This window comes from Patagioenas fasciata, chromosome W (assembly GCF_037038585.1).
Source record: "Patagioenas fasciata isolate bPatFas1 chromosome W, bPatFas1.hap1, whole genome shotgun sequence".
Taxonomy (NCBI): Eukaryota; Metazoa; Chordata; class Aves; order Columbiformes; family Columbidae; genus Patagioenas; species Patagioenas fasciata.
This window is the reverse complement of record NC_092559.1, coordinates 63,072,787-63,216,965: the sequence shown is the minus strand read 5'-3', so window position 1 is coordinate 63,216,965 and position 144,179 is coordinate 63,072,787. Positions and strand designations below refer to the sequence as shown.

General features: G+C 43.1%; 1 protein-coding gene and 1 pseudogene across 1 annotated transcript; both read left to right on the top strand.

Moving 5' to 3' along the window:
- The first annotated feature begins 12,865 nt into the window (after nt 1–12,865).
- LOC139826335 (endogenous retrovirus group V member 1 Env polyprotein-like) lies at nt 12,866–13,831 on the top strand (annotated as a pseudogene).
- A 28,157-nt stretch (nt 13,832–41,988) lies between these two features.
- On the top strand, nt 41,989–91,502 carry LOC136114676 (sorting nexin-18-like). The gene is made up of 2 exons (XM_065860110.1): nt 41,989–43,745; nt 88,807–91,502. The coding sequence occupies exons 1-2, from the start codon at nt 42,188–42,190 to the stop codon at nt 89,058–89,060; spliced, it is 1,812 nt and encodes a 603-aa protein (XP_065716182.1). The 5' UTR covers nt 41,989–42,187; the 3' UTR covers nt 89,061–91,502.
- Nucleotides 91,503–144,179: the final 52,677 nt, after the last annotated feature.

Here is a 144,179-nt window from a genome sequence, read left to right as displayed (position 1 = left end):
ATGAGGAAGTAGATCAGTGCAAAACTACACAGCAAAACCATCACTGTAGATCAGTTTCCAGAGGTGACAGACCGCACGAAATTATTGGTGAAATACACCCATCACAAATTAGGTACGGCAGAACATACTGTAGTGTCGCGATTGGGACGGACAAACGACATAGACTAAATTCTTCTTATGTACCAAGAGCAGTCTCCATTTATTGCCACAAACGCCTTTTTATATAGTCTTTACCAGATCATGTGTCTTTCTGCTGTTGGTTACAGGCTGCAATAGTAACATATCATTGGCTAATTTTGCTAACGTCAGTGTTACTCTTTTACTCCCTTCTTTCTCATGGGTACACCTTAATATCTTCAGGGCTAATTTCTGTTCCCATACCCTCTGTCAGGGAATCCACCAGTTTGAAAAGGCCTGGGACTCTCTTTTTTAACTTGGCTGGCAAAAAGACCCACTGTAAAATATGTAAAGGATCTCCCCACTTCTCATGCCATTGTGTGATCATGGTAAAAGGTATGCATTGATCAATCAAAACAATTGCTTGTACAGGCACTGTCAAATCAATTCTCCATACATGTTTGCTACTGATTGCTTTTTCAATATCCGCAATTACCTGCTGCGCTTCTGTTGTCAAAGTGCGTGGAGCAGAAATATTAGTGTCTCCTTGCAATAGGTCGAACATATGAGTTAAAATTACAGTGCGCACGATGTAAGAAAGTATATGCAGATATGTTTTCCACCCTCTGAAATCAGGGACATAATAACAAAATGGGAACCGGTTCCACTAAAATACTAAAATACCATCTTGCTCTTCTTAGGATGCATCCTTACACATTAGAGTAACTTAGTGGGGAATCCTGATAAAAGAAAGTTTGAAACAATATTGTATTCACTTGTGGTTTGAATGTGGGGCTATATCAATTAGTGGCAATTAAATGTTGTTCTGCAGAACTTGGAAAATAGGATGAGACACAGTACTTTAAGATAATTTCTTTTATTGTTATCTAATAATTTTGGGACCAGGAAAGGATTTAAGTTGTTAAACTCTGATCCATATTGAATTTATGTGCTAGTCGAAGATATGGAAAAAGAACAAACTAAATGTTATGATGGATGTGAGCTTGGGAGATTATATTTAAAAGTGGTTTAAAAGTGGCCAGAATATGAACTGAATTGGATCTAGGAAAATAGAAATAATGGACTTATGTTTAATATGTTGTTTTTCTGACATCTGCAAAGGTAAATGGGACTGGGGAATGTAACTATCGCTGAGCTAATTGGAATTGCATATGAAGTGTATTATGACTGGAATTAAATGGAAAAACAATAAAGTGAAATATCCCAGGCCTGTGTTGTAACATAAATCACAAGCCTGTGCTAAGCTGTAAGATAAACTTAACCTCCCCTGTCCACGTGGCCTTGCCTGTGTCTAAACTGCAGCAAGGAGAGAAAGAAAAAAAAAATAGAAAAAAGACTCTGCTAGAAGCAGCGGGTGGGGGAGGGAGGACAAGCCGTATGCCTCTCAGGGTAGCCTGACACCCGAAATGGTGCAAGCTCCCCTAGAGAAGTAATAGAAACTGAGGGCAACAGAAAGTAGAAATTTGGAAATGTTGTTAGATGAAGCTTGGAGAGTATTCAGTAACAGGGAAAAGGAAGATTGTTGAAAGGATAAGAAAGTATGGAACAGAAGAGGTTGGAAGGCTTTGAAAGCCTTTAGAGAGAGGTCAGTATATATACTGGGAAAATGAATGTTGGGGAAGGTACAGAGGAAGAAGGCAGAGAGAGAAACAAACAGTAGCAAGTTTTGAAAAAGGCTGATGGGAACCTGGAATGAACAGAAACAAGTGGAATTTTTGATGGATTGACAACAAGTAACAATTGCGTAGTAGGTAAAGGGAGTCACTGGCCAAAGTGAAAGGGCGCATTTTTGTGAACCTTTGAAATACAAATTGGGTAAACAAGTAGGTATTGATAAATTTCTCTATATGTCCAATTCCTTGAAACCTTTTTGGGAGAAATTTGTTGGAACAAATGGATGCAGTAATCGGATTCAAAAAAAAAGGAGAAATTACTCTGGAGGTAAACGATCAGCAATATGTGAAAATAATGGGGCTGCTTTTAGCAACACTTCCCACAGAAGGCAAGATTAATGACGAAGTCGTGAACCAAGTGTATCCCAGGATACAGACTACTGATGTACCTGGAAGGGCAAAAATGCTGTACCCGTCGAGGTAAAAATCAAAGAAGGAGAAAAGCCGGTAAGGATAAAACAATGCCCTTAGAAAAGGGAGGACAGAGAAGGAATTCAGCCAGTAATAGAGAAATTCATACAAATCAGGTTATAAACAAAATAACAAAGGACTTCTATACAGTGGTAGCAAAGACCTTTCTGACTGTATTAACTCTAATTGGATTTGGTTTACTGTTTTAGATTTAAAAGATGCCTTTTTGCCTCACTCTCTGTGAAGCCAGCCAGACAATATTTAGGTAAAACCCAACTCACATGGACGGTGTTGCCACAAGGATTTAAAAACAGCCCGACAATATTTGGAAATTAGCTCACTAAAGATCTTGAATCTTGGGAAGCCCCATCTAATGATGCAACAATATGTGGATGATCACTACCAGGACACAGAAGACATGCATAACCTGAACTGTAAGTTTATTGAACTTTTTGGGGCTCCAAGGATACCGGGTATCACAGAAGAAAGCCCAGATGATACAGCAACAAGTAACTTATTTGGGCTATGAAATTAGTGTAGGGCAGAGGACTTTGGGACAGGCTCGAAAGGAGGCTGTATGCCAAACTCCAAAGCCTCAAACTGTAAAAGAATTACGGACCCTTTTTGAGCAGGACATGGTGGTGCCGGTTGTGGATTTATGATTATGGATTGTTTGTCAAGCCATTGTATGTACTAGCAGTCACAGATGAACACCTGCAATGGAATAAAGGAGCTACATGAGCCTTTGAAGAACTTGGTAAGGCTTTGATGACAGCGCCTGCATTAGGACTCCCAGATGTGAGTAAACCACTTTTTTCTGTTCTCTCCCGAGAAGCAGGGAATAGTCTTGGGTATACTGGCACAGGATCTTGGCCCGTACCGACGAGCAGCGGCCTATTTCTCCAAACAATTAGATGCAACTGCCTGGATGCCTGCGGGCAGTTGCAACAGTGATACTGAACGTACAGGAGGCCTGGAAATTTACCATGAGTCAGAAAATGACTGTGCTAGTATCCCACACAGTGTCTACAGTTCTAAAAGCAAAAGGGGGACATTGGCTTTCCCCACAAAGATTTCTCAAATATCAAGCTAAATCATCGTCACTAACATTGTCAGTCCAGCTTCTTTCCTCAGTGGTAACATTGGAAAACCAGTTCATCATAATTGCCTGGAAACCATCGAAACAACATACTCCAGCCGACCAGATCTAAAGGACAATCCTATGGAGAACACTGAGAACTGTTTTATGGACAAAAGCAGCAATATCCTGAACGGTGAAAGGTGTGCTGGTTATGCTATAACTACTAGCCATGAAGTGATGGAATCTGGACCTCTGTCTAAAAGTACTTCAGTGCAAAAGGCAGAAATAATCGCCCTTACCTGTGCTCTGTAACTAGCTGAAGGTAAAACTGTGAACATTTATATGGACTCTAAGTATGCTTTCAGGGTCGTGCATGTGCACGGAACAATTTGGAAAGAAGGACTCTTGAACTCTCAAGACAAACATATCGAACATGCAGAAGAAATATTGGCAGCTCAACTTCCTAAGAAGGTGGCAATCACGCATATCAAGGCGCACCAGAAAGTGAGCTCGGAATTGGAAAAGAGGAAATGAGCTGGTGGACAGAGAGGCAAAACTGGTGCCTAAGCAAAAGGTAAAAGTAGAAAGTGCCATAGTCCCCGACAGGTAGGTTATTTTAGAAGGTAAGCCAGAATATACTAAAGAAGACTGAAAAGTTATTCTAGATTTAGAGGAATCATATAATGAGGAAGGGTGGGCTCACACCCCACAAGGGAAAACTTTTTGTTACCTCCTATTTAGTTTGGCCTTTAGTCGCAGAAGCATTATATAAACATTTGATCAAAAATAGTAACTACAAATTTGTATACTACTGTAAGACAGGTGACACAGCAATGTGATCTTTGCCTCCAGACTAATCCTAAGAATATACCTAAGCCAGAAATGGGTCAAATTGGGAAAGGAAACAGACCTGGGCAATAATGGCAAATTGATTTTTCGGAACTCCCAAGAAAAGGGGGGTGCTGATATTGGTTGGTACTAACTGATACCTTTTCAGGTTGGCCAGAAGCACTCCCTACCAGAACAGCAAAAGCTTGGGAGGGTACTAAAACATTAGTACAAGAAATAATACCAAGGTTTGGAGTTCCAGCTGATATATCCTCTGATAAAGGGCCACATTTTAAATCAAAAATTGTACAGCAAATCAGTCAGCACTTGAGCATAGACTGGCAAGTACATCCCCCTTATCATTCTTAATCCAGTGGCCAGGTAGAAAGAAAAAAAAAAAAAAAAAGACATGAACCATCTAATTAAACAACAAATTGTAAAATTGGGGCAGGAGGCAAATTTGACCCAGTCTCAATCTTCGCCTTTAGCCCTCTTACATATAGTGTACAGAAGGGGATGTCTGCACAAGAAGGGGATGAAATTATGACTTGTTATATGATAGTATTGGGTAAACAACTTAACAAAATTGGGAAACATGCTTGAAACTTGGAGTAGGGGTCTGGATGGGCCAGTATATAAAATCCAGTTGGGAGATTATGTGTATGAGAAGTCTCTTGCAGAAAAGGACTTTGGAACCACAATAGGAAGGTCCATTTCAAGTCCTCCTGACATCCTTCACTGCTATCAAGATTAAAGAACAGAACGCCTGGATTCATCATTCTAGAGTGAAGAAAGCCTGGAAAACACCATGGAGGGTAACCCAGGTTGTCCTGGTTTTGTTAAAAACAAGTTTCTCTTTTAGTGAATTTGCCTGTCAGCTAAAGCCTTCATGTTAGCTGCATTTTCCTGGAGAACCCAACACATGTTTTGGTTAAACCTAGCAATGGAATGCAAACTTATTGATAAGCACGGATGGACATCTCGCGAGAGGGGCAACGAGAAAACTGATGACCGAGAGACTGACCAATGGTGTATAACATTCCATTCATGTGAATACTTCATATAAAAGTGGGAGATCACGAGGATCTCGGCCCTTTTTTCCCTTTTCCTTTTTTTTTCCTCATGGCTGACATTAGGAGAGGACCTTGCTGGTCGTCCCTGCGAACTGAGGCCTAGTGACAGACTGAATCCAGCTCCGGTTGGCTACAGAGTCTAATCCAGGACTTTGGGTGCTGGCTCTACAGTTGCTGAGACTTACAAGATTGGTTTTGTATATTTTGTATTATTTTCTCTATTCTTATTAGTAGCATTAGTAAAACATCTTTAACTTTTCCAACTCTCTTCTCTCTGTCCTTCTTTCCCTCCCGATCGCCTGTCCTGAGTGGGAAGGGGGGAGAGGGAGGGGCAAAAGGGGGAAGTGGGGGGGGGGAGAGGAGGTTAACAATACATCTGCCAGGGTTTGATTGTCACCCCGCAATCTTAACCCTCGACAGATAATTGGTGCCCAACGTGGGGCAAGAGAAAGGGGTAAATTTGGAGATTTTTGGCTTTTCTACTGCTCTGACGTACCTTTCAATTTTCTTGGCACGGTGCCAATTCATAGAGTTGTGATACTCGCGCGTCTGTTTGCTTCGGATATTATTTAGTGGTATTAAGGCAAAGTGAATTACATTGATTTAAAGATGTTATGGCAAAATTTGTATCAGTTATTTTCTACATTGTGCTCGCTGATCCCATATCTGTGCTGGTGTTTCTTTCTGAAAAGAAGTATTCATTATATAACAACAAGAAACTGGACAGCGGTCATGATAATTCTGTGTGGTATGGCACTGGTTTATTTCATTATACTGCAGCCGTTAATGAATTTCTACTCGATTCTGCTTTACCTTGAAAAACCTCCAGGAGAGATTAAAGAGCAGAATGGCTCTATATTTGCTAATTGGTCAAGCGAATCTTTAGAAAGGCTGACTAACAATACTTTTGTGTTTTCGCTAGGACAGTTTTCAAATGTTTTAGAGAACTTTGAATATCCTTGGAGCTTTGATAGAACTGTGATGGTGCTATCTGGTTTGCTTAATGTGTGTCAGTTTGTGTTACTGTTAAGAGAAATGAGGTTCAGTAGGAGGTTTGCGTCACTTTTTAGTCCTGAGATTTGCGGTGCGTCTTCGGAAGCTTTAGCAAAAAGCACTCCTAGCCGCTCGAGAAAAGGCAAAACAGCCAAAGCTGCTGCTGCAGCCACTGCCCCCCCAACCGCGGCTTCACAGGCTGAAGCTACAGCTCCTCCGCAGAGCTCCTCTGCCAAGGTCGCTGCAGATAACGTTACTTCTCCAGCCTCAAAGGCTAACAAGGCAGCCCCCCCGTCTTCACACACTGGGCACTGTTGCTGCTGCAACCACAGCAATCACTGTGACAGTCATTCAGACTCTGAAAATGAATCAAATGATGGTGAACCCATATCAGCATCAGTTGCTGGTTGTAAGAAAGTCACTAGAAAGACTACCCGTGCAGCAGGTGATGGCACAGGGCCAACATCAACCCAAGAGGCATCATCAGGACAGGGTGGAGATGAAGTGACCACCACTCAGTCCTTTTCTCCAGGTGAGCTGAGAGATCTGCGAAAAGACTTTAGTCGTCGTGAAGGCGAGAATATTTTAACCTGACTGCTGCGATGCTGGGACAATAGGGCAGAAACAATTGAATTAGAAGGTGGTGAAGCCAAGCAGCTGGGATCTCTGTCAAAAGATTCCACCATTGATAGGGCAATTTCAAGAGAGTCTAATGCCGCTACTCTCTGGACCCGACTCCTGGCAGCTATGAAAGTCAGATTTCCCTACAAGGAAGATTGTATATCCAAGTTAGGGAAATGGAATACTATGGAGAGAGGTATCCAGTTCCTGAGAGAATTAGCTGTGCGAGAGATCATCTATCTAGGACCAAACAGCCAAGAAGGGACAGACCCAGATAGAATCAATTGTACAAAATCTATGTGGCGCAGATTTGTACAAAGTGCACCACCTGCATATGCTAAGTCATTGGCAGGAATGGTCTGGTCAGCTAGAGGTATACAAGAAATTAATGAAGTCATTGAGCAGCTCCGGTACTTTGAAGACAGCCTTGCTGGTTCTCTACGGGCTTGTGTCTCCGCTGTGGAGAAACTGTGTGAAATATCTGATGACCGGTTTGAAAAGCTGTTGCAAGAAATCAAAGAGCTCAGAGAAGACTCGTACCGTTCACGACCTGCACAAACTTATGTTTCAGCTCTTAGGAGAAGGCGTTTCCAATCTCGAGAGAGAGGGCAGAGACAGCCCACAAAAAGAGGTTCACTGTGGTTCTTCCTACATGAGCAGGGAGAAAACATGAGTAAGTGGCATGGAAGACCTACCTCAGAACTTCAAGAACGAGTATGTGAGATGAAAGGAAAAACTCCTAGGAAGGTGGCTGCTGCAGTTTACAAAAGGAGCAGAAGAGATTCTGATGCTCTTGAAGGAACCTCTAATTCACACCCAGAGACTGTGCAAAACAGGAATTAGAGGTGCCCTGCCTCCAACCAGGTGGAGGAAAGGGATAACAGAGTTTATTGGACTGTACAAATACTATGACCTGGTACAACACAACCCCAGGAGTACAAAGCTTTAGTGGACACTGGTGCTCAGTGCACAATAATTCCTTCTAATTATAAAGGAACGCAATCCATCAATATTGTTGGAGTGACTGGGGGATCCCAGGAACTGACTGTTGTAGAGGCTGAAATGAGCCTAACTGGAAAAAACTGGCAAAAGCATCCCATTGTGAGTGGTCCAGATGCTCCGTGCATCCTTGGTATAGACTACCTCAGGAGAGGGTATTTTAAGGACCCAAAAGGGTATAGGTGGGCATTTGGTATAGCAGCTGTGGACACTGAGGAAATTGAACAGCTGTCTGATTTGCCTGGTCTTTCAGATGACCCTTCTGTTGTAGGACTGCTGATGGTTGACGATCAGCAGGTGCCAATTGCTACCACGACGGTGCATCGCCGGCAATATCGCACCAATCGAGACTCTTTGATTCCTATCCAGAAGCTGATCCGTCAATTGGAAAGCCAGGGTGTGATCAGTAAGACTCGCTCACCTTTTAACAGCCCAATCTGGCCAGTGCGTAAGTCTAGTGACGAGTGGAGACTAACTGTAGACTATCGTGGCCTGAATGAAGTTACACCACCACTGAGTGCTGCTGTGCCTGACATGCTAGAACTGCAATTTGAACTGGAGTCAAAGGCAGCCAAGTGGTATGCTACAATTGACATTGCTAATGCATTTTTCTCTATTCCTGTAGCAGCAGAGTGCAGGCCGCAGTTTGCTTTCACCTGGAGGGGCATCCAGTATACATGGAATCGGTTGCCCCAGGGGTGGAAACACAGTCCTACCATCTGCCATGGACTGATCCAGACCACGCTGGAGCAAGGTGAAGCTCCAGAACACTTGCAATATATTGATGACATCATCGTATGGGGCGACACAGCGAAAGAAGTCTTCGAGAAAGGTGAGAGAATAATTCATATTCTTTTGGATGCTGGTTTTGCCATAAAACGAAGCAAGGTCAAGGGACCTGCACGAGAGATCCAGTTTTTAGGAATAAAATGGCAAGATGGCCGTCGACAGATCCCAATGGATGTGATCAACAAAATTGCAGCGATGTCTCCACCTACTAATAAAAAGGAGACACAGACTTTCTTGGGCGTTGTAGGTTTTTGGAGAATGCATATTCCTGACTACAGCCACATTGTGAGCCCTCTCTATCGAGTGACTCGTAAAAAGAACAAATTTGAGTGGGGCCCTGAACAACGACAAGCCTTTGAACAAATTAAGCGTGAGATAACTCATGCGGTGGCCCTTGGACCAGTCCGAACTGGACTAGATGTTAAAAATGTGCTCTACACCGCAGCCGGAGATAATGGACTTACCTGGAGCCTCTGGCAGAAAGCACCAGGAGAAACCCGAGGTCGACCCTTAGGTTTTTGGAGTCGAGGATACAAAGGATCTGAGGCCAACTATACTGCAACTGAAAAGGAGATATTAGCAGCATATGTAGGAGATCGAGCTGCTTCAGAAGTGATCGGCACTGAAGCACAGCTCCTCCTGGCACCTCGACTGCCGGTGCTGAGCTGGGTGTTCAAAGGGACGGTTCCCTCTCCACATCATGCAACCGAAGTTACATGGAGTAAATGGATTGCACTGATCACGCAACGAGCTCGAATTGGAAGTCCCAACCGTCCAGGGATATTAGAAGTGATTACAGACTGGCCAGAAAGCAAAGACTTTGGGATGTCTCCAGATGAGGAGGAAGTAAAACGTGCTGAAGAAGCACCACCATATAATACTCTTTCAGAGACTGATAAGCAGTATGCACTGTTCACAGATGGATCCTGTCGTCTTGTAGGAAAACATCGAAGGTGGAAAGCTGCTGTGTGGAGTCCCACACGAGAAGTTACAGAAGCCACTGAAGGACAAGGTGAATCCAGTCAGTTTGCAGAAGTGAAAGCCATCCAGCTGGCTTTGGACATTGCTGAACGAGAAAAGTGGCCAGTACTTTATCTCTATACTGACTCATGGATGGTAGCAAATGCCTTGTGGGGGTGGCTACAGCAATGGAAAAAAAGCAACTGGCAACATAGAGGTAAACCCATTTGGGCTGCCACACTGTGGCAAGACATTGCTGCTCGGCTAGAGAGCCTGCCTGTGAAAGTTCGTCATGTAGATGCTCATGTGCCTAAAAGTCGAGCCACCGAGGAACATCTAAACAACCAACAAGCAGATCAAGCTGCTAAGATTAAAGTAGCTGAGGTGGACTTGGACTGGCAACATAAAGGTGAACTTTTCCTAGCTCGGTGGGCCCATGATGCTTCAGGGCATCAAGGTAGAGATGCAACATACAAATGGGCTCGTGATCGAGGGGTGGATTTAACTATGGACACTATTTCACAGGTTATTCATGAATGTGAAACTTGCACCAAAATCAAACAAACTAAATGCTTAAAACCTGTATGGTATGGGGGGCGATGGTTAAAGTATAAGTATGGAGAAGCTTGGCAGATTGATTATATTACACTTCCACAAACACGTCAAGGTAAGCGTTATGTACTTACAATGGTGGAAGCAACCACTGGATGGTTGGAAACATATGCCGTACCTCATGCTACAGCCCGAAATACTATCTTGGGCCTTGAAAAGCATGTCCTTTGGCGACACGGTACGCCAGAAAGAATTGAATCAGACAATGGTACTCATTTCAAAAACAGTATTATAGACAATTGGGCCAAAGAACATGGTATTGAGTGGGTATATCATATTCCATATCATGCACCAGCCTCTGGGAAAATTGAAAGGTACAATGGTTTGTTAAAAACTACACTAAAGGCACTTGGTGGTGGAACCTTTAAAAACTGGGATTCACATTTAGCAAAAGCCACTTGGTTGGTCAACACTAGGGGATCAACCAATCGAGCCGGGCCTGCCCAATCAGAAATTCTACGGACTGTAGAAGGAGATAAAGTCCCTGTAGTACACATGAAAAATATCTTAGGAAAGGCAGTCTGGGTTACTCCTGCCTCAGGCAAAGGCAAACCTATTCGTGGGATTGTTTTTGCCCAGGGACCTGGCAGCACCTGGTGGGTGATGCTTAAGGATGGAGAAGTTCGGTGTGTACCTCAAGGGGATTTGATTTCAGGTGAAAATATGCAATGCTGAACTGTATGATGTGAATTGTCGCACTAACAATGTTTAATAAGTGTCTTTCAGATCAAGACAGTGATGATGAAACCAGAGCTAGCTTCTCCGAGTGGCGCCCGACACCTTCTTCGAAGTTGGTGTCCTTAACCCACAAACAGTGGTCATGAGATGCACTTGTACCATTTTTCCTGCCCTGGGAGACTGTTGTGACAAAATGAACTTGATGAACTTTTCAAAGGATGGTCCACTGATTAATTACTCCTGTGTATATATGTACATATGTATATATATATATATATAGTAGTAGTGATTAATTAGATTGTATTGATAGATTGTATTGATAAGTATTCAGTGAATGTCATATTATAAGGGGTGGAATGTCCTGGTTTTGTTAAAAACAAGTTTCTCTTTTAGTGAATTTGCCTGTCAGCTAAAGCCTTCATGTTAGCTGCATTTTCCTGGAGAACCAGACACATGTTTTGGTTAAATCTAGCAATGGAATGCAAACTTATTGATAAGCACGGATGGACATCTCGCGAGAGGGGCAACGAGAAACTGATGATCGAGAGACTGACCAACGGTGTATAACATTCCATTCACGTGAATACTTCATATAAAAGTGGGAGATCACGAGGATCTCGTCCCTTTTCCTTTTCCCTTTTTTCCTCATGGCTGACATTAGGAGAGGACCTTGCTGGTCGTCCCTGCGAACTGAGGCCTAGTGAGAGACTGAATCCAGCTCCGGTTGGCTACAGAGTCTAATCCAGGACTTTGGGTGCTGGCTCTGCAGTTGCTGAGACTTACAAGATTGGTTTTGTATATTTTGTATTATTTTCTCTATTCTTATTAGTAGCATTAGTAAAACATCTTTAACTTTTCCAGCTCTCTTCTCTCTGTCCTTCTTTCCCTCCCGATCGCCTGTCCTGAGTGGGAAGGGGGGAGAGGGAGGGGCAAAAGGGGGAAGTGGGGGGGGGGAGAGGAGGTTAACAATACATCTGCCAGGGTTTGATTGTCACCTCGCAATCTTAACCCTCGACACAGGTGCAGCCTGGAAAGTTGTTGTCCTGGTTTTGTTAAAAAAACAAGTTTCTCTTTTAGTGAATTTGCCTGTCAGCTAAAGCCTTCATATTAGCTGCATTTTCCTGGAGAACCAGACACATGTTTTGGTAAACCTAGCAATGGAATGCTAACTTATTGATAAGGACGGATGGACATCTCACGAGAGGGGCAACAAGAAACCGGTGACCAAGAAACTGACCAACTGTGTATAACATTCCATTCACGTGAATATTTCATATAAAAGTGGGAGATCACGAGGATCTTGTCCCTTTTTTCCCTTTTCCTTTTCCCTTCTGCTTATGGCCAACATTAGGAGAGGACCTTGCTAGTTGTCCCTGTGAACTGAGGCCTAGTGAGAGACTGAATCCAGCTCTGGTTGGCTACAGAGTCTAATCCAGGACTTTGGGTGCTGGCTCTGCAGTTGCTGAGACTTACAAGATTGGTTTTGTATATTTTGTATTATTTTCTCTATTCTTATTAGTAGCATTAGTAAAACATATTTAATTTTTCCAACTCTCTTCTCTCTGTCCTTCTTTCCCTCCCGATCGCTTGTCCTTAGTGGGAAGGGGGGAGAGGGAGGGGCAAGAGGGGAAGTGGGGGGGAGAGGAGGTTAACAATACATCTGCCAGGGTTTTATTGTCACCCCACAATCTAAACCCTCAACAGTTGTATTTTTCACAATCACAGCTTTAGGACACAGTTGGCATACAAAAATTGGCATGTAAAGCTCACCCGAATGATTGGGAACAATTTGAACCTTTCAGACTGTTGGATATGCACAGTCCTCCCCAAGAGGAATGGAATTTCCACTATTCGGAGTACCCCATCCAGACTGGAGTAGAGAAGGGGGAAAGTTGGATGCAAATCTAAAGCAAACCTGCCTTTATGGGCAGGACCTGAGTAAAACAATTGGAAGACATTTCAAATTTGTACCTTGGTATCAGACTGAAATTAGAATTTATTCTAGATGTATGAACTCCATAGATAAAACCACCAGTTGGGAAAAACTTCCAAATGACAGTGAATGTAGTCAGTCACAAGGTGTTGAAATCTTTGATATAACTAAGCTGAAAGAACTGGGGTTTAATTACAGCATACAAAACATTGAGAACTCTAGCTTCTCTTCCAACATAGCAACAAATTGTAATCTAGCTCCTGGGTGCTGGTGGCTTTGCGGAGATAGACGAGCCAGGAAAAGCCTACCTGAAAATTGGCAAGGCCATTGTACAGGTGGATACGCAGTACCTCAAGAAAAGGTGTTTAACCATCAATACCCACCCCCAGGTATTGTCAGAACATTATGGAGAAAAACGCGTTCAGTGCCGAGTAACCCTCTTGTAAAGAGGCCCTCGCAATTTCATAGTTTTACTTGATGGTTTATTCCTCAACTAGGAGTTAGTGAACTAGAAAAATCCATAGTAAATATATTGGCCAGAATCGAGAAAATTGAAAATACCACTATGGATGCCCTTCATGGGCTCCAAGAAGAGATATCATCACTAAGCAAGGTAGTCCTACAAAATCGCATGGTTTTAGACCTCTTGACTGCAAAAGAAGGAGGGGTTTGTGTGGTGATAAACCAAAGCTATTGCTCATATATTAATCAGGAGAAACAGGTAGAAACAGATATTCAAAAGATATGGGAACAATCTCAAATCCTCCATCTAGTTACTAAAGACAATCCAACATGGGAATTCTCTAATTTATGGGAAGGTCTTACTTCCTGGCTTCCCAGCTTGACCTGGTTACAATCCTTGTTTCTAGCTTTAGTGGGTATATTAGCTTTAGGGATACTGGTCTGTATGATGATAAGGTGTTCCCTGTGGTGTTGCCAGAGTACCAGGAATACTTATAGCAACTGGAAGAAACATCAACTAAGACAGGAGCTAGAATCTAACAGGTACTTTGTAAAGACATTAGGTAAAGAATCATATTAGTAAAAAAATTTACTAACTTCTTAGAAAAGGGGGAAATGATACAGGGAATTGACAATTAACTAATTAACACTTAATAACTAATGCTTGACACTTGAAGAACTAACCCTACCCCACTAAAGACACTTAGAGAGCTAACCCTTTAATCCACATCACTATTGCCTAGCCTTGCTTAGCTCTGTGTAACTTATTGTACGAAAAACAGGACTTCACTGACACCTTGCAAAAATAATAATCCTTGGGTGAACTAGATTACAGAAACTTGGGCACAGGACAGGAGATATGCCAGTTTTAACCAACTCAGCAGTCTGAGACCTAACCAACTCATCACACTGGACCAAAGGTGACCGTGCACAGAGAAAGAGGACCTGGGTTCATGATCGCTGCGCAGCTGCAACCAGGAGGAGCCGGAGGTGGAGACTCTGGAAATGGTCTCCCAGAACTCATTGTAATAAGAACCGCCTTCTCGGGGACAGGTTATGAATATGTATAAGCGTTCCTAAAACTTTCACGAATATGTAACACTTCACTGCATTTAACCAAGTTCACAGCTACTGTAATTTTACACACGCATTAGGTGAAATGATTCCCCATGTGTCCGGGGTCGTAAATAAATGCATACCTTCCTTATAACTTCAAGGGCTGTAAGGTCATTCCGCGCCTCAGGATAATGATGTTCAGAAGAAGATAATAATGTTCAGAAGAAATATAAAATTGTAACACAGCTTAATTGCAAGTATATTTTCGTTTAAATATAAGTTCTTTAATCTTAAATAACTTATTGTTTAAGAAACGTTTAATCCCTGCAACTATTTTTTTCACTAAAGCTGTAAATAAATTTAACATATTACAAAATATTTGAGTCTGAAATAGTGGCATGAACCCATTTGGTTTTAAATAGAATAAACATGAACTTTGAGAACTACAGTACACCATTCCATAACTCAGTTTATATGCAAATCTGAACTTCATATTGCCTGAAAATTAGAAACTGATTGACTTGAATTATAGTAAAGACAGGAATAATACATTTAAATAACAACACAAACTGTCCCTAAATCAATCCAATAGCAATAAGATTTTAAATTGTGAACAGATATCCTTTCTTTGTGGCTCACTGGGTTTGAGTTCACATTCTTCAAAAGATACATGTGAATGTTTACCTATAGCTGAAATAAATGAACTTTATTCAATAGATCCTTTCTTATATAGAACACATCAAAAAGATAATACCAAAATCTATGAACTGCTTAGACAAATTACTTTAAAATTAGTCTGTCTTGAAATCCATTGTTCAATCATCTTCTGAATATGAGCTAAAATGTAAGTATACAATTCCTATATCAGGTGAAATTACACTATTGTACACACATCTTCTCCATTTTTACTGCAATGCAAAATTAGCTTTTATCCCAAAGGACTCTGACAAAACTAAAATCCAAGTCACACTGAGACACCACCTTGTCTCTTCTGAAACAGCTGCAGAAGAGAGTCATAAGCATTCACAAGGTACAACAGGACTACATGCTAGTTGAGATTAGCAAAATCAAGCCTCTTGTTACCAGACAAATTTGGTTGGCTTACCAAAGTGAAAATGCTTTGGGAAGCTTAACATGAAAGGATTACAACCTTGCTTTGATGGTTTCATATTTGGAAGGCCTTAGTTGCATAGGGAAAGCACTACAGTGAGAGCCTATATTCAAATACCAGCTTTGCTTCAGAGTCTGGATGATCTTCAAGACAAAATCATTCTGTATTTGATCTCCCTTTCTGCAAAATAGAAGGAAAAATGTCCTCACTTTTGTAGAGGATGTTGTGAGGCTTAATTCTGTGGGCTTGTAAAGCTATTTGGATAACAAAGGAGAAAGAGCCATAGGAGAACAATGATGGTAAGTCAGGATGTTCCAACCATGCAGAACTGTGGCATTGCTTAAATACTGATGTGAGGAGAAGTGACAGAAATAGATTAACTACCATTATATCAGACAAAACATCTTCCCTAGAGAGCTAACAGCTACTACTGCCTAGACAGAACATTCAAGGACACTCCATAAAAATCTAAAAAAAAAAAAGGGGAAATATTGAAATGGCCTTATCTGTTTTAGCTGTTGTTCTGTCTGGATGGCAGGATATTTTAGCTTCAGGTCATGTAGCAGTCACCCTCTAAAAACATGCATACTTCAAACTGTTACATACACTTGTAAGCAAGTGTTCATGTGATGATGGCCTGAATGTCAGCAGCACAATGGGTCTTGTCTCCTATCAGACATACCAATGGAGCTTCCGTGGAAGCTCCAGACATAACTGGCAGCCTTGAAAGACAACACAACATCCTTAATACTCCCAAAACTAAGTTGTATGCCAAATTCTCAAAACTGCCCTTTTTCCCAGTGACATGTCAAATGCTTGAAAGGGGGAGAGGGAATCTGAGATAAGTAGCCAGTTAAGAAAAGATCTCCCAGAACTATTTTGAGATGTTCTCAGGCAATGGTCTTATCAGAGCTACTGGCATTGTGACATGCTGTTAAAGGAGCTAAACTGTGATATTAGTCAGCCTTTGTGCTGAAGCGTATGCCACAGGCACCACCTTTAATTGAGAAGATGCTACCCGCAGCCACCCACAGGTCACTGCTCAAGGCATTCCTGGACCTCACAGCTACTAGGGCTGTATAATTACGGGGTACGGTCCTTTGGAATTTAGGGCCTTTTTTAGGGTCTTGAAGATCAAGAAGCAAAGCAGGAAATTAATGAAAGTTTACTGTGTTTCTACATTTTTAGCTGAATAGAAGTCAAGGAAGGGAGCCAGGAGACCTGTGTGGTTAAACAGGGAACTGCTGGGTGTGCTCAAGTGGAACAGGAGAGCTTACAGATCATGGAAGGAGGGGCTGACTACATGGGAAGAATATAAGGCTATTGTCAGAGGATATAGGGAGGCAAGGAGGAAAGCTAAGGCCTCCTTAGAACTAAACCTGGCAAGAGGGGTCAAGGACAACAGAAAGAGCTTTTTCAAATACATGGCAGATAAAACTAACACCACAGGCAATGTAGGCCCACTGATGAACGAAGTGGGTGCCCTGGTGACAGAAGATACAGAGAAGGCAGAGTTACTGAATGCCTTCTTTGCCTACTCTGCCAGAAGCTATCCTGAGGAGCCCTGTACCCCTGAGGCCCCAGAGGAAGTCAGGACAATGGAGGAGTTTGCTTTAGTTGATGAGGACTGGGTTAGGGAGCAATTAGGCAATCTGGACATCCATAAATCCATGGATCCAGATGGGATGCACCTGCAGGTGCTGAGGGAGCTGGCTGAGGTCATTGCTGGACCACTCTCCATCATCTTTGCCAAGTCTTGGGAAATGGGAGAGGTTCCTGAGGACTGGAGGAAAGCAAATGTCACTCCAGTCTTCAAAAAGGGCAAGAAGGAGGACCTGGATAACTATAGACCAGTCAGCCTCACCTCCATCCCTGGGAAACTGATGGAACGACTGACCCTTGGTGCCATCTCAAGGCATATCAAGAAAAGGGTCATTAGGGGCAGTCAACATGGCTTCACCAAGGGGAAGTCATGCTTGACTAACCTCATCGACTTTTATGAGGACATAACGAGGTGGATGGATGATGGCAGGGCGGTGGATGTGGTCTACCTTGACTTGAGTAAAGCATTTGACACAGTCTCCCACAGCATCCTTACAACTAAACTGAGGGAGTGCGGTCTGGATGATCGGGTAGTGAGGTGGACTGCAAACTTGCTGAAGGGAAGAAGCCAGAGAGTTGTGATCAATGGGGCAGAGTCTAGTTGGAGGCCTGTATCTAGTGGAGTGCCTCAGGGGTCAGTACTGGGGCCTGTATTCACAGAATCACAGAATCGACTGGGTTGGAAAAGACCTTAGAGATCATCAAGTCCAACCCTTGGTCCAACTCCAGTCCATTTACTAGATCATGGCACTAAGTGCCATGTCCAATCTCAGTTTAAAAACCTCCAGGGACGGTGAGTCCACCACCTCCCTGGGCAGACCTTTCCAATGCCTGACCACTCTCTCTGTAAAGAATTTCTTTCTAATATCCAGCCTAAATTTCCCCCGGCAGAGTTTAAGCCCATGCTCCCTTGTCCTATGGCTAACTGCCTAGGAGAAGAGACCAATCCCCACCTGGCTATGACTTCCCTTCAGGTAGTTATAGAGAGTGATGAGGTCACCTCTAAGCCTCCTCTTCTCCAGACTGAACAAGCCCAGCTCCCTCAGCCTCTCCCCATAGGTGTTGTGTTCAAGTCCCTTCACCAGTCTTGTTGCTCTTCTCTGGACCCACTCCAGCACTTCAATATCTTTCCTGAACTGAGGGGCCCAGAACTGAACACAATACTCCAGGTGTGGCCTCACCAATGCAGAGTACAGGGGAAGGATCACTTCCCTTGTCCTGCTGACCACGCTATTTTTGATACAGGACAGGATACCATTGGCCTTCTTGGCCACCTGGGCACACTGATGGCTCATGTTGAGCTTCCTGTCAACTAGTACCCCCAGGTCCCTTTCTGCCTGACTGCTCTCCAGCCACTCTGTGCCCAGGCTGTAGCGCTGCAGGGGGTTGTGGCTAAAGTGCAGGACCAGGCACTTGGCCTTGTTGAACTTCATCCCATTGGAATCGGCTCATTTTTCCAGTCGATCCAGATCCCTCTGCAGAGCCCTCCTGCCTTCCAGCAGGTCGACACTCCCTCCCAACTTGGTGTCATCAGCAAATTTGCTGATGATGGTCTCAATCCCTTCATCTAAATCATCAATAAAGATGTTAAATAGGACTGGACCCAACACTGACCCTTGGGGAACACCACTAGTGACTGGCCGCCAGCTAGATGCAGCCCCATTTACCAGCACTCTATGGGCCCGGCCCTCCAGCCAGTTCTTAAACCAGCAGAGAGTGCACTTGTGCAAGCCATGGGCTACCAGCTTTTGCAGGAATATATTATGGGAGACAGTGTCAAAGGCTTTGCTGAAGTCTAGATAGACCACATCTACAGCTTTCCCCTCATCCAACAGGTGGGTCACCTGATCATAAGAGGAGATCAGGTAGGTCAGGCAGGACCTGCCCCTCCTAAACCCATGCTGGCTGGGTCTGATCCCTTGTCCATCCTGAAGGTGCTGTGTGATTGCATTCAGGATGATCTGCTCCATAACCCTGCCAGGCACCAAGGTCAGGCTCACAGGCCTGTAGTTGCCAGGGTAATATATTATTCAATATATTCATCAATGATTTAGACGAGGGAATAGATTGTACTGTCAGCAAGTTTGCTGATGACACCAAGCTGGGAGGAGTGGCTGACACGCCAGAAGGCTGTGCTGCCATCCAGCGAGACCTGGACAGGCTGGAGAGTTGGGTGGGGAAAAATTTAATGAAATATAACAAAGGCAAGTGTAGAGTCTTGAATCTGGGTAGGAACAACCCCAGGTTCCAGTATAAGTTGGGGAATGACCTATTAGAGAGCAGCATAGGGGAAAGGGACCTGGGGGTCCTGGTGGACAACAGGATGACCATGAGCCAGCACTGTGCCCTTGTGGTCAAGAAGGTCAATGGCATTCTGGGGTGTATTAGAAGGAGGGTGGTTAGTAGATCAAGAGAGGTTCTCCTTCCCCTCTACTCTGCCCTGGTGAGACCCCATCTGGAATATTGTGTCCAGTTCTGGGCCCCTCAGTTCAAGGACAGGGAACTGCTGGAGAGAGTCCAGCGCAGGGCAACAAAGATGATTAAGGGAGTGGAGCATCTCCCTTATGAGGAAAGGCTGAGGGAGCTGGGTCTCTTTAGCTTGGAGGAGACTGAGGGGTGACCTCATTAATGTTTACAAATATATAAAGGGTGAGTGTCATGAGGATGGAGCCAGGCTCTTCTCGGTGACAACCAACAGTAGGACAAGGGGTAATGGGTTCAAACTGGAACACAAGAGGTTCCACTTAAATTTGAGAAGAAACTTCTTCTCAGTGAGGGTATCAGAACACTGGAACAGGCTGCCTGGGGAGCTTGTGGAGTCTCCTACTCTGGAGACATTCAAAACCTGCCTGGACACCTTCCTGTGTAGCCTCATCTAAGTGTTCCTGCTCTGGCAGGGGGATTGGACTAGATGATCTTTTGAGGTCCCTTCGAATCCCTAACATTCTGTGATAGATGAGGATAAGTGCTCTGAACCAGTCAAAGTTTCTGAGTGGACACTAGACCTACCTGCTCAGAGAACTGCACCATGGCCTTGAGATGAAAAAAAAGTAAAACCATTTACCCTGGGTTAAGAAGACAAGCAGAGAGATCTGTCTGGCAAAAGTGAGAGAAAAAACTCACATGAAAACCTCTGTTCACCACCAACTGATCGATGTCTAGCCAGTCCCCAAGCAGTGGCCCCCCAGCCATCCTTCCCCCTAGTTTTATTGCTGAGCATGATGCCATATGGTATGGAATATCCCTTCGGTCAGTTGGGGTCAGCTGTCCCAACCATGTCTCTTCCCAACTTTTTGTTTCCCCCCAGCCTACTCACTGGTGGGGCAGTGTGAGAAGCAGAAAAGACCTTGAATCTGTGCAAGCATTGCTCAGCAATAACTGTAACATCCCTGTGTTATCAACATTGTTTTTTTCACACAAATCCAAAACACAGCCCCATGCTAGGTACTATGAAGAAAATTAACTCTACCCCAGCCGAAACAATCACAGAAGGTGATGATACCCATCAGCCCTTCTAGTTAAATTGTATGGTTTTGCCAAGTTTACCCTGCACTCAGTCACTCTGCTGTGGAAATGCTCCTTTGCTCCATGTTTCTCCTCTGTCTTTTCATTCATTGAAGGTCAATGGAGACTCATTACACTCTGTGTAAATGCTGCAGACATGAAGAGAATTCACAGATGAAGGGTGCCATGGAGGCACCCCAAAACTACTCAAAGTAAGTAATAAGCTTAAATCAACTTTAATTCAGGACTGAAACTGAAGCCAAATGACAGACCGAAACCAAACAACAGAAAGCAATGCAATCAGGGAGTTAATCCAAAATCAAACAGCACTCCGGCAACATTTAATAAACTGCAGGTTCATTATACCAGTTGGGGATATTATTACCATATGACCACACAAGAATAATGTTCCACAGTGTACACTCATTCATTCAAAAGAGAAGCCTCTCTCACTCAAGGGTATGCAGAAGAAATAATTGCTTACCCAGGGGATGGGGGTCAAGGGCTCACTCAAGTATATATCCAGAAGAAATAATCACTCACCAGGGAGAAGGTGAGGGCTCTCAGTCTTGGGAAGTCTTCTTAGACAGCATCCATGATCTAAAGAGAAGGCTCTATTCACAATCCTGCTGCCCTGAGAAGACCACTCCAAGGGGGTCTTCAGTGGGGGCCCCATTTTATAGTATGGTCAGATCTGGCTGTGGTCATTAAGAGCATGGTCCAGAAACTTCTGTGGGCTTGGGCACCTTGTAGGCTGAGGACCCTTTCTGTTGACTGAGGGCCTCCCCCCTCCTGCTCCCCCAGCTGTGGGGGAGGTGTATGTGATCGGAGTCACCATGCCCCAAGGGGGGAAACTCTGATGGTCGGCATTGACCAAGGTGCATAGGTGGAGACAGCCACAGTGAAGCTGAAAAGGTCCTAAAGAACCATCAGCTGTTGTACTGAAAGCTCTGAACCTCATCGGGGTGTATGCAACTATCACAGAGGGGAAATGAGGATAGATGACAAAGTTTCAAAATAAATTCAATTGCAGCTAAGTGTATCTGACACAAAAGGAATTCTGATAACAATCTCACATTTATATCCTCTGAAATGTCAATATAATATTTTTTATTGTTTTTCAACACAACAGTTTCTCTGAGTGCCATTTTGAGTATACACATTGATACCTGTATTTCTAAATATTAGACTGAATTTTAAGGAATTATAGAATTCATAGTCTAGGAGATGATTAAAGTAGCAACCTTTAAAGATCAACCAACCTTGTAACCATAGAATCTTTGTATAAGCAAACTTTGTAATCTTAGGATCTTTGTATAAATAGACCTTGTAACTGTAGAATCTTTTTACTTGGTAGTCCTACCTTATTCTTCAAATTGACATAGATTTATGACACATTCTTTTAAAATAAGTAACTGAGAAGTAACTGAGAAACTTTGAGCGGCGGAGGAACACGCAGGTCGAATCAATATGAGTGATAAAGCATAGTTCGATTTATTAGCCCGAACAGCATATACTTATACAGTTCATGATAATTATGCATACCTGTCACCTACTAATTGGCTTAAGCTCTAACAGTCACATTTGCATGGTCCTCCTACTTGCAGTTACTAGCTATGCTTTTTCTACGTTCCTGTGCTCTTGCTTCTCTAAAGCTGTTTAGAAGACTCCGCTAAGGTCGCAGTGTCCTTGCTGATTTTGCTGAAACAGTCAGCGGTTCCCACTGCGGCCTAGCCCTGCTACTTATGCTAAGGTCTTCAGAACAGGCTCTGCTCGTACAACTGCTCTGCAGACCCACGTCCTTTATTTTTAAGTCATTCCTCAACAATTCCCCCTTTTTCTTTTTGTACGAGCAGAGCCTGATTCGCTATTTGCTCAAACATTCTTTTAAAGCAAGAGAGAGCACAGCTTAGACACAATAACCCTATAGCTAATATAACTAAGATAAGCAACACACTTTGTAAAAAGCTCTTAAACCACCCTTCTAATCCTAGCCAATTTGTTAACCCCTCCAAGCCGAAAAGCCCTATATCTTCTTTAATCTTCTGGGTGTAGTTCATAAGTTGTTGAATTTCCTTATGGATTGACTTTGATTTATCTTCCGGGTCTCTGAGCACCTATAACACTGAAATAGGATCCATGGTTTACATCTGAAACAGTCCTCACAACTTATCTCCCTCCTGTCCATCTGCATCCATTGAATCTTTGTTGTCTTTATTCAGTCATGGCTTGACCCATTTCGCAGGAATCCACTTCAATCCTTGGCCTGTAATGACACAAACATAACCTTTTCCCCAGGTTATCAATTGGTGTGGCCTTTTCCATTGACCATTAACTAGTGATTTGACCATAACTAATGTAGGTTCTTTCTGATTTAGCATGTTTTTGGGTCACACTTGCAGAGCGTTTCATCACAGGGCAAATTTGGGCTGCACCACTTAGATATAAGTGATTCATCACATACAATGCTTTTGACAATTGGTTTTGTGGTGTTTTCCCTACTTCCCCCCCCTTTTTTTTTCTTTTCTTTTTTTTTTTTTTTTAAACCAACAAACAAACAAACAAACAAAAAGTTCGGAATCAGATACGTACATTGGACCTTGACTACGTACTCATAATCACAAATCAAATTTAGAGGTTCCTCCTTAAAAAGCTCTAAGTAATTTAAAGCTGTGCCAAGTTCTGCTAATTGGGTTGAACCTTCAATAATTTTTGCAGAATGATGCCAATCGTTATCTTCACACCAAACCACTACAGCTTTATGAGACTTCCCAGAATCATCAACAAAAACTGTGCAAGTATGTAGGATCAGACCAGATACAAGTATGGCCTATGACCTGATGTTAAAGACTTGCAGGTTCTGCAGCAATTTACATTTATGCATGCCAAAAGCTGCGCTGTTAAGAAAACCAGCTAGTGCAATTTACAAAGACATAGATTACAAACAAAAAAAAAAATCAGAATTACATTTCACAACCGGTAGATATATGACAAAAGGATCATGGCCTATTAAGACTTAAATTCATTCCCTACATTTTCTTGATCAGAGTGGCAGTTGGTATATAACAGTTGGTATATCAGTCTGTTAGCATTCTCATCATACTGTCCCACAATAGCCACAGGTTATTTCATAGACAAATCTGCAAGTCCAATTGAATGCAGTCAGCCTGTAAGGTTGTCATAAATTTATTCTTCAAAGTTTCTAACTCCATTTTGGCTGTCATATTTATTGGATATTGTTTTCCCTTAGCGGATCGAAGTCCTGTTTCAGATCTATCAGTGTAGTATTTGCTTTATCGAAACATTGGCTGTTAATACTAGTGGAAATACAGCATTCAAAATTTCCATGGAGATTTCTCACTTGCAGCAAGCAGATCTGCACCATCCAAGCAGCTTCTTGTAGGACATGCAACTAAACAGAATTCTCAGAAAATGTTATTTGAGCTTACAATTTACTTAACAAATCGTGACCCAAGAGAGGTACAGGACTTTCTGGCAACCACAAGAATTCATGTATTAAAACTTTGTTCCAAATTTGGCATTCTATTGGTCTCAAAAAACGGACTTTCTTTCGTTTTCTCCCATGACCTCAAAAACTAGCATGGTGAATTTACTAAGAAGTCTCTTACAACCAGTTACCACAGAATAAGTCTATTAAAAAAAAAAAAAATTGGTTTAATTTCCCAGCTTCATTAGAACTATGGATCCACTGACAATGCCTTTAAATTTCACCCTCAGACTCCTTCATGCAGTATTACAGTTCTCTAGCAGTAACATTGCTGGGGGGGGAATAAAACCTCCCTGTCGCCCCCATCTGGGATGGCAGAATCTTCAGCTCAGCATGAAAACAAATCAGTTCGAACTCCACATCAAACCAACCTGTCTGCACTCCACACCCAAATTAGTACCAGTCTGACCCAGAGAAGCACTGAGCACTCTGACCCCCAAAAGCTGACCAGTGTGAAAAAACCAACCCCAGCAAGGAGGCAAAACGATGAGCTCTCTCCCCAGACGCGTCAAAACCTAGGAAACAAGACAGAAGCAAAAATAAACAACACCAACAACCCCTGATAAAAAGCCGAGAAGCAACACAGCGCCACAGCAAGGATGGATGACAATACTCCAGAAAAAAAAAGACAGAGCGGGAGGAGTAAAGCCCCCCTTTCTCCGTTTATTCCTTTTTTTTTTTTTTTTAAGCCATTCTCCAACAAGAAACATGTGAATGTTGCTTAGCATTGCTTACAACATAGCTTATGTTAGAGTAGGCATGGAATATGTTAATGATTGTCAAGAATTGTAACGAATATGTAATTTTTCTGTCAATATAACCCATGTATAACCAAATGGTTGGTGGCAGACCTATGGAAGGAGACCCCGGTCTAGACTCGGTACTGAATAAAGAAATGCTCCTTTTAAAACCCAAAAATGTGGTTTTAAGAGATTATTAATGTGCCAATTTTACAGTATCACACTGATCTTCCTTACAGTACTCTAATCAAGTTACTTTGGTATTAATATTTTTGTCTCTGAATTTCCTATATTTTTAGTTCAAGAAACTGAGTATGATATGCCATGGTGTTAAAGTAACCACAGAATAAAGACACTGCTCAGTAAGAGCAGGTAATTTCCATAGATGAAGAACAAAAAAATTCTGAAGACGAAATAAATATTGCAACATTTTATGTATTCTAGCTATAATGTCCCACAAATGATTAAATGAAAAAGCTATTTTATAAAATGTATATAGAAAAAGATCTTTCCTTTGTTCTGTAACCACAGACAGGGCTGAATGACAAACTTTCCTCATAGGAAACTTTAAAATAGAGAAAAAAATGATGGCATTTACCTTACCATATCTCAGGCCTACATATCTCAGTACAGCAGTGGTATTCAACATCTTTATCTGTACTCCCACTTGACTCTACATCTGTCTAGCTACTCAGAAGAATGATGCATCTGAAATGGTTGAATAAGCCAAGGGAGTTCACATGTTTAGCAATGTTCTTGAGAAACCTTACTGGAGAAAAGTGAACATGTGTCTTTTTATCTTGCATCTCTTTGTATAAAATAAAAACATATTGTGTGCTATTTGAACATCCCAAGATCTGGTGGTTTGTTTTTTGGTTTTGTTTTTTTGGTTGGTTGGGTTTTTTTGTGTGTTTGGATTTTTTTGTTTGTTTGTCTGTGGTTTTTGCTTGTTTGTTTTTTTGTGAGGTTTTTTCACTAGGAACACAGAAACATATTTGAAAAAGTTTGCTTTGGAAAATCTTGTATGCAATGGAAATTCTTGAGAGGGCATAATATAAGGGTTAATACTGGGCAACAGTTATAGATGAAAAGAAACAAAACAAGCTTTCTGAACAAGTCCGTACTGTTGCAATCCAAAAATTAGCATCTTTTCTAATTTTAAAATATTGATTTAAAAAGTGAAAAATATTTCTGTATCCTTTAAAGATCAAATACCGTTTAAGGAAAAATATATTCACAAACATCACTGAGTTTCAGAAGCCTGAGATATTTTCTTTATTATTGGGTTACTTACCCATGGAGTGGTCAGAAGTAGAAGTTTGATTATTCATTTTAAAAAGTCAGCAAAAATATGACATTAGAGAAATTTGATTACTTACACTGTCACTAAGACCAGTTGGTGATGGCCTCCAAATCTTAATACCTCTAGTTTAATAACTGAGAACTAAAAAGAACTTTGTAAATCAATGAGTCCACCAGGATTTCTAGAGCAGGATGTTTTACCTGACAAGTGGTTTTTCTTCATTGCCTGGAAGAGGAAAGCTAACTTTCCTACCTCATTATCCTTTCAATTGTTTTCTCAAATTTAAATAGCATAGTGCAAAACATGAAATTATTTTTTCTGCAACTATGGCAGTAAAAAGCTGGTAACCACTTAACACAAGTCCTGTATTTGAATGCCCAACCAATAACTTCTACATCATTGGTTTACCTTAGCTATGGAAATAAATTATTATTTCTGGATCAATATCTTGAACCATGACTGCAAGGCAGAGTAGTTGTCATGGTTAAGCAGGATATACTCAGCAACAGACTGGTAGGGTAGCTCATACTCTAGCCAGTTACTCTTACATTTAAAACAGATCTGACACTGAAACACAGAGAACTCTTCAAAGTAGTTAAGGAGATGATCCGACATCACCTGCATGTTCTAATTTAGGATGTCTGATACACTTGTTACAGTTAAAGACTTTTAAAAAGGTAATATGTACCTTCAAGCAGACAGGATTTTGCCAGTTTAATTTTAATCAACAATGCAACATACCTTTATCGAGTTTGATATCCTAAGGTTGTAAATCTTAAGTCAGGAAAGCAACTTGGTTCTTGCCCTATAATATAGATGAAAATACTGACCTATGAAGATACATCACTTCAGAACATTCTTCCACTTATAAAAACAACTATAAAAACATTTTTTTTCTAAAAAAGAGAAACAAAAAAGACTACATTTTTTTTACATCTATAGGAACTCAAAGCATCTAATTTAGCATTAAATGACATTACTTTGAATAAAGTACAACAGCATCATTCTTTATTTAAACAGCATGGTCCAGGGCAGTATCAGTGAGGACAACCTAATGACCCAAAGGTTCATTTGCAAGTAATGTATTTTGCAGATACACTATTCAGCTACTAGTGATATCAGACAATTAATTTACACATCAAATATTCACTACCAGGCTTGCTGGGCTAAAACTAAGAGGAGACCTCATTGCGGTCTACAGCTTCCTCACAAGGGGAAGAGGAAGCATAGGTGCCAAACTCTTTTCTTTAGTGACCAATGACAGAACTCGAGGGAATGGCAGGAAGATATGCAAGAAACACAAGGGTAAACACAGCAGGAAACCAATACATTGCAAATGGCTTCCCATCCCCAAAAGTCAACTCTTGTCACTTAAAAAAGCTTTGAAGCCTGTTGTCCACATTACTTTGTGCTTCTGAACTACAGATATCTGCACTGGCAATCTGACGCCCTTCCTAAGACATGACACATAGTACAGTCCTGCCTCAGCTGCCCAGGGCCCAGCTTGCCATCTCTAAGTGGAATACCACATCCTCAGACACAGGCGCTCCTATTACTGAGGCAAGCTGGTACACCCAAAAGCACAGGGAGGACAGTCACTGTTACATGGAGGTACTTCTCTAAAAGAAGCAGTAGGGAGGTCTGAGTGGTGCACTGGGGGAAAGGCCTTGCATCAGGGAAGCAGAGGCCTTTCACATTTCTCCTCTGGCTGATCAAAGAGTCAGCTTTGATCTGCCTGGGATGACAGTGCACCAAACTGTCTCTCATTCAAATTCATCTGCCAGACAGAAGACATTCCTCAAAGGGTCACCAGCAAAGGGCTGCAATGGAGGGTGGATCCTGCCCATGTTCCTTTATGTCTCCTCACTGTCTCATCTGTCTGCCTAACAGGGTTGCTGTGATTTTCCCCCCAAATCCAGGCCCAATTTGTATGCAAATCCTCCCTCATTTGTTTTTGCTCCCTTCAGAAAGGACAAATTTAGTATAATAACTGTAATTGCTTTAATAACATGAAAAAAATGCCACCTTTATGGGAACCAACAATCAAAGACCAAAATCGTAACACAGCATGACAGATGTGGAGGCATGCCACCATTACCAGTTTTCACATTTCAGTCTCTCTTTCATTGTCTTAAAAAATGCTTATCTCAGTAAGCCGGACACGGATGGCTTGTGGTTCTTGAACCCCAAGCAGTGGGGCTCTCATGCTAGAGCTGTGTTGTGGTTGAGACAGACAAACGACATAGACCAAGTTCTTCCAGGATGAAAGTAGTAGATGCCATTTATTGCCACAAGTGCATTTTTATACAGTTTTACCAATTCATGTGTCTCTTCACTATTGGTTACAAGTTACAGCAGTAACATCTCATTGGCTAATTTTGCTATCATCAATGTTACTCTTCTTCTCCCTTCTCTCTCACGGGTACATCCTTAACATCTCCAGATACTCCTTTACTCCAACCGTTCTCATGGGTAGGCCTTCATATCTTCAAGGCTAATTTCTGTTCCCATGCCCTCCGTCAGGGAATCCACAGACCCACCGCAGTCCCCCACAATTCCCCTTTTTTGTATTTGTGATAAAAAAATTGCCTTCATTGCCCGCTGCAGGGCCCTTTGCAGCAGCGAAATCATGCATGGCAACATTAGTAATACAACCACAACAATCATCAAAAAAATCAGTCCCATTTTCACTACTGATAACAACCACCCTGAAAGCCCCCAACCACTAAACAATTTATTTAACCAGTCCCATCAAAATCTTCATACCCGTGTCCTTGAGTTAATAACAAAAAGTCTATTGCAGCTCTATTCTGCAGTGTGGCATGTCTTACAGAATCTACATCTAACAAAAGTCCACTTAAAGCCTTAGAAGTTCTGTTAGTTTGCTTAACTAGCCAGCATCCTAATTTTTCTAAAGTATTTAAAGCTTTAACTGTGTCAACACCAGATACAAGAGATCCTAAAACCCTTAATCCTGATACCCAAAGATGTACATTATCATCACATTTTGACTCATATATATGCAAAAAGCTTTTTTCCCATGTTGCTCTTCTGTGATCTACTGTCATGGATACATTGCGCATTAAGAGAGTTAATCGTCCCAAACTACATGGTCCTCCAACAGCATTAGAAGGAATTTCTGGCGAGGCTCTATCTCAGCAGATCAGGAATACACCATACGGGAGTTTTCAGGGTCACTGTCCCACATCGTTAACGACATCCCTTGGATTCTTCTGCGAGGCATTACACCATCGAGTTTCATTTCTATAGTCACCAAGGGCAGCATTAACATTTTGCAGTTTTATCCATTCATGCTCTTGTGTATTGTTCTCACACTGTTCACAAACAAGCATCCATGGGCATAGATGCCAGCAATTCCAGTTCCTATGGCTCAATATTTGCTTCTGGGAAGCAATTAATCCAAAGTGCCATGCTGGTATTATTACAGTTCATTTCAATGCCTTTGCACCGACCACTATTTTGAAACAGTTGTGTGATGCTGCTGTGGTCATCAAGGGGGATGCCAACCAAGCACGTGCGGAATGGGTTTTCCAGAGACGCCATAGCTAGGCATATGGAGTCCTGGTCAGTCATGTTGGCTAAAGTAATCCACATGTTAGTCTTTATCTGCGCAGGCATCCAAAACGCAGCAGCTGCAGCAATCATTGTCAGGAAGATAACACAGGTTTCACATTTCGTGCCGGCAACCATTGCGGCCCTTGATCTGTAAAGACACAAGCATAGCCTCTCCCCCAGGTTATCAATTGATGTGGCCTTTTCCATTGACCATTAACTAGTGATTTGACCGTAACTAATGTAGGTTCTTTCTGATTTAGCATGTTTTTGGGTCATATTTGCAAAGTGTTTCATCACCAGGCAAATTTGGGTTGCACCACACACACAATGCTTTTGACAATTAGTATTGTGGTGTTTCCCCTTCTCCCTCTTTTTTTTTTTTTTTAATTTATTTTTAAAAAATAAAAAAAACCAAAAGCAGTTCAGAATCAGATACGTGCGTTGGACCTTGACTACATACTCAGAATCACAAATCAAATTTAGAGGTTCCTCCTTAAAAATCTCTAAGTAATGTAAAGCTGCACCAAGTTCTACTAATTGAGTTGAAACTTCAATAATTTTTGCATTATGATGCCAATCGTTATCTTTACACCAGACCACTACAGCTTTATGAGACTTCCCAGAACCATCAACAAAAACTGTGCAAGCATGTAGGATCAGACCAGATACAAGTATGGTCTGTGACCTGATGTGAAAGACATGCAGGTTCTGCAGCAATTTACTGCTGTTTGTAGGTCACTAAGATTACAGCCCTTCAGGCACCCCTTCTTTGGGTAGGGATTGTTACAGTTCCTTCTTCCCACCAATAACATCATTAACCATGCCTGTATTTCACCAATGCACAACTTCTGCAACAATGTCCAGTGCACTTAATAATTTTATAGTTCACCTAACCTGAAATTTGCTCTGTTCCTAAAATGCCTTCCCTCAGTAACTTTGTATTTCAGTGAGAAGAAATACAGAGTTTGTATCTGTTGCAATGTATCCCTTGGAAAACCAGAATCATTAAACTTCCATTTAAATCAAAGAATCTTTCACATTATTTGTCTGCTCGTTATTCATAACAAGAGCACAATATTTCAATAATTGGAGGTGCATTCAAATTTTGCTTTTACTATCTATGCATGAAAACTGTACATGTGTGTCATAGTTTAGCCCCAGCCCCCCCCAGCCAGCAGCTAAAATCATGTGCCCCTTGCTCACCCTTCCCCTGTCCTTGGTGTGATGGGGAGAACAATCAGGAAACAAAAGGCAAAACTCCTGGGTTTGTAGGAAACAATCATCTTGACAATATAATAGGCCCAGGCAGGATCTCCTCAAAAGTTCTAATCACTTCTATCAGATTTTTTTTTTAACCACTGTTTGGCAATTATCTCAATTTGTTTGATTATTATGATCTCAATTAGAATCACCTTGGGCCCAGGCAGTCCTGATTCCCCTTGTCTGTAGGGTTAATTCCACATTCTTTTCAATTATCTTTCTGGACAGACCAACTCTCTCAATAACAGGTTAACATTGGCTCAGGATGTATTATATCCTGAAAAAAAAAATATTAGAAAATAATTATGCACATTAATCCCCATCTTCTTTCATTTCCTCACATAACCAAATCCCCAGGGTCCCAGGGGCGATGGGTACATACATGTAACACCGGAGGGGAGGAGAGCATTTCACATGCACATCCCCCCCTCACACTTGTTCCTCTACACACACACTCAAACACACACGTCCACTGCTGGCTGCATTGCAAAATAACTTTAGCAATCTCAGGGTAAAGACCAGCAAAAACAGTAAGTGGAGGGGGGGGGTGGTAGGTTGTTACAGAGACCAGCTCTTCAGGTACCTTAGTTAAATTACTCACAACTGCAACTAAAATTCTTTCTCAAAGTTTTCATACTCATTTCCGACCATCCTCTTTATGGTGGGCATATGCCAAATCATCCTATACATACCAGTAATCCATTTGTCCAGGACATCTGTTTTCTAGGTGATTTTTAGTTACAAATTGCCGGTCTTCTCCACATAAGGTCATTGCATGCTTTTCTTGACAAACTTCCTGTACCATAAATCTTTTCCCAATTTTACAATACCTCAGCCAAAGGTGTTCCCTTTTCTATGCTGAGTTTTATTTACCATCGTTAAAAAAATATTAAGGAGACCCTCCCATTGAGTCACGAGGTTCAGAAAGGACCCCCTTGCTTTCTAAACTCCTTCTTAGAGAGGAGTCTAGGTGCGGCTGGATCCAATCCTAGTCTCAGACTTGGTCAGTGGTTTATGTCTAAAGGATACTTTCCAATTCCCAAGAGGGACTTGAACCCCCTTTTATGTGTGCTTTACGCTGATCAGGCCACACACTTTGCACTCATAAACATGCTGCAGCAAGGGAGGGATTCAAACCCACCCTGCTACTGAGAAGGATTTAAACCCCCTATAGTGTTTTTGTTTATGTACTAATTTATATCTTGGCATAGCCAGTCATCATTTGATACGTATTTTGGCCAGAATACCTTCTGCCCTATTATGGGCTCCTTTGTCCAGACAAAAACACAATACTTTATAATTTTCTTTTTATCCTTCCTTTTTGTACATCACATGTCTCCCCAATAACTTAACATCCTCCCTAATGGACTGTATGCAGGAATGTCATCAGTGTTTTTTCCTTTATCCTCCCTAGGCCTAGCATTTTTCCTTTATATTTCCCATTCTGAGTCCCAAGGCTTCTCCTTCCGCCTCATCTCTCCTCTCAGAATGCCCCCAACCACCAAGGTAGTATTTAACAGTCTGTTTTCTTACCTTGGTCCATGCACAGAGTTGCCTGGTTGCTTGTATTGTGCCTACCACTTTTTCCTTTATCCTTTCCCCTATGGTTTACAGGGATCTGCCTTCTTCAGTACAGCCTTGGGGTTTCTGTTGGTCCCTCCTGGAGTCCCCACCAATGATCCATGGGACTGTTTGTCACAGAGGTTTCCCGAGGTTAGCTTAAGGGACAATAGGGTCCAAAACAACTTTTATTAAACTGGTGAGAAACAGGGTTTTAGCACTCCAAAAGGGACTTAAATACAGGTTTGAATATCAGTTGAGGAAAATTATTAAGGGGCAGCAACTAATACAATAGGAGGTCCACAGTGTGCATGCACGTGGCTTCACCCAAAACAATGCCGGAGCCGGCCCTGAGTCCGGGACGAATACACACTTGCCTGAACACGGTACGGGATTATTCTTAAAGAGATATACGTACTCGTAGTGAGTATGGAAAGTGTACGCTCGCGATTCCGCGAGGGTAAATTTATAATGCACTCGCAATCCTGCGAGGGTTAATTTACTTAAACGTGCAAATGTGCACGGAATACTACACGTGCTTATGTGGAAGCACGGGAGGAAAATACACTCGCGATTGTGCGAGGAAATAATTTAAAGTACGCGTGCAAATGTGCACGGAAAGTTACACGTGCAAATGTGCACGGAATATATATGTACTCGCAACCCTGCGAGGGTTAATTTACTTACACACATGGCGGCAAGGCAAGCGGAGTCTCAGTCCTGGGAAGCGGGGGGGGGGGGGGGGGGGGGGGGCTGTGGCTCCTGGCGGCAGTGGCTAATCTCATGCTCCGAGAGACCTGCAACAATCCACAAAGTCTCGACGAGAGTCCCCTTTTATACTGGCTGATCAGACCTGACTGTAGGCATTCTAGAAGCTTCTCTGCACCCCTACACTGGCTGTGGGGTGCCCCTGAAGCCTCCAAACATCCCCCACACTGGTCAGAGGTGCCCAGCGGCTCACTGACCCTCGGCACTCCCTTCTCCTAATGGCCCTGACCAGGGTGCTTTGGGGCCAAACAAAAGAAGCTGTTAGCCTCAAGTAATAGAGAGGGAGATGTGCCTACTCCTTCCATATTGAAAGGGGGGAAGGGGGGGGAGAGGGGGGGTTTGCATCCTACCACACTGTTGAAATCAATGGGGCATGCCTTCCCGTCCTTAGGCGATAGGAACCCCTGAGATGACAATGTCGACTCCTGGGCGAGCCCCCAAATTTGTAGGAAACAATCATTTTGCCAATCTAATAGGCCCAGTCAGGATCTCTCAACAAAGCATATTTTATTAATGATTTTGCAAGACCAGATGTTCTACCTGAATGTAGGCACATAGAATAGGGCAAAAAGCCCCTGCTTATCACAGTATCACAGTATGTTTGGGATTGGAAGGGACCTCAAAAGATCATCTAGTCCAATCCCCCTGCTGGAGCAGGAACGCCTAGGTGAGGTCGCACAGGAATGTGTCCAGGCGGGCTTTGAATGTCTCCAGGGAAGGAGACTCCACAACCTCCCTGGGTAGCCTGTTCCAGTGCTCTGTTACCCTCACTGAGAAGAAGTTCTTTCTCAAATTTAAGTGGAACCTCTTGTGTTCCAGCTTGATCCCATTGCCCCTTGTCCTATCATTGTTTGCCACTGAGAAGAGCCTGACTCCATCCTCGTGGCACTCACCCTTTATATATTTATAAACATTAATAAGGTCACCCCTCAGTCTCCTCTTCTCCAAACTAAAGAGACCCAGCTCCCTCAGCCTTTCTTCATAAGGGAGGTGCTCCACTCCCTTAATCATCTTTGTTGCCCTACGCTGGACCCTCTCCAGCAGTTCCCTGTCCTTCTTGAACTGAGGGGCCTGGAACTGGACACAATATTCCAGATGGGGTCTCACCAGGGCGGAGTAGAGGGGAAGGAGGACCTCTCTCGATCTACTGACCACCCCCCTTGTAATACACCTAAGGATGCCATTGGCCTTCCCAGCCACAAATTCCCTCCCCTGTTCCCCATTCGTTGGGTACTTCAGGGTTTACAGACTACTCGACCCCTGCCTCAGTTTATGTATCTCATTCATCTAATCCTAACAATCCCTTTCCCCTTATCGATCTATTTAAAATATGGGTTCCTGGCTCTTTGGCTCTTTGGCTCTTTGGTTACCCTTCCCCCTAGCTTAACTTTTGTAAATACAGGTATCAGTATGCATTCTGGGATTAGTTCAAAGAGACTTTGTTTTACATTAAGGATTTATAGTCTGATGTGTCTCAGTCCTTCCCTCCTTGGTGGGGTCAGGCACCATGTCCCAGTTTTTTTAAAAACAACATTCCTCCTTCAATGGCTCCTTACAGGTTCAGATAAGAACAGTTTAACTGAACAGTGAAAAAAAAAATATATATATACAAAGCGAGGGACACACAGCACAATCTCACCACATGGCAACACTGATGTGCAGCCCACCTTTCCCTCAGTGGGAAATAATTAGTCTTGTCCATAGTTTATTTCTGAGATAAATTTATTCTTTTTATAACAAAATAATATAATTCAATCAATGCTGTAGAGTGTAGTAAGCATGTGGCTGTATTTATATTGCAGTGAAGGAAAATCTTTGTATATATTTTTCAATATTCTGAGTTTACTGTTTGATGTGAAATGTTAGACTGCTTGCCTCCAGCTACCTATGTGCTGGAAAACCAGGCTTTTTGAACAGTAGAAAATTTAGACCAGTCACAGCAAGAGAAAAATTTCTATTTAAAAACATATTAAAAATAATACACATAAGTTCAGTAGGAGTTGTTTTTCTAAGCAATAAGTATTTGTTGTACATATTCATAATCCTTGAAGAAGCAATAGACAGGTTGTGAGTTATATGCTGATTTCTAATTTTTGAGATTAAATTATTTTTTCTTAGACTCCGGAAAAGCACAAAAACTGAAGGATACTATCAAGAAGAAAAAAACCCTATTTCCACAGTTCAAGTTTGCATCCAAAATACCCTTGAGAGATTACTTTTTAGAAGCATTTCATATTTGAAACTATAAGAAAACAGAATAATCACTGACTATATTTGAAAACACAGTAATTAGAAATGATACTTTCTGTCAAATATATTAATTTGAAATAAAACATTCAAAGACAGTTAGAATATTGTTTCTGTTAAATGTATTCTGCTATTAGCAACAAAAAAAAATAAATTGCTTACAGATAAAATTCTTCCTTGTGAATCTCTGGTAATAAAGAGGCATTACTCTAACACAGATGCCTCTATTCTTATGCATTTTAAGTAGTCTTGTTCAATCAGATGAATATTTTATTCTTCACATTGATTGACAGTTTAGGCAAAGATCCCACAACTGTGTCTTCAAGAGCAATTTTTTCTGCCTGTGTATAGTCCCACTCTCCCTGTGTCAACATGGGCTCTACATGGACCTAATTTTAAGTGTGGGGGTTCCTTACTAAAGACATAGGTTTAATTTCTGTCCCATTTTATCTCATTTCAAGATAGTGGTAGAGATGAGAAAAAATCCACTCACTATATCTAATATCTGGTCTTCTCAACATTAAAAAAATAATGCTGTGAGTTCGTAAATCCTTGAAAAACTGGACATGAACCAGCAATGTGCACTTGTGTCCTGGTTTTGTTAAAAACAAGTTTCTCTTTTAGTGAATTTGCCTGTCAGCTAAAGCCTTCATATTAGCTGCATTTTCCTGGAGAACCAGATACACGTTTTGGTAAACATAGCAATGGAATGCAAACTTATTAATAAGCACGGATGGACATCTCGCGAGAGGGGCAACGAGAAACAAGTGACCAAGAAACTGACCAACTGTGTATAACATGCTATTCACGTGAATACTTCATATAAAAGTGGGAGATCACGAGGATCTCGGCCCTTTTTCCTTTTTCCTTAAGGCCGACATTAGGAGAGGACCTTGCTAGTCGTCCCTGCGAACTGAGGCCTAGTGAGAGACTGAATCCAGCTCCGGTTGGCTGCAGAGTCCAATCCAGGACTTTGGGTGCCGGCTCTGCAGTTGCTGAGACTTTCAAGATTGGTTTTGTATATTTTGTATTATTTTCTCTATTCTTATTAGTAGCATTAGTAAAACATTTTTAATTTTTCCAACTCTCTTCTCTCTGTCCTTTTCCTCCCGATCACCTGTCCTTAGTGGGAAGGGGGGAGAGGGAGGGGCAAAAAGGGGGAAGTGGGGGGAGAGGAGGTTAACAATACATCTGCCAGGGTTTGATTGTCACCCCGCAATCTAAACCCTCGACAACTTGCAGCCCAGAAGGCAAATCATATCTTGGGCTGCATCAGAAGGAGTGTGGCCAACAGGTCAAGGGAAAGACATGGACCTGTTGGAGAGGATCCAGATGAGGGCCACAAAAATGATCAGAGGGCTGGAACACCTCTCCTATGAGGACAGGTTGAAAGAGATGGGGTTGTTCAGCCTCGAGAAGAGAAGGCTCTGGGGAGACTTTATTGCGGCCATTCAGTACTTTAAAGTGGCCTATAAGAAGGATGGGGATAGATTTTTTTAGCATGACTAAATGGGGTAATGTTTTCAAACTAAAGGAGGGGAAATTCAGGCCAGGCAGTACAAAGACATTCTTTACAAAGAGGGTGGTGAAACACTGGCCCAGGTTACCCAGAGAAGTGGTAGATGCCCCATCTCTGGAGACATTCAAGGTCAGGCTGGACAGGGCTCTGAGCAACATGGTCTAGTTGCTCATTGCAGGGGGCTTGGACTAGATGACCTCTGAAGGTCCCTTCCAAGCCATATTGTTCTATGATTCTGTGTTTCAGCCATTCTTAATATTCTATGATCCAAACACAGCTCATCATTAATGAGACGGGATCCATGTGATTAGACAACACAGGACCAGGTGCCACAGGAATTATGAGGGGAAATGACAAGGGCAAGGAAAGAAGTACAGGAACAGGATTGAGGCTGTTCCACAGAAAACCAACATAAGCAGCATGACCACATTTTTAAAGAGCGATAAAACTGTCCACAAAAAAAATTGCATGCTTTCCTAATTCTAATCTAACTTTTCTTGCTTCTTTGTAAGCAAGAAACAGCTGGAGGCGGACCACCAGAAACCTTCCCATAGCATCTGCAGAATACACTTACCACAGAAAAGTTCAAAAAGTGATAGCATAAAATCACAACATGGAAACCCTAAAAAGAAAACAAAGCATAGAATCACAGCATCATATAATCATAGAATCATTTCAGTTGGAAGAGACCCTCAGGATCATTGAGTTCAACCATAACCTAACTCTAGTACTAAATCATATCCCTAAGAACCTTGTCTAAAGACCTTTTAAACACCTCCAGGGATGGTGACCCCACCACTTCCCTGGGCAGCCTGTTCCAATACCTGACAACCCTTTCCGTGAAGAATTTTTTCCTAATATCCAATATAAACCTCCCCTAACACAACTTGATTGCCATTTCCTCTTGTCCTATCACTTTCTACTTGGAAGAAGAAACCAACACCCTCCATGCTACAACCTCCTTTCAGGCAGTTGTAGACAGCAATAAGGTCTCCTCTCAGCCTCCTTTTCTCAAGGTTAAACAGCCCCAGGTCCCTCAACCACTCCTCATAAGACTTGTGCTTCAGACCCCTCACCAGCTTCATCGCCCACCTCTGCACTCCATAGTACTTCAATGTCCTTCTTATGATGAGGGGCCCAAAACTGAACACAGTATTCAAGGTGGGGCCTCACCAGCGCTGAGTACAGTGACACAATCAGTTGTCTAGTCCTGCTGGCCACACTATTCCTGATACAAGACAGGATGCTGTTGGCCTTTTTGGCCACCTGGGCACACTGCTGTCTCATATTCAACTGGCTGTCAATCAACACCCCCAGATCCCTTTCTGCCAGGCAGCTTTTCAGCCACTCTTCCCCAAGCCTGTAGCACTGCCTCGGGTTGTTGTGAACCAAGTACAGGACCCGGCACTTGGCCTTGTTAAACCTCATACAAATGACCTCAGCCCATCAATCCAGCCAGTCTAGTGCAGTGATTAGGGACGACGCATACTGGGACATAGACAGAAATTCACGCAGAGGCAGAGATCTTGTTCAGGAAGGAGCACAGAGCCGGGTCAAGCAGAGAGCTGACTTAGGCCTAGGTCGCCTTCTTTATTCACCATTGACAATTTATAGGATTTACAGGTACGGGCCTGGACTAAGATGTTTACAAAAGGTGCTTTTCCACTAATTGTTATTAAGAACACACTAAACTCATGTGATGTTTGTCTCACTTGTTTTTCCACTCATTCACAGACCAGGCCCAAGGACATTCACACATCCCATGCACTTGGGGGCGGTTATCCGGCCCGAGGTACCATTCTCACGAGTCTGGGCTATAACTTTTTACAGTTATGAGAAATGTGCTTCAAAATAATCTGTCCAAGGCCCTTTATATATTATTATGTTAGTATTATGCCTTCGACCATCCAGATGGTCATGTTAGTATTGATCTTCCTTTATCATCCAGGTGGCTGGAACCGCACATCTTGCTTTCCCACATTTTAATTTCCAACAGTCAAGATCTCTCTGTATGGTCTTCCTAACCTCCAGCAGATCAACACTCCCACCCAACTTGGTGTCATCTGCAAACTTACTAAGGGTGCACTCAATCCCCTCATCCAGATGACTGATAAACATATTAAACAGAACTGGCCTCATTACTGAGCCCTGGGGAACATCACTCATGACCGGCTGCCAACTGGATTTGACTCGGTTCACAACAACTCTTTGGGCCTGGCCCTTCAGTCAGTTGTTTATCCATCGAAGAGTACACCCATCCAAGGCATGAGTTGCCAGCTTCTCCAGGAGAATGCTGTGGCATATGGTGTCAAAGGCTTTAGTGAAGTCTAAGTACACAATATCCACAGCCTTTCCCTCATCTGCTAGGTGGGTCACCTTGTCATAGAAGGAGATCAGGTTGGTAAAACAGGACCTGCCTTTCATAAACCCATGTTGACTCGACCTGATCATATGGTTCTCTTGTATGTGCTGTGTGATGTTATTCAAGATGATCTGCTCCATGTCCTTCCCCAGCACCGATGTTAGACTGACAGGTCTGTAATTCCCTGGATCTTCCTTCCAGCTCTTCTTGCAGATGGGCGTCACATTAGCCAACTTCCAGTCAACTGGAACCTCCCCAGTTAGCCAAGATTGCTGATAGATAATGGCAAGTGGCTTAGTGATCACATCCGCCAGCTCCCTCAGCACCCTTGGGTGCATCCCATCTGGCCCTATAGAGTTGTGGGTGTCCAAGTGATGTAGCAAGTCACTAGCCATTTCCCCTTGGATTATTGGGGTTTCATTCTGTTCCCCATCCCTGTCTTCTGGCTCAGGAGGCTGGGTACCTGGATCACAACTGTTCTGACTATTAAAGACTGAGGTGAAGAAGGCATTTATTAGCTTAGCCTGTCCCTCATCCTCTGTCACTATGTTTTCCCCCGCATCCATCAGGGAATGGAGATTCTTCTTAGCCCTCTTTTTGTTGCTGATATATTTATAGAAACATATCTCGTTGCCTTTCACAGCGGTAGCCAGGCTCAGCTCTAGATGGGCTTTGGCCCTTCTAATTTTCACCCTGCGTAACTTCACAGAAATCTTGTATTCCTCTTGAGTAGCCTCCCCCTCCTTCCAAAGGTCATAAATTCTCTTTTTATTCCTAAGTTCCAGCTGCAGCTCTCTATTCAGCCAGAGTGGCCTTCTTCCCCGATAGCTCGCCTTCCGGCACATGGGGACAGCCTAGTCCTGCACCTCTGAGATTACCTTTTTGAAGAGAGACCAGCTTTCCTGTACTCCTTTGTCTTTCAGGACTGCCTCCCAAGGGACTCTGCCAACCAACCTTCTGAACAGGTCAGTCTGCCCTTTGGATGTGGATGTGGATGTGGTCAACCTTGACTTCAGTAAAGCACTTGACACAGTCTCCCACGGCATCCTTACAGCTAAACTGAGGGAGTGCGGTCTGAACGATCGGGTAGTGAAGTGGACTGCAAACTGGTTGAAGGGAAGAAGCCAGAGAGTCGCGGTCAATGGGGTGGAGTATAGTTGGAGGCCTGTATCTAGTGGAGTGCCTCAGGGGTCAGTACTGGGGCCTGTATTATTCAATATGTTCATCAATGATTTGGATGAGGGAATAGAGTGTACTATCAGCAAGTTTGCTGATGACACCAAGCTGGGAGGAGTGGTTGACACTCCAGAAGGCTGTGCCGCCATCCAGTGAGACCTGGACAGGCTGGAGAGTTGAGCAGGGAAAAATTTAATGAAATATAACAAGGGAAAGTGTAGAGTCTTGCATCTGGGTGGGAACAACCCCAGGTTCCAGTATAAGCTGGGGAATGACCTATTAGAGAACAGTGTAGGGGAAAAGGACCTGGGGTCCTGGTGGACAGCAAGATGACCATGAGCCAGCACTGGGCCCTTGTGGCCAGGAAGGCCAATGACATCCTGGGGTGTATTAGAAGGGGTGTGTTTAGTAGGTCCAGAGAAGTTCTCCTTCCCCTCTACTCTACCCTGGTGAGACCCCATTTGGAATATTGTGTCCAGTTCTGGGCCCCTCAGTTCAAGAAGGACAGGGAACTGCTGGAGAGACTCCAGCGCAGGGCAACAAAGATGATTAAGGGAGTGGAGCATCTCCCTTATGAGGAAAGGCTGAAGGAACTGGGTCTTTAGCTTGGAGAAGAGGAGACTGAGGGGTGACCTCATTAATGTTTACAAATATATAAAGGGTGAGTGTCATGAGGATGGAGCCAGGCTCTTCTCAGTGACAACCAGCAGTAGGACAAGGGATAATGGGTTCAAACTGGAACACAAGAGGTTCCGCTTAAGTTTGAGAAGAAACTTCTTCTCAGTGACGGTATCAGAACACTGGAACAGGCTGCCCAGGGAGGTTGTGGAGTCTCCTACTCTGGAGACATTCAAAACCTGCCTGGACACCTTCCTGTGTAGCCTCATCTAGGTGTTCCTGCTCCGTTAGGGGGATTGGACTAGATGATCTTTTGAGGTCCCTTCCAATTCCTAAGATTCTGTGATTCTGTGAAGACGCACAAGCTTCTTTGCCAAACCTGGAGAAGTGCCGAAACATTTTTGAGGTAGGTCGTAAGTTATCATCATGACTTTGAGTCATGGAAATCTTGTAGAGTTATAAAAATTTAATCAACAGATTTAAAGAGGTTGAACTTGCAAGTATTACAACCTGTAAAACTGGTATAAAACACTCAAAACACGGCAGTTTGGAAACGCTACCGTGTTATTGTTCTGGCCGCGAGGTCGGGGTGCCTTTCTCGGGTGAGGGCAGAGGCAGCAGAGAGTAATCGGGGCACGGCCGGGATTTGGCACCCACCCTGCGGCCGGTCGGACGTTAGGGGGCTGGCGGGGAAGGGGCGGGCTGAGCCTAGCCGATCGAATCGATGAGGGCGGTCGCTCTGCGCTCGGTTCTTCCGTTCTGCTTCTCGGCTCTGTATTAGCGAAACTGGTGACGTGGGACGGTTGTCTGTTCGGCTTCCGCGCCTTGCCTCGTCCGCCGGGTTGAAGCCGGGACTCGGAGTCCGCCGCACCGTAGCGCAGCGGAGCCGGGGGAGGCAGCCGCCGCAGTGTCCCACGCGGAGACAGGGAGCAGCCGCGGTGCTCTCCTGCCGCAGCCCCGCCGGCGTGGTGCAGTGAGGGGCGGCGAAACCGCGGCGGCGGGGAGCTCCCGGGGGCGGTTGGGGCCATGGCGCTGCGGGCCCGGGCGCTGTACGACTTCAGGTCGGAAAACCCAGGGGAGATCTCGCTGCGGGAGCACGAGATGCTGAGCCTCTGCAGCGAGCAGGACATCGAGGGCTGGCTGGAGGGCGTCAACGGCCGCGGCGACCGCGGCCTCTTCCCGGCCTCTTACGTGCAGGTGATCCGCGACCCGGCCTCTGAGCCGCCGCCGCTCGCCCGCTACGCTAACCTCCCCGCCGGTGGCTTCGAGCCGCTGCCGCCCCCCGCTGCCTTCAGGCCAGCGACTCAGCAGCCTACGCCGGCGGCAACGCCCGAGCCCTTCTTGCTGCCCCCCACCGCCGGGTACCCCTTTCCACTGGTGCCCTACGATGGGTCCTACCAACCCAGCCAGGGTAGCGATGATGACTGGGATGACGACTGGGATGAAAGCTCCACGGTGGCTGATGAGCCAGACACCCTGGGCAGCTCCTACCCTGACTACGAGGTGGTGGGTGGCCAGGCCTCTGGCCGCTACCCCCTGTCCACGTGGTCTGAGCTGTCCCTGAGCTCCTGTGGTGGCCATCTGGCAGGTCACCCACACCCACCCAGCAGTGGTGCCAAGAGCTCGGCCACGGTGAGCCGCAACCTCAACCGCTTCTCAACCTTTGTCAAGTCCGGTGGGGAGGCCTTTGTGCTGGGCGAGGCATCAGGCTTCATAAAGGATGGGGACAAGCTGTGTGTGGTGCTGCACCCCTGGGGCCCTGAGTGGCAGGAGAACCCCTACCCCTTCCAGTGCTCCATTGAGGACCCCACCAAGCAGACCAAGTTCAAGGGCATGAAGAGTTACATTGCCTACAAGCTGGTGCCCAGCCACACTGAGCAGCAGGTGCACCGCCGCTACAAGCACTTTGACTGGCTCTACGGGCGCTTGGTCGAGAAATTCCCCGTCATCTCTGTGCCCCACTTGCCAGAGAAGCAGGCCACTGGCCGCTTTGAGGAGGACTTCATCTCCAAACGTCGCAAAGGCCTGGCCTGGTGGATGGACCACATGTGCAGCCACCCTGTGTTGTCTCAGTGTGATGCCTTTCAGCACTTCCTCACCTGTCCCAGCACAGATGAGAAGACCTGGAAACAAGGCAAGCGCAAGGCTGAGAAGGATGAGATGGTGGGTGCCAACTTTTTCCTGACCATCAGTGTCCCCACTGGCCCTGGGACCAGCCTGGACTTGCAGGAGGTGGAAAGCCAGGTGGATGGTTTCAAAGCCTTCACGAAGAAGATGGATGAGAGTGCCCTGCAGCTTAATCACACAGCCAATGAATTTGCCCGCAAACAAGTCACTGGTTTCAAGAAGGAATACCAGAAGGTGGGGCACTCCTTTAAGTGCCTCAGTCAGGCATTTGAGCTGGACCAGCAGACCTTTTCGACTGGCCTCAACCAAGCCATAGCATTCACTGCAGAAGCCTATGACGCCATTGGGGACCTCTTTGCAGATCAGCCTCGGCAGGACCTAAATGCTGTGATGGATTTATTAGCGCTGTATCAGGGGCATTTAGCCAACTTTCCAGACATCATCCATGTCCAGAAAGGTAACACCCTTACTTGTTTTCTGAAGTAATGAAGTTTTCTGTATCAGTGGTATGCACATAAATATAGAGACAAAGGGCTAAATTTGCTCTGCATCTGGCTTATTGGCCTTGGGTTAAATCTTTTAGTGTTTACTCAGGTAAACTGTTACTAAAAATACAAAAAACAATTTTCATTCTGTGCCAAAGGTCTAGACGTCGGGAATTTTATTGGTTAGAGGTTACTGTGTTTGTCTGTGTGTCCTTGAAAGAAACCACATCTGCCTATGCTGCTGATATATTAAAGATTTATGGGCTTGTTTACAAACCCTGGAGATTGAGTGGTATGAAATAATCTGTTGCTCTTTGATGTATGTTAGGGATCTTAAATCTCTGATCTAGTAGATAATAAATACAAAGTAATCTGAAGATGGAGATACCAACTGACTACCTTGTTTGAGGTGTGCATGGTGTCTGACATTCAGATGAGATGTTTAAATCTGCTGGGGTTGTCATTTCAGTCATGCATTAAACTCTCTTGGTGCTTTTGTAAGGATGATGGTCTGCCACAATGTTCTTACTTGGAGTTGTTCATCCTTTGCCCTTATTATCATAAAAAGATGTTGGTCACCTGTTTTGTCATCTTTCTAGCTGAAACATGCTTCTGGGATTCAGGTTGCTTTTTATATGGCACTTTGTGATCCATCAGAGAGAAAGAAACTCCAAAAATTAAAGAATCATCTGCTATATAACTAGTGACACTTGTTCAGATAAATGGAAGTTTGTAGCACTATATATGTGTAGATGATTTCCAGGCTATGAAGTTAATACTGTTCATATATTCTCACCATTGTGAGAAGACTAGTACATCATTCATTCTTTTTGCTGTTATATATGATCAGGGATGTGTGTGGATTAGAGCTGTAAAAGAGACCAAGAAAACATCACATATTCTGTACAGAAATAGGTTGTGTGTAACAGTTATCTGAGAAAATGCATGAGCTTCTTTATTGAAAATTATTTTGGAGATAAGTGGTGTACTGCACCCCAAGAGGTAGAGCTTAAATTGTCACCCATGGTGAATCAGTCTTTTGTGTCCTTATGTGACATTTCCAAGGTTTTTGCATCTGGAACAGTACCTTGAGTTTTATGATAAAAGAGTTAGAGAAGTTTTTTCAACAGATTAAAAAGGCAGGCTTTCAGGAGGTATGCATTATTGCTGGGAAAATCTGAGGAGGCAGAGTTGGTACAAAGTGCACAATTTGTTGTTATTTTAGAAAGCAAGCTTTTCATTAAAATTACATGCATCAAAATAGGATTTCTATTCTCCTGTCAAATCTTGAAAATTGTGAGTGGAAACTTAAACAATCAATATTATTTTGAAGAGAAAAGGGAAGTGTGCAACCTAAACTTAAAGGAGTTGCTTTGTTTGCTGTGGCATTGTATTCTGATAACAACTTTAAAGTATTTTAAATTTGGAGAGAAGGATGACCTTGGTAATGCCTCATGTTTGGGAACAGAGGATTTTAAAGTGAGTTGTCAACTAACAGGATTATTTGTAAGCTTCTGGAAAAAAAATTATTAAGTGCAATAAAACAGCAGATGATATATACTATTTAAATACTATATTCTCAAGCTTTAAGACTGTATAGAGTTCTTCATTTTAACTACTCAATTACTCTCCTGGTGCCCCCGGCCCCACCCCTCCGGGGTTCAACACCGAACACAACTCTGGCAGTCTCAGCGCCACTCTGGCGGGACTCGAACCCTGGACTCAAGCGATCTGACGGACTCTGCCTCCCTGTACAGCTGGGACAACAGGCGCACGCCTGTGATCTTCTCTTCACTCCTTCCCTCTTCAAGTGACGATGTGGGGTGGAATGGGAAAATTCAATCTCTAAATGGTTGGCTCCAAGACTGGTGCTACAGGCAGGGCTTTGGTTTTTTTGATAATGGCTGGTTTTATAGGACTCCAGTCCGGACAGTGTTATGTGGAAAAGGCTTATCTCGCAGAGGCAAAAGGATGCTGGGGCAGGAATTAGCTGGGCTCATTTGGAGAGCTTTAAACTAGGCTCGAAGGGGGATGGGGTTGTAGTTGGGCTTGCCCCAGTGGGGCAGCATTCTAAAACAGATGAGGACCGGGTGGCCTCCTGTGCCCCTAGGGAGAAATTGGTGTGCTCTGCTCGCTCCCTGAAATGCCTGTACACCAATGCGCGCAGCATGGGGAATAAGCAGGAGGAGGTAGAATCCTATGTTCGGTCGGGAGATTATGATCTGGTGGCAATTACAGAAACGTGGTGGGACAGTTCACATGACTGGAATGTGGTCATGGATGGCTACGCCCTTTTCAGGAAAGACAGGCCAGCCAGGCGTGGTGGTGGAGTTACTCTCTATGTGAGAGAGCAACTGCAATGTACTAAATTCTGCCCAGGAGCGGATGAGGAACGAGCTGAAAGTGTATGGGTCAGGATCAAGGGACAGGCTGGCAGGGGTGATACGGTTGTAGGTGTCTATTATAGGCCACCAGATGAGACTGAGGAAGTTGATGAGGCCTTCTATGTGCAGCTGAGAGTGGCCTCACAGTCACAGGCCCTGGTTGTTGTGGGTGATTTTAACTTCCCTGATGTTTGCTGGAAGGACCATTCAGCCAGCCAGCCACAGTCCAGGAGGTTCCTCCAGTGCATTGATGATAACTTCCTCATGCAGATGGTGGAGGAGCCGACTAGGAGAGGTACACTGCTGGATCTCATCCTCACTAACAAAGAGGGTCTGGTCGAAGCAGTAAAGGTTGAGGGCTGCCTGGGTTGCAGTGACTACGAGATGGTGGAGTTCAGCATCTCATATGGCAGGAACAGAATAGCAAGTAGAATTGCAACCCTGGACTTTAGCAGGGCTAACTTCGGCCTTTTCAAGCAATTGCTGGGGGAAATCCCATGGGCAAGACTGCTTGAAGGAAAAGGGGCCCAAGAGAGCTGGATTGCATTCAGAGATTGCTTCTTCCATGCTCAGGATCAGAGCATCCCCACACGTAGGAAGTTGAGGAAGGGAGCCAGAAGGCCTGTGTGGTTGAATAGGGATCTGTTGGGTATGCTCAAGCAGAAGAGGAGAGTTTACAGGTCATGGAAGCAGGGGCTGGCCACTTGGGAGGAATATAAGGCTGCTGTTAGAGGATGTAGGAAGGCAGCTAGGGTAGCCAAGGCCTCCTTAGAATTACAGCTGGCGAGAGGGGTCAAGGACAGCAAGAAGAACTTTTTCAAATACATAGCAGATAAAACTAATACCAGAGGCAATGTAGGCCCACTGATGAATGAGGTGGGTGCCCTGGTGGCAGAAGACACAGAGAAGGCAGAATTACTGAATGCCTTCTTTGTCTACTCTGCTGGAGGCTGTCCTGGGGAGCCCTGTACCCCTGAGACCCCAGATGAAGCCAGGTCAATGGAGGAGTTTGCTTTAGTCGCTGAGGACTGTGTTAGGGAGCAATTAAATAGTCTGGACATCCATAAATCCATGGGTCCAGATGGGATGCATCTGTGGGTGCTGAGGGAGCTGGCTGAAGTCATTGCTAGACCGCTCTCCATCATCTTTGCCAAGTCTTGGGAAACGGGAGAGGTGCCCGAGGATTGGAGGAAAGCAAATGTCACTCCAGTCTTCAAAAAGTGCAAGAAGGAGGACCCGGGTAATTATAGACTGGTCAGCCTCACCTCTGTCCCTGGGAAAGTAATGGAACAGCTTATCCTTGGTGTCATCTCAAGGCATATCTGGGATAAGAGGGTCATTAGGGGCAGTCAGCATGGCTTTACCAAGGGTAAGTCATGCTTGACCAACCTCATAGCCTTTTATGAGAATGTAACAAGGTGGATGGATGATGGCAGAGCGGTGGATGTGGTCTACCTTGACTTCAGTAAAGCCTTTGACACAGTCCCTCACAGCATCCTCACAGCTAAGTTGAGGAGGTGTGGTCTAGACAATAGAGTAGTGAGGTGGGTTGCAAACTGGCTTAAAGAGAGAAGCCAGAGAGTGGTGGTCAATGGTGCGGAGTCCAGTTGGAGGCCAGTATCTAGTGGAGTGCCTCAGGGGTCAGTACTGGGGCCAATATTATTCAATATATTCATTAACGATTTAGACAAGGGAATTGAGTGTACTATCAGCAAGTTTGCTGATGACACTAAGCTGGGCGGAGTGGCTGACACGCCAGAAGGCTGTGCTGCCATCCAGCGGGACCTGGACAGGCTGGAGAGTTGGGCGGGGGATAACCTGATGGAATTTAACAAGGGAAAGTGTAGAGTCCTGCATCTGGGCAGGAACAACCCCAGGTTCCAGTATAGGTTGGGGCATGACCTATTAGAGAGCAGTATAGGGGAAAGGGACCTGGGGGTCCTGGTGGACAACAGGATGACCATGAGCCAGCACTGTGCCCTTGTAGCCAGGAAGGCTAATGGCATCCTTGGGTGTATTACAAGGGGGGTGGTCAGTAGATCGAGAGAGGTCCTCCTTCCCCTCTACTCCGCCCTGGTGAGACCCCATCTGGAATATTGTGTCCAGTTCCAGGCCCCTCAGTTCAAGAAGGACAGGGAACTGCTGGAGAGGGTCCAGCGTAGGGCAACAAAGATGATTAAGGGAGTGGAGCACCTCCCTTATGAAGAAAGGCTGAGGGAGCTGGGTCTCTTTAGTTTGGAGAAGAGGAGACTGAGGGGTGACCTTATTAATGTTTATAAATATATAAAGGGTGAGTGCCACGAGGATGGAGTCAGGCTCTTCTCAGTGGCAAACAATGATAGGACAAGGGGCAATGGGATCAAGCTGGAACACAAGAGGTTCCACTTAAATTTGAGAAAGAACTTCTTCTCAGTGAGGGTAACAGAGCACTGGAACAGGCTACCCCGGGAGGTTGTGGAGTCTCCTTCCCTGGAGACATTCAAAGCCCACCTGGACACATTCCTGTGCGACCTCACCTAGGCGTTCCTGCTCCAGCAGGGGGATTGGACTAGATGATCTTTTGAGGTCCCTTCCAATCCCAAACATACTGTGATACTGTGATACTGTGATAATATTTTTGGAGACTTGACTTTGGGGAGAGGATTGCGAATAAGATATGTGCTTGACTCAACCCATGTTTCCTTCAACTTGCATGTTTCCATTTCCTTTATAGTTCTGTTTCAATTTGCACTTATTGGTTAGGTTTACTATGCTGAACCAGGGAAAGTTAATCTAAATGAGCTTCCACTAGAGCAGTGCATGAGCATGATGTATGCAGAGCTGATTTTGTGCCAGAACACTGTCCTGGAACTGATTGGAGAAATGTACAGCTGGTCTGCATGCAGGTGTTAATGCTCCAGCACCTCTGGGCTAACACTGCGTTCAGCAGTATATTGTCCCTGGTGCATACTTGCCATCAGAAAATGGCGTGGGCTTGAGATATTGGTCTCTTGAGTGTCCATATTCATCATAGGAATAGGGTTAGAGCCAGGTTAGATGTTTTTTTGTTGTTGTTCTGTGGGGGACTACGGTGGGTCCGTGGATTCCCTGACGGAGGACATGGGAACAGAAATTAGCCTTGAAGATATGAAGGCCTACCCGTGAGTAAAGGAGTATCTGGAGATGTTAAGGATGTACCCGTGAGAGAGAAGGGAGTAGAAGAGTAACATTGATGATAGCAAAATTAGCCAATGAGATGTTACTGCTGTAACTTGTAACCAATAGTGAAGAGACACATGAATTGGTAAAACTGTATAAAAATGCACTTGTGGCAATAAATGGCATCTACTACTTTCATCCTGGTAGAACTTGGTCCATGTCGTTTGTCCGTCTCAACCACGACATTGTTTCCTTTACAAAATAGGCAAACTGGAAGAAAACTTAGAGTAAGATGTTTTTTACCCCCAGTATATTGCTGTTTTATTATTTTTAAGAGTTACTTGTAACAAGGTATGACTTCCTGGTTCCAAATTGTAAACTTTGAATGAAAATATGAACTGTTTGGTGTTCTTACAACACAAGAACTTTCTTTTAAATTTACTAACTGGGATAGTTGCCAGTATTTGAGAGTTATTGTCTGTATAGACCTAACGAAAATCTGTTGGTGATAATAGAGCATCTGGAAAATAGAGTTGATGCATCTGTTTTATTTTCTAGTGCACAACTTCTTTGTGCAGTAAAATGACCCCAAAGTGCTCTTAGAAGTGGTAGAAACAGCAGGCTGATTGAAATATTGCTTACATGGCCATGACTTTAAAAAGATGAATTCTGAAGTCAGGAGTACTTCTCCTTTTTTTCTTCTACACAGTGCAAATGTATTGTCCACTTTGGATAAAAAACAAATCTTTTTCTAGACTCCATTTCTTTATTACCATAGACCTGAGAAGGTCCAAGAAATAAAGGCTGCTATGCCCAAAGCATAGACATACCTGTGGGTAGAATATCAGACTGCCTTGTCCTATTATGGGTTTGCTCTACTGCAGACAGTTGAACAGCTGTTTAACATGATTTGGAAGTGTGTTTTGTGGAATGGACTGAGAAATCTACATGTCTGAGGTCTTTGAATCATTTCTGGAAAAAAAAAAAGGCCAGAGAATCTCTGAGCCAGAGACAAAAATTTCCTTCCTTTCAGGCTTTATCTTTTCTCTTAGAATTATGAACCACAGCCATGTAAGCCCTGCTACTGCTTTGTCTGTGTATCAGCAGGAAAATGCGTTAACTGCTGTGCTTTTAATTGCTCTGCGGTCCAGGTCTTTCTGCCTCCTGTGTTGAGGACATCGTACATGATCTGAAGAATGCAGAAAGAGATTGTCATTTTGGTCGCTTGTGTAAAACATACAGACCAATGGACTGTGGGAATATTTTGAAACTGCTTATTATCTTATTAATATTGTAAGTATTTTATGAAATGGCATTAACTTCAATAGGAGATTTTAAAAGATTCCTCTCCATCTTGTGCACCCAGTGTTTAAGGAATTTTCTGTGAGGGAAGGGAGAATTGAAGTTCCTGCTCCAGAAGAAAAAGAGGAAGGATTTGAATCCCTGCATGCCAATTGAGGACCAACTTCTGGTTTAGTAGGCTTGAAAACTAAACTGCACTTCTGTAATTTCTTTTGCAGAACCGGTATATCTTTCAAGAAATACTAGTTTTGGTAGCTTTAATTTTGAGAGGAAAAACAGACTCCCATCTTAATTTATAATGGATAATGCCTTCTTTTCTGTGTTTTTAAAGTCTACTTGCGGAAATTCCCTAGGCATTCTTAGTAAAAGAATTCCTAAATATTAATTGCTAGAGCTTCACTCAGCTGATAAGATCTGACTTACATAAACTTCAAAATCAGTGCTCATTGCAGACCCATGCAAGTTCAGGCTTGAAAATGTGAGCACATGTGAGAATTTGAGATAGTGCATGCTAGTACTGTAGCTCATGGTGGTCTGGCTATCTTGTTTTCATATTTGCTTAATGAGAGTAGAGAAGTTACGGGGTTTGGGGTTTATTTCATTCAAGTTTTGTTTGAGAAATTACTATAATTGGCCTCTTGTGATTCCTGAAAGTGGAAGAAATACTCACTTGCTGTTTCATCTCTGCTTTTCAGATTTCTCCTTTCTCTTAACATTATGATGTTAATGCTTTATGAACTTTTGGTTATGATTTTTGAAAAACAGATTTGAGAAAGCAAACTAAATGTTTTCTGAGATGTAGGCAGCAATTCCATTTCCTCTGCATGCCAAGATTTAAAAGAATTATTTAAAAAAAAAATCTGAATGACCCTTTTGGTTCCTGATCACCATTTCTAAAAAGTAAAATAAGGCAAATGCTCTTACTTACCTGAAGCAAACTTAATTCTGCAAATGTCTAAAGAATGTTTAAAGAATGTGCTGCGAGTGTTTTTAGAATATCTTACAAAATTATAGGCAAAAAAACATTCCAGCTGGGAATGCATCAAAATTTCAAGCATCGAAAAACCCCAAACAGCAGTGAAATGTGGAGCTCTCTATAACATTTTCAGTGGGTTTTTTTTTGTTTGTTTTGGGTTTTTTTGGTGGTGTTTTTTTGTTTGTTTGTTTTTGTTTTTGTTTTTTTTTTGGGGGGAGAGGGGTATGTATGTTCATAAATCAATCAGGCTGATCAAAATTCACACCTAAAATTTTATATCATAGTTTAAAAGCAGTGCTCTCTCTTCTTGCTTGCTTTTTAGCCTCTTAAATTTGTTGTGCAGACATGTTTTTTCTATCCCCATTTTTCCTTTATCCACCTTTTTTTTTTTCTTTCCCTTTTCTTCTCTCCAGCTCTCAGATACATACACTTTGCATGGGGTTCAACTCGGTTAACTTAACTGTCAAAGAGCTAGGCATGTAATGCTAGTCAGATGACCCTCACAATAATAAAAAGACATGGGTACCTACATTTCATCTGTTCATAGAATCATTTCAATTAGAAGAGACCCTCAGGATCATCAAGTCCAACCATAACCTAATCTAACTCTACCAATAAACCATGTCCCTAAGAACCTTGTCTAAACACCTCCAGGGATGGTGACTCCACCACTTCCCTGGGCAGCCTGTTCCAATGTCTGACAACCCTTTCCGTGAAGAATTTTTTCCTAATATCCAATCTAAACCTCCCCTGGTGCAACTCAAGACTATTTCCTCTTGTCCTATCACTTGCTACTTGGGAGAAGAGACCAACACCCTCCATGCTACAACCTCCTTTCAGGCAGTGGTAGACAGCAATAAAGCCTCCCCTCAGCCTCCTTTTCTCAAGGCTAAACAGCTGCAGTTCCCTTAACCACTCCTCATAAGATTTGTGCTCCAGGCCCCTCACCAGTTTTGTCATACTCCTCTACACTCTCTCTAGTACTTCAATGTCCTTCTTATGATGAGGGACCCAAATCTGAACACAGTATTCAAGGTGGGGCCTTACCAGTACCGAGTACAGTGGCACAATCAGTTGTCTAGTCCTGCTGGCCACACTATTCCTGATACAAGCCAGGATACTGTTGGCCTTTTTGGCCACCTGAACATGCTCCTGTCTCATATTCAGCTGGCTGTCAGTCAACACCCCCAGATCCCTTTCTGCCAGGCAGCTTTCCAGCCACTCTTCCCTGAGCCTGTAGCACTGCCTCAGGTTGTTCTGACCTAAGTGCCGGATCCAGCACTTGGCCTTGTTAAACCTCATACAGATGGCCTCAGCCCATCAATCTCGCCAGTCCAGATCCCTCTGTATGGCCTTCCTACCCTCCAGCAGGTCAACACTCCTACCCAATTTGGTGTCTATTGTGGGGGAGAAATTTAGGGTTCTACTTGCTGCAGAACAATGTTTAGGTTTCTTAAAGAGAAGCGCGACCTTAAAGAGTTCAGTGGTGGGTTCACTCTATTATTTACTGCATGGCGGAAATATGCCAAGCCAAATGTTGCTTACCTTCTCTCCAGGTGCCTGTACCAGTTCACAAAGCAAACTTTCAGGCATCTTCCCTCCCTGACAACCTTTCACTCCGGAGTCTGTGTCTTGGAGCTCTGGAGGCAAACTTTCAGGTGAGGTCTCTATCTGTCATGGGACAAACTTTCAGGATTCTTTTCTTCCTCATAACCATTCGCTCTGGAGTCTGTATTTAGAGCTCTGAAGGCAAACTTTCAGGGGAGGCCTGATAACCATATGCAGAGCAGACTTTCAGGAAACAGAATTCTCAGAAAAAAAAAAAAAAAAATTTAATGGAGTAGAATAACAGGAGGGCTGACTCAAGCTGGGTACCTGCGCAGAGGTCCACCCAAACATAGAAAACTACAAACTTTTATATCTTTACAGAGCATTCATACCACGATTCATTCCAATAGCAATATTTCACTTTGGGATCTTCTTGCTTGTCATTGGATCTTTTTTGCTGATTCCACATGGGCCTTTGTTTTGTTCATCTGTAGATATTGTTTATGGTCCATAGCCTTGTAGGTACTGTTTTGTCTGAATAAATCCTTTCTTCTCAGTGAAGTACAAAACAGGCCCTGTTTTGCAGATGTTTGTAATGTCTCCGTGTTAGCCTTGGATCGTTGTTTTCTCAGTCCGTGTCATTTTTCCCAGCAAAGTGCAAACTAGACCTTATTTTACAGGTGTACAGTGTAGTTTGTAGTTGCATTTGGTAAATATGAGCAGGACTTTACAGGTTAAAATTTTAGCAAATCCAGCTTACCAAGCAACGTGAAGCAAAAAATATATTAAAAATCGTACAACCTTATTGCGGCGATTAGGGACGACGCATACCGGGACGCAGACAGAAATTCACGCAGAGGCAGAGATCTTGTTCAGGAAGGAGCACAGAGCCGGGCCAAGCAGAGAGCTGACCTAGGCCTAGTCCGCCTTCTTTATTCGCCATTGACAATTTATGGGATTTACAGGTGGGACTAAGATGTTTACAAAAGGTGTTTTTCCACAAATTGTTACTAAGAACACACTAAACTCATGTGATGTTTGTCTCACTTGTTTTTCCACTCATTCACAGACCAGGCCCAAGGACATTCACACATCCCATGCACTTGGGGGCGGTTATCCGGCCCGAGATACCATTCTCACGAGTCTGGGCTATAACTTTTTACAGTTATGAGAAACGTACTTCAAAGTAATCTGTCCAAGGCCCTTTATATATTATCATGTTAGTATTATGCCTTCGACTGTCCAGATGGTCATGTTAGTATTGATCTTCCTTTATCATCCAGGTGGCTGGAACCGCACATCTTGCTTTCCCACATTTTAATTTCCAACACCTTATATCTCTAAATAATTCATTACATTTAGTGTACATCTACTTAAGCTAAATTATTAATATTGAGCTTGAATTGGATCATCCACTGATCTGTGAGTAGTAAAACCATTACCATACAGCTCACTTATTTAGCAGGGAGAGCTCAAAGTGAGCTCATCCAGGCTGTCATATTTATAGAATAAAGTGGTTGACTCGTAGTCAATTGCATACAGTATGAAAAGTATGCACGAGACTCCCTGTACCCACAAGTTACTGGCGTTCAGTGTGCCGTTCTACTTCCTTGTTGGTCTCCTAGAAGGAGTTCTTAACCTGGGTATGGCTCAAACTCTTACCTCCTCTGGAGCCTGGACCAAACTGCTGTTGGTTTGGCTGGGTGGGGGTTGAGTGCATCTGCCACAGTGTCATCTGCAAACTTACTAAGGGTGCACTCAATCCCCTCATCCAGATCATTGATAAAGAGATAAAATGGAACTGGCCCCAATACTGAGCCCTGGGGAACATCACTCATGACCAGCTGCCAACTGGATTTGACTCAGTTCACAACAACTCTTTGGGTCTGGCCCTTTGGCCAGTTCTTTATCCATCAAAGAGTACACCCATCTGCGCTACCTAGGAGGGTGTTTAAATCCCCCAGTTGCTCCTGGCAATGCCCCTTACAAGTCAGCCCCTCTCTCAAGATCAGCTGCTTTCACAGTGATTCTCTCGGCAGGACCACAGTTCTGGGATCTCCCTCTCACCTCCCCAGTTCATGTCCAGCCTCAGCTCTTACTGGAGCTGCTGCTGTGCATGTCGGTTCACCATGTTTAAATCTCCAGCGGTTACTTTGTAATCACTGCTGTGCTCGTTGCTCGCTGCTGTTCGAGGACTTAGATGAAAAAGGATAGATTGCTCTAGGATGACTGCTGTAGTTCTTGCCCTCTCAGCTTCCCCACTGCTGTTACAGCAATGATGTAGTGTTGTCTCCTTGCTGCTGAATCACCCAATATTACCTCCCAGTAACCTGAAGGAAACTGAGACTTTTAGATGACTAAAATATGAAAGAATCTAGAAACTGTATAAAATTATAGCTTCCTTGGTGTGTTTAAATCACATAGAGGACAACAATGAGCAAGACTAAAATTGAGCAATGACCTTATGTGAAGAGGATTAAACAGGGAAATAAATTTACCTCTATATCCTGTCTACCTTAAAGATGCATGGGTCTTCTTAAATATGTTTGTTTTTCCTCTTTTTCTCTCCCTCTCACATGTCTTCTCACCTTACCTTTCTAAAGGAGCAAGGTTCACACAGTCATGATGTGTTTCACTTTCCTGTTATCTTTTGGAACTCATTAGCCTGTGTCAAGGTTTTATTGCAGTGTGACAATAAACAGTGGCAGACGCTTTGTTAACCCCCTCTCCCCCCCAGCCCCCCTCACCCCCCACCATGTACAGGCAATAGGAGGGCAAAGAAAGACAGAGACTGTGGGAGATTTGAGAGATTTTCTTGAAGTTAATGTGTGGAAGGGTTTCTATTAGATGGAGATTTGTTACTGAACTAGGCCCAAAGGAATTACAAGACCACCTCAGAAAGTTGAAAACAGGACCTGCTGTGGGAGTGAGGCAGTACTACAATAAAAGGGCCTCAACATGACATAAATTAACGGACCTATTAGCAGTGAGACTCGGACGCGTGGACAGCTCGTGAACATAGACAATATCCAATCAGCTAAGGCATGCTTGGAGCGTGGACGCGTGATCAGGAAATAACTGCATATACAAGGAGGCTTGTTTCTGTAATTAATGGCTTCGCTTGAATTCATATTGGATTGTGTGGAGTCCATGAGTTTTCGCCCTCGCAAGTGGTGACCCTGACATGATCCAGAAAGAGAATTTAAAGCGAGGGGACGACTGCTGCGAGGAGCAAGCCCCGGTTGGATACGGTGCGGCTGGACCATGACCGGGACGTAGTCTGGGGGCTGCGTGACTCCTGATTGATTGCTACAGAAGTGACAGAGGAGGGACAGAGGATCCAATATTGTTGCAATGGACACTCAAAGAGGTGAGCAGCTGGGGGCGAGAGGAGATGGGGCAGAACATTTTTAAAGAAGAAGAAGAAATACTGCGACTCGTCTTGCATATCCTCACTATGAGAGGGGTGAAGTATGAGGAGAGTAACCTCAAAAGACTATTAATTTGGTGCAGAAGCAATGGGTTTCCTGCCGATCTGTCAGGAGCTTTTCAAATAGAGACTTGGGAAAAAGTGGGAACTGTGTTGTGGGAAGACGATCAGTCGCAGTGAAAGAGATATTCTCGGTCTTGTAACTACCTGGCAAATGAAAATTACTACACTGCAGCAATTAAAACCTGTTTGCTATCAATGTGTTATCTGCGAGTTTTACAGTACATATTACGTGCTTCTGTGAATTGCCTCTCTGAAAATCAAGAAGCTTGTCAGAAATGTGAGTTAATTGTTTTACTGGTTGTTGTTAGAATTGTTTCTATGTGGTATAAGTACACCGTAAAACCTTCGCCCCACTTTTCCCACTCGTGCTGCACGCAGCCTTGTGCTTCCCCCTCCCCCTCCCTCTTCTCATGGTTTTTACTTAAAAGATGGGGTCAGGAATGACCGTTTTCAGTCGTGTTCCTAAGAAATGGGTATTGGGAGGTGTTTTAGAACATAGGAAAGCACTTGGAAATATGAGGAAGGAAGATCTTGTGAAATATTGTAATTAATGGTGGCTGCTGTATAAGTTAAATGATTGGGAAAAGTGGCCAGAGAATAGAATCTTGAAGTATAACACTTTGTTGCAATTAATATTGTTTTTAAGGCGAGAAGATCAGGACAAAATAAATCTCTACAAGAGATCATTGAATCATTTCAGACAGTTTTACAGGCAGAAAGGTTTGAACTTCAACAAGCTGCGAATTAACTGATAACACACAGGTCATAGAAAACTTGCTGAAGTCTGCAAGATGTGTTCCTCATTAACCTGTTTTCTCTGTAGGTATCTGTTTAAACATATTACAGTTTAATAGGTCTTTGTCTGTTATATGGTACAGTAAGTTCACAGACTGTTAAATAATGAGAATCCGTTGACTCTAAATGTGCATTTTGTGATAATACAGAGGATCATGAGGAATTCAGCTCTTTACTGCGTGAATGTGATGGTAAAATTTTGTGTGTAGTAGCTGTTACTTTTCTTTTGAGCAGCTAGCTTTATTCCAATATCCAGACTTGCGCAACTCTGTGATAGGCTGTGTCTCATCTCGATGTGCTGGATTTGGCTCTTTTGTATGCACACCAAGTAAAGAATCCTGGTTTTGGGATAACAGTTGTAACACACCAGATGAGACACTAATAAGAGCCTTGCCCAGTCCAGCTTGCTGCAGCGGTGGGGGGGCAGGTGCTGATAGGGCTCCAGCATGCACTGACCTGTTTTGTCAGGGAGACCCAGCGGTACCTCTGCCCGGCTGAGCAGTAAGCGGTTCAAAGGTGCAGTGCAAAAATTGAGATATTGTCTTGAATTAGTGTAACTGTGATCCATCTGCATATTTGAACTGTGTATTTGGTTTTCATATCTGAGCTCAGCATTTTAATTTGCATATTTATATTTGGTACCAAAATAATTTTGTTTGGGGAGATCATTACAAAATGGGAACCGGTTCCACTGCTAAAATACCACCTTGCTCCCTCTTAGGATGCGTCCTTACACATTAGAGTAACTTTTGGGGTAATATTCTGATAAAAGAAAGCTTCAAAAGATAGTATACTCGAATGCAGCTTAAACATGGAATTCTGGGTTTTAGTGGTGTATTGTTCTGTATTGGGTGAAGCATCGTTTTGTAAGTTCATTTGCTAATTTTGAGATCAGAAAAGAATTACAATTGTTAAACTCTGATTCGCATTGAAAAAAAAAAAAAAAGAACAACAACAAACCAACCAAAAAAAAAAACCAAACTGACCACCTAAATGCCATGATGGATGTGAACTTGGTATTGTATGAGGTTGTATTTAAAAGTTGCTGGAATATGAACTGATTTGGATCTAGGAAAATGGAATAATGGATTGATGTTGAATATACTGTTTTTTGACATCTGTAAATTGTAAAAGGTACATATAAAGTGCATATAAATTGTTGTCATCCATCCTTGTTGTGGCACTGCGTTGCTTCTCAGCTTCGAATCAGGGGTTGTTGGTGCTGTTTCTTTTTGTTTCAATTTTGTTTCCTAGGTTTTGGCACATCTGGGGAGAGAGCTCATCATTTTACCTCCTTGCTGAAGTCAGTCTTTTCACACTGGTCAGTTTTGGGAGGTCAGAGTGCTCAGTGCTTCTCTGGGTCAGACTGGTACTAATTTGGGTGTGGAGTGGAGCCAGGCTGGTTTGATGTGGAGTTCGAACTGATTTGTTTTCATGCTGGGCTGGAGATCCTGCTATCTCAGATGGGGGCGAGAGGGCTGTTTTATTCCCCCCTGCCCCTCCCCAGCAATGTTACTGCTGGAGACCTGTAATACTGCATGAAGGAGTCTGAGGGTGAAATTTAAAGGCATTGCTAGTGGATCCATAGTTCTAATGAAGCTGGGAAATTAAACCAAAAATTTTTTTTTTTTTTTAATAGACTTATTCTGTGGTACCTGATTGTAAGAGACTTCTTAGTAAATTCACCGTGCTAGTTTTTGAGGTCATGGGAGAGAACGAAAGAAAGGCCGTTTTTTGAGACCAATGGAATGCCAAATTTGGAACAAAGTTTTACCATATGAATTCTTGTAATTGCCAAAAAGTCCTATACCTCTCTCGGGTCAGGATTTGTTAAGTAAATTGTAAGCTCAAATAACGTTTTCTGAGAATTCTATTTTGTTTCATGTCCTACAAGAAGCTGCTTGGATGGTGCAGATCTACTTGCTTCAAGTGAGAAATCTCCAAGGAAATTTCCAATGCTGTATTTCCACTAGTATTAACAGCCAATGTTTTGATAAAGCAAACACTACACTGATAGAACTGAAACAGAACTTCGATCCGTTAAGGGAAAACAATATCCAATAAATATGACAGGCAAAATTGAGTTAGAAACTGTGAGGAATAAATTTATGACAACCTTACAGGCTGACTGCATTCGATTGGACTTGCAGATTTGTCTGTTTGTAGCTACAACATAGAAACAACCTGTGGCTATTGTGGGACAGTATGATGAGAATGCTAACAGACTGATACACTGATTGTTACTCTGATCAAGAAATGTGGGGAATGAATTTAAGTCTTAATAGGCCATGATCCTTTTGTCATATATGTACCATTTGTGAAATTTAATTTTTATTTTTTTATTTGCAGTCTATGTCCTTGTAAATTGCACTAGCTGATTTTCTTCACAGCACAGCTTTTGGAATGCCTAAATGTAAATTGCTGCAGAACCTGCATGTCTTTCACATCAGGTCACAGACCATACCTGTATTTAGTCTGATCCTACATAGTTGCGAAGTTTTTGTTTATGGTTCTGGTGAGACGCGGAATGACCTTACAACCCTTGAGATTATAAAGAAGGTATGCATTTATTTACGACACCGGACACACGGGGAATCATTTCACCTAATGCATGTGTAAAATTACAGTAGCTGTGTACTTGGTTAAATGCAGTAAAGTGTTACATATTCATGAAAGTTTTAGGAACGCCTATACATATTCATAACCTGTCCCTGAGAAGGCGGTTCTTAATTCAATGAGTTCCGGGAGACCATTTCCAGAGTCTCCACCTCCAGCTCCTCCTGGTTGCAGCTGCGCAGTGATCGTGAACCCGGGTCCTCTTTCTCTGTACACGGTCACCTTTGGTCCAGTATGATGAGTTGGTTGGGTCTCAGATTGCTGAGTTGGTTAAAACTGGCGTATCTCCTGTCCTGTGCCCAAGTTTCTGTTATCTAGTTCACCCAAGGATGCATCAAGGATGCACCCAAGGATTATTATTTTTGCAAGGCGTCAGTGAAGTCCTGTTTTTCGTACAATAAGTTACACAGAGTTAAGCAAGGCCAGGCAATAGTGATGTAGGTTAAAGGGTCAGCTCTCTAAATGTCTTTAGTGATGTGGGGTAGGGTTAGTTCTTTAAGTGTCAAGTGTTAGTTTTTTAAGTGTTAATTAGTTAATTGTCAAGTCCCTGTATCACTGGGAAGTCTCATAAAGCTGTAGTGTTCTGGTGTGAAGATAACAAATGGCATAATTCTGTAAAAAATTATTGAAGGTTCAACCCAATTAGAAGAAGTTGTCACAGCTTTACATTACCTAGAGCTTTTTATGGAGGAACCTCTAAATTTGATTTGTGATTTTGATTAAATAGTCAAAATCCAACGCACGTATCTGATTCCGAACTTTGTTTGTTTGTTTTGGGGAGAAGTAAGGGAAACACCACAAAACCAGTTGTCAAAAGCACAATGTGTGATGAAACACCTAGCAAGTATGACCTAAAACCATGTTAAATCAGAAAGAACCCACGTTAGTTATGGTCAAATCACTAGTTAATGTTCAATGGAAAAGGCCACACCAATTGATAACCTGGGGAAAAGGTTATGCTTGTGTCATTACAGGCCAAGGATCAAAGTGGATTCCGGCGAAATGGGTCAAACCATGGCTGCATAAAGACAACAAAGATTTAACGGATGCAGACGGACAGGAGGGAGATAAGTTGTGAGGAAGTTTCAGATGTAAACCATGGATTGTACTTCAGTGTTATAAATGCTCACAGACCTGTGGACTAGAAGCCTATTAGCAAGAAGGTGGTGTACCTTCTGTGCAGAATGGCAATTTGAACAAACAGCAGGAGAACCAAAAGGGCGATATTACACTTAGATAGTCAATGCAAAAATGAGGTAAAATTATGAGATATTCCTACCATAGTATCTACTGCACTCTTTCTCCCTAGTCTAGCAGCTGGTAAAGCTTTAGGAGACATATCAAAGTTAAGCTATTGCTCTTTTAAACAGGCTAATCTAACTTCTGAGATACTAAATTAATAGTAGATGTTGATGGTATTAGGCATACTACTCTACAAAATCGCACAGTTATAAATCTTTTACTTTTAACACCAGGTCATTGTTGTGAAGAATTTGAGAGAATGTGTTGTATTAACTTGTCTCATCCTTCTGAATCTATTCATAGTACTTTAGACAAACTGAAACAGCACATTAATAAGATTGTCATAGTAGAATTAGGATTTGACAAATGGTTTAGAAGCTTGGAAATAGGTGGGTAGTTGTTTGATCTTATTATGTAAGGCTTAGCTACATTATATGTAACTGTAATCATTGTTGTTAATCATATGTTGCATGCTGCAGTATATTTCAAATATGATTCAGCACGTTGTAAACAAGGCCTGGCTGGTTCAAAAACAGAAAAAGGGGGAATTGTGGGAGATTTGAGGGATTTTCTTCAAGTTAATGTGTGGATGGGTTTCTATTAGATGGAGATTTGTTATTGAACTAGCCAGGCCCAAAGGAATTTCAAGGCCACCTCGGAAAGCTGAAAACAGGACCTGCTGTGGGATAGAGCCATTTCTACAATAACAGGGCCTCAACACAATGTAAATCAATGGACCTATTAGCAGTGAGACTCAGGCACGTGGACAGCTCGTGAACATAGACAATATCCAATCAGCTAATGCATGCTTGGAGCGTGGACGCGTGATCAGGAAATAACTGCATATATAAGGAGGCTTGTTTCTATAATAAATGGCTTCGCTTGAATTCATATTGGATTGTGTGGAGTCCATGATTTTTCGCCCTCGCAAGAGAGTTGGAAAAAAAATAAAAATGTTTTACTAATGCTTCTAATAAAATAGAGAAAATAATACAAAATACACAAAACCAGTCCTGAAAATCCCAGCACCTCAGAACTGCTTTGGCAACAGCAAAGCAGACACCTGGAAGTCCTGGGCTGGACTCTGCAGCAAACCGAAACTTGATTCAGTCTGTCACTAGGCCTCAGTTTTGCAGGGACGGCAGGCAGAGTCCTTCCCAGATGTCGGCCATAGTCGAAGAAGGAAAAAAGGGCCAAGATTCTCGTGGTCTCCCACTTTTATATGAAGTATCATGTGAATGGGATGGACTACTTAGTTGGTCAGTTTTAGTCACCTGTTCAGTTTGCTCCTCCTTGCCCCTCTCACTTACGGAACGTGCATCGTTATCAGTGACCTTACGTTCCATTGTCATGTCTACCAAAACATGTATCCTACATTAGGAAAGTGCAGTTACTAAGAAGACTTTAGCTGAAAGGAAAATTCACTGAAAGAGAAACTGGTCTTGTTTTTAACAAAACCAGGACAGCTTGATATCATACATATTTGATGATGGAGAGACATTTCATAGCTGATAAAATCTCAGTGTTTTTTTTTTTCGAAAACAGCTGTTAGCAGAGGAAGAGTATAACTGTTCCATGGGAAAGACCACATGTATTACCGCACATGAGAAATTCTATAGTTAAGGAAGTTTCTGTTGTGGGAATTTGGGACACATATGGTTAGAGTGTCCTCTATGTTCACAAGGAATGATTAGAGAAGGGAATTAGCAATGTGAAGAGCTGTCCTGAACAAGAAGCCACTCACAATGACTAGAAGAGAAAGACCTTGAAAACTGTGAGGAGGCAGAAGGGTTAGGGATCTTTAATGTGTGGAGGACTCCTCTAGACCAAAAGGGACACATAATAGATAAAGTAGAAGGTCACAAAGTTGAATTCTTAGTAGATATGGGAGCTACATTATCCCTTTTAAATTTTATCGCAGTGGGGTGCAAAACTGTGGATTCATGGAGTTACTAGCAATGTAGAAAGAAATTTAGGTAAACCCCTATTTCTGACAATAGGAAGTAAAAGTGTATGGGGATAAGAAATGGCCCACCTGATAAAAATGAAGGGATCCAATGAAGAACGGAGGCACCCTAGACTCTAATTTTACAGTTGGGTGGGAAGCTTAGATTGTTAGAGTATAATTGCCCAGGATTTTCTTTCCTTGGGGTCCCTCTTCCAGAGGCACCGAGCTCAAGCTGCTTTTTATGCTGTGCTTTACCAATAAATTATTTATTTAAGAAGGGTTTCTGGAATCTATGTCTGAGTCTCTGCTTTTGGAAACCTAGGGAAAAGAAACTTCCTTAACTTTTATCCAGGCTGTCCGTTTAGTCTCAACAAGTTGGATAAGTTTTGATCAGAGCTCACACCCATATATTTGACCAAAGGCAATACACTGTCAGCTCTTGTGCTCTTATGGGTACTTGCTCATCGCAGACATTAAGGCCCTGTCTGCTGGGAAAACCTTGTGACAGCTAGAGAGTAACAGGACAATGTAGATATGGAAGAAATAAAAAATTATTTTGTAGAAAGAGTAAGTAATTTTATATCAAAGACTACGTATATAATACCTTTTCAGCTTGAAGCTCATGAAGAATCTAGATGGTGAGATGGTTCTCACAGCTGAGAGAACTCCAGGTCTTGCTAAAAGGACTTCCATCCAAACAGACAAGAATTGGTAAACTGAAAACATAAAGTAGCGCCCAGGGCTCTTTCAAGTCTTTGTAAGCACATTATTTTGCAAGTTACCTTTGAAACAAGGACATGTTTCAGCATTTCAAGTATCTTTCCATGACTTCATTGTTAGACTTTGTTTGAACAATTAAAATGGCAAATTAATGTGTGCAGAATGTATAAACTCATTAAGCTGGTACCTTACTTATTTTAAATTGCTTGGTTCAAATAGCACAGAATTTGAAATTCTAATTAAAAAAAAAAAGAAATCTCATTCGGCTTAGCTCCCAAAACATTAGTTTTATCAGCAGACTAGAGCAAACAAAAGGCAAATGCTTTCTACACAATCTTGTTTATATATTTCATGAAGACCATGAGAAATAAAAAAAAAATAAAAATCCTAATAGAATAGATACATTTAAACAATCTGTTCAGATCTTGTTAGTAATTGTTAGCAGAGCAGGAAGAAGAGATGGTTTCAGCCTCTGTTTTAGGTAGGTCCGCATCATGGGTGGACAACTTCTGTGATTATGATGAATTGAACTACCCTCTTTATGCCTACATGCAATTCTTTCATAACAGTGTGAAAAGCAGATTCATGCTATGATTCATGCTGCATTGCATTCTTTTCCCATGGTAAAAAGGCAATTTGCTATTCTATTTTTTTTAGACTTATCATTTGGAAACATATACATGAATAGTTATGCAAGCTAACTGGCAGTATACTGAAGAAAGATCCATTTTCTCAAATATCGTGGATTAACCACGATATTTTCACTACATTTTCAAGTTGGTTGCAGTTTTAATTAAGTCCAAACTCAAAGGGGTAGATCCCTTCCTACTAAAAAGGCAAACAATTCTCTTCTGCTTTTATAATGCTATAATATTATCTCTGTATTATAATATGTATTATACTAATAATGTAAAAAAATTGCATTTACAATTTTAAATTAACATATAAAGATATATAATCAAAGAATCACAGAATGGTTGGGGTATTGATGTCTACAGGCTTTTCAGAAGGGACAGGTAAGGAATGAAGGGTGGAGGGGTTGCGCTCTACATCAAGAGATTGATAGAGCGTGAAGAGCTGTCTCTGAAGAATAGCCACAAGCAGGTTGAAAGCTTATGAGTGAGAATTAGAGACCAAGGCAACAAAAGGAACACTGTGGTAGGTATCTACTACAGACTACTCGCTCAAGGGAATGAGGCACGGAATGACCTTGCAACCTTTTGTGCTGAAGTACTTTTAGGCAGAGGTCCAGATTCCATCACTTCATGGCTAGTAGTTATAGCATAACCAGCACACCTTTCACCATTCAGGATATTGCTGCTTTCGTCCATAAAACAGTTCTTGGTGTTCTCCATAGGACTGTCCTTTAGATCTGGTCGGCTGGAGTACGTTGTTTTGATGGTTTCCAGGCAATTATGATGAACTGGTTTTCCAATGTTATCACTGAGGAAAGAAGCTGGACTGACGTTAGTGATGATGATTTAGCCTGATATTTGAGAAATCTTTGTGGGGAAAGCCAATGTCCCCCTTTTGCTTTTAGAACTGTAGACACTGTGTGGGATACTAGCACAGTCATTTTCTGACCCATGGTAAATTTCCAGGCCTCCTGTACGTTCAGTACCACTGTTGCAACTGCCCGCAGGCATCCAGGCCACCCTTTTGCAGTTGCGTCTAATTGTTTGGAGAAATAGGCTGGTGCTCATCGGTATGGGCCAAGATCTTGTGTCAGTATAGCCAAGACTATTCCCTGCTTCTCGGGAGAGAACAGAAAAAAGTGTTTTACTCACATCTGGGAGTCCTAATGCAGGCGCTGTCATCAAAGCCTTACCAAGTTCTTCAAAGGCTCATGTAGCTCCTTTATTCCATTGCAGGTGTTCATCTGTGGCTGCTAGTACATAAAATGGCTTGACAAACAATCCATAATTATAAATCCACAACCGGCACCACTCTGTCATGCCCAAAAGGGTCCATAATTCTTTTACAGTTTGAGGCTTTGGAGTTTGGCATATAGCCTCCTTTCAAGCCTGTCCCAGGGTCCTCTGCCCTGCACTAATTTCATAGCCCAAATAAGTTACTTGTTGCTGTATCATCTGGGCTTTCTGTGATACCCGGTATCCTTGGAGCCCCAAAAAGTTCAATAAACTTACAGTTGAGATTATATATGTCTTCTGTGTCCTGGTAGCGATCATCCACATATTGTTGTATCTGTCCTTCATCAGATGGGGCTTCCCAAGATTCGAGATCTTTAGCGAGCTGGTTTCCAAATATTGTCGGGCTGTTCTTAAATCCTTGTGGCAACACCGTCCATGTGAGTTGGGTTTTACATAAATATTGTCTGGTTGGCTTCACGGAGAGAGAGGCAAAAAGGCATCTTTTAAATCTAAAACAGTAAACCAAATCAAATTAGAGTTAATACAGTCAGAAAGGTGTATGGGTTTGCTACCACTGGGTAGAGGTCCTTTGTTATTCTGTTTATAACCCGATTTGTATGATTTTCTCTATTACTGGCCAAATTCCTTTCCTGTCCTCCCTTTTCTAAGGGCATTGTTTTATCCTTACCAGTTTTTCTCCTTCTTTGATTTTTATCTCAATGGGTACAGCATTTTTGCCCTTCCAGGTACATCAGTCATCTATATCCCGGGATACACTTGGTTCACGACTTCTTCATTAATCTTGTCTTCTGTGGGAACAGCTGCTAAAAGCAAGCCTATTATTTTCATGTATTGCTGATCATTTACCTCCAGAGTAATTTTTTCTTTTTCAAATCTGATTACTGCATCCATTTGTTCCAACAAATTTCTCCCAAAAAGGTTTCGAGGAATTGGACATATATAGAAATTTATCAATACCTATTTGTTTACCCTATTTATATTTCAAAGGTTCACAAAAATACGTCCTTTCATTTTGGCCAGTGACTCCCTTTACCTACTATGTAATTGTTACTTATTGTCAATCCACCAAAAATCCCACTTGCTTCTGTTCATTCCAGGTTCCCATTGGTCTTTTTTGAAACTTGCTACTGTCCGTTTCTCTCTCTGCCTACTTCTTCTGTACCTTCCCCAACATTCATTTTCCCAATAGACACTGATCTCTCTCTAAAGGCTTTCAAAGCCTTCCAACCTCTTCTGTTCCATATTTTCTTATCCTTTCGACAATCTTCCTTTGTCCTGTCAACGTGGAAGTCACAGACTAGTCACACAATCAATATGATCAGACAGTAGCAGGTAGTGTTCCTTCTAATTCATCCAAAGGTCTGTCTACCCATTGTTCAGCCCAATCAGCATGTGTTATTTGCAGTACACAATTATAGCAATGCAAACACAACCAATGTCTCAATTTTTCTTTTCTTTTAACCACAATTATAACAACGCTTATCCTGTTTTCCCCCTTTTTGTTTTGCGACTAAAGGTCGCACTGCAGCTCCTACAGCCGCAGCCATGACCGTAGCTTTCTCTTGCTCTAACATTTGGTCAGCAGCTTCAAGCAGCTGGCCTGCGTTAGACCCCCGTGGCAATGCACTAAGAGCTCTTTTGGTTTTGTCATTCACATTTTCAAATGCAAGCATATCTACAAACCTCACTTTCATGTCTCCAGACAAATTCGGATAGGCCATAATTGCAGTATTGAAATGATCTATAAATTTCGCGTAAGGTTCACTCGGGCCTTGCTTAACATTTGTGAATGCAGGTCGTGTCCTCTCATCTTGCACAGAGGCCAGCGCCTTAAATGCTAGGTCTTGACTAAATTGTAACACCTCTGTCACAAAATTTGCTTGCCAGTCTGGTCTAGCAAAAGGACCCTCTACCAGCAACATCTGTGTTTGTACCCCATACAAAGGACCACCCTGTTGCCGAGGAACAGCAGCTGCATTGTCACAACCCTCTTGCCAGTATTGAAAGATGGAGATAACAACATTCTCATGGTCATACGTGTATCATGAGGTGTTAACAAATTAGCCGAAAAAATATGTTGCAATATTGACTGTGTATATGGTGATTTTAGCCCATATTGAGTTACTGCACTTTTAGCCTCTTTTAATATTTTCCAATCTAGAGCTTCCCACATATTCATTCCTTGTGCATCTATCACAACCGGATAAGCCATGGGCACCACAACTCCATCTAATATAGCATCACGCACAATCCCCTTCCACTTAACCCCTGCCCCTCCCTCCACCCCCGACCCTGATCTCAAAGGCACTGCAGTGGGTGGAGCTGGGACAGGAAAGGGACCATATGGATCGGAAATTGGTGGTTCTGAAGAAGCACTAATTGGTGGCAGAGGCATGGGTGCCGATTTCTCAGGAGCATCTAGTCGCGCATGTAGGTCTTACAACTTCTGCAGCAGTTCCTTCAGCTGGGCATCTCCTAAACCTTGATTTGTCTGCTCTCGTTGTCCAGAGCAGGTAATCGGAGTCTGAGGACTTGGTGGTGTAGATGATGGAAGCAGTGGTTACAGTCGTGCCACTGGCTGTTGTGGTTCTGCACTTGCATTTGGTGATTCTGTAGTGGGTGCCTCAGAACACAGTGGAGGCGGCGGTGGCGGAGGGGGAGAGTCATCGGCAGGAGGGTTTTCCACCGTGTTGCTATTTTGATAATGTTTTTCTTTATCTGTCTCTCACGCTACCCCTCCAACTGCTTCTGCTGATCGCCGACTATGACTTCCTCCAGCTCTTGCAGGGGCCGCGGGGATATTGGGGCCTGCAAAAACCATACTCATTGCTGAGTAGGATCCCCCTCCCAGTGTTAAGGTGGCAAAAGCAGAAGCGGCTGCAGTCCTTTCGGCTTTCATTTCTTTCAAAGATTCGTGAATCAACCTCCACAAAGTGGAGAACTTAATCGCCTCCTTGGATCCCATACTAATTTCTTCCCACAGCTTTGCCCCTATATCAGACCATACGTGGACCTCAAAAGTGGCTTGCACTGAGGGGATTAAGTCTTTACCCCATGCCCAAAGCAGCAGGACCTTCGAGGTAGATGAGTCATAAGTAACACCTCTCGTAGAGAGTATATGTTGGAGGAGCTTTACCACTGCCAACTCCTTTGACAGTGTGATCCCCATCTCCTCCCCGGCCGCCTGCTTGATCAGAGCAGGGTTTCCTTAACTACACACTAGCGTTTTCCCGAGTGCCGGGGCAGCACTCACCTTCGGCCGGCTTCCGCCCCCTCAGTTGTCGGAATCACTGAGTCGTCTTCATTCATTGCCAATGCCAATCTGAGGGTCCCTGTTCGGGTGCCACTTGTCAACGCGGAAGTCACGGACTAGTCACACGATCAATATGATCAGACAATAGTCACTTTATTAGCAGAGTCATCAGACTTATATACGCTATTGGTTCCCTTATTATGCGATAGGTAAAATCTGATTGGTTGCATGCACTGTTAATGAGCTGTTTGCGTGTCCTTAAACCATTTCTGCTAGCTCAGTCCATTTTGGTCTGCGACCACCAACTCCCCCTGTGGCATCCTGTTTTTTCAGACAGGCATCAGCCACGTACACTTGCTTTCTTCCTCATTTCTCTGCTGCATAAGCTTGTATCAGCATTTCTTCAACCTTGATTTATCTTGCTGCATCTTTGAGGCCTGCACTTTAAAAGCTAATCAAGTTCATATCTAAAGTGTCTGGATTGCTCACTACATGTCCTTGGTCTTCTAAAAACCCCACATTTCCCTGTTACTGAATACTCTCTGTCACGGAGGCACCCCGAGGCTAATTTAAGGGACAACAGGATCCAAAACAACTTTTATTAAACTGGTGAGAAACAGGGTTTTAGCACTCCAAAAGTGACTTAAATATAGGTTCAGGTATCAGTTGAGGAAAATTATTAAGGGGCAGCAACTAGTACAACAGGCGGTCCACAGAGTGCATGCATGTGGCTTCACTCAAAACAATGCCGGAACCACCCCCGAGTCCCAGAGGAGTACACACTTGCCTGAACACGGTGTGGGATTATTCTTAGAGAGATACAGGTAAAGCGTACGCTCGCGATTCCGCGAGGGTAAATTTATAATACACTCGCAGTTCCGCGAGGGTTAATTTACTTACACGTGCGAATGTGCACGGAATACTACATGTGCTTATGTGGAAGCACGGGAGGAAAATACACTCGCGATTGTGCGAGGATAAATTTATAATACACTCGCAATTGTGCGAGGAAATAAAGTTATACTCGCGATTGTGCGAGGAAATAATTTAAAGTACGCGTGCAAATGTGCACGGAATAAAGTTACACTCGCGATTGTGCGAGGAAATAATTTTATACGTGCTTGTATTAAGCACGGGAAGTTACACGTGCATATGTGCACGGAAAGGATAAATATACTCGCAATCCTGCGAGGGGTTTTACTCACACCTGTGGCGGCAAGGCAAGCGGGGTCTCCATCCCGGGGAGGAGGGGTCTCGGCGGCAGCATCTTCAGCTCGCAGCTCAGTCTCGAGGAGAGAGTCCCGTTTTTATACTGACTGATCAGACCTGACTGTAGGCATTCTAGAAGCTTCTCTGCACCCCCACACCGTGTGTGGGGTGCCCCTGAAGCCTCCAAACATCCCCCACACTGGTCACAGGTGCCCAGGGGCTCACTGGCGCCTCGGCAATCCCTTCTCCTAATGGCCCTGGCCAGGGTGCTCTGGGCCAAACAAAAGAAGTTGTTAGCTTCAAGTAGCAGAGACAGGGAGATGTGCCTACTCCCTCCATACTGAAGGAGGGGGAGGGGGGGAGAGAGGGGGGTTTGCATTCTGCCACACTCTCCAAGCTTCATCTAACAACATTTCCAAATATCTACTTTCTGTTGCCCTCAGTTTCTATAACTTCTCTAGGGGAGCTCGCACCATTTTGGGTGTCAGGCTACCCTGAGAGGCATACGGCTTGTCCTCCCCCTCTTCCTTGCCTCTCCGCTGCTTCTAGCAGCATTTTTTTTTTTTCTCTATTTTTTCTTTCTCTCTTTGCTGCAGTTTAGACACAGGCAAGACCACGTGGACGGGGGAGGTTGAGTTTATCTTACAGCTTGGCACAGGCTTGTGATTTATGTTACAACACACGCTTGGGATATTTCACTTTCTTGTTTTTCCATTTAATTCCAGTCATAATACACTTCATATGCAATTCCAATTAGCTCAGCGATAGTTACGTTCCTCAGTCCCATTTACCTTTTGCAGATGTCAGAAAAACAACATATTAAACATAAGTCCATTATTTCTGTTTTCCTAGATCCAATTCAGTTCATATTCTAGCGACTTACAAACCACTTTAAAAATACAATCATCTCCCAAGCTCACATCCATCATAACATTTAGTTTGTTCTTTTTCCATATCTCCGACTAGCACATCAATTCAATACGGATCAGAGTTTAACAGCTTAAATCCTTTCCTGGTCCCAAAATTATTAGATAACAATAAAAGCAAATTATCTTAAAGTACTGTGTCTCATCCTGTTTTCCAAGTTCTGCAGAACAACATTTAATTGCCACTAATTGATATAACCCCACATTCAAACCACAAGTGAATATAATATTGTTTCAAACTTTCTTTTATCAGGTTTCCCCACTAAGTTACTCTAATGTGTAAGGATGCATCCCAAGAAGAACAAGATGGTATTTTAGTATTTTAATGGAACCAGCTCCCATTTTGTTATTATGTCCATGATTTTGGAGGGTGAAAAATATATCTGCATATACTTTCTTACATCGTGCGCACTGTAATTTTAACTCATATGTCACGTGACTTAAATCAAGGTGTTTTAAGCTCATCTTCTGCTTTATACAGATCACATGCTAAAGCGTACCACCATAAACAGCAATTACTGTAAGTAGCACACACTCACACAGATCACACAGACACATCTGGTTGGTCTCACGATTTAATCTCGGAGTTGCTCGATCTACCCCCAAGATCGCTAGCGGCTGTGGCTGACCCCCACACAGACAGCAACTCTCCATTTCCTGGGTACCTTTTCCCACTGCGGAAACTCTGGTCACACGTGAGACGTCTCCCCACGCCTTACTGGCTCGCCACCAAATGCAGTTAAATGCAATTTTATTACAACATACCTTATCCGCTGTCGTGGCCGGAGGTCTTTTGTCGGCTCCTGCAATGAACAATAGAGATGGAGATCTTTCAGAAAAGAAACATTGGGGCGCGCCTAAGATCTTCTCAGTTGTTCAAGAAGCAGAACGCCCTCCTGGCTGGCTCGCCAAAATGAGGCGTGGAATGACCTTACAACCCTTGAGGTTATAAGGAAGGTATGTATTTATTTACGATGCCGGACACACAGGGAATCATTTCACCTAATACATGTGTAAAATTACAGTAGCTGTGTACTTGGTTAAATGCAGTGAAGTGTTACATATTCATGAAAGTTTTAGGAACGCCTATACATATTCATAACCTGTCCCTGAGAAGGCGGTTCTTATTACAATGAGCTCCGGAAGACCATTTCCATAGTCTCCACCTCTGGCTCCTCCTGGTTGCAGCTGCGCAGTGATCGTGAACCTGGGTCCTCTTTCTCTGTACATGGTCACCTTTGGTCCAGTGTGATGAGTTGGTTAGGTCTCAGACTGCTGACTTGGTTAAAACTGGCATATCTCCTGTCCTGTGCCCAAGTTTCTGTTACCTAGTTCACCCGAGGATGCAGCCAAGGATTATTATTTTTGCAAGGCGTCAGTGAAGTCCTGCTTCTCGTACAATAAGTTACACAGAGTTAAGCAAGGCCAGGTAATAGTGATGTGGGTTAAAGGGTCAGCTCTCTAAGTGTCTTTAGTGATGTGGGGTAGGGTTAGTTCTTTAAGTGTCAAGTATTAGTTTTTTAAGTGTTAATTAGTTAATTGTCAGTTCCCTGTATCAGGGAGACTTGACAAAGCCTTGTTACTCCAGCTACAGGAGGCATCATGCTCACAGGCTCTTGTTCTGCTAGAGGACTTCAACCACTCCAATATCTACTGGAAAAGTCGCATGGTGAGCTGTAGGCAATCCAGGAGACTCCTGGAGTGCACTGAGGATAAATTACTCAGCCAGGTAATAGACAGCCCTACCAGGGGGGATGCGATACTGGACCTGATGGTCATCAATGAAACTGAAGAATCACAGAATCACAGAATGTTAGGGATTGGAAGGGACCTCGAAAGATCATCTAGTCCAATCCCCCTGCCAGAGCAGGAACACCTAGATGAGGTTACAAGATTTGAATGGAATGTTTCCATCTGATTTAGCACAATTTTTATTTGTGGTTATTTAGTAGTATGGGCTTTTTTTTTTGTTTTATTAATGGCATTATGTGGCAGTAGATGCAATAGACAGGTAATTCTGTAGCATTTATGTAATTTATTTTGCTATCTTGCTCTTACCTTCTATTACCATCTTTTTCAAGGGGCAGTGTGGTGTAACATGGCACAAGGAAACATTCGTACTGGAGGTGCTGCACACCAGAACTTGTAGATTCCTCTCGGGGACTCTGGAGCTGAAATGCACACTGCCAATGTGATAATTTAAATATTTTTCAGTAGCATGAGCATTTTAGAGACTCTGAACATGAACAGGTACAATTACAGTCCTCGTAGATCTAAATAAATAAATTTGCCTTGTATGCTCTTCCTATATGTGTGTTCACCAACTTGCAGATATATGCACAGTGAGTCTAATCAGGTCTTATATATGGGATTATTAAAAAAAATTAGTTAGACGTTTATCGTGTCCATTAACACTGGTAGTTCTTTAAAACTGAGTGACATTTGACACTGCATTCTAATGCCATCATTAATTGGTTTTCTATTAATTAAATCAGTGTAGTTGTTAAAACCACCAGATGACAACAAAATTAATTCAAGGCTCTGAAATCTCTAGCCAAGACTGTTTTATTTTTGGATCATCTCTGAATTGTGTAGATTAGAAGGTGATTTCATTTTTAACTGAAGAATGCGTCTCTGGGTGATATCTTTCAATGAGCTTTGCAACTGGGTAAATGGGAGAACAAATAATTCTGTCTAACATTAATAATCCTGCAGTCAGTCAGTGTTAACCTAGATGTTAGCAGAGTACTGTAATTTATGATCTTAGATTTATAGGATTGTAGTATTTTATTCTGTTTGGGATTTTTTGCAATGGGCAATGAAATAATAAAAAATAAACCTCATTGTTTTTTAATTGCTATAAGATTTTATTTGTCAAACTTAGGAGTTTCTTTAAGGAGCAGTGTTTTCTGACCCTAACTATCCTTCTCCATGAGGGAGTGTCAAAGAATTGAACATTACACAGCTTTGATCTATTATCAGTTTAGGGTTTATTAAGGTAGATCACAACTTTAATACATGATTTCTAATAATGCTTAGTCGACAGCTGATTAACAAAATTATTTAAAATAATTTAATGAGATTTGTTATAATTAAAACGGTGACTTGATTACAGATTCAATAATGTCAAGGGTCACACTACTTACAAAAGAGAAAGTCAAATCACTTACATATAGACACACACACAGGTATATGATTAAAAGCTTGTATACAAATCTATAAACACACACATACTTGTACACATTAATCCATGGATATTTGAATATGTTCACACACACTAACCTATAGCTTTGTGCATATGTCTGTGGAATATATGTGGGGGTATACCTATGAAGTTTCCCTCTCCACTTAACCAAATTACTCACTTAAATGCATTGGTATTCCTCAATGGGTGATTTCTTGAAACTTGAGAAATCTGTCTTCGCCTATGGCTTTGTTTTGTTGCAAGATGTCTCTGATGGGTGTCCCACCTCAGAGGGAGATACTGAGTCACAGCCCACCACAATCTAGGAGAGTTCAAAGAGACTCATTTTAGGATTGCTATTTATAGGATTGTGAGATTGTTGACTTTAGTCAGTATTTTTCCCCTGTAGCCACTCTCAGGATGAGGTAATATTCTGGCAGCATCCAGAACTCTCTAGATCATATAGTTCTGGTACTGTTTTGCTCAGGTTGTGTCCCAGGTAGGTGGTGCACCAAACTGTCAAAAGTGACTGATGGTCCCTACCTTTCCCAGGCAGAAAGGTTGTCTATCCCCATATGGCAGGAGTTCCAAGAATATGGAGAGTATACCTTAATGTCTTTATTCACTGCACTTGTGCCTCAGTTTTCCCCAGCTTCACTGCACTTAAAATGGGAATTGATATCAATGAATCTCGGCTCCGGCTCAGAATCTTGCTCATGTAGATTCAAATATAAGGCGTGTAGGCTATGGAGAAGTGTTTTGAGAAAATTTTAGATGAAATGTGGTACGTTATTGATAGTAATGCTGTTCGTAAAACTGTGCAAACTCAAACCACTTTTTTCCGAAGGCTTACTAAACTAAGTCTTGCAGAATTAAGTAGACATTGAACAAATTTAAAATTACATTTTAGAACAAATGATCATTTGCTTTTTAAAATAAAGCATATTGACTTTTTTTATGTGTGCTTTGGGAAGGTTCTTTGATTATCCTAAAATAAGCTAAAATTTCCCCTCTGTTATTTTAAGGTTAATTGTTTCACTAATCATTCGACATTTCATTTAGAGGCACTTCATAAAAACAAGCAAGTTTGTGCTTAAGCATATGTATAAGCTCTTGTCATACATTGCTGACCTCCAGTTGTAGTTTGCCTAGGTTTTAAAGGAAATTCCAGAATGCATTAAGAGAGCAGTATTAATGGCTGCAAGTTTTCCTCTTGGATTCCTTTCCCTAATTATAAATATTTTTTTTAATGGCAAAAAAATGCATAATGCATAATATGTCTAGTCTAGAGGGGTTTAGTGTTTGGCAATGCATGTTTTTTTAATGATGTAAAATAATTTGAGGATTACACATGCTCCAGAACGTAGTTATGCTTTCAGCTGCTGATGCTGTTAATTTCAGTATTTTTCTTCCAGTTTGGTCATTCTAGAAAAAACATCTAAAGCTGTTTCCCACATCACAACTGAAGAATTGTCATGTTTATTTAACCAGCTCCATCCAGCTCCAGTAAGTCCTAAATTTCAGTTTTTCACATCCTTGCATGGACTCCTCCTATGCCAACAGAACACAGAGAAAATTTTTGCTATGTTTGGTTTTGTTTGTTGAAAGAAGCATTCTTTTCTGCAGAAGAGGGCATTAAATATTTTTCAGATTGTGCCCTACCTCACAGATTACTCACTCCTTGAAGGAGAAAATATGGATCTTCTGGCACAATCCTGCTGCTGGCACCACTGTGTGTGGAAAAGATTTTTCAGTATTGTTTTTCTGGGCTAGGCTGAAGATGTTGAGGTCAGTCAGCTGTAGCAGTTGGTGCCAATCTTTTAGCCACTACACCTGTGGGCCATGGGGACCAGGAAGGTGTGGAGCCATGTTGGAACGATAAAGGACTCAGCACTGTTAATGAAGAAACGCCCCTCTTTCTCACAGCAGATACTATGACGGTGCATCGCCGGCAATATTGCACCAGTCAAGACTCTTTGATTCCTATCCAGAAGCTGATCCGTCAATTGGAAAGCCAGGGTGTGATCAGTAAGACTTGCTCACCTTTTAACAGCCCAATCTGGCCAGTGCGTAAGTCTAATGACGAGTGGAGACTAACTGTAGATTATCGTGGCCTGAATGAAGTTACACCACCACTGAGTGCTGCTGTGCCTGACATGCTAGAACTGCAATTTGAACTGGAGTCAACGGTAGCCAAGTGGTATGCTACAACTGACATTGCTAATGCATTTTTCTCTATTCCTGTAGCAGCAGAGTGCAGACCGCAATTTGCTTTCACCTGGAGGGGCATCCAGTACACGTGGAATCGCTTGCCCCAGGGGTAGAAACACAGATTCAGACCACACTGGAACAAGGTAAAGCTCCAGAACACTTGCAATATATTGATGACATCATCATATGGGGCGACACAGTGAAAGAAGTCTTCGAGAAAGGTGAGAGAATTATTCAGATTCTTTTGGATGCTGGTTTTGCCATAAAACGAAGCAAGGTCAAGGGACCTGCATGAGAGATCCAATTTTTAGGAATAAAATGGCAAGATGGCCGTCGTCAGATCCCAATGGATGGGATCAACAAAATTGCAGCAATGTCTCCACCTACTAATAAAAAGGAGACACAGACTTTCTTGGGCGTTGTAGGTTTTTGGAGAATGCATATTCCTGACTACAGCCACATTGTGAGCCCTCTCTATCGAGTGACTCGGAAAAAGAACCATTATGAGTGGGGTCTTGAACAACGATAAGCTTTGGAACAAATTAAGTGTGAGATAACTCATGCGGTGGCCCTTGGGCCGGTTTGGACTGGACTAGATGTTAAAAACGTGCAGCCAGAGATAATGGACTTAGCTGGAGCCTCTGGCAGAAAGCACCAGGAGAAACCCGAGGTCGACCCTTAGGTTTTTGGAGTCGAGAATACAAAGGATCTGAGGCCAACTGTACTCCAACTGAAAAAGAGATACTTGCAGCATATGAAGGAGTTCGAGCTGCTTCAGAAGTGATCAGTACTGAAGCACAGCTTCTCCTGGCACGTTGACTGCCATTGCTGAGCTGGATGTTCAAAGGGAAGTTTCCCTCTACGCATCATGCAACCAGTGCTACATGGAGAAAGTGGATTGCATTGATCACACAACGAGCTCGAATTAGGAGTCCCAATCGCCCAGGGTTCCTAGAAGTGATTACAGACTGGCCAGAAAGTAAAGACTTTGGGATGTCGCCAGATGAGGAGGAAGTAACCTGTGCTGAAGAAGCACCACCATATAATAAACTTTCAGAGAATGAAAAGCAGTATGCACTGTGCACAGATGGATCCTGTTGTCTTGTAGGAAAACATCGAAGGTAGAAAGCTGCTGTGTGGAGTCCCACACGACAAGTTACAGAAGCCACTGAAGGACAAGGTGAATCCAGTCAGTTTGCAGAAGTGAAAGCCATCCAGCTGGCTTTGGACATTGCTGAACGAGAAAAGTGGCCAATACTTTATCTCTATACTGACTCATGGATGGTAGCAAATGCCTTGTGGGGGTGGCTACAGCAATGGAAGAAAAGCAACTGGCAGCGCAGAGGTAAACCCATTTGGGCTGCCACACTGTGGCAAGACATTGCTGCTTGGCTAGAGAGCCTGCCTGTGAAAGTTCGTCATGTAGACACTCATGTGCCTAAAAGTCGAGCCACTGAGGAACATCAAAACAACCAGCAAATGGATCAAGCTGCTAAGATTCAAGTAACTGAGGTGGACTTGGACTGGCAACATAAAGGTGAACTTTTCCTAGTTCGGTGGGCCCATGATGCTTCAGGGCATCAAGGTAGAGATGCAACATACAAATGGGCTTGCGATTGAGGGGTGGACTTTACTATGGACACTATTTCACAGGTTATTCATGAATGTGAAACTTGTGCCATAATCAAAGAAGCTAAACAGTTAAAGCCTGTAATGGTGTTGGGGGTGATGGTTCAAGTGTAAGTATGGAGAAGCTTGGCAGATTGATTATATTATACTTCTACAAATACGTCAAGGTAAGCGTTATGTACTTACAATGGTGGAAGCAACCACCGGATGGTTGGAAACATATGCCGTACCCCATGCTGCAGCCCGGAATACTATCTTGGGCCTTGAAAACCAAGTCCTTTGGCGACACTGTACACCAGAAAGAATCGAGTCAGACAATGGCACTCATTTCAAAACCAGTCTTATAGACAATTGGGCCAAAGAACATGGTATTGAGTGGGTATATCGTATTCCATATCATGCACCAGCCTCTGGGAAAATTGAAAGGTACAATGGTTTGTTAAAAACTACACTAAAGGCACTGTGTGGTGGAACCTTTAAAAATTGGGATTCACATTCAGCAAAAGCCACTTGGTTGGTCAACACTAGGGGATCAACCAATCGAACCGGGCCTGCCCAATCAGAAATTCTATGTACTGTAGAAGGAGATAAAGTTCCTGTAGTACACATGAAAAATATGTTAGGAAAGGCAGTCTGGGCTGCTCCTGCCTCAGGCAAAGGCAATCCCATTCATGGGATTGTATTTGCCCGAGGACCTGGCAGCACTTAGTGGGTGATTCTTAAGGATGGAGAAGTTCGATGTGTACCTCAAGGGGATTTGATTTTAGGTGAGAATATTCAATACTGAACTGCATGATGGTAATTGCCATACTAACAGTGTTTAATAAGTGTCTTTCAGATCAAGACAGTGATGATGAAACCAGAGCTAGCTTCTTTGAGTGGCACCTGACAACTTCTTTGAAGTTGATGTCTTTAACCCACATACAGTAGTCATGAGATGCACTAGATGTACCATTTTTTCCTGCCCTGGGAGACTGTTGTGATAAATGAACTTAGTGAACTTTTCAAAAGGATGGCCCATGGACTAAGAGAATGATAAATTACACCTGTGTATATATGTACATATGTGTGTATATATATAGTAGTAGTAGTAGTGATTAATTAGGTTGTATTGGTAAGGTCTAAATATGCCGTGAATGGTATAAGGGGTGGAATGTCCTGGTTTTGTTAAAAACAAGTTTCTCTTTTAGTGAATTTTCCTGTCAGCTAAAGCCTTCATATTAGATGCACTTTTCTGAAAGCCAGATACATGTTTTGGTAGACACAACAATGGAATGCAAGGTCGCTGATAAGGATGCACATCCTGCGAGAGGGGCAAACTGAAACAGGTAACTGAAACTGACCAACTGAGTATTCCATCCTATTCACGTGATACTTCATATAAAAGTGGGAGATAACAGGGATCTCGTCCCTTTTCTCCATGGCCAACATTAGAAGAGGACCTTGTGAGTTGTCCCTGCAAACTGAGGCCTAGTGACAGACTGAATCCAGTTCCGGTTGGCTGCAGAGTCCAGTCCGGGACTTTGGGTGCAGGCTCTGCTGCTGATGGAACAGTGCTGATCTTGGCAGGACTTTCAAGATTTGTTTTGTATATTTTGTATTATTTTCTCTATTTTATTAGTAGCATTAGTAAAACATTTTTAATTTTTTCCAGCTCTTTCTCTCTGTCCTTCTTTTGCCTTCCAATCGCCTGTGCTTAGTGGGAAGAGGGGAGAGGAGGGGCTAAAGGGGGGTTGGGGGGGAAGAGGGGGTTAACAAAGCATCTGCCATGGTTTATTGTCACCCTGAAATCAAACCTTGACAGGAGAAAAATATTATTTTAAGAGTAAAGAAGTACTGATAATAGAGGAAATATTTTCTGAGTATTTGCTGTTTAAAACACACCTCAGCCCAGTTAACAGGGTGTTGTTAGAAGTTGAATGGAGAAAAATCATGCATGCTTCTCTGAATTTAGGGATTCCAGATTTTATTTATAGTGCAAGGTAAAACCCGCATTATGTTTCAAAAATGCAACGAACTCTTTTTCCCCAAGTCTACCAAATCATCTGGTATTTTAACTTACCTGTAGTAAGATCATACCTTGATCCTACATTCTAGTAATACCTGACTGCCTGGTGAGGGGTTGGAGATGAGCGAGGTGTGAGATGCAGCAGGCAGGGGAATGTGTGAAGCGGGGAAAAAAATGCAGCGAGCAGCAGCAGCCGTACTGCTGGTTGCTGCCCAACTCGCCACCCACAGACCAAACCCAGACACTGCCGTGCACAAAGTCATGTTTCAAATCTGACTTACAGAGATGTGTCAGAGCACAGGGGGAACACATATTCAAAATGGTATATTAAACAGGCACATGAAGGAAAGGACAGAAGATAATGAAACTGCTTCATAACAGCATTTTTACTGTTTAATGGTGTTTAATACGTGTGAATTCAGGCTGACGAGCAAAAAAACCTGCTTCCCCAGCAGATAGAGTGGAGGTTGTCCACCTGAAAGAGGTTGGTGTCATGTAAACAGAGAGCTTTGGCTGGAACTCAGGAATAAAAGGAGACTTTATGACCTTTGGAGGAAGGGGCAGGCAACTTAGGAGGACTACAAGGATGCCGTGAAGTTATGCAAGGAGAAAATTAGAAGGGCCAAAGCCTAACTAGAGATGAATTTGGCTACTGCCATAAAAGGCAACAAAAGTATTTCTATAAATACACAAGCAACAAAAAGAGGGCTAAGGAGAATCTCCATCCTCTGGTGGATGTTGGGGGAAACACAGTGACAGAGGATGAGGAAAAGGCTGAGGTGCTTAATGCCTTCTTTGCCTCAGTCTTTAATAGTAAGCCCAGTTGTGCTCCAGGTACACAGCCCTCTGATCCCTAAGACAGGCATGGGGAGCAGAATGAAGCCCAAATAATCCAAGGGGAAATGGTTAGCAACCTGCTACATCACTTAGACATGCAGGGCCAGATGGGATCCACTCAAGGGTTCTGAGGGAGCTGGTGGAGGTGCTCACCAAGACACTTTCCATCATTTATCAGCAGTCCTGGCTAACCAGGGAGGTCCTAGTTGACTGGAGGTTAGCAAATGTGACACCCATCTACGAGAAGAGCCATAAGGAGGATCCAGAGAAATACAGGCCTGTCAGTCTGACCTCTGTGCCAGGGAAGTTTATGGAGCAGATCATCTTGACTGCCATCATGCAGCACATACAGGACAACCAAGCAATCAGGCCCAATGAGCATGAGTTTATGAAAGGAAGGTAAAAAATTGCCTGGATGGCCGAACCCAAAGAGGTGGAGTGAATGGAATCAAATCCATTTGGCGGCTGGTCACGAGTTATGTTCCCCAGGTCTCAGTACTGGTGCCAGTTCTGTTTAATATCTTTACCAATGATCTGGACAAGGGGATCGAGTGCACCCTCAATAAGTTTGTAGATGACACCAAGTTGGGTGGGAGTGTTGATCTGCTGGAGGGTAGGAAGGCCATACAGAGGGAACCTGACTGGCTGGATCAACGGGCTGAGGCCAATTGTACGAGGTTTAACAAGGCCAAGTACTGGGTCCTGCATTTGGGTCACAACAACCCCATGCATTGCTACAGGCTTGTGGAAGAGTGGCTTGAAAGCTACCTGGCAGAAAAGGACCTGGGGGTGTTGGTTGACAGCCAGCAGTGTGCCCGGGTGGCCAAAAAGGCCAACAGCATCCTGGCTTGTATCATAAATAGTGTGGCCAGCAGGACTAGACAACTGATTGTGCCACTGTATTCGGTGCTGGTGAGACCCCACCTTGAATACTTTGTTCAGTTTTGGGCCCCTCACTATAGGAAAGACATGGAGGTGCTGGAGCGAGTTCAAAGAAGAGATACAGAATTGGTGAAGGGTCTAGAGAACAAGTCTTATGAGGAGTGTCTGAGGGAACTGGGGTTGTTAAACCTTGAGAAAAGGAGGCTGAGAGGAGACCTTATCACTGTCTACAACTACCTAAAAGGTGGTTGTAGCATGGAGGGTGTTGGTCTCTTTTCCCAAGTAACAAGTGACTGGATGAGAGGAAGTGGCCTCAAGTTGCACCAGGGGAAGTTTAGGTTGGATATTAGCAAAAACATCTTCAAAGTGTTGTCGGGCATTGGAACAGGCTGTCCAGGGAAGTGGTTGAGTTACCATCCCTGGAGGTGTTTAAAAGACATGTAGATAAGGTTCTTAGGGACATGTTTTAGAGGTGGACTTGGCAGTGTGAGGTTAATGGTTGGACTTGTTGATCTTAGAAGCGTTTTCCAACCAAAACGATTCTGTGATTCTATATAGGCAGAGAGGTTTCTCTGTTAGATTGCTGGCTTCTGTCACTATAGGGAGTACAGAAAAGCATTTTTTCAAGGCAATGTATAGGGAGTCCTGTCAGTGAATTGTAGTTATTTGTAGGGTGTACTGTGTTTGCATGGCAAATGGAAGGGGGGGGCCTACAAGTGTGGCTTCTCTGAGAAGCTGATAGAAGCTTCCCCCATGTCCAATAGAGCCAATGCCAGCTCCAGGGCAGACCCACTGCTGATCAAAGCTGAGCCAATCAGTGATGGTAGTAGTGCCTCTGTGATAACATATTTAAGAAGGGGAAAAAGCTGCTGCACAACAGTAGCTGGAAGAGAGGAGTGAGAATATCTGAGAGCAAAAACTCTGCAGACACCAAGGTCAGTGAAGAAGGAGGAGGAGGTCCTCCAGGCGCCAAAGCAAAGATTCCCCTGCAGCCCATGGTGAAGACCATGGTGAGGCAGGCTGTCCCCCTGCAGCCCATGGAGGTTAACAGTGGAGCAGATATCCACCTGCAACCTGTGGAGGACCCCATACCAGAGCAGGTGCATGCACCCAAAGGAGGCTGTGACCCCATGGGAAGGCCATGCTGGATCAGGCTCCTGGCAGGACCTGTGGACCTGTGGAAAGAAGAGCCCAGAACTGCACCCTGTGGAAAGGACAAGTGGAAAGGGCCCACACTTACCGTGGGAAGGACCCCTATTAGAGAAGTTCGTGGAGGACTGTCTTCCATGGGAGGGCCTCTATACTGGAGCAGGGGAAGAGAGTGAGGAGGAAGGAGTGGCAGAGACAACGTGATGAACTGACTGCAACCCCCATTACCTGTCTTCCTGTACCACTCCGGGAGAGGTAGAGAATTTGGGAGTAAAGTTGTGCCTGGGAAAAAGGGAGGGGTAAGGGGAAGGTGTTTTAAGTTTTAGTTTTTATTTCTCATTACTCTGACTTTTGATTGGCAATAAATTAAATTAATTTCCCCAAGTCAAGTCCGTTTTGCCTGTGACAGTAATTGGTGAGTGATCTCTCCCTGTCCTTATCTCCACTCATGAGCCTTTCATTATATTTTCTCCCCCTGGCCAGCAGAGGAGGGGGAGTGATAAAGCAACTTGATGGGCACCTGGTATCCAGCCAGGGTCAACTGTCCACATATGGTAGGAAGTGTAATATGAAAGGAGAGAGTTAGTTTAGATATTACAAATAGTTGAAGGAACAAGTAACTTAAGTATGATCATAAAGGTTGTGAAAAATGCCGTATCACTAACGTTTTGTGAGAAGATAAAAGCTTTATTGGTCTGACTGGTTTTAATTTTATGAATAAAATAAGCATATAATATTTAAGGCAAAGAAGTTGCTCTTATGGGAAATTGAGACATGAACAAGTCTAAGATGCATGTTGGTATTCTGTGTCTCTATCAGTCTGGTTTGGGTGATACTTTGTTTTTGTAGGATGTGTGTGCTGTTAATTCTTTTGCTCTGTGTTTCTTCTAGCTGTTACAAGATTGTGTTAGCTCTACCTGGATGTCTACAACTTTGAAATAAACTTTTAGATTATCTTGTACTCAATAATTAATTTTTTGTTATTGTAGTGGCAGAGCCCCCCCCCGCCCTGGGGGGATGGGGTTGTCACCAGCCTGGCTGAGAGGTGAAGCCAGAGACAAAAGAAACTAAAGGAGCACCATTAGAAGGTAATAATGAGTGAGCAATCGCTGAACACATGCGTGCAGAGTGGGTGGACAGTACATGCAGCCTATCATGTTATTGTATAACACGAGTTACAACCAATCACATTGTTGTAAGGTGCATGGACAGGGCAGCTTTGCTATAAAGCCTAGTCCGGTCCGACAATAAAGCGAACTCTGTGAACATCACATTGGTGTGTCAGGTTCTGTGGCTCGCATGGAAAAAGCAACATTTTGATGACCCCGACGTGATACTTCGTATCGAAGCAAGATCGCCGGAAGTGAAGACGCGAGGACGCCACCTGGTGGGCGGCACCAGCCCAGCGCTTTAAGAATAGCGGAAAGTAGGCCTACGAGGAAGCAGGTGGCATGGGAAACACGGCATCCGTGGAAGAGAAAATAATAATGAAAAGTATTCTGCAGCTGGCTGCACGAACAGGAAGGTATTTGGAAAAAGACGCGTTAAAGCGTCTGCTCCGATTCGCCCTGCGTAAGGGGTGTGTCCGTTCGACGGACGAATTTTTTTCTCCCGGTACATGGGAGGACATAGGGACCGAACTATGGGAAGCGGTCACACGGGGGAGCCGCGAGGCTTGCGATCTCGCCGGACCCTGGCGGGAGGTCAGGCAGCTAATGCAGGAAGCCTCAGAGGAGCCGGAGCTGTGCGCCGTCCCCTCGGAGCCGCTCGCCGCGAGCTGCCCCCCCTCCAAGAACTCCGAAGAATCAACACCGCTGGTATGTCCCGTATCAGATCTGGAGTTCTGGGGCAGAGAGCAAATTATACCCTCTGCACCCGTTGAGCCATTGCCTGGCTCCGACGACGAATGGCAGCAACCGGCAAGTTTCAACAAGCCAGGACAAGTTAATCCAGCCGACGTGCCTTTGCCGAAGGACCCGATGGAACACTAGGACGGAGCACCGCAGAATCGCCCTGACTTCCAGGAGGAGAGCCACGTGCAGAGCCTGAAGGACTTACTGAGACGGCAGGAGAGCCAGATGCAAGGAGTTCTAAAAGCTATGAAACGACTGGATGGCGGTAACAGTAAAACTTCGTGGTTAATAGCATATAAAAAGGCGTCAGATGCAATTAAGGACGGGCTGGAGGCAATTGGCAGGGAATGTGAAAAACGGGGAAAACAGGAAAGGGAGGGGACGGAATTAGACCTCACTCCCGAGGAGCTCCGTATTAAAATGAAGGGAATACAAACATGGGCTAGACAATGTGTTGAAGATGGGATGTGGTCTGTAAGAGAAGCAGATGAATATTTGAGAGTGTGATATGGAAAAGGGCTGGAGACTGGGTTAGCAGATCGGTTTGCAAATATGCGTCGACTTACTGATCCACAGGGAAACACAAGGGAATTGTATAGCAGTGATAATAATGATAATTTGGGTGCTACCCCTGTGCATCAAGGTAGAGATATTCCTCGAGATCATTCTTATAATGCAGGGCAACGTTGGCAAGGGGTAATCAGAGATGCGACCATTGAAGGGATCATGTTACCTGGTAGTATTACAGCAATGCCAGTGCACATAGATAACAGAGGACAAAGGCGGTGGTCGCCCTTTGATTGGAAAACGGTTAAGCAATTGCAAAGTGCAGTTATGCAATATGGTATGGATAATAAGCATGTGATGCAGCTAATCAATTCATTTTTCAAGGGGCAAGTACTAACTCCAACAGATATTAGGGCATTGATGGAATTATTGCTTCCTTCAACGGGGTATTTGCTGTTCTTGGACAAGTGGCAGGGGAAGGTGGAATTGGCAGTATTAGAAAATGTTCGTTTACCAGCTGATGATCCATTGCGGTTAGCTAGCATGGACCAGTTACTGGTTCGTGGGCAATATGCGGATGGTGCCACTCAGGCAGCACTTCATCCAAGGATTTTGCAGCAAACGCAAGGGCTTGCTCTGGCGGCAGTGAAAGAATTGCCAAATATAGGTAACCCTGTGCCACCCTATTCTACAATAAAGTGGGATCCTGGGGAACCATATATGAAGTTTGTGGATCGTTTGAAAGAAGCTATAGATGCCTCTTCTAACTTGACTCCAGAGGCAAAAGCTGCTGTGGGGAAAGATTTGGCTATGATGAATGCAAACACCCAATGCCAACAGATATTAGCCGGTTTGGGAAAAACTACTTCTCTAGCAGAGATGGTGGAAGCTTGCACACGGGTACCGGTGATGCAACAGGAGGTAGAAAAAGCAAAAATACATGTTCAAGCCCACGCTGCGGCCTTGGCTGCAGCACTTAAGCCTGCAATGAAACGCCGAAGCCCTTCTTCTTGTGGCCTAGCATGTTTTACTTGCAGACAGACAGGACGTATTAAAAGAAACTGCCCTCAATATGCTTAGCAGCATTACAAAAATGGCATAACTGTCCAGTTAATCTGGTAACAGATTCTCTTTATGTTGTGGGAATTGTACAAAGAATACATAGAGCGCTTTTGCAGCGAGTTTCCAATTCCTTGTTGTTTGAAGTATTGTTAGATTTGTGGAACGTATTAGATTATAGGACAGCACCAGTATTTATCATGCATATAAAAAGCCATACTAACATACCAGGTGGTCTAGTAGAAGGAAACAGCATTATAGACAAACTTGTGGCAGTAACAGATATATCCCCTTTTGAACAAGCCAGACAAGCTCACGAATTCTTTCATCAATCCTCAGCAGCACTCCGAAAACAGTTTGCACTTACCAAGGAACAAGCTCGATCCAGTATTGCAGCTTGTCCTGATTGTGCCCGCATAGTGCCTCTCCAACAAAAGGGAGTGAATCCTCGGGGCTTGCAGCCAGGTCAGTTATGGCAAACTGATATTACTGAATTTCCACCATTTGGCTGACAAAAGTACATTCATGTCTCCATAGATACCTGTTCAGGACTGCTGTGGGCTACAGCTTTGACCTCAGCAAATGCAAAGGCGGTAAAACATCATTTATTACAGGCTTTTGCTGTCATGTGTGTCCCTACACAAACCAAAACAGATAATGGTCCTGCATACCACTCTGACAGACTTGCAACCTTCCTCATACAGTGGAAGGTACAACAGCTGTTTGGAGTCCCTTATAATTCTACTGGCCAAGCAATTATTGAGCATGCACACCGTACATTGAAAAATCTTTTGTCTGTTTTGAAAAAACAAGGGGAATTGGTGTGAGTCCAGAAGAGGTATTGATGAAGGCATTGTATGTGCTGAACTGACTCAATCCTAAAAGTGAGACTGAAATGGAACCTGTTGTTATGCACCATATCAAAAATGTCAAAGATTTTTCCGAAAATGTGCCTAAGGTTAGTGTGTTTAATCCAACAACACAACAATGGGAAGGTCCTATGTCACTAATAACCTGGGGAAGGGGATATGCTTGTGTTTCTACAGGTAATCACAAAAATTCGTGGATCCCAGCAAAGTGGGTGAGACCTTGGCTAGCTAACAACAGATGTAGCCAATGTTGAGAATACCACTTTGTAAAACAGAGCAGCAATTAATTTTTTGTTATTGGACATGTTCACAGTTATGAAGAGTTTGATTGTATGTGATGTTTGAACTTAAAAGATAAAAAGATAGAAGATTTGCAGAACAAGAAAATAACAGAAGATATTGGGTTTTTTGGGGTGGATGCCTTGTTTGGTTAAAAGGAATATTGAAAACAGGTCTGTTCTTGTTAATTGTAATTGTATTAGCCTTAATGTTCTTACCCTGTATTTCACACTGTCTTTAAAGCATGATACGGCGTATTGTTAATATTATATTAAATAAAAGAGGGGGAGATGTAGTGGCAGAGCCCCCCCCTGCCCTGGGGGGATGGGATTGTCACCAACCTGGCTGAGAGGTGAAGCCAGAGACAAAAGAAAGTGAAGGAGCACCATTAGAAGGTAATAATGAGTGAGCAATCACCGGACACATGCGTGCAGAGCGCGTGGACAGTGCATGCAGCCTATCATGTTATTGTATAACACGAGTTACAACCAATCACATTGTTGTAAGGCGCGTGGACAGGGCAACTTTGCTATAAAACCAGCCCGGTCCGACAACAAAACGAACTCTGTGAACATCACATTGATGTGTCAGGTTCTGTGGCTCGCATGGAAAAAAGCAACAGGTTATCTGTAGTCTAAAAGTAGAATGGTGTATTGGCAAGATTTTATGTATACAGATCTCCTTTTGACTTTTCACGAAGATTGTGAAAAGTTGTGATGTTTCACACTGTCCTATTTCTGAATTAGGCTATTTTTCTGGTGTTTATGTAGGCTTAAATTGATCTGACTAGTTTTCTAATGCCTTCATTTTTTTCCACTGCTGGTATATTTATCAGATAGTCTCTGAAGGACACCATCTGATTTTTAAGATTGTGAAATAGGCATTTTTTTACTAACTTTTGCAAGCTAGAGCCTTAAAAATATTGTTATTTTTTTAAACAAGATTCACTGTTCTGTGATTTTTGATCTGAAAAAGCTTTTATTTTATTCCTTTTTATTCATATAAATATGCACACATAAATACATTTAAAATTACCTTGTTTTTATTAAACCACTTGTTAAAGTACAGTAGTTGAATCTACTTTGTCCTCACAGTTCAACTGTTTTGTTTTGTTCTTTACACAGGAGCTCTTACCAAAGTAAAGGAGAGTAAGCGACATGTGGAAGAGGGGAAGATGGAGCTCCAAAAAGCCAAGGGCATTCAAGAACGCTGTAACATTATTTCTTTTGCGACCCTAGCAGAAATTAATCATTTCCACAAAATTCGTGTGAGGGACTTTAAATCACAGATGCAGCATTTCTTGCAACAGCAAATGCTCTTTTTTCAAAAAGTGACACAAAAACTAGAAGAAGCTCTTAATAAGTATGACAGTGTTTAATCTCTGAACTTTGATTTGTGGACTTTCCTCAGTATGAATGTGATTCAAGGAGCAGAGCAAACATTGCTACTGCTGAAGAACTGTTGCCAGCGGTAGATGGTCATACAAGGATGGTTTTGTGTTCACCTGGGATCTTGGTTTAATCTCTGGTTATGTAGAAAGGAAACAGTTATAGGGCTATGTAGTAGAAAAAGTACCACTCATTGTAACCAAGTTATACAGTGTATGCCTACACTACCATTGTAACTTTTTTGAAATAAAGAGTATACTATTTGCCTTATTGCTTTTTGAAATACGGTATTTTAGTGCATACTTTGTAGAACTCAAAACCTTTTGGATCTTTAAGGAAGTTGGCTAGATAAAAGCCTGCTTCAGATGCCTTTTTACTTTCCTGGATTTGGATTTCCTAAATTCAAATGAGTCTCTGTTTACAGATTCCTAATAGAGCAGCAATGTGATTCTGTGCCTTTAGACTCTATTTTTCCTTTTCTAGTAAGTCACATTTTTATAACTGAATGAATGAAGGATTGATGCCTATAACAGGAACTGATTATGAAACCACATATTGACTGGAAAAAAATCAGCTGCCATACAGTTTGCACAGCAAGTACTGTCTTATGACAAATGTTGTCTCAAAAAGGAGAACTTAAATCTATTCACGCTTGCCCTGAAAATGGAAACTACTTGTTACATGTATTAGGATGTTGAGCGCGTATACAAATATAAACCACTAAATCACCTTTCCAAAATTAATATTACAGTGAGGTTTTTTTTATTAGTATAAAACATTTCTGTGAGCTAGTAAAAAAACCCCAATGTTTATCAAGGGGATATGAATGCAAGCTGTGTGGCTAGAACCTTTTTTAAGTTTGAAATGATCTGCTCCTTGTTCATTGCTGATTCAATTTATCTTCAGACTCGCATCTACACTGCCAGTTGTCTGAGTTGAGACTCCACTATGATTCATTAGTTTACTAAGTTACAAATTTTCAGGGATGTTCAGTAATATAAATTATCTGAAATAAGTCTTGGCTGAACTTACTTGGAAAACAGGTTGTATTTTTTATGTTTATAACATTCAAGAACTCACAGTTGTCTTAATTTTGTTATAAATAGTTTTGACAAGCAGGGTGCATTTTCATATACATAAACATCTTATAAAGAGTTTTCTGGCTTATTTCCCTTGAATTTAGTCTGAAGTCTGTGTTTATAACCTATTGGTTTCCTTCTTATAGATCAGTACAAAAGAGGGTTTTTATTTATCCTACCTTTTTTCTCCTAAACAAAAATAATAGAACCTTCCAAGGAAGCAAAATGTTTACTTTTTTGTTTTAATTAAATTAATCAAAGATAGTTTAAACAAATGAAAATCTGGAAAAAGAAGTTAAGCAATAGTTGCATTTAAGTACAAGCCATTCCTCACCTATGCAGCAGAAATGTACAGTTCTTTTGCTTCATCATGTGAGTTGCTGTAGCTTAACCCCACACCTCTGTTTTAGAGGAATAAATGTAAGAATGTAGTTTTGTTTTTTTGGTTTTAAGATTCATCCCCAGATGCTTGGAGATTGCTATTTTGAGCATGATGCATTTGGCAGTGCTGCTAGCATGTATCCAAAGAAGTAAAATACAGAATAACGAAGAGGAAAAAAACCCAGTATTTATAAAAGAAAGGACAGTCAGTGAGGAAAGACTCAATTTCCAGGCTATTAAAAGAGTGCTGCAAACGACGAGGCTGACGATAATATAAGGACCATAGTCATAGGGTTCACTTGCTCTTTATCTTCCTCACGGTATCTCATTCTACATTCAAAACTCACCAGTTCCTGTAATGACTCTTCCCAGCAGTACTCCAGCTTCCCATATATTGTTTAATTACATAAGATAGTGATGAACTAGGTTTAAGCTGAGTTCCATGGCTTAAGCCACATACTGTCTTATTAAATGTCTTTGCAGTAATTAAATCAGAATACAATCAAAATAATTCTATGTGGAGGTATCAAGACCTGTTCAGAAACTGATCTTGTTCTAGATGAAATATTCTAGGAGGTTAGTATTAATGATGTGTACATATCCAGGGGGAAATTAAGCTGTGATATGTATACATACAATATTATCAGATAGATACAGTTTTCCCAAATAAACTGTCATGGCCTTTACCTTACTTTCTCATTTGTGAATTTTGGGGTTGGGGGGAGAGTGGGGGTGCTAACTGGTTAAACTTGAGGTACCAAAAAGACTTGACTGGAATTCTGGATCTGAACTGTTTCAGAGTTTGGAAAGGTTCAAATCTGCATCCATATTAGCATCTTCCTTTTTTCCTCCTCATTATGGAGTTGGAGTTAAACTGATATAGGGAACCTAAATTCTATTAATGCTTACTGCACCATGTGAGAACTACAGTTTTAATTTTATTTGGAACAGTTATCACATTGACCACTCATGACTGACAGACTACTGGATCTGAGATCTGAATGTACTCTACAGTAAAGTGAATGTATATTGTGTGAGACTGTGGAAGCATCAAAGGAAATGTAACAGAATCATTTTAAATAAATAAATCTGGAAGAATTATTAGCTCTATAGAATAATGTTAAATGCCTTTGTTTTATTCCATTCCTGTAATTTATTTTGATGCATCACAAGTTTTTGATTGACAATAGTTAAGTATCTGGTATACTTGCTTGGGAGTTAGAGAGGCTGAATTGAAAGCTGCAAGAAGATCCACCGAGGTATTGGTTTCTATGAAAGTGCTGAATCCAGTGAAAACTGTGGAATAAACCCATCAGGGGAATATATCTACTTAGAATGACCAGAAAGTGGAGTGTGAATAATGTTTCTATTTAAATTGCAGATTTTAGATTTAGAAATTAACAACCTGCTAACATTATTAGATCAGTGTGTTTCCTAGTCCTTTTGTTGTCTGGTACTTACAGAGAAGACAGTTGCCTTTATTTATGGCTTGTATATGTTTTCTAGATTCTCTCTACCATTTTCAGGGTCCAATGGCATGGTACACTTGATTTAGAAGTGTTCTAAGGCCCAGCTTAGAGAGATCAGTAGGAAAATTATGTAGTGATGAAACATTCAAGACAAGCACCAAGAAAATCTGGAAAAAATTCGAAATGGAAGAATATGTTGAATATAAAATTTATATTGATACAGTAAAATCGGCTAATTGAAGAAACTTCTAAAATCCAGCTTGGAGGTTTTAAAAGCAAGCATCACCTTTATTGACATGCAGGCACACCCACGGGGATCATTCTGCCTAGTGGGGCCCGAACATTTCCCAGACACAGGTTATATCCACACAGATCATACATATTCGTTACATTTCCAAGAAATCCTTTGCATATGCATTACATCCCTTTGTTATTCAGCTTGTAACCTGCTTGTGCTGGTATCACCACCTTATCTTCCGAGAGCAAGGGCATTGTCTCCTACCCTTCTCCTGTTTATCTTAACAAATACCATTCTTGTGACTTAATGCCTAATAAGTGCCTAAGACCTAACATCTGTGAACCTTATTCTTATTAACTTAGTAAATGCCTAAAATCTATGACCCTTATTCATATAGACTTATTTTATTACTAATTGCTGATTTTAGGTATCATTATTCCCTACTCTTTTCTTGAGGGTTTGTAGCTATTAGGCTTCATCGCTCATTAAAATCCAAGTTTCTAACAAGCAACATTCAGCTAAGGGACACTTTATCCAACAGTCTTGAGATATGTGTTATAGCAAGACTCAACTAATTGTGCAGGCCTCAAAATGTCTAAGCTGCAAGGTCGATAGTGCCTATAGATCATGATTAAGTGTTTTGAAAGCCACTCTTTGTTGTGTGAGCTCTAAAACTGAAAAGATTTATGTATCTTTAGGTTAACAATTGCAGACAGCATTCACTCATTCTTTTAAGTGATGACAAAAATTCATCTATATATATATCAAATAAGTCTCATCTTTTTAAACTCTTTTAGTGACTGCAGCACAACACTTAATCACACATTGGAACATAACTGTCGTGGTTTAACCCGAGCTAGCAATACTACCACAATAGTTGCTCACTCACCCCCCTCCTCACACCCCCCCAAATAGGGGAGAGAATTGAAAGGGAAGGGAGAAACTTGGATTGAGATAAGCACAATTTAATAAAATAACAAAATACTAATATACTACTAGTAAATATATATATATGTATGTGCTGGTTTGACTGAAAACGGGTTAATTTTCCTCATGCAGTTAGAAACCTTTCTTTTTCATAGCTAGCTATGCTTCTTATTTAAGGAGAGTAGAGCCTTCTGGTTACTCTTTTCTCTCGGGTGTTCCTCGCTCTTGCTTTTTCGCTCTTTTTGTCAGAGCCAGGGGAGTTTGGATTGGAACATTTAGTTCGGCTTTTTGCCATTTTGCAGAGGCCTCAGAGCCTTTCTGCCTTTTTTCCTCTTTCTTCTCTCTTTGGGATCAGCTGTCGGGACTGGGTGTTGCTTCCTGGGACTGGTTGCTCAGTGTGGATGGAGTTTGTGGGGAATTGCATTGAGTATTTTTTATTTTATATTATATTTCTATTTTTAATATATATATATATATACACACACTAGTAGTGTGTCCAAGTTTCTCCCTTCCCTTTTTGATTTTCTCCCCTATCGTGGTGGTATTGCTAGCTTGGGTTAGACCACAACAATGTAATAGAAATAGAATATAAAATAAAATATACTCAAGGCAATTTCTCATGAACTCCATCCACACCGAGCAGCCAGTCCCAGGAAGCAGCACCCTGGCCTCGAACAACAGATCCTGAAGAGAGAAAAAAGGGAAAAAAAGGCAGAAAGACCCAAAGACCTCTTCAAAATGGCAAAAGGCCTAATTAAATGTCCTGAACAGAACTCTCCCAGCTCCGACAAAAAAAGCAAAGAAGCGAGAGAGAGAGAGCATCTGAGAAAGAGACTGGAAGATCCCGACTCTCCTTAAATATGAAGCATGATGCTAATGGGATGGAATACTCTCATTGATCAGTCTGGATCTCAGTCAAGGTCTGCCCCATCTATGCTTCCCCCTTCCTCCATGCCTCACACCTGTGGGCAGAGCGCTCAAAATGTCCTTGGCTTTCAGACCAGAGCAATTAAAAACATTAATTCTGTGCTGGGGTATTATCTCTTGTTCTCAAACTAAGTCCAAATAATGAGTGTGCTAGCTATGAAAAAGAAAGGTTTCTAACTGCATGAAGAAAATTAACTCATTTTCAGTCAAACCAGCACAATAACATACAAACATACAGACATAACAATTGCTAATACAATAATTACAATCAATTTATTAATCCGTGTCTGTAAATCAGGAATCCAGGACACTAACCATGTCCAAACTTCTTGAAATATCTAAGAGGTATATCGCTTTTCTGTACCTTATGCAAGGCTGTTGTCTGTTTCCAAATCTCTTCTAACACAGTCATGATTCTTTTAGATTGATCAACATTTGAATGAAGTGCTTTCCCAAGATATATTAATAGGGAGGGGTATTCCTAATATAAGAAGAACCCTTTTTATTTAAATTCTCTAGGTAATATGTGCATACTCAGCAATTGGTCTTGTCAGCTATCTGCATGGTTTTCTGGATCATCATAAAATGTACATTTTGGGTCCATGGATTCTCCTGATTTAACAGTGAACTTGCTATACCGCAAGGCAAAGACTTATGTAACTGTAATACATGTTTAAACAAATACCTAAAAAGAAAACAGACTAATAGTAATGTTACAATGAATGTTAACAAACCTCCTTGAATACAATCAAATTCTGTATAAAATTCTATTTCAGTCTAAGTGCAGTTCATTATGTTTTCATAAGTTTTGGTGTTAAAGGAGTGGTCTCTTCTGATTTCTACCCAGTCTCTGTACTTTTCTTTAATCTAGTGTGGTGAATCCAGGAATTGACTCCTTTATGCTTCACAGCTGTGTTAGTTACTAACAGTACCATACAGAGTCCTCTCCACCGCACTTTAAAGGTTTGTCCTTCCAGGTGCAAGGATAGACTGGATCTCCAGGTCAGAAGGAAGGTACAGGCACATCCAATGCCACAGGTGCTATGTAACGATGAGGAAGTTTTCCCCAAAGACAACATATATTCAGTGAGCATTTTGTTCCCCAAAATATGCATTTGATTTCCTGTCAAGTTTACTGAATAGGGTCTCCCATACAATGTTTCAAAAGGGCTTACTTTTTCTCTTAAGTAATGCGAATTCTCAGTAAAATAATTAGCAATACATCTATCCATTTTAAATTAATTTCCTGTCATAATATGGCTAATTGCCTTTTTATAGATTGATTAATTCATTCTTTCTACCTTTCTACTAGATTGAGGTCTCTAAGGGGCATTGTCCTGGTTTTGTTAAAACCCAAGTTACTCTTTTAGTGAATTTGCCTGTCAACTAAAGCCTTCATATTAGCTGCATTTTCCTGGAGAACCAGATACATGTTTTGGTAAACATAGCAATGGAATGCAAACTTATTGATAAGCACAGATGGACATCTCGCGAGAGGGGCAACGAGAAACCGGTGACCAAGAAACTGACCAACAGTGTATAACATTCTATTCACGTGAATGCTTCATATAAAAGTGGGAGATGATGAAGATCTCGCCCCTTTTCCCTTTTTTCCTTTTCCCTTCTGCTTATGGCCGACATTAGGAGAGGACCTTGCTAGTCGTCCCTGCGAACTGAGGCCTAGTGAGAGACTGAATCCAGCTCCGGTTGGCTACAGAATCTAATCCAGGACTTCGGGTGCTGGCTCTACAGGTGCTGGTTCTGCAGTTGCTGGGACTTTCAAGATTGGTTTTGTATATTTTGTATTATTTTCTCTATTCTTATGAGTAGCATTAGTAAAACATCTTTAATTTTTCCAACTCTTTTCTCTCTGTCCTTCTTTCCCTCCCGATCACCTGTCCTTAGTGGGAAGGGGGGAGAGGGAGGGGCAAAAGGGGGAAGTGGGGGGGAGAGGAGGTTAACAATACATCTGCCAGGGTTTGATTGTCACCCCACAATCTTAACCCTCGACAGGCATGCAAGTCCCATCTTACCCCCAGAAGAGTAAAAAGAGTCTATATTATTTCTGCTATAAAATGTGGAACAGCCAAACCTTGGTATGATTTTATTCAATAATTTCTTTGCTACTTCTCTAGCTTTGTTGGTCTGGCATGGAAAAGTTTCAGGCCATCTAGAAAATTCAGAAAGATTAATTTACCAATATGATCCCAGAAAATTCCCTCTCTTTTTACCTCTCCAGGTGGGGGCTTTAACACTATCTTACAACTTTTCATTTTAGGTCCAATTGCATATCTTTTAACATTTGTCAAAATTGGCGAGCTTCACAGTGCATTACTGATCCCTTTTTAGGTTTTAGAACAGCTTCTAATAGCTTCAACATTCCTTGCTCATGTTTGATAGGTGACACTTGTAAAGTCAGAAGTCCTCTTTCTTTTCATATTGTCCAATGTGCCTGTACAATTCCAAAAGCATATTTAGAGTCTGTACATATTAACTCGCTTATCTTGTGACAACTCCTAGGCTCTAGTCAAAACAATAAGCTCAGCTTTCTGTGCTGAGGTATTTGATGACAATGGTTCTGTTTCAGTTATGTTCTCTAAAGTTAACACAGCATATCCAGATGGTCGTTCTCCACTCAGAGCAAAATTGCTCCCATCTGCATAGAGAGTCCACTCTGGATCCTCCAGTGGAGTATTCCTTAAATCTGGTCTGCTAGAAAAGACTTGTTCAATAGTTAGTATACGATCATGCACCAAATTTGATACAGGCAATAGAATAGCAGGATTCAGAAATATTATTGCTTTCAAACTTACATCATCCTGTTCCAGTAATGGTACTTGGTACTGTACCACTCTGCCAGGTGACAGACAATGGTGTCCTTGTTGTTCCAGCACTAAGGCCACAGCATGTGGTACAAATACAGTAATCTGTTGTCCCAAAGTTAGTTTCCTTGCCTCTTGAATCAGCAACACAGTCACTGGCACAACACAGTCACAGATACCTGCCAAGTTTCTAAGGTGTTTCTGCCAGTACGTTACCAGACAAAGCAGGATTGTTCTTAAGTCCTCTCGGCAAACAGTCCAGCAAGTTGCATCTTTCTTCCAGGCGTAGGTCTTTCCCATTCAAAGGTCAAAAGCTTCTGGTTCTCTGAATCCTATGGTATACAGAAAAAGGCATCTTTCAAGTCTAAAACAGTAAAATAAACATTATTTCCTGCTATATTAGTCAAAGAGTGCATGGGTTTTGGCATTACCAGGTGCACATTTATCACAGGCTGATTAATGGCTCTCAATTCTTGTACCAACCAGTATTCCATAGAATGCGGCTTCTTTACTGGCAAAATGGGAGCATTATATTCTGATTGGCATGCCTGCAAAAGTCCAGTCTCTAACTGCATTTTGACTTTCATGTTTATTGCATATTGTTTTTCTTTACCCACTTGAAGTCCTGTTTCAGTTCTGTTTCAGTTCTGTCAGTGTAGTGTTTGCTTTACCAGATACTTCAGCTGCCCACACTAGTGGAAATACAGCATCCAAAAATTCATTTGAGATTTCCGGCTTGCAACAGGCAGATCTGTGCCTTTGTCGCAAGGGAGTAATTTAGGGTTCTGCTTACTGCAGAACAATGTTTAGATTTCTCAAAGAGAACTGTGACTTAAAAGAGTTTGGTGGCAGGTTCACTATATTATTTACTGCATAGGGAAAATATGCCAAGCCAAATGCTGCTTACCTTCTCTCCAAGTGCCCGTATCCATTGCGGTGCAAACTTTCAGGATTCTTCTCTCCCTGATAACCATTCGCTCTGGAGTCTATATTTTAGAACTCCAGAGGCAAACTTTCAGGTGAGGCCTGATAACCATATGCAGAGCAGACTTTCAGGAAACAAAATTCTCAGAAAAAAAAAAAAAAAAAGAGTAGAATAGCAGGAGGGCTGGCTCAAGCTGGGTACCTGCGCAGAGGTCCAACCCAACCATAGAAAACCATAGACTTTTAAATCTTTACAGACCAATCATACCATGATTCAGTCCAATAGGAATATTTCACTTTGGGGTCTTCATGCTTCTCATTGGATCCTTTTCACTGACCTCATATGCGCCTTTGTTTTGTTTAGCTGTAGACTTTGAGCGGCGGAGGAACACGCAGGTCGACTCAATATGAGTGATAAAGCATAGTTTGATTTATTAGCCCGAATAGCATATACTTATACAGTTCACGATAATTATGCATACCTGTCACCTACTAATTGGTTTAAGCTCTAACAGTACATTTGCATGGTCCTCCTACTTGCAGCTGCTAGCTATGCTTATTCTACATTCTTGTGCTGTTGAAAGCTGCTTGTGAAACTCTGCCAAGGTCTCAGTGACCTTACTGATTTTACTGAAACAGTCAGCGGTTCCCACTGCAGCCTAGTCTTGCTACTTATGCTAAGGCCTTCAGAATAGGCTCTGCTCGTACAACTGCTCTGCAGACCCACGTCCCCCATTTCCAAGCCATTCTCCAACAGTAGACATTGTTTATAATCCATAGCCTTGTAGGTGCTGTTTTATCTGAGTAATTTTTTTTCTTCTCAGCAAAGTGCAAAACAGGCCTTATCTTGCAAGTGTTCAGTGTAGCTTGTAGTTGCTTTTGGTGAATATGAGCAGAACTTTAGAACTTAAGATTTCAGCAAAACTAGCTTACTAAGTAACATGAAGAAGAGTGTATATTAAAAATCACACAACCTTATACTTCTAGATGATTCACTATATTTAGTATGCATTTACTTAAGCTAAATGATTGACATGAAACTTAAATTGGGCTCATCCGCTGACCTGTGAGTAGCAAAACCATTGCTGTACAGCCAGCTTATTTGGCAGAGAGAGCTCAAAGTAGGCTCACTCAGGCTGTCATATTATAGAATGAAGTGGTTGACTCGTAGTCAAATTGCATACAGTATGAAAAGTATGCACGAGACTCCCTGCACCCACAATGTATCGATGTTCCACACACCGTTCTGCTTCCTTGTGGGTTTCCTAATAGGAGTTCTTGGCCTGACTACAGCTCAGGCCTTTACCTCCTCTGGAGCCTGGACCAAACTGCTGCTGGTTTGGCTGGGGGGGAAGGTCAAGTGCATCCATCACAGCCTTCCAAGTATTTTCTTGTGGGATATGCAGCTGAACAGAATTCTCAGAAACTGTTATTTGAGCTTACAAGTTACTTAACAAATCTTGACCTAAGAGAGGTATAGGGCTTTCTGGCATATACAAGAATTCATGTGTTAAAACTTTGTTCCAAATTTGGCATTTCATTGGTTTCAAAACTGGTCTTTCCCATGACCCCAAGAACTAGCATGGTGAATTTACTAAGAAGTCTTTTACAACTAACTACCAAAGAATAACTCTATTACAAAATCTATGGTTTAATTTCCCAGCCTCATTGGAACCAGGGATCTGCTGGGTATGCCTTTAAATTCACCCTCAGTCTCCTTCATTCATTATTACAGCTCTCTAGCAGCAACATCATCCTGGCGGGGAAAAGCCCCCCCCCGCCCCGCCCTGCTTTTTGCCGCTTTAGCAGTGGGCAGCCAGCTTTTTTCCATTTTTTTTTTTTTTCTCTGTAGTTTAGATACAGGCAAGGCCACACAGCTGGTGTAATCACTGGTACCAAGTGAGAGCTGCCAGACCCTGTTGCCATGAGTTGGCTGAGCTTATCTTTCAGCACAGCACAGGCTGAGCTCTTTTTGCCTCTTTTTTTTCTATTTCTTTCCTGCTATTATACACTTTATATGCAATTTCAACTGGCTGAGCAATATGTATTCCTTTTACATTCCTCAGCCCCATTTACCTTTTGCAATAAACAGATTAAACATCAATCCATTATTTTCATTTTTCTAGATCCAAATCAGTTCATATTCTAGCAGCTTTTAAATACAACCTCTCCCAAGTTCACATCTAGCACAGCATTTAGGTTTTATTTCACATATCTCCAACTAGTGCATAAATTCTGTCCGAATCAGAGTTTAACAAATTATTTTCTAGTCTCATAATTATTACATAACAATAATAGTAAATTAGCATACAGTACTGCATCCCATTTTTCCAAATTTCTGCAGAATTACACTAATTGCAATATAGCACTTTAACTTAGAATCCCATATTTAGGCCATTTTCCTAATCTAATTTATACAAGAACCACAATTAAGTATGATATCGTTTCAAATTTTCTTTTATCAGAGGAGGATTCTACTTATTTCTGAAATCATTTTAGCAACAAAATGTGTTCCCTGGTCAGAGGACATTCCAATTGGGATACTAAATCTAGGTATGTATTCTTAGTATTCAAAACCGAATATGAGGCTCCAGTATCTACCACTCAGCCTCTGATCTTGCCCCCAGTTTAATTCAGACCAAGGGTTTCCCTAATCCTCGTCATTTATTAAGCTTAGCAACCTTATTTAAGCACAGCAACAAACAAACACCGAATTTAGATTCTGGACACTTAGTTCTCTTAAGTGAGGACAATCTCTTTTTCCAGTGTCCCTCTTGTTTACAATACACACACTGATTTTCTCTGAGCTTCTGGGATCCGATGCCTCTCCTTTGTCCTTTTCCTCTACTTCCTCCAGTCATTCCCCGATCCAGACTTACTCCCTGATCTTTATCAGAAAACCCCTTTAAAGTCACAATTAATTGAACTTCTCATTTCTCTTTCTGCTGAACTCTATCATGACACAAGATCCCCCAAGCAACATCAAAATCCCTAGCATAATCTCCTTGCAATTTTTGCAGTTTACATGTGGCCAGATTTTTATCTTTTCCTTTCCATTCTCTTTCCAAAGCCCAATTGATACCACATTCATTTTGCCATTTGGAATGCCTCCACAAACAGAAAAACATCTCTGCCCATGTGACCTCATCCCATTTCCCTTCTCACTTCAAAAACAACATCAAATGCAGCAAAGTATTTTAATTCAAGGTTCCATTCTCCGGTCACTTTTCCCATCATCAAACTTACACAGTGGTCACCTTTGATTACAATATCTCAGAAGATCTTCCTGCCTTGTATTTCCCCCAGACACATTTCCAAGTTCTTTTCAATGTTTTAAACCACACCCTAATACTGATTTCTTAAGAATATCGCTAGGAACAGACATTCCTTATCCCATATTGTAAGAAAGGCGGGAGAAAGGGAGAAGGAGCAGAACAAGAGAAGGAGTGGGGGAGGGGGGAAGCACAGAGAGGGAGAAGGCTTACAGTGGGCTTACACAAACAGCACCACAAAGAAACAATTGTAACAACAACCAATAAAACAATTAACCCATACTCGTGCACTCATAAACACTCATAAACTAAAACAAGGACTTGAACAGAGTTTCTTTTCCCCTTTTCTTTCCTTTATCTTGTTTTATTTTTCTTCTTTTTTTTTCAACCTTGTTTCAGATCTTAATTTTAGGGGTCGTCACCCCCAAATCTTTTACCTTTTAGGGGTCTCTAACCCCTGCGCCTCTAACCCCAAGTCTTTTAATCCAGATTTTTCAGCACAACCCTGCAAAGCATTTAGAAAATATTAACAAACTGTTGACACTGCAAATACCTACATTATTTGGTGAAGCACAGGTATCTTTTTGGTGAATTACTAGGACCTGTTTGCAGTACCGTCTTATTTTGCCATACTTTTATTATTCCAGCTAACATGTTCTGTGCTGGTTTTCTGCTCCAGCCTGAATTCTTCTGGGAAACTTAAACGTAAGTTGTTCAGCTATTTCTCAGGAGGAAATCATAAAAACAAAAAAGTTTTTTCCTCTTAGATTATTTAAACAGTTTGGCTATAAAGCTTTAGTTCTTTCATACTTTGGGATAAGGACTTGAAATTTGGTGGACTTATTACCTTTTGCATCCTTAGATATGCCTGCTGCACTGCCTGTGAACATTTACCCAAATATTTTCAAGTTCAAAGAATCATAGAAAGGTTTGGGTTGGAAGAAACCTTAAAGATCATCTAGTTCCAACCCCACTGTTAGCAATCAGGACACATAACCACGGACGTACTTATATGCGGTGCTTTATTTCAGCGCTGGGAAACCAGGGGTTCGCACCCAAAGCTGGTTTCGAACACCTGATTCAGACCATACCTTATTATACAAGTTAGTCACATACATATTCATTACACCCCTGACAACCATTAGCATATTCCACACCTATTCTAACACAAACTTCCTATCTAAAAGATACTATAATTATCAGTTATTTTCTACGGTACCAACTTTAAAAGAATATATCGTAAATCTATGTCCACCTTAAGAATAAGGCTTGGTTACAGTTACCTGCCTTATAAGAATATACCATAAATCTATGTCAGCTTTAAGAACAGAGTTTGGTTACTGATTACAAGAGTTCTATGGCTACAGGGCTGGTTGCTATCCTAATATTAATCCAACTGTAACAGATCCAGCAGCAAAGACCCATCCTGTCCTGTTCCATAAGAGAACATGGAAGGAAACATCTTGTAAAGTTGATTCTGTTACTATCACCACTGCCAACTTGCACTAGACCAGGTTGTTCAAATGCTCATCCTACCTGGCCTTGAACACTTCCAGAGAGGGGGCATCCACAGCTTCTCTGGGCAGCCTGTTCCAGTGCCTCACCACCCTCATAGTAAATCATTTCTTCCTTATATTTAATCTAAATCCACCCTCTTTCAGTTTAAAACCATTACCCCTTGTCCTATCACTACTTGCCCTTGTTAAAAGTCCCTCTCCAGCTTTCTTGTAGGCCCCCTTTAAGTACTGAAAGGCTGCTCTGTCCTTTTTTCCCTCCCGATCGCCTGTCCTGAGTGGGAAGGGGGGAGAGGGAGGGGCAAAGGAGGGAAGTGGGGGGGAGAGGAGGTTAACAATACATCTGCCAGGGTTTGATTGTCACCCCGCAATCTTAACCCTCGACAGATAATTGGCGCCCAACGTGGGGCGAGAGAAAGGGGTAAATTTGAGATTTTTGGCTTTTCTACTGCTCTGACGTACCTTTCAATTTTCTTGGCACGGTGCCAACTCATAGAGTTGTGATACTCACGTGTCTGTTTGATTCGGATATTATTTAGTGGTGATGATGATCCTGTGTGGTTTGACACTGATTTATTTCATTATACTGCAGGCGCTAATGTATTTTTACTCGTTTTTGCTTTACCTTGAAAAGCCTCCGGGAGAGATAAAAGAGCAATACGGCTCTGTATTTGCTAATTGGTCAAGTGAATATTTAGAAAGGCTGACTAACCATATGTTCGTGTTTTCACTAGGACAGTTTGCAAATGTTTTAGAGAACTTTGAATATCCTTGGAGCTTTGATAGAACTGTGATGGTGTTATCTGGTTTGCTGAATGTGTGTCAGTTTGTGTTACTGTTAAGAGAAATGAGGTTCAATAGGAGGTTTGCGTCTCTTCTTAGTCCTGAGATTTGCAGTGCGTCTTCGGAAGCTTTAGCAAAAAGCACTCCTAGCCGCTCGAGAAAAGGCAAAACAGCCAAAGCTGCTGCTGCAGCCACTGCCCCCCCAACCGTGGCTTCACAGGCTGAAGCTACAGCTCCTCCGCAGAGCTCCTCTGCCAAGGTCGCTGCAGATAACCTTACCTCTCCAGCCTCAAAGGCTAACAAGGCAGCCCCCCCTTCTTCACACACTGCTCACTGTTGCTGCTGTAACCACAGCAATCACTGTGACAGTCATTCAGACTCTGAAAATGAATCAAATGATGGTGAGCCCATATCAGCATCAGTTGCCGGTTGCAAGAAAGTCACTAGAAAGACTACTCGTGCAGCAGGTGATGGCACAGGGCCAACATCAACCCAAGGGGAGTCATCAGCGCAGGGAGGAGATGAAGTGACCACCACTCGGTCCTTTTCTCCAGGTGAGCTGAGAGATCTGCGAAAAGACTTCAGTCGTCGTGAAGGTGAGAATATTTTAACCTGGTTGCTCCGATGCTGGGACAATGGGGCAGAAACAGTTGAATTAGAAGGTGGTGAAGCCAAGCAGCTGGGATCTCGGTCAAAAGATTCCACCATTGAAAGGGCAATTTCAAGAGAGTCTAACGCCTCTACTCTCTGGACCCGACTCCTCGCAGCTATGAAAGTCAGATTTCCCTACAAGGAAGATTGTATATCCAAGTTAGGGAAATGGAATACTATGGAGAGAGGTATCCAGTTCCTGAGAGAATTAGCTGTGCGAGAGATCATCTATCTATGACCAAACAGCCAAGAGGGGACAGACCCAGATAGAATCAATTGTACACGATCTATGTGGCGCAGATTTGTACAAAGTACACCACCTGCATATGCTAAGTCCTTGGCAGGAATGGTCTGGTCAGCTAGAGGTGCACAAGAAATTAATGAAGTGATTGAGCAGCTCTGGGACTTTGAGGACAGCCTTGCTGGTCCTCTGCGGGCTTGTGTCTCTGCTGTGGAGAAACTGTGTGAAAAATCTGATGACCGGTTTGAAAAGCTGTTGCAGGAAATCAAAGAGCTCAGAGAAGACTCGTACCATTCACGACCTGCACAAACTTATGTTTCAGCTATTAGGAGAAGGCGTTTCCAATCTCGAGAGAGAGGACCGAGGCAGCCCACAAAAAGAGGTTCACTGTGGTTCTTCCTACATGAGTAGGGAGAAAACATGAATAAGTGACATGGAAGACCTACCTCAGAACTTAAAGAACGAGTACGTGAGATAAAAGGAAAAACTCCTAGGAAAGTGGCTGCTCCAGTTTACAAAAGGAGCAGAAGAGATTCTGATGCTCTTGAAGGAACCTCTAATTCACACCCAGAGACTGTGCAAAACAGAAATTAGAGGTGCCCTGCCTCCAAGCAGGTGGAGGAAAGGGACAACAGAGTTTATTGGACTGTACAAATACGATGGCCTCGTACAACACACCCGCAGGTGTACAAAGCTTTAGTGGACACTAGTACTCAGTGCACAATAATTCCTTCTAATTATAAAGGAACGCAATCCATCAATATTGTTGGAGTGACTGGGGGATCCCAGGAACTGACTGTTGTAGAGGCTGAAATGAGCCTAACTGGAAAAAAACTGGCAAAAGCATCCCATTGTGACTGGTCCAGATGCTCCGTGCATCCTTGGCATAGACTACATCAAGAGAGGATATTTTAAGGACCCAAAAGGGTATAGGTGGGCATTTGGTATAGCAGCTGTGGACACTGAGGAAATTGAACAGCTGTCTGATTTGCCTGGTCTTTCAGATGATCCTTCTGTTTGTAGGACTGCTGATGGTTGACGATCAGCAGGTGCCAGTTGCTACCACGACGGTGTATCGCAGGCAATATCGCACCAATCGAGACTCTTTGATTCCTATCCAGAAGTTGATCCGTCAATTGGAAAGCCAGGGTGTGATCAGTAAGACTCGCTCACCTTTTAACAGCCCAATCTGGCCAGTGCGTAAGTCTAGTGACGAGTGGAGACTAACTGTAGACTATCGTGGCCTGAATGAAGTTACACCACCACTGAGTGCTGCTGTGCCTGACATGCTAGAACTGCAATTTGAACTGGAGTCAAAGGCAGCCAAGTGGTATGCTACAATTGACATTGCTAATGCATTTTTCTCTATTCCTGTAGCAGCAGAGTGAAGGCCGCCGTTTGCTTTCACCTGGAGGGACATCCAGTATACATGGAATCACTTGCCCCAGGGGTGGAAACACAGTCCTATCATCTGCCATGGACTGATCCAGACCACGCTGGAGCAAGGTGAAGCTCCAGAACACTTGCAATATATTGATGACATCATCGAATGGGGCAACACAGAAAAAGAAGTCTTCAAGAAAGGTGAGAGAATAATTCCGATTCTTTTGGATGCTGGTTTTGCCATAAAATGAAGCAAGGTCAAGGGACCTGTACGAGAGATCCAGTTTTTAGGAATAAAATGACAAGATAGCCGTTGTCAGATCCCAATGGATGTGATCAACAAAATTGCAGCTATGTCTCCACCTACTAATAAAAGGAGACACAGACTTTCTTGGGCGTTGTAGGTTTTTGGAGAATGGACATTCCTGACTACAGCCACATTGTGAGCCCTCTCTATCGGGTGACTCGTAAAAAGAACCAATTCGAGTGGGGCCCTGAACAACGACAAGCCTTTGAGCAAATTAAGCGTGAGATAACTCATGCGGTGGCCCTTGGACCAGTTCAGACTGGACTAGATGTTAAAAATGTGCTGTACACCGCAGCCGGAGATAATGGACTTACCTGGAGCCTCTGGCAGAAAGCACCAGGAGAAACCCGAGGTCGACCCTTAGGTTTTTGGAGTCAAGGATACAAAGGATCTGAGGCCAACTATACTCCAACTAAAAAGGAGATACTAGCAACATATGAAGGAGATCGAGCTGCTTCAGAAGTGATCAACACTGAAGCACAGCTCCTCCTGGCACCTCGACTGCCGGTGCTGAGCTGGATCATCAAAGGGATGGTTCCCTCTCCACATCATGCAACCGAAGTAACGTGGAGCAAATGGATTGCACTGATCACGCAACGAGCTCGAATTGGAAGTCCCAGTCGTCCAGGGATCTTAGAAGTGATTACAGACTGGCCAGAAAGCAAAGACTTTGGGATGTCTCCAGATGAGGAGGAAGTAAAACGTGCTGAAGAAGCACCACCATATAATACTCTTTCAGAGACTGATAAGCAGTATGCACTGTTCACAGATGGATCCTGTTGTCTTGTAGGAAAACAATGAAGGTGGAAAGCTGCTGTGTGGAGTCCCACACGACAAGTTACAGAAGCCACTGAAGGACAAGGTGAATCTAGTCATTTTGCAGAAGTGAAAGCCATCCAACTGGCTTTGGACATTGCTGAATGAGAAAAGTGGCCAATACTTTATCTCTATACTGACTCATGGATGGTAGCAAATGCCTTGTGGGGGTGGCTACAGCAATGGAAGAAAAGCAACTGGCAGCGCAGAGGTAAACCCATTTGGGCTGCCACACTGTGGCAAGACATTGCTGCTTGGCTAGAGAGCCTGCCTGTGAAAGTTCGTCATGTAGATACTCATGTGCCTAAAAGTCGAGCTACCGAGGAACATCTGAACAACCAACAAGCAGATCAAACTGCTAAGATTAAAGTAGCTGAAGTGGACTTAGACTGGCAACATAAAGGTGAACTTTTCCTACCTCAGTGGGCCCATGATGCTTCAGGGCATCAAGGTAGAGATGCAACATACAAATGGGCTCGTGATCGAGGGGTGGATTTAACTATGGACACTATTTCACAGGTTATTCATGAATGTGAAACTTGCGCCAAAATCAAACAAGCGAAACGGTTAAAGCCTGTATGGTATGGGTGGCGATGGTTAAAGTATAAGTATGGAGAAGCTTGGCATACTGATTATATCACACTTCCACAAACACGTCAAGGTAAGCGTTATGTACTTACAATGGTGGAAGCAACCACTGGATGGTTGGAAACATATGTTGTACCTCATGCTACAGCCCGAAATACTATCTTGGGCCTTGAAAAGCAAGTCTTTTGGCGACACTGTACACCAGAAAGAATTGAATCAGACAATGGAACTCATTTCAAAATCAGTATTATAGACAATTGGGCCAAAGAACATGGTATTGAGTGGGTATATCATATTCCATATCATGCACCAGCCTCTGGGAAAATTGAAAGGTACAATGGTTTATTAAAAACTACACTAAAGGCACTGGGTGGTGGAACCTTTAAAAACTGGGATTCACATTTAGCAAAAGCCACTTGATTGGTCAACACTAGGGGATCAACCAATCGAGTCAGGCCTGCCCAATCAGAAATTCTACGGACTGTAGAAGGAGATAAAGTCCCTGTAGTACACATGAAAAATATCTTAGGAAAGGCAGTCTGGGTTACTCCTGCCTCAGGCAAAGGCAAACCCATTCGTGGTATTGTTTTTGCCCAGGGACCTGGCAGCACCTGGTGGATGATGCTTAAGGATGGAGAAGTTCGATGTGTACCTCAAGGGGATTTGATTTTAGGTGAAAATATGCAATACTGAACTCTATGATGTGAATTGCCACACTAACAGTGTTTAATAAGTGTCTTTCAGATCAAGACAGTGATGATGAAACCAGAGCTAGCTTCTTCGAGTGGCACCTGACAACTTCTTCGAAGTTGGTGTCTTTAACCCACAAACAGTGGTCATGAGATGCACTTGTACCATTTTTCCTGCCCTGGGAGACTGTTGTGACAAAATGAACTTAATGAACTTTCCAAGGATGGTCCACTGATTAATTACTCCTATGTATATATGTACATATGTGTCTGTATATATATAGTAGCAGTGATTAATTAGATTGTATTGATAGATTGTATTGATAAGGTTTAAGTATTCAGTGAATGGCATATTATAAGGGGTGGAATGTCCTGGTTTTGTTAAAAACAAGTTTCTCTTTTAGTGAATTTTGCCTGTCAGCTAAAGCCTTCATATTAACTGCATTTTCCTGGAGAACCAGACACATGTTTTGGTAAACCTAGCAATGGAATGCAAACTTCTTGATAAGCACGGATGAACATCTCGTGAGAGGGGCAACGAGAAACCGGTGACCAACTGTGTATAACATTCCATTCAGGTGAATACTTCATATAAAAATGGGAGATCATGAGGATCTCATTCCTTTTTTACTTCCCTTCTGCTTATGGCCGACATTAGGAGAGGACCTTGCTAGTTGTCCCTGCAAACTGAGGCCTAGTGAGAGACTGAATCCAGCTCCGGTTGGCTACAGAGTCTAATCCAGGACTTTGGGTGCTGACTCTGCAGTTGCTGAGACTTTCAATATTGGTATTGTATATTTTGTATTATTTTCTCTATTCTTATTAGTAGCATTAGTAAAACATCTTTAATTTTTCCAACTCTCTTCTCTCTGTCCTTCTTTCTCTCCCGATCGCCTGTCCTGAGTGGGAAGGGGGGAGAGGGAGGGGCAAAAGGGGGAAGTGGGGGGGAGAGGAGGTTAACAATACATCTGCCAGGGTTTGATTGTCACCCCGCAATTTTAACCCTCGACAACCTAGTTATAATGATTTAAAATTCATGGGCCGAAACCGCAATTACTTTTTCACCAACCTAATAATATAAGAGCATCCTCGTCCTTTCCTTTTTCATAGAATCATAGCATATCCTGAGTTGGAAGGGACCCACAAGGATCATTGAGTCCAGCTCCTATCTCTGAATAGGACAACTCCACAGTTCACACCATATGTCTGAGGGTGTTCTGAGAGCTTAATAAGTGTTGTGAATGCAAGGAAACATCTTGTTTGCTTGCAGTCTTGTTCAGGAGCACAGCAAGCTATATCAGAGTGAAAGTCTCTGCTGTCAGAGTATTGTACCAGTTTTGTGTTGCATCTCTGTGTAGCTACAGTATAGAAACACAGGCTGTCCACTAGATTCATGCAAACAAGAGTGAACATGATAACCAAGGATTGCTAGATGGTAAGAAAAGTCTGTCTACCCAAGATCAATTCCCTTCTTCAGCAGAGTCTTTAATTTCAAAAATTTAGTGTCTGCATTTTCTATTTTTCCTTTTCTCCTTCCTACTGTCTGCCTGGGACTCACTTGTGATAAAAGCACAGGCAGTTGCTCTCAGTTCAAACTGTTCCATAAGCAACATCCATTCACAACCGTGTGCTGAAAGGTAGCTAGATCTCTGCTTTGATTAAGGTAAACAGTGTGTCAGGGTTCTTTTAAGCTGAATTTTGAGTGTCATGAAAGTCAGATGGAAAATTGAAGTTGAATGTTAAACCATGAATAAAAATGTGGCTGATGCATCATCCTGCAGCGGTGAGCAGCTAGTGTGCCTGCCTTTTCCACCAGGTGGTCATAAACAATGACAGTTCTGTCTCACAGTGTCCTCAGAATCACACAATCACAGAATGGTTAGGGTTGGAAGGCACCTCTGGAGATCATCTAGTCCAACCCCCCTGCTAAAGCAGGTTCACTTAGAGCAGATCACATGGGAATGCGTCCAGGTGGGTTTTGAATGTCTCCAGAGGAGACTACACAACCTCTCTGAGCAGCCTGTTCCAGTGCTCTGTCACCCTCAAAATAAAGAAGTTTCTTCTCATATTCAGATGGAACCTCCTATGCTTCAGTCTGTGCCCATTGCCCCTCATCCTATTGTTGGGCATCAGTGAAAAGAGTCTGGTTCCATCCTCTTGACATCCACCCTTGAGATATTTATTAGTATAAATATGATCGCCTCTCAGCCTTCTCTTCTCCAGGCTGAACAGACCCAACTCTCTCAGTCTCTCCTCATAAGAAAGATGCTCTAGGCCCCTAATCATCTTTGTAGCGCTCCACTGGACTCCCTCCAGTAATTCCTTGTCCTTCTTAAACTGGGGAGCCCAGAACTGGATGCAGTACTCCAGTACTGTCCTGAATAGGTAATTTTCCAGGCTTAGCTGTCCATACCCCCACAGCACGCACAGTGATGAAGGAGCATGTTGTAGTTCAAGAATTGATTGCTCACACTTTGAAACACAGTTAAAGAATTTGTTTGACCAAAAGAGATGAGCAATATGCATCCCTGTGCCTCGGCGTGGGGAGAAAAGAAATTTAACTGCTCACAGTAGTAACCAGATAAAGGACAGACTCTGCACCTTGGAGCATTGCTCAGTATACCAATGTGACAAGAAAAGCCTGTCTGGAACTTGATAGAACAGGAGGATGGGAAGGAGGAAGCAATTTTCTCTTTCCTTGCAGTCCGAGTAGAGCACAGACTGGGGAACTGTGTGTTGACAGCCAGAGAAGGAAGCTGGAAGATGCTGCAGGTTTACCTCTCGACTACTCTTAGATCATGAGTGCCCATCCAAAGGATGAAGTATCCTAGAGAAGGTAGTTGTGGCCAATTTCTCTTTAAAATTCATTATTGATTGGTGTAAACTACAGGAGCAGCCCTAGGAGGACGAACCACTGGCAGTAAATGCTCAGAGCAATGGGCCTCATGGTCATGCTCTCATCTCACAACCTCCCTTGGCATTCTCGGAGACAACAATAGAAGGAAGAGCCCTAGCTCACGCTTTGACCATAGACACTTGCTCCTGAACCTCTGAGGCCAAAGAAGCTGGGATTCCCCTCCATGTGAGTGAAACTGCTTCACTGCTAGCCAGGGCAATGTTCAGGAGGCAGTGGCACTCCCACGAACATCTGTCAGGGCTGAGCTTTATGCCGTTCTTCAAAAGAAAACACTGAAGGTGCCCGGGCTGTGGTTCCCAAGGTCATAAAAACATTCATCTAAAGCCATGAGGGAAGGATGTAGATTCCCAAGGGGGCAGTGTTGCCCACAACCCCTGTGCTCATTCCTTCTCTGTCCGCTTCTAGACTTCCTTTTGCCTGTCTCTGGGGACTGTGTATGCAAACTGTGCAGGGAGTCAAATCACCGGATGCAGAGGCCCCCTCTGCAAACCAGACACCTTAAGCTAAGCTTAGAGGTTCTGCGTTCTTTATAGACTCTAACCTTAAATGTTGTCTTCTTGGAGACTCAAGAAAATTTATCCAAACTAGATCTAAAGTAGATTAGCTAAACCATGTTAAAGCCTTGTGTTCATGTTCTCATTCAGAATTCATGTTATTTCCATTTAGCTTAATTTACTTGGCTAATGAATTAAAGCAAATCAAATTAAGTTTAATTCTGAACAAAAATGCCCAGTGTTCGCAGAGGGTGTTATACTGCTCTAATAACCTAAATTCCCATACCTAGTTGACACATGACAACTATCCTGAAAATTTATGCACAGAAAAGCCCCCAAATAGTTTGCCATATATTCTGGGATTTATACAAAATCTGAGCACCTTTTCTCACTTTTAACTTATTTTCTGAACTGGGATTTGAGGTTAGCATTGCTTTAGTCCAGGTCAGATTCCAAATAGGAGCTATAGCTGCAGATCTACAGGTATCCCAAAAGCACAAAAGGTAGGCAGAGAGCAAAATGTAGCTGTCACTCAGTACATGTGCTTCAAGCCTTCATGGTCCTCAGCATTGCTGCTAATACAACACTACCTAGTGTGCAAGGCATGACATGGGTTCTGCCTTTCCCATTAAACATGCCATACTTCTGCTAACAACCCTCCACTAAACTGCATTCCCACAGAGCAGTCACCATCTCCACTTTCTGGAGGAGGAACAAGCCTAACAAAGAAAAACAGGCAAAAATGGGCTGGCAGAATTAGATTGGCAATGTAGGATCTGTGGCCTGTACCAATTGGCAAAGTTAGCTATGTGTTTGTGGCAGAGGTGACTCAGCTTTTTCCTTATTATTGGTATGTCAGGCATGTTCTGTCTGTAGCAACTCTATTTTTGTATAAATTTACCATGTGTATTTTATATATATATCTATCTTTTCTACATTCACTTTTTACTCCAGTTTGACAGGCTACATTCTTAGAACTTACATTAAACATACATGAATTTTTTTTTCAAGGTTTTACCTGTTGGATATTTTTTGTCTCTTGTGAATAACTGTCACAGATATATGGTTTCAGTGGTGAATTTGAACTCTTTCTTGGTTCATTTTTAGTTCCTGCTCAAAGGTTTGTAATTTGAAAGTAGTCTGACAATGAGCAGAACCAAATCTCTATAAATAAGAAGGGAGATAATCCAGTTACTTTTTTCCCCATCTCAGGATCCTGATGAACAGCCCAGAGCAAAAGTGTGTCCCAGATTGCAGAACAGTGTTGCAGTAAAGCCAATATGTAGGTCGCTGTAGTGAGCTGCAGAATATTTGGGACTACATTCAAGGAGGCACTTAGGTATTCATTTCCCAAAATTATGTACTTAAAATATCTTCATAAGTCACTACTCAGTCCTGGAAGTGCCTAATTCCTTAGCCACCTTCCTTTACAGGTTTAAGTTCTTGGGGCTGCTACATATGCACTTTGCACCTCCCTCAATTTTACTCAAGTCTTTGTAGGGTCAAGCAGCTCATTCATTACTTAATGTGCATCTTAGACTCACCAGCACAGATTAACTGGGCATTTCTCTGTCTGAGTTTTCTAGAGTTGTGATGGTTGTGCCAGAGGCCATCTAAAGGAAATCAAGGTCTAAAGAGTACTTAAGTACCTGCAAAGTGTAGCACTCCTGATTTTTTAAGCATCTATTTCCTGAGTGTCCAGAAACTGAAACCCTGAACTAGGTTCAATTTTCTACAACTGATCCTGCAGGCTTTCCTCTGAGAGGAGAGTTTGCAACTCTAGAGGGATGAGTCCCAAGACCCACATGCCGAGCATGAGATCTGAGACTCACAGGCTGATGAGCCTAGAGCCTCTCTCTCAAAAATTCAAAATACAAGATGCATTTGAACTCGTGCTCAGCTAGAAATGCTGGTTATTTGTTTTGCTTTAAACTGAATTTGAACTGAAGACAGAAATAACTCTGAAAAAAGTGAGTAGATGACAAGACTCTTTTCTTCTCAAGAAGTGACCTGATCAACAGGGAGAATGTGAACAATGACATGTTGGGGTATGCAAGCTGTGCAGACCCAGGGGAGCCTGTCCTACTTCACAGATCCCAGGTGAATTTAAAAAGGGTCTGAGAACTTGCAGGCTGAAGGAAGGCTGGTTTTACATGCTGTTGAGGTTGAGTAGCCACTGAACATAGAAGGGTTTGAATCACATTTTCAGGCTACCCACCTCAAAGATGCCCAAGTTGCGGGTTTTTTTCTAACCATAGACATCACGATGTCTGAAGCGCTGCATTTCTTTGAAGATTGGTTCTTCACAGATACCTGTATTCAGCAAATAGAAAAAACCCAGACTTCTATTCCCTGCATTTTGGCAATTATAATAAATAAAATCTCCTGCTGTAAGTATTTCAATAATATCAGGTTAGTTCCTACTCTTTCAGTTCCAAGAGAGCAAACTTGTATCAGTTTTTTACTCCCTTCACAATTCACCTTCTTCAAGAGTAGTCTTGGGCTAAGACTTTTTAAAATCATCTCTCAGGCTCCAGAAAACAAACAAACACACATTCTAAAATGAAGTCGTTCATATCAAACTTGTTATCAAGTAATTATTAGAACTGTCAAGTACAACATGATAGCAACAAAGAATAACACCCAATATTTTGCATCTGAAATGTGGTGACCTTGCATTGTGCTGGCTTGGACAATATGTACTTCTGAAACCAGTGACCAAAGTTTCAAGTGTTTACAGAAGAGAATTTCCCCTAGAAAGGTTTCCAGTCTACCAGAGGGTTAGTTTATGTTTGAAATGTTCTTACCGAAGAATCATATTCAGATGCGCTATTTGTCTGCTTGCAAGAATGTCACCGTTTAATTGCAGGGTGACAATAAATTGTGGCAGATGGTCTCTGTCAACCCCCTCGCCCCCCAACACCTTCCCCCCCAAATAAGAAAAGGCGATAGGAGGAAAAAAGAGACAGACTTGCAAGTTGGGAAAAAGTTAAAAATGTTTTACTAATGCTACTAATAAAATAGAGAAAATAATACAAAATATACAAAACCAATCTTGAATTTTCCAGCACAGTTCAGCACCAGCTGCTCTGGCAACAGCAGGACAGGCACCCGGAAGTCCTGGGTTGGACTCTGCAGCAAACCAGAACTGGATTCAGGGATCCAGGGCCTGTCACTAGGCCTCAGATCGCAGGGACAGCAGGTAGGGTCCTCCCCAGATGTCGGCCATAGTTGAAGAGACCCTTGTGATCTCCCACCTTTAAATGGTGTATGATGTGGATGGGATGGAATACTTGGTTAGTTTTAGTCACCTGTTCTGTTCGCCCTTGCAAATACGCCCTTCTCACTTAAGGGATGTGCATTCTTATCAGTGACCTTGCATTCCATTGCTATGTCTGCATAAACATGTAGCCAACTTCAGAAAAGTGCAGTTACTAAGAAGAACTTAGCTGAAAGGAAAATTCACTAAAAGAGAAACTCATCTTGTTTTTAACAAAACCAGGACAAAGAACAAGTAATGGGCACACAGCAGAATATGAGGAGTTCTTCTCCATAGAGTTTTCCTTCTAATGCCACCATTCATTGGGGTGGAAATGAAATTCATAGACTGAACAAATCTATAGCGCATTAGATGTTTTATTAGCCAGCAGGTCACAATTATTAGAAAATGAGACTGGATTAGGGTAAAACACAGGCTGCAACAACAGTCTGCTTTTTCACTCTCTTCTAGATGTGTATTTTTTAAGACAGTAGAGGGTTAATTATCAGCACGTTTTGAATAAGACTCCTCTGCCCCTTGTGGCGGATGCACTCGACAACCCCCCCCCAGCCAAACAAGCAGCAGTTTGGTCCAGGCTCCAGAGGAGGTAAAGGCCTGAGCCACAGCCAGGCCAAGAACTCCCTCCAGGAGACCCACAGGGAAATAGAACAGCACACTGAACACAGTGGCTTGTGGGCACAGGGAGTCTCATGCGTACCTTTCCTACTGTATGCAATTTGACTACAAGTCAACCACTTCATTCTATAAATATGACAGCCTGGATGAGCCCACTTTGAGCTCTCCCGGCTAAATAAGTGAGCTATATGGCAATGGTTTTAGTACTCAGAGGTCAGTGGATGAGCCCAATTCAAGTTCAATATTAATCATTTAGCTTAAGTAGATGCACACCAAATGTAATGGATTATTTAGAGATATAAGGTTGTATGATTTTTAGTGTACTCTTTGATTCATGTTACTTGGTAGACTAGATTTGCTAAAATTTTAAGCTGTAAAATCCTACTTGTATTTACCAGAAATAACTGCAGACTACACTAAACACCTGCAAGATAAAGTCTAGCTTGCATTTTGCCTGGAAAAATGGAACTGACTGGGAAAAAAACAATCTAAGGCTAACGCAGAGACATCAGAGACATCTGGAGAGTGGGCCCTATTTTTGTACTTTGCTGAGAAGAAAGGATTTGTCCAGACAAAATGACACCTTCAAGGATATGGACCAAAACCAATGTCTACAACTGAACAAAACAGAGGCCCTCATGGAGTCAGGGAAAAGGGGTCCAATGGGGAGCAAGGAACCTGGTGGCAAAATTTTCCTATTGGACTGAATCTGGGTGTAGGAAACAATTCTTTTGCAAATATAATAGACCCAGGTAGGATCTCTTGGCAAAGCATATTTTAATAATGATTTTGCAAGACTGGGTGTTCTACCTAAAGGTAGGCACACCGAATAGGGCAAAAAGCCCCTGCTTATATCTCCCCAAAAATCCCGGTCGCAATTTCCCACCCCTGCTCCCCATTGGTTGGGTATTTCAGGGTTTACAGACTATCCCGACGCACACGCACACAATACCCTTCCCCTTATCGATCTGTTTAAGATATGGATTCCTGGTACTTTGCCTACACTTCCCCCTAAATTAACTTATCAATACAGGTATCGGTATGTATACAGGTGTCAGTACATATTCCGGGAAGAGACTGTGTATTACATTAAGAATTCATAGTCCGATGTCCCTCGGTCCTTCCCCCCTGCTAGGATCAGGTGCCAGGTCCTCAGTTATGTAAAAACAACAGTTCTTCGTTAAATGTTCCTTACATGGGTATGAATGGTCTGTAAAGATATAAAAGTTTGTAGTTTTCTATGCTCGGGTGGACCTCTGTGCAGGTACCCAGCTTGAGCCAGCCCTTTTGTTATTTTACTCCATTAAATATTTTTCCTGAAAATTTTGCTTCCTGAAAGTCTACTTTGCCTGCGATTATGGGTCTCCCCTGAAAGTTTACCTTCGGAGCTCTAAGTACAGGCTCCGGAGCGAACAGTTATCAGGGGAAGGGGAACCCTGCATGTTCGCATCGTGATGGATATACACATATACTTCAATGCTGAATTTTTAGGTAATTTTATTACTCTTTTCTCTTAACATGTTTGCAACTTTGAAGTAATATATATTTTCCTCTTATACAGGCTGGCAAGGGTGATACTACTGTGAGCGTCTATTATAGGTCACCAGATCAGGGTGAGGAAGTTGATGAGGCCTTCTACAGACAGCTGAGAGCAGCCTCACAATCACAGGTCCTGGTTGTGGTGGGGGATTTTAACTCCCCTGATGTTTGTTGGAAAGACTACTTGGCTGGCCAGCCACAGTCCAGGAGGTTCCTCCAGTGCCTTGACGATAACTTTCTGATGCAAAGGGCAGAGGAGCCGACTAGAAGAGGTGCACTGCTGGACCTCATCCTCACTAACAAGGAGGATCTGGGTGAAGCAGTAAAGGCTGAGGACTGCCTTGGTTGCAGCAATCATGAGATGGTGGAGTTCAGGATCTCATGTGGCAGGAAGCAGAATTGCAACCCTGGACTTGAGCAGGGCAAACTTTGGCCTTTTCAAGCAATTGCTAGGGGAAATGCCATGGGCAAGGCTGCTTGAAGGTAAAGGGGAACAAGATAGTTGGTTAGTGTTCAGGGACTATTTCTAACAGACACAAGATCAGAGCATCCTGACACATAGGAAGTCAAGGAAGGGAGTCAGGAGACCTGCGTGGTTAAAAAGGGAGCTGCTGGGTATGCTCAAGTGGAAGAGGAGAGTTTATAGATCATGGAGGGAGGGGATGGCCACTTGGGGAGAATATAAGGCTGTTGTCAGAGGGTGTAGGGAGGCAACTAGGAAAGCTAAGACCTCCTTAGAATCAAACCTGGTGAGATGGGTCAAGGACAACAGAAAGAGCTTTTTCAAATACATGGCAGATAAAACTAACACCAGAGGCAATGTAGACCCACTGATGAATGAGGTGGGTGCCATGGTGACAAAAGATAAAGAGAAGGCGGAGTTACTGAATGCCTTCTTTGTCTCTGTCTACTCTGCCGGAGGCTGTCCTGTGGAGCCCGGTACTGCTGAGGCCCCAGAGGAAGGCAGGACAATGGAGGAGTTTGCCTCATTTGATGAGGACTGGGTTAGGGAGCAGTTAGGCAATCTGGACATCCATAAATCCATGGGTCCTGATGGAATGCACCCACGGGTGCTGAGGGAGCTGGCTGAGGTCATTGCTGGACCACTCTCCATCATCTTTGCCAAGGACTGGAGGAAAGCAAATGTCACTCCAGTCTTCAAAAAGGGCAAGAAGGCGGACCCGGGTAATTATAGACCAGTCAGCCTCACCTCCATCCCTGGGAAAGTGATGGAACGACTTATCCTTGGTGCCATCTCAAGGCATATCAAGGATAAGAGGGTCATTAGGGGCAGTCAACATGGCTTCACCAAGGGGAAGTCATGCTTGACCAAACTCATTGACTTTTATGAGGACATAACAAGATGGATGGATGATGGCAGAGCGGTGGACGTGGTCTACCTTGACTTGAGTAAGGCATTTGACACAGTCTTCCACAGCATCCTTACAGCTGAACTGAGGGAGTGCAGCCTGGACGATTGGGTAGTGAGGTGGACTGCAAACTGGCTGAAGGGAAGAAGCCAGAGAGCTGTAGTTAATGGGGCAGAGTCCAGCTGGAGACCTGTATCTAGTGGAGTGCCTCAGGGGTCAGTACTGGGACCGGTATTATTCAATATATTCATCAACGATTTGGACGAGGGAATAGAGTGTACTATCAGCAAGTTTGCTGATGACACCAAGCCGGGAGGAGTGACTGACACGCCAGAAGGCTGTGCTGCCATCCAGCGAGACCTGGACAGGCTGGAGAGCTGGGCAGGGAAAAATTTAATGAAATATAACAAGGGAAATTGTAGAGTCTTGCATCTGGGTAGGAACAACCCCAGGTTCCAGTATAAGTTGGGGAATGACCTATTAGAGAGCAGCGTAGGGGAAAGGGACCTGGGGGTCCTGGTGGACAGCAGGATGACCATGAGCCAGCACTGTGCCCTTGTGGCCAGGAAGGCCAATGGCATCCTGGGGTGTATTAGAAGGAGAGTGGTTAGTAGGTCAAGAGAGGTTTTCCTTTCCCTCTCCTCTGCCCTGGTGAGACCCCATCTGGAGTACTGTGTCCAGTTCTGGGTCCCTCAGTTCAAGAAGGACAGGGAACTGCTGGAGAGAGTCCAGCGCAGGGCAACAAAGATGATTAAGGGAGTGGAGCATCTCCCTTATGAAGAAAGGTTGAGGGAGCTGGTTCTCTTTAGCTTGGAGGAGACTGAGGGATGACCTCATTAATGTTTACAGATATATAAAGGGTGAGTGTCATGAGGATGGAACCAGGCTCTTCTCGGTGACAACCAACAGTAGGACAAGGGGTAATGGGTGCAAACTGGAACACAAGAGATTCCACTGAAATTTGAGAAGAAACTTCTTCTCAGTAAGGGTAACAGAACACTGGAACAGGCTGCCCAGGGAGGTTGTGGAGTCTCCTATTCTGGAGGCATTCAAAACCCACCTGGACGCCTTCCTCTGTAACCTCATCTAGGTGTTCCTGCTCCGGCAGGGGGATTGGACTAGATGATCTTTCGAGGTCCCTTCCAATCCCTAACATTCTGTGATTCTGTGAAGTTGGAAAAGCAACCAAAGCATATTAGCTCATCAGCCGGTCACTTGTATCTGCTGCTCACTGTCTGCTACTGCTAAATATATGTTATGATGCTATCTGAATCTGGGAGGACCATGATGAATCTGTGAATTGTGCTTATGCCAGGAAAATGAATGCTACTTACAAAGATGACAAAGAAAGCAGCTTTTTTACGTGAGATGAATCACCACATTACATATTACTCTGGGGTAATAAATTATGTTTTGTCTCTTGAATTAATTTTTTTGAAGCATGTAGTTATATGGCAACTATAGTATGTGAGAAACCTTTCAAAACCTTCTGAGATGGAATAAAGAGAAAGTATCAGATTTATTATTTTTAATAGTCTTAAATACATACAATTCTGTTATAATGTGGGGTTTTTTAGAGGTGTTTTCACATATTGCATCCTAGTTAGAGAACTGCAGCCTTTAAATATTTTATAAGGAGTTTTTTCCTTTATTTTAGTTATTAATTACAAGGGTCTTTTCAGCAACAGTGAGCAATGTTTGGCATGTCTGAAATGCTTATGTATAAAATATGTCCAAAGCAATGGATAATATGAGAGCAAATCAAGCCAATTTGAAATTCCATTGCGGTGTAAAACAATGTAGACTCTGTTAAATATGTTTGGTATGAAAGAACAATTTAAGCTAATTGTAAGCACAGCTGGAGTATTATTTTTTTAAAACAGTTTTGGAAAATGATTAAGACATGCAAACAACTGGTTGAAAACTTAGGTACTGTATTTGACAAAGATGCAGATAGGAGTTGGACTGAGGAGTAGAGGTGGGGATTATTTTGGAAAGCACTGCAATTCCCCCTTCTGTGGTATTTCTGTGGCATCAGGGCAGGCAATGCCCTTCCAAAGTGCTTTTGCTTATCCTATCCCCCCAAACTAAAACTGAAACAGAAGAGATCAAGAGGAATGGTCAGAGACACAGAACAGGTAGTTTGGTTATCGCCCACTGAAGTTGGTGATGGACATATCACAGGGTGCAGACCTCTTGCCTGGCTGCCAGGCTCAGCCATTCCCAGGGTCTGGTGAGCTGGGCTGGGAGGCAGAGTCCGGGCTGGGGGTGAGGAGCACAGCCGCTCCTGCAAGGGGTTTGCAAATGAAGTGTGCTGTCGTCCGGGCCCTGAGATGGTACATTGCCAGGAGCTGGGCTGGCACCATGAACGGGGCTCATGTCTCACAGGAAGGCCAGCAAAGACATCTCTAGTTTTCAAATCCCATTTCCATGAAGAGTCTAAAACATGCTGGACCAGGCAAACTTGTAAAAATCCTTTTCCCAAAAGTCTTAATACTTTCTGAGTAAGTCATAGATTTTTCTTTCATATGATAAACCACTAGAATTAGAACCTTTTTTAATTTGTCCTTGCTAGGAATGAAACAACATGAAAGGGTCTTAAGATATTTATATTTAGCCACACAAAAAAAAAGACTTATCCAAAAGCAATGGTCTAAAATATGTGTTGGAGCAATAAAGGACTCAGCATTCCGATTCAATGTGAATCACGCAAAGCCATTTATTACAGAAACATGTCTCCTTATATACACAACTATTCTCTAATCACGCGTCCACGCTCCAAGCATGGATTCGCTAAATGAATATCATGGGCAGTCCACACGCTGGAGCCCCACCGATGATAGGTCTGACGACTCACGCCATGCTGAGGCCCTGTTAATGAAGAAACGCCCCTCTTTCTCACAGCAGATTCTGTTCTCAGCTTCTCGAAGTGGCCTTGAGATTCCTTTGGGCCTGACTAATTCAACAACATATCTCCATCTAATGAAACCCCTCCACAATTCCCCCTTTTTGTTCTTGAATTAGTCAGGCCCCTTAAACAGCATGCTGAATCGTCTCTGAAATACACTGCAACATAGGACACGTGATTAACAACGTAATTACAATTACATATAATGTAGCTAAACCTTACTTAATAAAATTAAACAACTATCTGCTTATACTCAAACCTTCACATCATATGTAAAATCTTAATTCTACTTATGACAACCTTACCAACGCACTATTTTAATTTATCAAAAGTACTATGAATAGATCCAGGATAGTCAGACAACTTAATATGATATATTCTCTTAAATTCCTAAAAGATCTATAACTGTGCAGTTTATAGAGTAACGTACTTAACACCATCAGCATATGCTAATTATTGACTTAATATCTTACATTATATTAACCTATGTTAAAGATCTATAGCTTAATCTTAATATCTCTTTTAAAACCTTACCAGTTGCTAAATTAGGTTACCATGGTAGAAATATCTTATACTTTTACCTTATCTATGCATAGATTATCTAATTGTAATATCACCCTTTTGGAACTCTTACCATCTGTTCAAATTAGCATTCTCTATGGAAGGTACCTTATCTGTTTACTAATAAGCTTTTAGACCACTGGGTCTAGGAGCATCTATAACACTGAATAAGAATTCATGGTTTACATTTGAGACAATTCTCACAACTTATCTCCCTCCTGTCCTTCTGCATCTGTCGAATCTTTGTTGTCTTTATTCAGCCATGGCTTGATCCATTTCGCAGGAATCCATTTTGATCCTTGGTCTGTAATGACACAAGCATAACCCTTCCCCCAAGTTATTAATTGGAAAGGACCCTCCCATTCACCAGTAACTCCATTGCGTATTTTGACCTGACATTGATTTTCTCTAAGGTCTGTCAAGTGTCCTTTTAAGCTTGTTCCATAACGAATCATAGGTGGAATGTCGAACCCTTGCGGAAGGCGTAAAAAGTTCAAGACATATAATGCTTTGCTTAGTCTGTCATGTGGAGTAGTACAGTCAGTTCCCCCTTTTTGTTTGTCAAGCTGATGCTTGAGAGTTTGATTCATCCTTTCTACCAAGGCTTGATCAGTAGGAGAATTTGGTATCCCTGTAATATGCTTAACACCCCACAATTGAAAAAAGGTGGCAGTAGCTTTGGCGATATAACCAGGTGCATTGTCTGTCTTGACCTGTGCAGGAACTCCCAAAGCTGCAAAAGCAGAACGTAAATGTTGTTGCACATGTGAACTAGTTTCACCAGTCCGAGCAGTGGCCCATATGGCGAAAGAATATGTATCAATAGACACATGCACATACTTCAGTCTGCCAAAATCAGGGACATGTGTGGCATCCATTTGCCACAATTCCAAAGCTCCTAATCCTCTTGGATTGACTCCTGCACCCAGCCCTACTGAGATGCGCTGACAATCTGCACAACTTTTAACAATACCTAGGGCTTCACTTTCGGACAATGAAAATTGCTGCTGTAAGACCTGAGCAGACTGATGGAGGAAACTATGAGAGCGTACTGCTTGCCCAAACCTATCTATTGGAGGTGGAACCCAGGCAGGAGATACAAGAAAATCAGCTCGGCAGTTTCCTTCAGCTAAATCACCTTGAATTGTCAGATGACTATGGATATGTGTTATGAAGTATCGGTGTTGTCTCTCTTCGACCAACAACCATAATTGCTTGAACAAAGACATCAGTTGTGCATCTGGAACCTCTTTGAGCAATGATCTTTCAATGCGAGCTACCACACCTACCACATAGAAAGAATCGCAAACAATATTCACTGGGCTATGAGCAAATCTGATAAACACTTCTATTACAGCCCTGAGTTCCAAATGCTGAGTTGATCCTTTCAGGTCAGTTAGTATCACATCTTGCCATTTTCCATCTGTTTTCCATGTAATTGCTGCTTTCTGCATTTTACCCCCTGCGTCAGTGAACACTGTGGGCCCTTTAACAGGAAATTCTGAGAGAAGAGGGGGGCCCTCCTCCATTGATCCCATATTCAAAACTGACATTAACTTGTGTGGAGGGGAAAATGTCTTAATTGAAGCTTGAGAATCTAATAACGCAATCTGAAAAGGTAAGGAGTTCTGCAAAGCCCACTGTAAATATTCTGAAATGAGGGGAACAATGATATATGCAGGCTCACCCCCTGAAATTTCAACTATTCTCTGCCTACCTTTCATTATAAGCTGAGTAAAGACCTCAACCCTGGTTGTAATGGTTCGTTTGAGTTGAAAAAGCAAAAACACCCACTCTAAGATCTTTAACGGCTCCTTACCAGTTGTCTGTTGCATTATGAGAGTAAAAGAATAGTTAGCATTGTTTACAATTAGTAGTCCGATTACATAATCTGGGTTCCACCTATGGCTGAAAGCTTTTACAAGTTTGGACATAATCTTTTTCAGAGCAGCTTCCGCCTCAGCAGTAAGCGTTCTAGGAGAGCTCATGTCACTATCCCCTTTTAGCAGTTTTACAATTGGAGCTAAATCCTCATTAGTGATCCCACAAATGGTCCGGACCCAATTCAGATCACCCACTAGTTTCTGCACATCATTTAAGGATTGAATGACAGGCCGACATACTGTTTTCTGAGGTTTCACTGTGGACTGAGAAATCTCCCAACCAAGATATTTCCATGCTGGTTGAATTTGTACCTTTTCTGGAGCAATTTGTAATCCTCTATGCTGCAATGTATCAGATACTTCATTTATCAACAAAACAGTCGAAAAAGTTTCCCCAGCTATTAATATGTCATCCATGTAATGGTAAATCACTAACTCAGGATGAGATTTTCTGATTGATTGCAAGGCTCAAGCTACATAAATTTGACACATAGTTGGGGAATTTTTCATTCCCTGTGGCAAAACTACCCATTGATACCTTTTCGCAGGTTCAGCCTTATTTACAGAATTTATGGAAAATGCAAAACGTTCACAGTCATCAGGATGCAAAGAAATGGTGAAAAAACAATCTTTCAAGTCAATGATTAAGATCTGCCAATTTTCTGGAATCATGACAGGGGATGGTAATCCCAGCTGTAATGCTCCCATGTCTTCCATGGTATCATTAATTTTTCGAAGATCATGTAACAACCTGCATTTGTTTGATTTTTTCTGAATAGTAAACACAGGAGTATTCCAGGGACTTGTAGATGGCTCTAAATGCCCTTTTTCAAGCTGTTTTTGTACTAGCTCTTCGACATGGGTGAGTTTTTCTTTACTGAGCGGCCATTGATTTACCCAGACTGGATCATCATTTTTCCACTGTAATTTCAGTACTGGTCGCCCATCATCAATGACCGCTTCTAGAAATGCTGTTGTTTTGTCACCAGAGTTGCTCCTACTTGTCCTAACACATCTCGTCCTAACAGAGAAACAGGGATAGACATCACATAAGGTCATACAGAACATAGTGAATCATCAGATAACTTCATTTGTAAATGAATTTTGCTCACCTGGGTACTCTGCATACCCCCAACACCCATGACTGGTATTTGCGGAGACTGGAGAGGCCACCAAGCTGGCCAATTTTTTTTGCTGATAATAGTCACATCAGCACCTGTGTACCAGAATTTCAAAAGTCTGTGAACGGCCAGTTTTATCCAAAAGAGTCACCTTTTCCATTGGCTTTGCCTTACTAATGTCTAGAGCTAGATACAACTCTGCATTGTCAGTAGAATCAAAGCTTCCTTCTGCATACTCTTTAATTGAAACTTTTGGAACATTTGCTTTAAATGGAACCAACTGACCTATCTTTGATCCTTTGGGAATGTGGACTGGTGGACTAAGAGTCCATACCATAATTGAAATGATACCGGTAAAATCTGCATCAATTATATCTGGAAGTATAAAAATGCCTTTTCTAGTGACAGGTGATCTCCCTAGAAGCAAAGCATTTAAGCCATGCCCTAATGGTCCAGTCATGTTTGTTGGTATGCATTGTACCTGAGTGTCAATTAATGTTACGTCTTTCATAGTTTCTACATCCACTTCGACACTCCCTGAAGTGGCAGCGGTGACTGTGTCCAAGCAGCCTGAGACCTCACTTGTGTCGTTGCGCCAGGTCTCGGTGCGCTCGTTCCCCCGTTTCCTGGTGCCTGCCCACTTTTATGAAGACTAGACTTACAGTCTTTAGCTTTGTGTCCAAATTTTCCACAGCGGTGACATACGTTATTGTCTATTGGACCTGTAACACTCTTATTTGATCTGCAGTAAGTCTGACTGACATGACATTGGAATCTGTAATGCCCTGTTTTTCCACATTTGAAACAAACTCAGACTGATCTATTCGGGTTGTGAGCTAACAGGGGCTTAATAGCAGCCGCAAATGCAGAAGCCATAAGACCAAATTTCTCTTCGTCTGAGCCCACCCTGGCACAAGCATCCATCATCTCAGCTATTGAGCTATGCTTTGGTAAAGCAAGCAAAATTTTCTTACAAACCAGGTTAGCATTCTCAACTGCGAGTGTCATAAAGGTTCTTTTACATTAGCATCAATCGGTACCCTATCCAAGGCTTCCCTTAGGCGGTCAAGAAAAGTCATATACGATTCATTGTCCTTTTGCTTTACCTGAGTGTACGGAGGGACTGCTTTACCTTCTTCCGGTAGAGTTCGGAAAACATCTCTTGCAAGAGAGGAACTCTGCCGCAAGATGGCAGTGTTTAACCGTGCCTGCGCTTGAGGGTTAGCAAATTCTCCTGACCCTATCAGCTTATCTTTCGAAGCAAGGCGTAATGGGTCTCCCTCCTCACGGTCTAAATTAAGAATAGCTGCTTCCTCACAAGCATCAATCCACCTACTTCTCCAGAGAACTTCTTGCATTGGTGTTAGTAGCAATGTATCTAGCTGACGACAATCGTAAGGAGTTAATATTTGCCCATCAAAGAGAGTATTAATAAAGCCTTGTGTATATTTTCCATGTAATCCATACTGCTGCACCGCTTTTCTAGCCTCTTTTATCTCCTCTCAATGCAACCCAGCTCACCCAGGATTCTGATTACCCTGTTCATCTCGCTGGTAAAAGACTGGGTATGCACTTGTTATTTCACCTTCTATCATTGTATTTCTGATAATTCCTCACCAATGTTTCTTAAGGTCATAATTATCCGTAGAACCCGAGCCCCTTGACGCACCCCCCGACACACCCCCCTTCTCGTCACCATCAACACAATCGCCTTTCTGAGTGCTGGATTCTTTCACTAATAGCTGATCTATTTTGTCACACAGTTCTTTTGTCCAGTTCTTTTCTGGCGACTCCTTCTGTTCTCTTGTAGGAGTTAGAGGGGTAGAAGGCGGTGAAGGCGGACACGGATCAGTAAAAGAATTGATATTGCACTTATTTACGACTTCAGCATTCTCAACTTTCACCAGTCCTTTTGACAAATTATCTGACTCCAGTTCTTTGGACTTCTTGGTCTCTCTAGGGTCGTGTGATGGTACAGGAGGCCATCCACTTGGTAATTTTCCTCCCTCCGCCCCAGACTGCTGTATCATCGGGGGTGCCAAAGGCACAACAGGGGATGGAGTAGGGAGGGTATCAAAGACACGAACCGGGTAAGCTTCACAATTATTTTTAGAGTTCTTATTAGGCTGCAACGCTGCAAAAATTCCGGTAACCGCAGCCTGTTCAGCCTTAAATTCTTTTAAGGTGGAAATTATAAGCTTCCATGTAGTAGGTGCTTCCACATAAGCACGTGTAGTATTCCGTGCACATTTGCACGTTTAAGTAAATTAACCCTCGCAGGATTGCGAGTACATATATATATTCTGTGCCACATTTGCACATGTACTTTCCATACTCACTACGAGTACGTATATCTCTTTAAGAATAATCTCACACTGTGTTCAGGCAAGTGTGTATTCGTCCTGGACTCAGGACCGGCTCCGGTATTGTTTTGGGTGAAGCCACGTGCATGCACACCGTGGACCTCCTGTTGTATTAGTTGCTGCCCCTTAATAATTTTCCTCAACTGATATCTGAACCTGTATTTAAGTCACTTTTGGAGTGCTATAATCCTGTTTCTCACCGGTTTAATAAAAAGTTGTTTTGGACCCTATTGTCCCTTAAGCTAACCTCGGGATGCTTCCGTGACATTTTGGCATAGTCGGCAGGATATCAGATATGGAGGAATTATTTAGAGGGTTGAGTAATATCTCTGCAGTAACCTGGGGTCTTGCCGTCATGTGGATCGCGGTGTGTTTCAGTTTGGGCGTTTGCTTAAAGGTAGCACAGGATCTGTGTAAACTTAAGCACCGAATGGAGGAAAACCTTTTGCAGGAAAGTGAACAATTTGACTCTTTAAAGCAGGACCTTTCGTGACAAAGCAAACAGTTTGACTCTTTAAAGCAAAACCTTTTGCGGCAAAGTGAGCAGTCTGACTTTTTTAAGCAGGACCTTTCGCGGCAAAGCGAACAGTTTGGCTCTTTAAAGCAAAACCTTTCGCGGCAAAGCGAACAGTTTGACTCTAATACAGGACTTTTCGCGGCAAAGCATACGGTCGGATTTTTTAGAACAGAGATTTGGCTTGTTAGAACAGAAACTTGTTTTCTTGGAACAAAAACTTGAGTTTTTGTTAATTAATATAAGAGCTTCCTCTAGCGTCTCCCCAGGTCAGGTGTGCCCCTTGACCCCCCCGCTTCTCGACAAAGATACTGATTCTGAAAACAGTGTTAATGAAGGGGGGGGTAGAAACAAAGGACATGCGTCCTCTTATTAGAACTGAAACACATATGGATGGATGAGGCAAAAATCCACGCACGGCTACCCATAGCACGCCATATTCAGGACTGGAGCTAGGAGATTTACAAACTAGATTCTCACGCAAGCAGGGCGACACAGAGACTGAATATCTTTGTCGCATTTCACTTACCCGGGGTGATAGAATATTACTGAGTAAGGACAAGGCCACAGGCTTCTGGGGCCCAGGGGTATTTTTAAGTGATGGTCCGGATGGTAATCAGTCCATCACGTGTAGCTTACTGGGCTGGTGGTATAGATCCCAGGGAACGTGGGGAGCCAGTTGCAATTGTTGTAAAAGGTTTATCAGATCTTGCTGAGAGAGTTAAAAAGGCGGCTTGTATACAAGCAATGTATGAAAGAGGCCGGCAGTCCCCCCCTATGGTGGCACCGGTGGATCCGGTCCACCTTCAGCTGCTTATTAAAGGATTACCGGATGCCTTAAAAATATATGTCCAGTGCCTTAAGGAGAAAATTCAGGGGGCTATTGATCATAATAAGCAAAATCCCCGAAGTCCTCCTGAACATGTATTAACCTGTGCGGAAATTTTACACAATGTGGTTACACATGGGTGCGAGATGGGGTGGGTAGACCCGAGCGGCGGCCCGTGCAGAAGCCGGATGGTCCGGAAGATGAGCCGAGCCGAGCCTCTTCAGGGGTCGCCCCCCCTCGTCACAGAAACCGGAGCGTTTTGGCTGCTGGTCAGATCAGAGCAGCAGCTTGCAGCGGAGCAACCTCTGGCGCCGCGCGGCTGCTCTGGGTGTGCCCCAAACACTGCTATATAAGCTTTCCACTGAGCACATACAGGAGCTGGTGGAATATTTAGAGGGAAGATCAGAGAACAAAGAGGAGGCACCGGTAACCGCCCCCCTCCCTGAGGACAAGCGAAACATTAACCCTTTCGTATCTTCCCAAAGGGAGCCAAAAAACTAGAAGAAGCGGATGGGAACCAGGACCGCCCCACCCGCTTTGTATTTTCTTGCCAATGGTCCAGTGATAAAGAACCTTACATACATGTCCCCGTTGCTCCAAGGCGGATAAGTGTGAAATTTCTAATTGACATGGGCGCACAAATCAGTGTTTTGAACAGGCGGCAAGCTGACAAACTCGGGATTAAACCATCAAGGAAAGCCATCAATATAGTAGGGGTAACGGGTGTAGCAGAGAGATGTCCTTTAGCTCGAACCCACCTTTTGTTGCCTGGGGAAAAGCGGACAACGGCTGTGGAAGTTGCCCTGAGTCCTTATAAGGCAAACATATTGGGATTTGGCCCACAATGTCCTTGCTGCACTCATTGACACTGTACAGGTACCCCCAGGCATTTGCATATATCAATATATAGACGACATCTTAGTGGGCGGAGACAATAAGGAACAGGTGGGGCAAGTAGCAGAAACTCTTTGGAATTTATTAACACAGAACGGATTAGATATTCCACCGTCCAAGTGCCAGGGTCCCAGCCAGGAAGTTAAATTCCTAGGGGCTTGGTGGATAGGAGGAGCCATAGCAGTGCCTGATGATGTTCTGGCTACCATAGACAAGGGGCACACCCCAAACAGCAAAGCGGACTTGCAATGCCTGTTGGGTACATTAGAGTACTGGAGAAAACATATCCCAGGATTCTCAGTGATTGCCCGTCCCCTATATGACCTACTCCGAAAAAACAAGAAATGGAATTGGACTCTACAACATACAGAGGCCCTTAATGTTCTAAAAGATGAACTTAAAGCCTATCAGAAATTGGGCCCACTACATCCACAAGACCCATTAAGAGTGGAATGGGGGTTTGCAGAACATGCCTCCTATTGTGCTATATTCCAAAGGGGGCCAATAGGGCCAGCTAGACCTTTGTTGTTCCCTTCCACCGCATTTAAGGGAGCTGAACAACGATATTTGGAGTGGGAAAAGGGGCTTCTCTCACTTACCCGAGCAGTTAAGGAGGCAGAGAAACTGTGTACGTCACAGGAAGTTATTGTACAAGGCCCTTTCCCTCTGTTGAATTCAATCCTTAAAGGGTTACCCCCCCCCTGAGGGGGTGGCACAGAAAGCAACGGTACAAAAACGGTATGCCTATTTAGAGGGAGTTAGACAATTGTTACTACTAAAGGAGGGTTCTGTAAAAGTTTCAAAACTTCAACAACCTGTGAACGCTGATCCGGTCCTGTTGAGCCTGCCTTATAAACCCTCTCCAATTAAAGAAGCACCTGAGCTAAATCAGGACTCAGACACACAAGGAGTCTGGTTCACTGACGCATCAGCCCATCGGGTAGGGACAAACTGGCAGTACAAGGCAGCAGCGTTGGAGATTGCTACTGGAAAAAGAATAACAGAGGAGGGGGAAGGTAGTACTCAAGTAGGAGAACTGCATGCTCTCTTATTAGCAGCAGAAGGAGGAGCTTCCACGATTTACACTGATTCCTATGCAATCTATAAGGGTGTCACTGAATGGATATGCCAATGGGAATCCAACCAGTGGGAAGTAAATTGCACCAGAGTGTGGAGAGCCGAAGATTGGCAAAGACTATTAGAGATAGGCAGGTCACAACCTTTGAGTGTGGGCTGGGTGAAAGGACATGCAAAGGATGGAACCCCCGCTGCCAAATGGAATCAACAAGCTGACTTTCTAGCCCAGATCAGGCTGGTTGAAAGCATACCAGAGGAGTGGGCACGGTTAGCTGAATGGTTACACCTTAAGCGAGGCCATTCTGGAAAAGCAGATCTTTATTACGAATGCCGATCCCGGGGTTGGCCAGTGTCCATGGAAACATGTGAAGCAATTCTCACAGCCTGTCCACAATGTCGGATCAGACTTAAAGCTGATCGCCCAAATCAGGCCCCGGTCCTACATATCAGGCAGGGCAAGACTCTCTGGAGCACGTGGCAAGTTGACTATGTCGGGCCATTGAGACCCTCTAATGGAAAGAAATACATCCTGGTGGGGGTAGAGGTAGTATCAGGATTATCAATGGCCACTGCTGTCAACACGGCCACTGGAGATCAAACCGTGCAAGCGCTGTGTGGGTGGTTTGGTGTCCTACCCACTCCTGAGAATATCCAGAGTGATAATGGCACACACTTTTCAGCTGCCGTGGTTCAAGACTGGGCTAAGGGAGAAGGTATTAAGTGGGTGTTTCATACACCGTACTATCCCCAAGCCAATGGGATTGTGGAACAAACCAATGGTTTGATTAAGAAATATGCAGATGTATCACGACACAACTGGGACAAGCGATTAGCACAAGCTGTCTTCCTTGTCAATAACCGCCGGGGAAGCTATGGAAGCCCCAAAATGAGGGCGTTCTGTCCTGAAAAGCCATTGACAGACAGCAACTTGACAACCAACACAGAGGAAGAACAGTCCCCAAAAATACAAGTGGGCCAGCCTGTCCTGGTGAAATTACCATCTATTGGTATAGTGCCCATGACTCTAGCAAAACCCAGAGGGTTATATGCCTGGGAAGCCCTTGATGAGAATGGGAAAACCCACCGTATTAGTGCTCGGTGGATAGTTCCAGATTACTAACCCTGAAAGCCCGGTTCCTCCCCCGGGATCGAGATCTGTTCTTGTGTTTTCTTGCAGGGTGAAGGAAGATGACAGGGTGGAAGAGGATCCAGATGCCTTGGAAACGAAACGACACCAACAATGACGGGGTGGAAAAGGATCCAGCTAACACCAGCAAGCCATTCAGAAAGAAGGCAGTCACAGGAATGGAAACACTAACGAACTGTGACTGATGCTGGGAGTCAATAATTACCTTGGGTGATTGTTGTAATTACTTCAATTCTATTGTTGATTGTTATTAATAACTGTTTTGCTGGGGTAAGTCAACATATGTCATATGGTGATCCACAGTGGACATTAAGGCTCACCGGCAGAAGTGTCCCCTTTTCTCTTTGGAGGCAAGAGGTAAGTGCACCACCACTCCAAAGGTATCAGACCGTGACTGTAGTCATGGGGTGGATTGTGGTAGAATGCAAACCCCCCTTCTCTTCCCCCCTCCCCCTCCTTCAGTATGGAAGGAGTAGGCACATCTCCCTCTCTATTACTTGAGGCTAACAGCTTCTTCTGTTTGGCCCCAGAGCACCCTGGCCAGGGCCATTAGGAGAAGGGAGTGCCGAGGCACCAGTGAGCCGCTGGGCACCTGTGACCAGTGTGGGGGATGTTTGGAGGCTTCAGGGGCACCCCACACACGATGTGGGGGTGCAGAGAAGCTTCTAGAATGCCTACAGTCAGGTCTGATCAGCCTGTATAAAACAGGACTCTCGTCGAGACTTTGCCCATTGTTGCAGGTCTCTCAGAGCACGAGCAGGATGCACATTTGCACGTGTAACTTCCCGTGCTTAATACAAGCACGTATAAAATTATTTCCTCGCATACTCGTGAGTGTATTTATCCTTTCCGTGCACATATGCACGTGTAACTTTCCGTGTTTAATACAAGCACGAGTAACTTTCCGTGCACATTTGCACGTGTACTTTAAATTATTTCCTTGCACAATCACGAGTGTATTTTCCTCCCGTACTTCCATATAAGCACGTGTAGTATTCCATGCACATTTGCACATGTAAGTAAATTTACCCTCGCAGAATTGCGAGCGTACACTTTCCGTACTCACTACGAGTACGTATATCTCTTTAAGAATAATCCCGCACCGTGTTCAGGTAAGCGTGTACTCTTCCCGGACCCAGAGGTGGTTCCGGCATTGTTTTGGGTGAAGCCACGTGCATGCACACTGTGGACCTCCTGTTGTATTAGTTGCTGCCCCTTAATAATTTTCCTCAACTGATATCCGAACCTATATTTAAGTCACTTTTGGAGTGCTAAAACCCTGTTTCTCACCAGTTTAATAAAAGTTGTTTTGGACCCTGTTGTCCCTTAAACTAGCCTCGGGATGCCTCCGTGACACAGTGACCACGAGATGGTGGAGTTCAGCATCTTGTGTGGCAGGAACAGAATAGCAATTAGAATTGCAACCCTGGACTTGAGCAGGGCTAACTTTGGCCTTTTCAAGCAATTGCTAGAGGAAATCCCATGGGCAAGACTGCTTGAAGGAAAAGGGGTCCAAGAGAGCTGGATTGCATTCAGAGATTACTTCTTCCATGCTCAGGATCAGAGCATCCCCACACGTAGGAAGTCAAGGAAGGGAGCCAGGAGGCCTGTGTGGTTGAATAGGGATCTGTTGGGTATGCTCAAGCAGAAGAGGAGAGTTTACAGGTCATGGAAGCAGGGGCTGACCACTTGGGAGGAATATAAGGCTGCTGTTAGAGGATGTAGGAAGGCAGCTAGGATAGCCAAGGCCTCCTTAGAATTAAACCTGGAGAAATAGGTCAAGGACAGCAAAAAGAACTTTTCCAAATACATAGCAGATAAAACTAATACCAGAGGCAAGGTAGGCCCACTGATGAATGAGGTGGATACCCTGGTGGCAGAAGACACAGAGAAGGCAGAATTACTGAATGCCTTCTTTGTCTCTGTCTACTCTGCTGGAGGCTGTCCTGGGGAGCCCTGTACCCCTGAGACCCCAGATGAAGCCAGGTCAATGGAGGAGTTTGCTTTAGTCGCTGAGGACTGTGTTAGGGAGCAATTAAATAGTCTGGACATCCATAAATCCATGGGTCCAGATGGGATGCATCCACGGGTGCTGAGGGAGCTGGCTGAAGTCATTGCTGGACCGCTCTCCATCATTTCTGCCAAGTCCTGGGAAACGGGAGAGGTGCCTGAGGACTGGAGGAAAGCAAATGTCACTCCAGTCTTCAAAAAGGGCAAGAAGGAGGACCCGGGTAATTATAGACCGGTCAGCCTCACCTCTGTCCCTGGGAAAGTCATGGAAGAGCTTGTCCTTGGTGTCATCTCAAGGCATATCAGGGATAAGAGGGTCATTAGAGGCAGTCAGCATGGTTTTTCCAAGGTTAAGTCATGCTTGACCAACCTCATAGACTTTTATGAGAATGTACCAAGGTGGATGGATGATGGCAGGGCGGTGGATGTGGTCTACCTTGACTTCAGTAAAGCCTTTGACACAGTCTCTCACAGCATCCTCACAGCTAAATTGAGGAGGTGTGGTCTAGACAATAGAGTAGTGAGGTGGGTTGCAAACTGGCTTAAGGAGAGAAGCCAGAGAGTGGTAGTCAATGGTGCAGAGTCTAGTTGGAGGCCAGTATCTAGTGGAGTGCCTCAGGGGTCAGTACTGGGGCCTATATTATTCAATATATTCATCAATGATTTGGATGAGGGAATTGAGTGTACTATCAGCAAGTTTGCTGATAACACTAAGCTGGGAGGAGTGGCTGACACACCAGGAGGCTGTGTTGGCATCCAGCGGGACCTGGACAGGCTGGAGAGTTGGGCGGGGAATAACCTGATGAAATTTAACAAGGGAAAGTGTAGAGTCCTGCATCTGGGCAGGAACAACCCCAGGTTCCAGTATAGGTTGGGAAATTACATATTAGTGAGCAGTGTAGGGGAAATGGACCTGGGGGTCCTGGTGGACAACAGGATGACCATGAGCCAGCACTGTGCCCTTGTGGCCAGGAAGGCTGTCACGGAGGCACCCCGAGGCTAATTTAAGGGACAACAGGGTCCAAACCAACTTTTATTAAACCGGTGAGAAACAGGGTTTTAGCACTCCAAAAGTTACTTAAATATAGTTTCGGGTATCAGTTGAGGAAAATTATTAAGGGGCAGCAACTAGTACAACAGGCGGTCCACAGAGTGCATGCACGTGGCTTCACCCAGAACAATGCCGGAACCACCCCCGAGTCCCAGAGGAGTACACACTTGCCTGAACACGGTGCAGGATTATTCTTAAAGAGATACAGCTAAAGCGTACGCTCGCGATTCCGCGAGGGTAAATTTATAATACACTCGCAATTCTGCGCGGGTTAATTTACTTACACGTGTGAATGTGCACAGAATACTACACATGCTTATGTGGAAGCACGGGAGGAAAATACACTCGCGATTCCGCGAGGGTAAATTTATAATACACTCGCAATTCTGCGAGGGTTAATTTACTTACACGTGCGAATGTGCACAGAATACTACACATGCTTATGTGGAAGCACGGGAGGAAAATACACTTGCGATTGTGCGAGGATAAATTTATAATACACTCGCAATTGTGTGAGGAAATAAAGTTACACTCGCGATTGTGCGAGGAAATAATTTAAATTATGCGTGCAAATGTGCACGGAATATAAATACACTCGCGATTGTGCGAGGAAATAATTTTATACGTGCTTGTATTAAGCATGGGAAGTTACACGTGCAGATGTGCACGGAAAGGATAAATATACTTGCAATCCTGCGAGGGGTTTTACTCACACACGTGGCGGCAAGGCAAACGGGGTCTCCATCCCGGGGAGGTGGGGTCTCGGCGGCAGCATCTTGCTCGTGCTCCGAGAGACCGGCAACAATGGGCTCAGTCTCGACGAGCGAGTCCTGTTTTTATACTGGCTGATCAGACCTGACTGTAGGCATTCTAGAAGCTTCTCTGCACCCCCACACCGTGTGTGGGGTGCCCCTGAAGCCTCCAAACATCCCCCACACTGGTCACAGGTGCCCAGCGGCTCACTGGCGCCTTGGCAATCCCTTGTCCTCGAGGTCCCTTCCAATCCCAAACATACTGTGATACTGTGATACTGTGATCCCAGATTTCCACAATAATAGCATTCCATTTTCTCTCATTCTCTCACTTTTATCACTGACTTCGGTCTAAATCTTCTGCGTTTTTTTTTTCCTTCCAATCTTTATCTTTCACTTGCAAATTCCTAGCTAAATCTGCTGCTAACAAATCAATCTCCTTCAACTTTTCGCTTCTTTTCCGACCATCATACACAAGCATGACCACACTCAGAATTTTTGCAAATTCTTCCTGCCAACCTGGCCCATGCTCTCTGAAATGCTTCCATGGATCCACAGACACACTTGCTACGAGTTCATTACAAAGCCTTCCAAAAATCTTCCCCAGTCGGTGCTGCTCTGCCTTCTGTCTACATTCCTGCACTTCAGTTCAATTTAGTCTTATCTCCTCAAAAGCTTGAAATCTTTTATCAGATTTTTAACCACTGTTTGGCAATTATCTCCATTTGTTTGATTATTATAATCTCAATTAGAATCACCTTGGGGCCAGGTAGTTTCCCCCTGTCTGTAGGGTTAGTTCCACATTCTTTTAAATTATCTTTCTGGACAGACCAACTCTCTCAATAACAGGGTAACATCGGCTCAGGATGGATTATATCCTGAAAAAAAAAACAGAAAATAATGATGCACATCGAAACCCATCTTCCCTTAAGAGTTGGCAGAGCACTGGAACAGGCTGCCCAGGGAGGTTGTGGAGTCTCCTTCCCTGGAGACATTCAAAACCTGCCTGGACACATTCCTGTGCGACCTCTCCTAGGTGTTCCTGCTCCAGCAGGGGGATTGGACTAGATGATCTTTTGAGGTCCCTTCCAATCCCAAACATACCGTGATACTGTGATACTGTGATTTCCTCACATAATCAAATCCCCAGGGTGCCAGGGAGTGCATCCATGTAACACTGGAGGGCATTCACATGTACACCCCCCCACACCTTTCACACTTCTTCCCCTACACAGACATGCACACACATCTGCTGCTGGCTGTACTGCAAAATAACTTTAGTAATCCCAGGGTAAAGCCCAGCAAAAGCAGTAAGGACAACAAAGACAGTTGGGGAGGGAATCAAGAGGTAATATAGAGAGCAGAGACCAGCTCTGCAAGCACCTTAGTTAAATTACTCCCAACTGTAGCTAAAATTCCCAATTTTGCAATACCTCAGCCCAGGGCGTCCCCTTTTCTATGCCGAGTTTTACTTCCCATCACTAAAAAAATCAGGGAGACCCTCCTGTTGAGTCATGAGGTTCAGAAAGGACCCCCTTGCTTTCTAAACTCCTTCAGAGAGGAGTTTAGGTGCAGCTGGATCCAGTCCCAGTCTCAGACTTGGTCAACGGTTTATGTCTAAACGATATTTTCCCATTCTCAAAAGAGACTTGAACCCCCTTTTATGTGCACTTTCCACTGATCAGGCCACACACTTTACACTCATAAACATGCTGCAGCAAAGGGGGGACTTGAACCCACCCTGGTATGGAGGAAGATTTAAACCCCCTACAGTTTTTTTTTATGTACCAATTTATATCTTGGCATAGCCAATCGTCATCGGATCTGTATTTTGGTCAGAATACCTTCCCCTCTATTATGAGCTATTTTGTCCAGACAAAACACAATACTTTATAATTTTCTATTTATCCTTCCTTTTTGTACATCACAAGTTTCCCCAATACCTTAACACCCTCCCTAAAGGACTGTATGGAGGAATATTATCATTTTTCCTTTACATTTCCCATTCTGAGTCCCGAGGCTTCTCCTTCCGCCTCATCCCTCCTCTCAGAATGCCCCCAACCACCAAGGTAGTACTTAACAGTCTGTTTTCTTACCTTGGTCTGTGCACAGAGTTGTCTGGTCGCGTGTATTGTGCCGACCACTTTTTCGTTTACCCTTTCCCCTATGGTTTGCAGAGATCTGCCTTTTTCAATACAGCCTCAGGATTTCTGTCGGTCTCTCCTTGAGTCCCTACCGATGATTCACAGGACTGTTGAAATCAACGGGGCACGCCTTCCTGTCCTTCAGCGATAGATACCCCCAAGATGACGACGTTTCTCCCGGACGAGCCCCAAATCTGTAGGAAACAATTATTTTGCAAATATAATAGGCCCAGGCAGGACCTCTGTGGGTGAAAGTTAAGGGGCAGGCTGGCAAGGGTGATACTATTGTGGGTGTCTATTATAGGCCACCAGATCAGGGTGAAGAAGTTGATGAGGCCTTCTACAGACAGCTGAGAGCAGCATCACAATCACAGGTCCTGGTTGTGGTGGGGGATTTTAACTTCCCTGACGTTTGTTGGAAGGACTACTCGGCTGGCCAGCCACAGTCTAGGAGGTTCCTCCAGTGCCTTGATGATAACTTTCTGATGCAAAGGGTGGAGGAGCCGACTAAAAGAGGTGCATTGCTAGACCTCATCCTCACTAACAAGGAGAGTCCGGTTGAAGCAGTAAAGGTTGAGGACTGCCTTGGTTGCAGCGACCATGAGATGGTGGAGTTCAGGATCTCATGTGGTAGGAGCAGGATAGCAAGCAGAATTGCAACCCTGGATTTCAGCAAGGCAAACTTGGGCCTTTTCAGGCAATTGCTAAGGGAAATCCCATGGGCAAGGCTGCTTGAAGGTAAAGGGGTTCAAGATAGTTGATTAGTGTTCAGGGACTGTTTCTACCGGGCACAAGATCAGAGCATCCCGACACGTAGGAAGTCAAGGAAGGGAGTCAGGACACCTGTGTGGTTAAACAGGGAGCTTCTGGGTAAACTCAAGTGGAAGAGAAGAGATTATAGATCATGAAAGGAGGGGCTGGCCACTTGGGAAGAATATAAGGCTGTTGTCAGAGGGTGTAGGAAGGCAACTAGGAAAGCTAAGGTCTCCTTAGAATTAAACCTGGCGAGAGGGGTCAAGGACAACAGGAAGAGTATTTTCCAATACATGGCAGATAAAACTAACACCAGAGGCAATGTAGACCCACTGATGAACGAGGTGGGTGCCTGGGTGACAGAAGATACAGAGAAGGTAGAGTTACTGAATGCCACCTTTGTCTCTGTCTACTCTGCCAGAAGCTGTCCTGAGGAGCCCCATACCGCTGAGGCCCAAGAGGACAAAGGAGTCTGCTTTAGTTGATGAGGACTGGGTTAGGGAGCAGTTAGGGAATCTGGACATCCATAAATCCATGGGTCCGGATGGGATGGACCCCTGGCTGCTGAGGGAGCTGGCTGAGGTCATTGCTGGACCGGTCTCCATCATCTTTGCCAAGTCTTGGGAAACAGGAGAGATGTCTGAGGACTAGAGGAAAGCAAATGTTACTCCAGTTTTCAAAAAGGGCAAGAAGGAGGACCCGGGTAACTATAGATCAGTCAGCCTCACCTCCATCCCCAGGAAAGTGATGGAACGACTTATCCTTGGTGCCATCTCAAGGCATATCAGGGATAAGAGGGTCATTAGGGGCAGTCAACATGGCTTCACCAAGGGGAAGTCATGCTTGACCAACCTCATTGACTTTTATGAGGACATAACAAGATGGATGGATGATGGCAGAGCAGTGGACGTGGTCTACCTTGACTTGAGTAAGGCATTTGACACAGTCTCCCCCAGCATCCTCACAGTTAAACTGAGGGACTGCGGTCTGGATGATCGGGTAGTGAGGTGGACTGCTAACTGGCTGAAAGGAAGAAGACAGAGAGTCGTGGTCAATGGAACGCAGTCTAGTTGGGGGCCTGTATCTAGTGGAGTGCCTCAGGGGTCAGTACTGGGGCCTATATTATTCAATATATTCATCAATGATTTGGACGAGGGAATAGAGTGTACTATCAGCAAGTTTGCTGATGACACCAAGCTGGGAGGAGTGGCTGACACGCCAGAAGACTGTGCTGCAATCCAGCGAGACCTGGACAGGCTGGAGAGTTGGGCAGGGAAAAATTTATTGGAATATAACAAGAGCAAGTGTAGAGTCTTGCATCTGGGCAGGAACAACCCCAGGTTCCAGTATCAGTTGGCGAATGACCTATTAGAGAACAGTGTAGGGGAAAGGGACCTGGACGTCCTGGTGGGCAACAGGATGGCCATGAGCCAGCACTGTGCCCTTGTAGCCGGGAAGGCCAATGACATCCTGGGGTGTATTAGAAGGGGGGTGGTTAGTAGGTTGAGAGAGCTTCTCCTTCCCTTCTACTCTGCCCTGGTGAGACCACACCTGGAGTATTGTGTCCAGTTCTGGGCCCCTCAGTTCAAGAAGAACAGGGAACTGCTGGAGAGGGTCCAGCGCAGGACAACAAAGATGATTAAGGGAGTGGAGCATCTCCCTTATGAGGAAATGCTGAGGTAGATGGGTGTCTTTAGCTTGGAGAAGAGGAGACTGAGGGATGACCTTATTAATGTTTACAGATATTTAAAGGGTGAGTGTCATGAGGATGGAGCCAGGCTCTTCTCGGTGACAACCAATGATAGGACAATGATAGACTGTGGAAAAAAGGGCTGGCTACCTATGAAGAATTTAGGAAAACAGCTAGATCGTGCAGGAAAAAAATCAGGGAAACAAAAGTGCAGTTTGAAGTTAATTTGGCCAATTCTGTTAGGGATAATAAAAAGTCCTTCTTTAAATATGTTAATAACAAAAGGAGGGGCAAGGAAAACCTCCATTCTCTACTGGACTTTGAGGGAAATATAGTTAACAAAGATGAGGACAAAGATGAGGTACTTAATACCTACTTTGCCTCAGTATTTACCAGTCAAACAGATGGCTCTCAGGATAACTGGCCTCTGGAGATGGTTGACAGGGATAGGAAGCCAAATAGTCCCCTTGTATTCCAAGAGGAAACAGTTGGTGGCTTACTGAGCCATCTGGATCCTCACAAGTCTATGAGACCAGACAGGATCCATCCTAGGGTGATGAGGGAGCTAGCAGAAGAACTCGCCAAGCCGCTCTCCATCATCTTCCAACAGTCTTGGCTCACTGGGGAGGTCCCAAATGATTGGAAACTGGCAAATGTTACCCCAATCCACAAAAAGGGCTGCAAAGCTGACCCTGGCAACTACAGGCCTGTCAGCCTGACCTTGGTGCCTGGCAGGGTGATGGAGCAGATCATCCTGAATGCAATCACACAGCACCTCCAGGATGGACCAGGGATCAGACCCAGCCAGCATGGGTTTAGGAGGGGTAGGTCCTGCCTGACCAACCTGATCTCATTTTATGATCAGGTGACCCACCTAGTAGACGAGGGGAAAGCTGTAGACGTGGTCTATCTAGACTTCAGTAAAGCCTTTGACACTGTCTCCCATAATATACTCCTTCAAAAGCTGATAGCCCGTGGCTTCGACAAGTGCAGTCTCTGCTGGGTTAAGAATGGGCTGGAGGGCCGGGCCCAGAGAGTACTGGTGAATGGGGCTGCATCTAGCTGGCGGCCAGTCACTAGTGGTGTCCCCCAGGGGTCAGTGTTGGGTCCAGTCCTGTTTAACATCTTTATTGATGATTTAGATGAGGGGATTGAGACCATCATCAGCAAATTTGCTGATGACACCAAGTTGGGGGGCAGCGTCGACCTGCTGGAAGGCAGGAGGGCTCTGCAAAGAGATCTGGATAGACTGGAAAAATGGGCTGATTCCAATGGGATGAAGTTCAACAAGGCCAAGTGCCGGGTCCTGCACTTTGGCCACAACAACCCCCTGCAGCGCTACAGGCTGGGCACAGAGTGGCTGGAGAGCAGCCAGGCAGAAAGGGACCTGGGGGTACTGATTGACAGGAAGCTCAACATGAGCCAACAGTGTGCCCAGGTGGCCAAGAAGGCCAATGGTATCCTGGCCTGTATCAAAAATAGTGTGGTCAGCAGGACAAGGGAAGTGATCCTTCCCCTGTACTCTGCATTGGTGAGGCCACACCTGGAGTATTGTGTTCAGTTCTGGGCCCCTCAGTTCAGGAAAGATATTGAGGTGCTGGAGCGGGTCCAGAGAAGAGCAACAAGACTGGTGAAGGGACTTGAGCACATGAGCTATGGGGAGAGGCTGAGGGAGCTGGGGTTCTTCAGTCTGGAGAAGAGGAGGCTTAGAGGTGACCTCATCGCTCTCTATAACTACCTGAAGGGAAGTTATAGCCAGGTGGCAACTGGTCTCTTCTCCCAGGCAGTTAGCAATAGGACAAGGGGACATGGGCTTAAACTCTGCCAGGGGAAGTTTAGGCTGGATATTAGGAAGAAGTTCTTTATGGAGAGAGTGATCAGGCATTGGAATGGCCTGCCCAGGGAGATGGTGGACTCACCATCCCTGGAGGTTTTTAAACTGAGATTGGACATGGCTCTTAGTGCCATGATCTAGTAAATGGGCTGAAGTTGGAGCAAGGGTTGGACTTGATGATCTCTGAGGTCTTTTCCAACCTAGCCAATTCTGTGATTCTGTGATTCTGTGACAAGGGGTAACGGGTTCAAACTGGAACACAAAGGTTCCACTTAAATTTGAGAAGAAACTTCTTCTCAGTGAGGGTGACAGAACACTGGAACAGGCTACCAAGGGGGGTTGCGGAGTCTCCTACTCTGGAGACATTCAAAACCCTCCTGGACAAATTCCCATGTATCCTCATCTAGGTGTTCCTGCTCCGGCAGGGGGATTGGACTAGATGATCTTTTAAGGTCCCTTCCAATCCCTAACATTCTGTGATTCTGTGATTCTGTGAATGAATCCTGTCTGCAATTGCTAACCTGAAAATATATAAATCATTTCAGTTTTAGGTCAGTCTGCTCATATAACAAAGAGTGACTTGCAAAATATCTTATCATAAACTACAGACACTACTGACCTTGAAGCTTTAGACCTATTGAAGCCCACACAATTGCTTGAGTGTTGCTTTAACACATATTTGGAGACTGTTGGATAAAGTGTCCTTGAGCTGAATGTTTCTCATTATATGCTAAAGGGATTGTGTAATGCAATGTGCAAATGTGTAACCAATTGGGTATTAACATAGTGATAAGATATTGTATATAATGCCTTTTCTTTCTGGCATGCTGGCTTTATTTCAGCATCCAGACTTGCACAGCTCTGTAATAAAACAGTATCTCATCTCTGTGTGCTAAATTTGGCTCATTTTTATGCACACCGGGAAAGAGCCCTGGTTTTGGGACAACACAGGAACAATGTTCTTTGTAGTTCATGATTAAGTGTTTTGCAAGTCACCCTTATCTTCCCTATAGGACCAGGCTTACCAAAACTGATTTATGTATCTTTAGGTCAGTAATTGCTTGCAGGATTCATTCTTTTAAGTGATAATGACAACACCATGACAGGGAACATTGTTTTGGCATTCATGTTGATATGTGTGTTTCAATGGGAAGACTGAAGGATATCTAGAAAAGACTAATCAACACTAAGTGCAGAGACTTTTTTTGAATATTACAAAGTCTGTTTCAAGCCCACAATTGCTAAGACACTTGATGTTCTGTGATATTATGTAGACTGTGGTGTTACCTGTGAGTGTTCCCTGTTTTTCTTAGACATCACAGCTTGAGAGAGATGTGGTATGTTCAAATAAACTGTCAATTCACTGTAGCTCCTTTGCATTGTAATGATGTCAAACTTGCCTCCTAAAATTCTAACATTGCTGACAGAAATGACTGTGATGGTTTGGAAGCTGGAATTTTAATACCACATCACAGTGAAAAATGAAAGCACAATCTTAGCATCCGAAGGCTGAATTTTTCTTTGAATAATCAATTTTTATGAAAGACTCCAGGATGGAATTATCAATGTATGGTGCATTGCTGTGTGAAAATAAATGAAGCAGACTTCTGCTCTAATGAATAGTAGATATGTCTTAAGTAAGGGGATTTATATGTCTCTCTCTGTATTGTGAACAAATTAGAGTTCTTCATGGTGAATGGAGGCACTGGGGTGAGACACCTTTACCTCCCCTTCTGATTTACTCCAACCAGGTTTGCCTTGGCCCAGGGATAGAATAAATTATTTACACTAAGTGTACAGGTGGGCTTTTGTGGAAGAGAAGTTGCACGAGGTTATTTTTCACTTAAAACTAATCCATAAGCCTTAAACATTTTTGTGGAACATAGAAATGTTAAAGTATGCAGGATGTAGAGCCTGTCATGTTGAACTGCATTGGGCCAGTTTGATTTACCTTTCAAATGACTGAATTTATAGCCAAAAAATTGAACAGTCTTTCTGGGTTAAGTGTGATGGTTTGTACAATAAGGCTAGTAGAATAATAAAGACAGAATCTGACCCTAAATAATTATATTCTTGTCTGGCTTATTTATCAGTAATCGGCTATTGCACAGTGTAGGAAACAATTACCTTTGTAGGAAACAATTATTTTGCAAATAGGCCCAGGCAGGATCTCTCAGCAAGGCATATTTTAATAACGATTTTGCAAGACCGGGTGTTCTACCTAAAGGTAGGCACACCTAATAGGGCAAAAAGCCCCTGCTTATATCCCCCCCAAAATCCTGGCTGCAATTTCCCTCCCCTGTTCCCCATTGGTTGGGTACTTCAGGGTTTACAGACCACCCGGATGCATAC

What these genes read in the sequence shown, in the direction of transcription:
- LOC136114676 (XM_065860110.1), top strand. Translation starts at nt 42,188, where the DNA reads ATGGCGCTGCGGGCCCGGGCGCTGTACGACTTCAGGTCGGAAAACCCA. An exon ending in CATCATCCATGTCCAGAAAG is followed by an intron (nt 43,746 to 88,806) that starts GTAACACCCTTA and finishes TTCTTTACACAG; the next exon opens with GAGCTCTTACCAAAGTAAAG.